Below are 144,179 nucleotides of genomic sequence, written 5' to 3'. Positions count from 1 at the left end.
GAAGGGGTGTAGCTGCATTTCAGTAATGCTATTATGTTGCTGTTGCACGTAGGCTTGTTAAAAACTATGTTATAATGGAAGTGAAGAAATCATATGCTGACATACTGGTCTGTTATTTTATAGTTAATGTTACTTAAATATTATCTTAATTAATTATCTGATGGACAGTGACTCGGTGGTGAGCACCATCACCTTGCAGTTAGAAGATCCCCGGTTTGCACCCCGGTCTGGGCCTGGGATCTTTCTTGGGCATGACTTCCTCACCACAGGAATGTTTTGTTATGCTGTCCAAAGACAACTTCTTTGTTTTAATAAATGTTGATAAAAATGCCAATATCCCAATGTAGGAATGCAAACATCCATTCAGCCATACATTACCTACACACCACTACATCCTCTGGAAAGTCATGGGGGAGCTGGAGCTTATCCCAGCTAACTCAGGACAAAGGCAGAGTACACCAGGGTTTACAGGGTACAGGTCACCAGTCCATCACAGGACCAACGCCAATTTACAATCACCAATTACTCTAAGTATGCCTTTAGACTGTGACAGCAAGTCTGAGAACCTGGTTTAAAAACCCATGTGGGCACAAGGAGGACATGCAAACTCTACAGAGAAAGACCCCAACCAAGATTCAAAACCTAGCTGTGAGACGACAGAGCTTGCCACTGAATCACAATGCTGCCCTAGGAATGCAAACAAATGCATAGAACTCTTTCATAGTCCGTGCCTTCTTTAATCATAGCCAAAATAATTCGAAGTTGAGATTTATTTTAAACAGAATACTGTTTAAGAGCTAACAGAAAAATTCAGCATTTTTAGTATTTATATTGTTTGTCAAATTAACACTTTTTAAAGGGCTAACTTTTTATTTTACAATTTTGTTGTTGTGCTTCAATTTAATGGACCACTGGTGCAATGCTTCATTTATTATATGTTATTCTGACAAAATAAACTTAACTCAAGGCCCAAGACCAGCGAATGCAATCCTGAGATGATGACTGAAAAAGTGTTTAAATGCTGTTAATTTCTTGGTCAGTTTCTCTATACTGTATTCTACATAGCCAGTTTGTATATTATTTACACTACTGTTCATGCGACACATTTACACAGCAAAATAAAATATCATTTATTTCTGAAATAAAATATAGTCTTATAGAATATTCACAACATATCAAATTAACACTAATTCTCCCCATCATGCAGTCTCAGAAGGTTAAGACACTCACAGCCACCTATTTACTTTCCTTTCTGCATTCACTATGTACTATACATTGAGCTAACTCACCACATAAAGTACAAATTAATGGTGTTCTAAATATTAAATTCATAATATAATCCTTTGCCCTCAGGGTCAGTTTAACAGCACAATCTTAAGTGTCATCAACGTAAAATCAGTTTCACACAAAGCTGTTTTCATTACTTCACAGTACATTACATTGATTTATATTAATTTTCGGAAGACTTAACCAAACCCTAAAGTTCACAACAACATTAAACCGAGTCTTTACCTAAAAATGAAAGTATTTACACTATGGGGACTTGCGTTCTGTGTCCAAGCGGGAGGAGGTTCCCCATAACGTGTAAGATTTATATCCTTTAAATGAATAGCACAAGTAGGCACAACATTTGGACAGCTATTTAACTCAGCAGTCAGGTCAGAATGCTCAGAGACAAAACAGCTCCTCAGTCAAAGCATTAAGTTTTATTTCACTGCTGCATGACAGAATGGCATTTGAAGATGGCTCTTTGTGGAGCAGTGAAGGTCTGAGTTGTTTATGTTCTGCTTTTGCATATAATTTCAACCAGAGAAAATAAAATTGAGAAACTAACAAGGGACTAACTAACTAGTTGGCATTATTGCTTTTTACTCTGTCAAAGTGCTCAGACGGTATGTTACTATTAGGTGCTGGATTCTTTTTCACTTTTAGTAAGGTGAGAAGGAGAGTTCAACTCTTCTTTCTGTGATACAGAAATTTCCTTCAAACCATTATTTTATAAGCGAATAGCAGACCAAACACATTGTATTAGGTCAATACTAGAAAGGATTTTAGATAATGCTCTTTCGCCCTGACTTACCGACACTCATTCTTATATGTAGTGAGTCAGCCCTTAGTGTTTAAGGTCTGGGAGAGTGTACAAGTGTGTTTAGGAAAACCTTACACCCTACACTGGCACTTGCAGGAGGTCATATTTCCTTTCTAATTTGGTCCCGGCATGTGACAGAAACTTGGTAAGCGGAGATCATAGCGGTGCCCAGATCTGTCCAAAGCCTTTTCACTGAGTGAGTACAGCTTTTCTGCTATGTCATTGCGCACCACCAAGGCAAAGATCTTGGCTATGTAGCGATGCTTAGCAAAAAGCAGGTACAGTTTCTTCCTTCTCCACGCCACATATCGGCATGGGTTATCAGCACGCAGGGTCACCTGTGTAGAAAAAAACAGATAAGTTATAATTTAGCCGAATAGTTCTGTTATGACATCTCACTAATCTAACTGATCAAACTGTCAAACAATACTAAGAATGATAGTCATCAATTTGATTTGTTTCCAGTTTTTTTGTAACCATTGTGACAAATGTTTGATAGTAGAGAAGAGCCATATTTCCAGAAATCGAGTAATGAGTTTAAATTAACCACATATCCATAAAGCCAAAATTTTTCAACTTTATTTTGTATGTTGTTGGCTTCACTTAGACACTGGCATACATGTGAAAACTGCAGATACTGCATTTTTACCTAAACACTGAGAGTTATCGTCAAAATCACGTCAGCCTTCATGTGGCCAAACTGAATGCACACAATCAATTACTCATTTGACTGGTGAATATCTATAACATTGTAAGGAAATCTTGCCACTGAGGAAGAAAAGACACACTTCCAGAGGGAGAACATGCCAATTCCATGCAGAAAGATCCTGGGAAGGTCGGAACGTGACTCGGGGTACCGTCGAGCTCCAAGGCAAAAGTGCTAACGACCAAACCACTGCGCAGCCTCGGTGCTTAACCAGCGTTTTCTAAACATTTTGTCAATACCATCAATAAGCTCCTAGAGTTTTGTATCAAGGCAGATCACACAACATTACAGGGGGAGCCAAAAGTTTGGAAACAAAGTTTAACTGCAGTGTCTATTTCAGTTGGGGGTGCATGAATTCACTCTTATTTTACCCATTTTTGTTATACCATAATAAAATAACTTAAAAGCATAGTATTTTCCGAGTGCAATAACTGGGAAGAAAATTAATAGAACCATAAGGTACAGGTATGCTGGAGCATAACTTCAAAATGCAGGCCATCAGTGTCAGATTTCAAAACTCTTGATGGTAAAGTATCTGACAGTTTTAATTTTTTTAAACATCAAAAAGTACACTGACAGTCATTAAAAACTTTGAGACCATATTTTTCAACATAATTTTTATTTTGAAGCCCGAAACTGGATTTTCTTCATATGAATCATACAGAAACAAAATAAAGTTTCAAGAATGATTTCAAAATAAAAAATTTCACAAAAGAAAACGGCACCTGCCAAACACAAAGTCACAACAGTCAATACCGAGTATGGCCTCCGTTTGCTTCGATGCAGGCAGCAATCCGTCGGCGCATGCTTTGGACCAGGCTTCTGATTGTGGGTTGGGAACAGCCCATACGCCTGGCTACATCACTGTAGCTCAAAGCGGCCTCCACCATACCCAGTGCCCGGAGACGTTGTTCATGTGATAGACGCGGCATGATGCTGTTCACTGGACTAACAATGGTAGCCTTTTTTGGGCCTTTATATAGGCCTTCAAACCCATTCTCAAATTGTGCAGATACTCACTGAGTGTTGCTTGGTGTGTATTTGGTTCACTTTTGCAAAGTGACCAACCCATGTGCAATGAATCATGACAAAATGACAACTCATCATTATCTCAACTACCAGGGCACTAGATCATCAGTAAATCCACAATGAATAATTACAACCCCCCTACAAGTAAAATTCTGTGTACATTTCTACCTCAAAGTTTCTATTGACTGTCAGTACACTATGAGGCAACATTTACTGGCCAGTTTGAGGAACCTTCCTAAGCATAAATGAAGGTACATTCCAGAAGATACCCATGTAACCAGTGTAACCAGGTGGTGGAAACGTTCACGCCTTTGTATAAGAAACATACATGAACATGTCGAAATATGTTTTACACTAATCTGATACTCTTCTGAATATATCTGTGGTACTGATTTATTGAAATAACATTATTTGGAATATACACTTTTCATTTGTTTCCACACTTTTGGGTCCCCCTGTATATTAGCTCAGCAGTATGACTGACATTGACGTTGATAGACAAAAATAAGTAGTTGCAAGGAGGCTAATCTGTTGCACACTGAGAAGAGAAAACTCAGTATTTTGAGTTTGGATTGAAGGCCCAAGATGGACTGACGGCCTCTGTGAGAAATCCTCACAGAGGCTAAACAGCTACATGACTTTGCTTCAGGGCAAGCAAACACTTTCCAGTCTTTGTTACGATTTTGTAAGAAATGTGTACATTTTTTTTCTTTGCATCACATAAATTAGTATATGTACGTACGAATGTGTACATATGATTGATATATATATGTGTGTGTGTGTATATATATGACATAAATTTTGGAATAAATTTTGCCCTGCCTTGTACCTCGTTTTTATGAGGTGAGCATGGATGCAATATGTGGACATAACAGGAATTTTCTGGATCTGCTGGACAGGGTGTCACATGGCACTGTGGGCACTTACACTTACAATGATGGACCATTCACAGCAACTGAGAATGTTAATGAGTACCTGCAAAATACAGCAGATGACCTCAAGACAAAGATCAAGAGACATATGTCAGAGATGCCTCAGTACCACTACCCAGAACAAGACATGTCTTCAGGATGTTCAACACTGAAGGATGAAAGCGGAAGATGCTTCCTCCTGAACAGTTTGGTGACAACCTTAATGTTCTAATAGGCAAAGACCAATGGCAGGTCTACAGTGACACTGAGCTCCTCCTACGTTAGATCTTGGATGTGCATGGTCTTTTGTGTGCTAGACATACAAGGATGGATATTGAACGTTCTCTGGAAAAACAATGATTCTGAGGATAATTGTGGTATTTCATAAAATATCAGTAGCCGCAAGAAGCAAAATCACACAGAAAAAGCTAGGATATCCACTTGTTCTACAATAAAGACTTATTTAAACTCATGACCAGGTGTTTTTCCTCCTAGAAGGTATTTATAGCCTGCCCCTATTGATAGCATCCAAAAGAACTTTGCTTTGTGTTCCATCAGGAAGAAACCTGGCCTTTGCAACCAACACATCTCTTGCAGTAGGTATATGAGTTCTGTAAGTACAATAGGCAAGACAACAGTTCACTGTGTTTCTCCTGCCTGCAAAGTGGGATGCAAAATGAATACACCTAAAAATAAAAAATAAATATTTTCTTAGCACTGTACAGTGGCTTGGTGGTGAGCAGGTCATTATTGAAAATGAGAACCAGTTCTCAACTGACTTACCTGGCTAAAAGTCCATAAATAAACACATAACACTGTTGCCTTGCACCTAGTAGAGCCCCAGTTCAATTCCCAGCCTGGGCCTCTGATCTTTCTGCATGTTCTCCCTGTGCATGCATGGATTTTCACCGGGTACTCCGGCTTCCTCCCAAAGTCCAAAAATATGCGGAGGTTAACTGGTCGGTTTAAATTGTCCGTTGGCTTGTTTGTCTCTCTGTGTAGCCTTATGATAGACTGGCAACCAAACTCCAGCCTCCCCATGACCCTAATGAGGATGTAGGCCTATATATAAAGGATGGATATATATTCTTAATTATTTTGGACAACCATTTTGAAGCTATGTTCTACTTGGATTAGGCTTCCATGCAATGGTTTTGTTTTTGTGGTACAGCTTGTCATACCCCAAGTATGTGACCAAGTATTTCATATGATGTAGTATTCAATGTGTTTTACTTTGTACGTTGTATGTTTGTGTCACAATAGCATGTGGTTCAGAAAATATCACTGGCTGACTTGAGCATTATCGGACTTTGGAGGTGCTTCTATTTGTATGTGCTTTTCATCAATGGAGCCCGAGCATAATGGTAAGTTCTATATTCTCTGGAAGTCCTCTGACATCCTGCTCAGTGTGCTCAGCACACCTTAGGCGCATTCAGTGACCCGTACTACAGCCCAATCTGTATGTAGCTGCTATATCCTGTAAAACTGGCCCACACGTTTTTCTGAGTTTGATATGGGAAGCAATATGACCAACTTACAATAGTATGAACAGAACCAGTTACACATCCACAGTCCCATTTTGAAGTCAACACTGGTCTACACACATTGGCGTAGAAAGCATGAATTGGCCCTTCTGTATACAGTGGGTACGGAAAGTATTCAGACCCCTTGAATTTTTTCACTCTGTGTCATTGCAGTCATTTGCCAAAATCAAAAAAGTTCATTTTATTTCTCATTAATGTACACTCAGCACCCCATCTTGACAGAAAAAAAACAGAAATGTAGAAATTTCTGCAATTAAAAAAGAAAAACAGAAATATCACATGCTCATAAGTTTTCAGACCCTGTGCTCAGTATTGAGTAGAAGCACCCTTTTCAGCTAGTACAGCCATGAGTCTTCTTGGGAATGACGCAACAAGTTTTTCACACCTGGATTTGGGGATCCTCTGCCATTCTTCCTTGCAGATCCTCTCCAGTTCTGTCAGGTTGGATGGTGAACGTTGGTGGACAGACATTTTGAGGTCTCTCCAGAGATGCTCAATTGGGTTTAGGTCAGGGCTCTGGCTGGGCCAGTCAAGAACGGTCACAGAGTTGTTCTGAAGCCACTCCTTTGTTATTTTAGCTGTGTGCTTAGGGTCATTGTCCTGTTGAAAGGTGAACCTTGGGCCCAGTCTGAGGTCCTGAGCACTCTGGAAGAGGTTTTCCTCCAGGATATCTCTGCACTTGGCCGCATTCATCCTTCCTTCAATTGCAACCAGTCTTCCTGTCCCTGCAGCTGAAAAACACCCCCACAACATGATGCTCCCACCACCATGTTTCACTGTAGGGATTGTATTAGGCAGGTGATGAGCAGTGCCTGGTTTTCTCCACACATACCGCTTAGAATTAACACCAAAAAGTTCAATTTTGGTCTCATCAGACCAGAGAATCATATTTCTTATAGTCTGGGAGTCCTTCATGTGTTTTTTAAACTCTATGCTTTCATGTGTCTTGCACTGAGGAGAGGCTTCAATCGGGCCACTCTGCCATAAAGCCCCGACTGGTGGAGGGCTGCAGTGATAGTTGACTTTGTGGAACTTTCTCCTATCTCCCGACTGCATCTCTGGAGCTCAGCCACAGTGATCTTTGGGTTCTTCTTTACCTCTCTCACCAAGGCTCTTCTCCCACCATTGCTCAGTTTGGCTGGACGGCCAGGTCTAGGAAGAGTTGTGGTCATCCCAAATTTCTTCCATTTGAGGATTACGGAGGCTACTGTGCTCTTGGGAACCTTGAGTGCTGCAGAAATTCTTTTGTAACCTTGGCCAGATCTGTGCCTTGCCACAATTCTGTCTCTGAGCTCCTTGGGCAGTTCCTTCCACCTCATGATTCTCATTTGCTCTGACATGCACTGTGAGCTGTAAGGTCTTATATAGACAGGTGTGTACCTTTCCTAATCAAGTCCAATCAGTTTAATTAAACACAGCTGGACTCCAATAAAGAAGCAGAACCATCTCGAGGAGGATCAGAAGAAATGGACAGCATGGGAGTTAAATATGCAGACCTGCCAACCTTGGCGAAATATTTTGAGTACCACTTGTGTCGCGCGGCTTTTTTTGCAGACTACTTTGCTTTGCACGCAGTTACTTCCCCATTCACTATCGATAAAAAAACAACACTAAAATGACATTTATAACTAAAATACATTTATTAAACTAAATACGGACATTTTAACCATTTTTTCATATAACATGTCCTTCTAAGCCATCTACATTCTGTACTGTATCAGCAACAGCTTTTCAATGGAACAAAAACACTTTCAAAACATACAGCTGTTAACAAACCAAGGTATATTATTTCAATTTTGTTGATACTTTTTTTTTAATGCTCTTTTAACTACAGCTTCACTTGCAGTCATCACTCCAGAACTTGAACAGAACTTGCTCTCAGCAGTTTTTCCTAATAGGTTGCTGACTAGCTAGCTTAGCTACTTTATTCTATCTCACACACGCGCGCAAACACGCACGTGCAAACACGCACGCACACACACACACGCACACACACACACACACACGCACACAACACACACACACACACACACACACACACACACGCACACACAGCTCACGCTCATGTCGATAGGAAAAAAACTCTCGGTGCTTATTTCCCCGATATGACATCGTATTTTCAACGTGAAAGTAACGTTATTAACAGTATATATTTGCCAAAAGACACACACGTACACTCACGCGTGCGCACACACACACACACACACACAAACACACACACACAGAGACACACACGCCATTTTACCGTTTTAACCGCCAGCTGCTGCGGGTGGGGGGACAGGGAACGGGGAGAGAGGCGGAGGGAGGCAGAGGACAGGAGAGAGCGGGCCAACAAGGGTTCGGCAGACTCGTTATTCTCCGCTACTCTATGATGATTGGTTGAAATTGCACCACTACACTGCTGCATCGTGTTGTCAGGCATGAGTATTGCACGTCCACATTTCTAACAGCACTCACAGATGTCTGCACCTTTTTGAGCAGTTTAATGAGGCGGGGCGTACCAGCGTATTTTGATGTCAAAATACCAACCTGCTACGCAAAATGCGTACAGGTTGGCAGGTCTGAATATGAATATCGCTGCAAAGGGTCTGAATACTTATGAACATGTGATATTTCTGTTTTTCTTTTTAAATAAATTTGCAGAAATTTCTACATTTCTGTTTTTTTCTGTCAAGATGGGGTGCTGAGTGTACATTAATGAGAAATAAAATGAACTTTTTTGATTTTGGCAAATGGCTGCAGTGACACAGAGAGTGAAACATTTCAAAGGGTCTGAATACTTTCTGTACCCACTGTATATTGTCCACAGTGCCAAGTTAGACATTTCTGATCTAATGAAGATTAATAGACCCAAAGCTGGGGGTATGAACAGAAAAGCTTCTCTCCTGACACAGTTTAGTGAATTTGCAATCATATCATGAACTTCTGAAATACTATTTGCACAGCACAGCAGTTAAAATTAACCTGAAATACACCCTCTTCTGATGGTCTGAGAGAGTCCCATTCAGGTGAGTCCAAAAACTGGAAAGGGTAGATGTAATGCAGGAACTCTCCATTGACTGTCACACGGATTCTATAAGAGAATGGAGGGAGAGGTAATCATAACAAATCAGCTTTACAGCAGAAAACAACATAATGGCAGAAATAACACTGTCTTGCAGAGGCCTAAAGCAGCTGCTGAAATGCTTATCAGTGATTTTGCACCTTGCACTGTTTTTAATATCTTGTGGGGTTTTTTTGCTTATTTTTTCAATTCTTTTAAAAAATCTAATGCCTTTAAAAATATGTCTTCGTTACCAGAATAAACGACTGGGTGGAGTCATAGAACAAATGTTTTGTGACTGACTCTTTATACAAAGCAAGAGAGAGATTACACAAGTGCTGCACAAAGACATTTTAAGTAGACTCCAATCTACTGCACGAGTCTCGAACATCCAACGGGATTAGAAAGTACAACAATACAACAATACGCATCTATTAAGGAAGTATATCCAAGTTTTAAGCCTTTCACTGACAGCAAGAGCAGGTCCTTCCTGTGCCAATCCAACAAAGAATTCTTCCCTTTCTATGACAGTTGTAGAACTTTTTTTCTACTCACATTACTGTCATCTTACATTTGATTGTTGTAATATTCCTAACATTCAGACATTTCCATCTGTAGTCTACCGCTGACTAATATAATGCTCTTCATCCAGCTTACATATCCACAACTGCTAATTCACTATAAACTTATTATTATTATTCTATTTGCACGTTTCCATTCTTGCCCTGTCCATACCAATTCTATCCTGTTCTTTATTTGGTGAATACTTGTACATTCATATTTTATAGTAATATAAAATATGAATGAACCTGAACCTTACTATGTTTCAGGTTCAGGCTGTTATTAATATTTTCTCATCTAATAACTATGTGTTAAGCAGTTGTCACAAAGCAAATTTGTGAAAAACAGCAGTTTCTGTGCATGAGCTGTGTAACTATGCAACAGTCCAGAAATAAGCCCAGGAGTGGACAGTCTGTATTACTGTTTTAGTGGAAGAACACGTCAGTTTGGTTAAACTGGAATTATTTGGGGCAACCAAAACATCAATGAAACCTCTGAATGCATTCAAGTTCTTACCTACCTTAACTCACAGTGGAGACTCATTGTTCTATGTAGATATTTCTATATTAATTCTGAATCGACATGATCAGCCATATTGTGTTTGAAGTTTTGTTCATTCTAAGTTTTACCGTTTAGTATTTAGTATTTAGCAAAGCAAATGTCTTGATTGTCTTCAGGCACCACAGAATGCCACAGGAGGTCCTTCCTACCTGAGACAATCAGACTGTACAATTCATCCCACTTCTGCAGAAGGGATACACAATCAACAAACTTTTGTGCATAACCGGATTCTTTCTTAGTAGACTCTCAATCTGTATTATCATTGTTCAAGTGCAATACATCTGTTTACTTTCACTTCAGTTGAAAGGCTTAGTCCAGGCAACTGGACTTATTCTTGTGATCTTGAAGATGTTTCGCCTCAAGAGATTCAGCACCTATTGTTGAAAAAAAAAAAGATTTCTTTAGTCTTTTATCACCTTGCTGATAGTAGATACCATCAGCCTTAGCCCCACCCACACCTCGAGTGGTTAAATACCTGGGACTCTCCAAACTACTTTTAGAACTGAAGAAGCCTCTCGGATGAGAGGCGAAATGTCTTCAAGATCACAAGAATAAGTCCAGTTGCCTGAAATAAACCTTTCACCTTAAGATGACCTGGATGACTGAGAACCTTCACAGACATGTTCACTTCAGTTCATTTTCAGTTCATCTGTCCTGTTATCAGTATTAGTACGCAGTTTACAGTACTATACGATTTACGTCTTGTTCTTGTGTTACTTTATTTTTCTTATTTTATTTTTAAAAATCAATTTACTTTAGACCATTTAAACACTTAAGACACTTTACACATTTAAGACATTTCACACAAACATTTAGTAACTTATATTTTGTACTTTGTATTCTTTGTTATTTCTATTTTACTACTAACCTCTGTGTAATTATTCGTATTCCACTCATCTTTGTTTATTTTTGACCGTACTCTGGCAAAATAATTTCCTCTGGATTGTATAAAGCAGATCTTGTCTTATCAGGGTCATGCAGGTACCTGCCAGACAGCAGCACTGACAGCTTGTCGATAGCGGTTTTTCCCTCTATGGCGAGGCACTGGTTCTTCTCTATGGTGTGGACTTCTCCGTCACTGGAGGCCACTATCTTCGAAAAATGCGTCAGTGATACTCCGAGTCTCTTAAACATGCAGTTGTAAAGCTCCTGAAAGTCCTTGTCGAGTGAGACGCTCCTCAGCCTGTAGGCAACATGCAAGGTTTGTCCCAAACACACCCCCGAGAGGGCCAGACTCCACAGAAACGGCTCCGAGCTGCAGGGGTCCGACCAAGCCCAGATGGAGAAGCAGAAAAAGCCCAGAGTGAGGAGCGGGAACAGATAGAGGAGTCCGTAGAAGCCACTGCCGCCCATGAATCCCAAGAAGAAGAAGATGTTGGCGAGGTGAAAGACAGAGCCCTCCGAGCCGTCTCTCCAGTCCTCACAGAGCGGGTAGGCGGACGACGTTGGCTCCAGGGTGAAGTTGGTGGCTTCGAAGTCCGGAGGCTCCATCTTAACAAAAATGAATCAAACTAGCGGCACACTTCATCAACATCAGCCTTCGAACTGCGGCGCGGAGACGCAGCGAGCGCACGGCTTTAGAAGCTGTATGTCAGGGAGCAGGAGGGATAGAACCGGAAACATTTTCAATAGAAAACCTCAAGCTGTGACTTTTATTAGGGAGGAACATGCATTAACAGGACAGTAGCACTGAAAAAATGACAACGAATATCAAATATATGGAGAGCTTAGCATGATTTGTTATTATGATGAATTAAATCATTTAGACTGGTAAATTATATCATTTTAACCGGCAGTTGCTCAAGCTGTCCAGACAGATTTCATCATTTTTAAGTAGGCTACTCTATGTAACACCACTATCAAAATCTAAACAAAAATGTCAAATCCTAGTTGATATATTCAGATGTATTTTTACTGAAGATCAGGAGCAAAAACCATAATCAGGGCATCAACTCTTCTAGCTGAGCTTCTTGACCTTGTTAATCACTAATCATCACAGGGGTCCCCAGCATGTCATTGATCCATGCAGCTTGATTTGCACCTTGAGAGAAAATCAGTAACACAAATACAAAATACACAAAAATAAACAATACACGTGTCTATAAAGAAAACATATTTCGTGCTTGTCTGATGCAAATAAATAATTAAATGAAAATGAAATAAAATCAAAAATATTGAAGAAAGTTTAGAGCGAAATTACATTTAGGAAAGTTAACAATAGTGAATTTTGCCTAATAATTTGTTCTAATTTTTTGAGTCAGTCTATGCAAATATGATCCTCTATATTGGTGAAAGAACAATTTTGAAGTTTGGGGCAATGAAAAAAGCATTAAATAGCTTCAGATTCTTGTTTATTGCATTTGCCCATGTGTTTGAAAATCTTTGTGAAACTCAAAATAGCAAGCAATAGCCTAAGCTTTTATTTTGACAGTTACACAAGGCCCTTACTGCTATGTCTGTCTCTGTGTCACTTGACAATATAACATGATATAAAGTCATAAATAGGGATGGAAAGGTGGGGGCACTAAAACTCTTGTGGCATACCAAAACTAAAAGACATATCTGCATTTCAGTAATTCTATCCTCCTCAATAGGCTTGTTGAAAACTATGCCAGTATAGGAGTTAAGAAATCAAAAGCTGATATACTTTTTGGCTATTTAGGTGACTACTATTCAAAACAGCCAAGGCAAAGAGATGTTCTGGTTTACAGGAAGATAAAAGCTAGAACTGTAGACATCATAAACCTGGGACACTGTTAAAAAATACCTGTATATTAGAGACACATCCTGAGTTTATTCATGATTTAAATGTTGAAAATGTGTTTTCATTATTAGTCAGTTACTTTATTCGAGTGGTTGCTGTATTAGAGAAGCCACTTTCTGGGGGACGTCCATACATATAATGATGTCACTGCTGCAAGCGTCCTCCTGTGAAACAGGAATATCTGCCTGATAAAAAGTGAATCAGACAGAAAAAGACTAAGACTTAAATAAACATATCAGACTTTTACAGTAAACTAATATCGAGGTTAGCTGAGTAGGATTTAGCTGTGTAACAAATGGCTTAACTGCAAATGATAATCTGTGACTTGTCTGGGGTGAAGTAAAGAACATAGTTGAACTTACTTTTAGATCCTGACTGATCTAAATAATTTACAGGTCTTTCAGAGTGCAGGAAGTGCATCTGAGGTCCTTTTTTGACTCTGTGATGGCATCAGGCATCTTCTATGTGGTGGTATGCTGGAGCAGCAGCATTTCCGCAGCAGACAAGAAGAAACTCAACAATCTAGTGAAGAAGTCCAGCTCTGTCCTGGGATGTCTTCTGGATCCGGTGGAGGTGGTGAGAGACAGGATAATGATAGCTATACTGTCGTCTATGTTGGAGAACATGTCCCACCCTCTACAGGAAACTTTGATAACACTGGGCAGCTCCTTCAGTGACAGGCTGCTTCACCCACATTATGAGACAGATAGAGATACCACAGGTCCTTCCTTCCACTTTACAACCAGCACTGCTCCCAGTAGACCAGTACATCAAAAGCTGTCATACTTGTCTTTGGTACAATATCAATACATTCTGCAAATTATTGTTGTATCTTCTTATGTAGCGATGAGGTGAAGATGGTGAAGAAATTCTCTGTCGACACCGTCTTGTTTATATATAAAAGGTTTATTAAAACAAAGACAGCATCACAGACACCATGGCTTGCCTGTGAGAGGATTCAAGGCCCCATAGAATAACTCTGCAGAGCAACTGTTTCTCCTAGCTTATATAGGTGGGCTCTTCAGATAAGTCTAGCAGGTGATTGGACATATGGTTACCGGTGATTCATTGTCTGGACAAGCAATAGCAATAAAGCAATAAAACAAGAAAACAAACTTATTTTAAGAAATCTAGTATTTAACTTAGGAATTTTTAACATTCCCATCTCCTAACTTGGAAGGCCACCTGGAACAACAGATACCACATTATGAATATTTTGTACTTGTGCAATATCTGTTTTTCTACATGTACTAGAACATACGATACATCATTATTTTTCTGTTCATGTACAACCTGTGCAGTATAGATAATAATCTGTACAATATTGATATCCAGTATTTCTATTCATCAAAAAAAATCAGTGCAATAATATTGATATGTGTCATACTGTCATTTCTAGATGCTACTACTTACGTGTAATTTGATTTTTTTTTGTACAACATTCCTTAAATGTTTGCACCATCTTTGCTGCTGTAACACTGAAAATTCCCCCACTGTGGTATTAATAAAAGCTTATCTTATTTTATCTCATTTAGAATTATAAGTAATTATTAAAGTTACTGCTGTGCTGTTTTGTGTTGAGTTATGTCCTTAAAAGCTTTCTGTCTGTGGAGACATTCATATTAATCCTGCTGCAGTCTGATGCTGCACATATTTAATAAACTCAGAGGAGGGATTCCTAATATAAGAACAGCTGGAGGCAACACAGTGAAACTTTACCTTCAGCTCAAGTTAAAGCTTTGAGGTTTGTCTGTTACCTCCATCAATTAAAGGCACACAAACGGAGTCTTGTGGTCTCTGCGATGTTCATGAATGGCTCCACAGTCATGTGGCTGCTGCTACACAGCCATTACAGTCACCTCATTTTACCTTCACTTCCACTGGGTACATTAGTTACACATACTGAAACTTGTACATCAGTTTCAGTAAATAAACTTGACCTATCAGATGTGGTGTGACCAGTAGACAGTCAGTCAATGAAAAACAGCTGTATGAGATCGATCAGCGAGAGCAAGTAAACTGATATGACATTATTCATAGCTATGGAGGGTTGTGAGAGTACCAGATTTTTGTGGACCAGAATAGATAGAGTCCCTCCCCTCTGTGTACCTAGTCAAGGTGACTATGACTATTTGCTGGAGGGTAGAAAGTGAATGTGGGTGATGTATTTGGGGCAGTAGAGGGAGAAAACCCCTGGGTGTATTTCACATCATGTTAGATCTCAGATTACATCTCACTAATGACCATTATCAGTGTTGCTAGGTGCATGGTTTACTTTTTAAGTCACAATTTAATGGTACATTATATGGATTTTTAGATGCTGACCAAGTAGGATTTGAAGCTCAGTGTGAACTGTTTTTTAAACCAATAATAAATAGATGTGGAGGAAAAAGAGATTTGAAGGTGGTATTGGGAGCTGCAACAAAAATCTGATTATTATCTTGGATAAAGCTATTTATCAGGCTCATGGAATGTTTTGCATTGATGAACACAAAAAACAACAACATTTGAAATATTTTTTAGTTGAAAAGCTCCCATAAACCTAGTGTAAATTACTTGCCCCCTAGCACCAAACAGAAAAGCTTTGCTCTGAAAAAGCTCCATTTTGAAGTTTAAAAAACACACAAAACAGAATTACAATCAGCATTAATGGCCAAGTATGTACACAACATACAAAGAATTTGGTTTTGGCTGGGGCTGCGCAGTGGAGTAGTGGTTTGCACTTTTGCCTTGCAGTAAGAAGATCCCTGGTTCAAATCCTTGCTTTCCTGGGATCTTTCTGCATGGAGTTTGCATGTTCTCCCTGTGCATGCGTGGGTTTTCTCTGGGTACTCCGGCTTTCTCCCACAGTCCAAAAATATGCTGAGGTAAATTGATTATTCTAAATTGCCCGTAGATGTGAATGTGAGTGTGATTATTCATCTGTATGTAGCCCTGTGACAGACTGGCGACCTGTCCAGGGTGTCCCCTGCCTTCGACCGAGTCAGCTGGGATAGGCTCCAGCACCCCCCGTGACCCTAGCGAGGATAAAGCGGTGTATAGAGAATGGATGGATGGATGTTTTAGTTTTCCAGTTGTCATAACTTAGAAGAACTTTTGGCTGCTGGTGTCACCCTAGGAATATGGTAAAGAGAATGAAAAAAATAACTATAGTAGGAAGAAGAGAAAAAAATATAAAGAAAGAACGAAAAAAATAACAGTAGTAATAAAAATAAAGATAAAAAAGTATATACCAATATTTTCACATATGAAAAGAATATATAGATACAAGGTAATTTTGAATTCTTAAAGTTATTTAGATTTGCATAAACTGTTGGTTTGTTTCGAATGTATCTGATCTGTCCTGCTGCCTGTGTCAGACCTTATTGTGATAAAGTTACTCGAAATCCTGCAAGGTAAAAATTACTCTTGTGAATGTTTCTTAGTTTGCTGGACTTCGCCTGCATCCACAAAGTGTCTTGACATATTCAGTAGAAAAACTCTAAGATGGTCAAACTCTTAAAACTCTTGAATATCACAGTCAAAACTGATTTTTTACTAAATTTTGGAAATTAATTAAAAATATATAAGGTAAAGTAAATAATTGCATAAATATTCACCCCCTTCAGATCAGTATTTAGCAGCTGCACCTTTGGCGACAATCACAGCGCATTCCCCGGTCTTTGTCCACTTTTGTCTGTGAGCTTACCTGCCCCACTCTATTGTGCTCCACTTGTGTGTGATTGTCTCTCCTGCCCCAGTGTATAGACACTTACTTTTTACCTCAAATTCTTCACCAATTTGTCTTGTACCTTGTGCCAGCATTTCAGCAGTTTCTCCTTGTGATTCCCATTGTTGCCTGTGTGTTTGTGACCCAGCCAGTCTTTGACCACCGAGCCTGCTTGTGTAATTTGGATACCTCTGCATGGTTATTCTGCTTTTGTAGAACAAATTTGTTGGACTTTTTGTGAGTACTTTGTCACTTGTTGTACTGTGACAGTGTGTAGGTAATAAACAGGAGAAGATCTAGCATTAAACCATAAATTCTACACAAATTGGGACAGAGGACTAGTTGTAATTGCTGTAGACTATTGCTTCTTTCTGATAGCAAAGTTATGTTAAATGAGGATTCAAGGCAGGATAGGAAAGGTAAGTCATTTTCTGCCATTTTATAACAGCTGCAAATACCAAAGTCATCTGTGCAAATAATTGTTAGTAAGTAAAAAAAGGCATGGTGTAGTTGTATCACTGCCCTGACTGTCTGTGTAGGACTCCATAGAGGAGGTGGGTGAGGGGAGGATGTTGGCAAAGCTCACATCCATCATGGACAATTCCTCTCACCCACTGCATGACACTGTGGAGTCTCTAAGTAGCTTTTTCAGCAGCAGACTGAGACACCCAATCTGTAAGAAGGAGCGCTATCGCAAGTCATTCATCCCAGCTGCTTTAAGACTTTATAACACCAGCATCACTGGCTGATGTTAACATAAAACTGGACTCTATCACATCATCCTTTACCACATAATCTGCACAGTTCTTGAAACCATTTGAATATTATTATGCTTATAATTATATTGTTGTTTTATTGTTGTTTACTGCTGCTCATACTTTATGCTGTGTGCTGGTGTAACATGGGAAATTTCCCCGGTCACGAATGATTATCTTATCTTATCTTAGGGTGACCATATGACCAAATATGGCATGCTCTGGTCTTTAATAGTTATTGGCTCAAGTTGTGTAGGAACACATGTATTTAGATATTTAACAAAATAAGAAATAATCACCTCTCTTAACTCTGACACTTACACCTTAGTTAGGAAAAGTGAGGTAGAGTACCATTCTTCAAAATAACCTCCCAATTATCAATTATGTAAAAATAGAAACAATGCCTCAAAATATTAAACAAAAAGAAAAAAGAGAGGTAGCCTATTCTTCAATGTTCAGTTAGCCCATTCTTCAAAATAATGTGTCTAATGGCAAATAAAAAAATATAGAAATAATGCCTCAAGTCAACAGTCCTTTTTTTTTTTTTTACCTCCGCCAGGAGGTTATGTAATCACCGGAGTTTGTTTGTCTGTCTGTCCGTCTGTGTGAGTGTGTGTGTGTATGTGTGTTTGTCTGTTAACAGCATAACTCAAAAAGTTGTGGACGGATTTTCACCAAATTTTTACAGAATGTCCGGAAGGCCAAAGGTAACAATCGATTAGATTTTGGAGGTGATCCGGATCACCGTCTGGATCCAGGATTTTTTTGAAGGACTTTGTACATCTCTCAATTGGACAGACAGAGGTCGCTGCAACGATCCCGGGCGACGGCCGAACCCCCCGCGGCCGCTTCGGGCTGCCCGGGCGAGTCGGGACCGACGAAACGAAGCGGCGGCGACGCGTACGGTACCGTCACACGCGCGCGCAACGGTACGTGCGTGCGGTGGCGCCGCCTGCAAAACACTGTGCTGTTATACACTGTACATGCATGTTATGCTTTCTGCACAAACTGTTGAAACTCACTACAATCCATGACTTTTTGAGTTATGCCATTAACAGACAGACAGACAGACACATGGCCTGGCGGAGGTCTGCGCTCTCCGAGTGCTTTTCTAGTTCCCTTCTTTTTCCTTTTCTTATTAGCTCCAGAGACATAAGTCCCAGCTTTGCAGACTGTACATTCTGCCTCCCATTTGACACGACCCGGACGAAAACAGGGGTACTTTTTTCGCATTTCATCAGTGAAATGACATTTGCGTTTCGGTATTTTCTTTCGGTTCGAGAGTTCTCTCGCAGTGTGTCTACCTGCCTGTCAGCCTGCGAGGAGTGAGTGAGTGTGGAGCGCCTCTGTACTGCTTTGTGATCCGGGGTTCGGCTCCAACTCCGCCTCTCAGAGCGTGTTTCCAAAAAACCATTCAACGTGAATGATAAATACACTGGTCTGTGACGCGCTCAAGCTAGGCAAGATCAAAAACCCGGACATTTGAAGGACTTTATAAACACCGGCCGGACAGCCTCTCAAAAGAGGACATGTCCGGGCAAAAGAGGACGTATGGTCACCCTATCGTATCTTATCTTATCTTATGATCAGGATGAAAACACCAGCTATCATCTGCTGCTGAGAAACAGTTGGTCAGGATGGTTAAGAGTAAACCAAGAATCATGCTGATCACAATGGACAGATATACACTGCTCAACAAAAAGGGGGACCATTTTATCATCACAGTGTGATACCAGTTCAGCTAAACTTCTGGGATATTCATCTATTCAATTAGGAGGTGTAGGATCCACCTGCCATTATCAACAGTGAAAAAGAACAAGAGCAGACTTTGTTTATCCCTGTCCTGTAGCTTTGGATTCTTAACACCTTCACAGCCACAGGTTGGAGACAGGCCTCACTGTGATCAGTGGAGCTGAGATACCGAGACACCTTTCAGATCTGGCAGGATGGTGTGAAGTACTGAATCAGTGGGAGGAGAGCATGAGAGCAGATATTAAAGGATTCCCTTTAAACAGACTTCCAGACAGGACCAATAAAACAATGTGTATCAGAGTCTACAAGGAACCAAATGGCTTACTTGCATTCCCATTTGTTATGTATACCTATTTAAAGGAACGGTTGAACGCTAACTTCAAGAACCTCATCATGATCAATCTCTATCACCCCTTTTTTGTTTTTCTGTTTTATTTGTTCTGGTACTAACATTATAATTTGAACATGTTCATGGTTCACATGATCATGTTTGGCATCATTCTAATCAGCTATCTGTCAGTAATGCAACCTCGGTAAATTATGTTCACCAAATTACAATATTTTTGGAATTACAGGCACCACAAAAATAACCTAAAAATGTAACTCTGTAAGGGACAATAAAGATTTGTTCATCGATCTCTGATGCGAGATCCAAGTGTTATCCTTAATTTTCTGCAGCGGTGTATGTTAGGAGGACTCATGTGAGGCCCGTAACCTCAAAAACACTATCTACTGTCAAGCAAGGTACTATGCTCTGGGGCTGTTTGGTAGCCAGTGGAACTTTTGCTTTACACAATGTGAATGGAATAATAAAAAAGGAGGATTACTTCCACATTCTTCAGGAATATCACTTTACCCGCTAATGAAACCACTGTACATCCTGGACACTTTACATTCTAATGCAATTCGTTGTATCTGTAAACTTATCTGTACCTACTTATGCCATTTAAACATCTAAGCACATTCTCATTTGCACATTCTGTTCATCTGCACATTTCTGTATCACTCTTGTATTTTTGTATATTCTGTTGATTTTTCCTTCTTTCTCTATCATTTTTTCTACATATTCATCTTATTTTATTTCATTTCATTTTACTTTCACTTTATTCCCTACCCTAATATTCTGTGCAGTCTTATTGTTTAACCCTTTGTTGAATACCCATGATGCTGTAACAACTGAATTTCCCTCTGGGCATAAATAAAGTCAATCTAAGCCAATGGGGAAAAAAACTTAAAAGATCAGCCAGAAGGTTGGGTTTTGAATGCAGCTGGGTGTTCCAACAAGACAATGACCTCATGCACACATCAAGAGTGGTAAAGAAATGCCTAATCAGACTAGAATTAAGGTCTATGACAGGTCTCTTCAGAGTCCTGACCTAAAGCCCATCAAGAAACTGTGTACTGTGATGAATAAACAAGTCAGTCAGAAATCCAACAAATTAGTTGAATTGTACTAATTCTGTCAAGAGGAATGATCACAGATACAACCAGTAGCTTGTAAATAGTGCTTGGACAGCTGCCAAAAGTCCCTAATTGAGGTGAGAGGGCCAAGAGACACCTAATGAAATACTGGCATTGCTGTGTCTATTTTTCATGAGCAGATTTTATCATATTTCCAGAGGACCTATAATGAATACATAAAAAACAAGATGAAGGATTCTGTGTAGACATAGTGTATCTTCTGTGACAAATGTCTCTATTTTGCATGTACAAAAAGGCCAAAAGACCTAAATCTACATCACCATATGTCACAACTCTCTGCTGAACATAATACATGTAGTGATATTCTCATGAGAAATGGATTATACCGAACAGTACATCAGATATGCAGACCGTCTGAGTCTAGAGTCTAGCCACATGCTACAGTATGAAATGTACAAAGTGGTGCCTCAGAAGACCCTGGCCTGAAAGAACAAATAGCCAATATATCCATTCAGATAAACAATATTCTTCATTGAACAAACTATCCATCCATCCATTCTCTATACACCGCTTTATCCTCACTAGGGTCGCAGGGGGTGCTGGAACCTATCTCAGCTGACTCGGGTGAAGGCAGGGGACACCCTGGACAGGTCGCCAGTCTGTCACAGGGCTACATGTACAGACAGACAATCACACTCACATTCACACCTATGGGCAATTTAGAGTTGAACAAACTAATGTGACTTAACCATATTGCTTGTGATTATTTATATCTTCTTCTTCTTCTTTTTCTTTCGGCTTTTCCCTTTAGGGGTTAGCCACAGTGAATCAATTGCCTCCATCTAACCCTGTCTGCTGCATCTTCTTCTCTCACACTAACTACCTTCATGTCCTCTTTAACCACATCCATAAACCCCCTCTTTGGTCTTCCTCTAGGCCTCCTGCCTGTCAGTGGGAAACTCAGCATCCTTCTACCAATATATTCACTCTCTCTCCTCTGGACATGTCCAAACCATCTCAGTCTGGCCTTTCTGACTTTATCTCCAAAGCCTCTAACATGTGCTGTCCCTCTAATGTACTCATTCCTGATCCTATCCATTCTGGTCACTCCCAAAGAGAACCTCAGCATCTTCAGTTCTGCTACCTCCAGCTCTGCCTCCTGTCTTTTCCTCAGGGGCACTGTCTCCAGACCAAACAACATGGCTGGTCTCACCACAGTTTTGTAAACCTTTCCTTTCATTTTAGCTGAAACTCTTCTATCACACATCACACCTGACACTTTTCTCCAGCCGTTCCAGCCTCCCTGTACACATTTCTTCACCTCTTTTCCACACTCTCCATTGCTCTGGACTGTTGACCCTAAGTACTTAAAATCCTCCACCTTCTTGATCTCTTCTCCCTGTAACCTCACTCTTCCACTTGGGTCCCTCTCATTCACACACAGATACTCCATCTTGCTGCGGCTAACCTTCATTCCTCTCCTTTCCGGGGCAAACCTCCACGCCTCTAGCTTCTCCTCCACCTGTTCCCTGCTCTCACTGCAGATCACAATGTCATCTGCAAACATCATAGTCCATGGAGACTCCTGTCTAACCTCGTCTGTCATCCTGTCCATCACCATAGCAAACAAGAAGGGGCTCAGAGCTGATCCCTGGTGTAGTCCCACCTCCACCTTGAACTCCTCTGTTACTCCTACAGCACACCTCACCACTGTCTTACAGTCCTCATACATGTCCTGCCCCACTCTAACATACTTCTGCGCCACTCCAGACTTCCTCATACAAAACCACAGTTCCTCTCTGGGCACCCTGTCATAAGCTTTCTCCAGATCTACAAAGAGACAATGCAGCTCCTTCTGACCTTCTCTGTACTTCTCTATCAACACCCTCAAAGCAAACATTGCATCTGTTGTACTATTTCTTGGCATGAAACCATACTGCTGTTAACAGATGTTCACCTCTGCCCTTAGTCTAGCTTCAACTACTCTTTCCCATAGCTTCATCATGTGGCTTATCAGCTTTATTCCTCTGTAGCTGCCACAATTCTGCACATCTTCCTTGTTCTTAAAGATGGGCACCAGCACACTTCTCCTCCATTCCTCAGGCATCTTTTCACTATCTAAGATTCTGTTGAACAACCCAGTCAGAAACTCTACTGCTACCTCTCCAAGACACTTCCATACCTCTACAGGTATATCATCAGGACCAAGTGCCTTTCCACTCTTCATCCTCTTCAATGCCCTCCTCACTTCATCCTTACTAATCTTTGCTACTTCCTGGTCTACAACAGTCACCTCTTCTACTCTTCGTTCTCTCTCATTTTCCTCATTCATCAACTCTTCAAAGTACTCTTTCCATCTTCCCATCACACTATTGGCACCTGTCAACACACTTCCATCCTTATCCTTTATCACCCTAACCTGCTGCACGTCCTTCCCATCTCTGTCTCTCTGCCTTGCCAACCTGTACAGATCAGTCTCTCCCTCCTTACTGTCCAACCTAGAATACAAGTCATCGTAAGCCCCTTGTTTGGCCTTTGCCACCTCTACTTTCACCTTATGCTGCAGCTCCCTGTACTCCTGTCTGCTGTCTTCAGTCCTCTCAGTGTCCCACTTCTTCTTAGCTAACCTATTTCTCTGAATCCACTCCTGTACCTCCTCATTCCACTACCAAGTCTCCTTATCTCCTTTCCTTCCAGATGACACACCAAGTACTCTCCGACCTGTCTCCCTGATCACATTTGCTGTAGTTGTCCAGTCATCTGGAAGCACCTCCTGACCATCCAAAGCCTGCCTCAACTCTTTCCTGAAAGTCATACAACACTCTTCCTTTTTCAGCTTCCACCATTTGGTCCTCTGCTCTGCCTTTGCCCTCTTCATCTTCTTCACCACCAGGGTCATCCTACACACCACCATCCTATGCTGTCTGGCTACACTCTCACCTACCACTACTTTGCTGTCACTGATCTCCTTCAGATTACACCGTCTACACAAGATGTAGTCTGGAAGAAAGTATTCACTACAGCCATTTCCATTCTTTTTGCAAAGGCAACCACCATCTGTCCTTCTGCGTTCCTCTCCTGGATACCAAACCTGCCCATGACCTCCTCATCATCTCTGTTTCCTGCACCAACATGTCCATTGAAGTCTGCACCAATGACAACTCTCTCACTTCTAGGGATGCTCTGCATCACTTCATCAAGGTCCAACCAGAATTTCTCCTTCTCCTCCAGCTCACATCCTACCTGTGGAGCATACCCACTAACAACATTGAACGTCACACCTTCGATTTCTAGCTTCAGGCTCATCACTCGATCTGACACTCTTTTTACCTCCACGACATTCCTAACAAACTCCTCCTTCAAGATAACTCCTACTCCATTTCTCTTCCTATCTACACCATGATAGAACAACTTGAACCCTGCTCCTAAACTTCTAGCTTTACTACCTTTCCACCTGGTCTCCTGGACACACAGTATGTCCACCTTCCTCCTCTGCATCATGTCAACCAGCTCTCTACCTTTTTCTGTCATAGTTCCAAGATTCAAAGTTCCTACTCTCAGTCCTAGACTCTTGGTGTTCCTCTTCTCTCTCTTCCTATGAACACACCTTCCTCCCCTCCTTCTTCGACCAACAGTAGTCCATTTTCCACCGGCACCCTGTAGGTCGACAGCACCGATGGCGGTCGTTGTTAACCCGGGCCTCGACTGATCCGATATGGAAGTCATACATTTGATTCGCATGTTTGATTTGACCAAAGTTTTACGTCGGATGCCCTTCCTGCCACAACCCTCTGTATTTATCCGGGCTTGGGACCGGCACAATAAGACACTGGCTTGTGTCCCCTTGCGGCTACATTTGATTATTTATATCATACTTATATTTAATTCCACTTCACTTTCCTGATATTTCAGGATTTTACACCGGTCAAAATGTTTCACACAACCCCAAACTGACATGTCCATAAACTGTTCTTTGCCTGGAATTGGACCAAAGCACAGTGTGTAACACTGACATGGCAACGTGTGGCTTAAAAATAGTGGCATGGGCAAAACTGTGCGGCTCAAGCTGTCTTTTCAATTCAGGATGAGAGCATCCTGTTGTGTTGTTACTAATTAATAAACTGAATTTATTCATTACTTTCCCTAAGTCGTGTGGTTATGGATGGATAGTCCATCTTTCATAAAAAGCCTATGTGAAGGTGCTTGGCAGGGATGTGATGAGTGTTAAGACAGCAGGGTGATTTAGAGTCTTTGGGACCTAGTAACCTTGCAGAGATGTTAAGGACCACTCAATACTCCTCCACAGCTGAAAGACACTAAGTAACCAGGACAACGCTGATGTTAGCCTCTTTACACCCACATCACTCTCCTTCCTTGCTGTTTCAGTCCACAGTTATAATGTTAGGTGTCTCACTGACAAATTGCAATTACCTTTGCTTATTGAAGACCTTGACGTTAACTGTAAGGAGTGCTGATGTAAATAACAGAAAAATATAGGGAACAAAACAATCAGAAAATGCTGCAGAATGCGTTTACCAGTTGAAAATGACTGGTTCTTGGTCAGCAGGGACATCCGAATTAGAACCTACCATGTACATAAATTCAAGCTTCACTCCAGTAGCTTTAAGTGCAATTCAGGACTGATTTCAGTGGCAGTCAGATCATTTATGTGATCAGCTGACCTAAAGTACAAGAGGCGCATTAGAGGATATGTGGCGCCCCAACAACACATTCTCCAAAATGTGATATATTCTTTTGTGTACCCAGTCAAATGCTGGATTTACTATAGAATTTCAGTTTGAATAATGGTAAAATAATGTATCACAAAATGATTCCATTTGTGTTTCAGTAATAAAAGGGTGAGCTCGTCCCGTACTTCCATGTGTTAGGAAGACTCAGAACATTAAATGAAATAGTTATGGTGAATTACACCTAGCAGTACAATAAAAACATACTGATCCATACTGAGAGACATTAACCTCACTTGGCATTTCATATGTTGTGCTCAAACTACTGGCACCTGCAACATCATTTCTTAACTCTGTGAATTACATGAATCACATCATTAAAGAGAATTTTCATTGAAGACACTTTCTACCCAACTATTCTAACAGTCCTAATGAATTGCCAAAGAGCAAGCAGGGGTCTTTTTTGGGCACTGTCAATAGAAGTTAATGTTACATAATGTCCTTCTCACTGTATGAGCCGTGACAGAAGCTCAGATCTTCACCCCTGAGCTAGGTCTGAAATGCTTTCCAACCTGTTTTTCAGAGCTATATCTTGCAGGTCTCTGTGGTGTCATTTTATTAGGATAGCCACTGCAGCTCCTATTATTGTCACTATGACATGTTATGCCCACCTGATTTGTGTTGCAACTGTGTGTCTGTGGATTCTTATATGGTTACTGATCTTCGTGTATATTCTTCCATAACAATGTAATTTGTTTCACAAGCAGATTTTTATGTCCTGTGGTGATCCTTTTAATGTGTAGTCATGAAGTATACACACAAATAGAGGCAGTTCTGGTGTTCACAGGGCATTTTATTCCATAACTACACAATTAGACTAACTAAAAATTACAGATGTATTCAATTTTGTTAAACACTCTAAGAAATGAAACACTGGTGTTGTTTGAGTTGTAAAACGTTTTTTGATGAAATTAGTTGTACTTAGCCCTGTGACAGACTGGCGACCTGTCCAGGGTGTCCCCTGCCTTCGCCCGAGTCAGCTGGGATAGGCTCCAACACCCCCCGCGACCCTAGTGAGGATAAAGCGGTGTTTAGAGGATGGATTAATGGATGGATGGATGGATAGTTGTACTTAATTTTTGACAGTCAACACAAGCAGGTTTTGTTGCATTCAAATAGAGGTGCAAGATTTTAAGACTAATAAATGCAGTAGCTTTAAACCAGCACAACCATCCATCCATTCTCTATACACCGCTTCATCCTCACTAGGGTCGCGGGGGGTGCTGGTGGAGCCTATCCCAGCTGATTATTAAATTATTAATTATTAAAATAATTGACTTTACTGCCATTATCTGCTTCTCTAACATATATTAGTGTGTGTATGCTTACAGTGTTTGCAAAATACCTGTCTACAGTCGAGCTTAATATCAGAATATTCTATTACTGTTAATCCCGCTATGAATATTAAAATACACCGAACCATTTGTCCTGTATCATAGCTACATGTATGACGTTTGCAGCAAAAAATAAAAATAAAAACGCGTGAAAATCAGTTTAATATTCAGAGTTAAGATGGATTAAATGCGCTGTCAAACAGCGCTGAGTGGAGCGGGTGACCGGACCAAGATGGCGGCCGTATTTCTCGCTGCGCAGCAGCCCGGACAAGGTACGTTTTATCCGTTTGTTTCCTGGCTATAAAAGACACAAGCAGAAACAAAAAATCCATCCGTTTTTTCATTTTTTTCGTTTTGAACAAAAAAACAAAAAAACAGGAAACGGTTTGTTTTTTCGTTTTCACCCCCAAAATGAAAATATGACTCCATATTTCGTTTCATTGGTGGGCGGGGCTTCGGAGCCTGCTGGTGCACAATAAAGCTCCTGCCAATCACAATAAAGCTCTTGCGCTGGCAGGCATAGAGAAACTGACTTTCATTGTATTGCCTGCCCCCACTGCACTTCCCCTAACTCTAAATCAAAGCAAGTCGTGTACACAGTAATGACAGTCATAACCAGTGGTGTAGTCTAGTTTTTTCTACTGGGTATACTCCAACCTCATAAACCAAAGCCAGGTCAGGTTCTCATATATGTGCGCGTGCACTCACATGTCCACGCGTACACACACGCGCGCACACACACGCGCGCGCACACACACACACACACACACACACACACACACACGCAGCAGCTCCTTTGTTTCAAACTACCAATTAGATACTTATAGACATTATAGCGTCAGCAGCTCCTCCTCCTGCCATCAGGTAGAGCTGATGTTTCCTCTTCATCAGGCTCCCTTTCCTAAACGTTAACCTTCGCTCCAGCTGTAGTGTTCCCTAAAGCGGCAGTATTCACAGGACAAGCAACAGGCTTATTAAAAATAGTTTCATTTAGCATTGCTTTCTTTTCTTATTTTTTCTCCACTGACTGATGTTGGGTCATTAGAAGTTCTAGACTCATGTCCCTCTTCTTCTAAGCCAGGGGTATTCAGCTAAAATTCAGAGAGTTCCAGTCAGCAAAGGTCCAGAACATCATAATGTCTAACTTGAGTTACTGTGATATATGCTGATGTAACCTGGTAGTTTTATTATAGTCTGCCTGTAATCAAAAACTGACCGTCAAATAAATTCAGTACGGTTCAAAAACATTTTGACATTTAATAATAAATAACTTATATATAACTGTATATCTTAGAATAAAGTGCAGAACTTAAAAAAGCATGACTGAACAACCTGAATCAACTTCTATACAATTTAACAATAATTAAATCTCATAAATGTAAACATTTGAACACTTTTACATTTTTGTCTGTCTCATATCACTCCCCTAATATCTCTGCAGCTTAATGGGAGAGCTGAGCTGCTGCTTGTTTGAGCCGCTCTCAAAACATATTTTGATTATGTTCATAGTTGAGAAAGCTGCCTTACAGCTGTTTGCTGAGCCAAACATGGTCAGCATGTGACCACAGTCTGTCCTCTAGAGATGTATAAGGCACAAAAGATACGACTCTCTGAGCCGATGCTTTGTAGTGAATCTGAAGAGCCGACTCCTAACGTATTTAATGGAGTATGGAGTTTAACACTGTCCTAGCAGAAAACATGTAACTGGATCCTAGATTAAAGAAGCTTGCCTTCAGTGACAACAGAGCTGTTGATGAAACACTTCAGAGAATAAGAGCAGCAGCCTGACACCTCCACCATTAGAGGACCAAGTGGAGGAGGAACCTCAAACTTCTGCTGTGTGGAGCCTCTTGGATGGAAGAGCTACAGGAGATGATTCAGGAGAAATCCTACAGCTGATGTGGTAATGGAGGATCATATCTAGAGGAAGCCCTCATCCAACCAGCAGACGACCCACTGAGCTGGAGGCAGGCCAAGGCCTCAGTCTGCCCCACCTGGTGAAGGTGATGGAGGAGAGACAACTCCTTCCATCTGAGAGAATCTTCTCAAAAACACGGCAGATATTCACTGAAAGAAGAAATGTATCAGCCCATCCAAGCTCAGCCATCTGATTTTTCTGAATGTCAGCCTACACTGAGGACATTTATACTGTTTGAATACTAAGTCTGGTTCTGTTTCTGTTCTGGTTCTGTGGGTTCATGTGCAGAGTTTTGTTCATTTGTTTTTTGTGCAAAAAAGTTTGGTTGAAATAATAAACAAAAGCAAGAATACCTGTTTTTGTAACAGAGCAAATGTACAAAATGAGTCAATTATAAGGCTTCTCATAAAAACACTGAATGAAAAAGAGTTTGTCAAAACACAAATGATTCATATTTGCCAGGTTAGGCAAAAACATGAGGCTACAAAGAATAATAAATTAGGAGCCGTTTGGGAGCCGAAAGAACCGGCTTTTCTTTGGAAGCAGTGCCAAAAGCTCTCTGAAAAGAGCTGAACTTCCATCACCACTGTCCTCTGTCCCTCATCTCTCAGCTGCTTTTTGAAGGCAGAGCTGCGATGCGATTCAGCGACGTCATTGGCTGAGTAGTGTCACGTGGGATGCCTGAACTCGTACATAATTGGTCTGTGCGTTTCTGAGCCGATAGACCAATGATAAACACTGGAAAGCTGCACCGGTAAAATAGAAGCGACCTGTCAAATTTACACCCGTATAGACGGCGTCTGGGTCCGGATCCTGACCGCGGTCGGCCTTTAGTGAGCCCTGTTCTCAGCCAGACACCTTCCCCTGTCCCATACAGCTTCACCGCTTCCTGACACAGAGAAAAGTGAACGTTATGTCAAAAAAACATACTAATACATGTGTTTGCGCATTTTTAAGTGGTTATATGGAAATTCGGACCGTATCTTTTGTGCCTTATACATGAAGAGGAAACATCAGGTCTACCTGATGAAGAGGAAACATCAGGTCTACCTGATGAAGAGGAAACATCAGGTCTACCTGATGAAGAGGAAACATCAGGTCTACCTGATGAAGAGGAAACATCAGGTCTACCTGATGGCAGGAGGAGGAGCTCCTGACGCTATAATGTCTATAAGTATCTAATTGGTAGTTTGAAATAAAGGAGTTGCTGCTGCGTGTGTGTGTGTGTGTGTGTGTGTGTGTGTGTGTGTGTGTGTGTGTGCGCGGACATGTGAGTGCACGCGCACATATATGAGAACCTGACCTGGCTTTGGTTTATGAGGTTGGAGTATACCCAGTAGAAAAAACTAGACTACACCACTGGTTATGACTGTCATTACTGTGTACACGACTTGCTTTGATTTAGAGTTAGGGGAAGTGCAGTGGGGGCAGGCAATACAATGAAAGTCAGTCTGTCTATGAATGCCAGCGCAAGAGCTTTATTGTGATGGGCAGGAGCTTTATTGTTCACCAGCAGGCTCCGAAGCCCCGCCCACCAATGAAACGGAATATGGAGTCGTATTTTCATTTTGGGGGTGAAAACGAAAAAACGAAAAAACAAACCGTTTCCTGTTTTTTTGTTTTTTTGTTCAAAACGAAAAAACGAAAAAACGAACCGTTTCCTGTTTTTTTGTTTTTTGCTCAAAACGAAAAAACGAAAAAACGGCTTGATTTTTTGTTTCTGCTTGTGTCTTTTATAGCCAGGAAACAAACGGATAAAACGTACCTGGACAAGGTACGTTTTATCCGTTTTTTCGTTTTTTCGTTTTGAGCAAAAAACAAAAAAACAGGAAACGGTTCGTTTTTTCGTTTTTTCGTTTTCACCCCCAAAATGAAAATACGACTCAATATTCCGTTTCATTGATGGGCGGGGCTTGGGACCCTGCCAGTGCACAATAAAGCTCCTGCCAATCACAATAAAGCTCTTGCGCTGGCATTCATAGACAGACTGACTTTCATTGTATTGCCTGCCCCCACTGCACTTCCCTAACTCTAAATCAAAGCAAGTCGTGTACACAGTAATGACAGTCATAACCAGTGGTGTAGTCTAGTTTTTTCTACTGGGTATACTCCAACCTCATAAACCAAAGCCAGGTCAGGTTCTCATATATGTGCGCGTGCACTCACATGTCCACGCGCGCGCGCGCGCGCGCACACACACACACACACACACACACACACACACACACACACACACACACACACACACACACAGCAGCAGCAGCTCCTTTATTTCAAACAACCAATTAGATACTTATAGACATTATAGCGTCAGCAGCTCCTCCTCCTGCCATCAGGTAGACCTGATGTTTCCTCTTCATCAGGTAGAGCTGATGTTTCCTCTTCATCAGGCTCCCTTTCCTAAACTTTAACCTTAGCTCCAGCTGTAGTGTTCCCTAAAGTGGCAGTATTCACAGGACAAGCAACAGGCTTATTAAAACACTGAAATAGTTTCATTTAGCTTTGCTTTTTTTTCTTTTTTTTTCTCCACTGACTGATGTTGGGTCATTAGAAGTTCTAGACTCATGTCCCTCTTCTGCTAAGCCAGGGGTATTCAGCTAAAATTCAGAGAGGTCCAGTCAGCAAAGGTCCAGAACATCATAATGTCTAACTTGAGTTACTGTGATATATGCTGATGTAACCTGGTAGTTTTATTAGAGTCTGCCTGTAATCAAAAACTGACCGTCAAATAAATTCAGTACGGTTCAAAAATATTTTGACATTTATTAATAAATAACTTATATGTAACTGTATATCTTAAAATAAAGTGCAGAACTTAAAAAAGCATGACTGAACAACCTGAATCAACTTCTATACATCTTTTATAATACCTAAATCTCATAAATGTAAACATTTGAAGACTTTTACATTTTTGTCTCATATCACTCCCCTAATATCTCTGCAGCTTAATGGGAGAGCTGAGCTGCTGCTTGTTTGAGCCGTTCTCAAAACATATTTTGATTATGTTCATAGTTGAGAAAGCTGCCTTACAGCTGTTTGCTGAGCCAAACATGGTCAGCATGTGACCACAGTCTGTCCTCTAGAGATGTATAAGGCACAAAAGATAGGACTCTCACAGCCGATGCTTTGTAGTGAATCTGAAGAGCCGACTCCTAACGTATTTAATGGAGTATGGAGTTTAACACTGTCCTAGCAGAAAACATGTTACTGGATCCTAGATTAAAGAAGCTTGCCTTCAGTGACAACAGAGCTGTTGATGAGAAACTTCAGAGAATAAGAGCAGCAGTCTGACACCTCCACCATTAGAGGACCAAGTGGAGGAGGAACCTCAAACTTCTGCTGTGTGGAGGCTCTTGGATGGAAGAACTACAGGAGATGACTCAGGAGAAATCCTACAGCTGATGTGGTAATGGAGGATCATATCTAGAGGAAGCCCTCATCCAATCAGCAGACGACCCACTGAGCTGGAGCAGGACAAGGCCTCAGTCTGCCCCACCTGGTGAAGGTGATGGAGGAGAGACAACTCCTTCCATCTGAGAGAATCTTCTCAGAAACACAGCAGATATTCACTGAAAGAAGAAATGTATCAGCCCATCCAAGCTCAGCCATCTGATTTTTCTGAATGTCAGCCTGCTCTGAGGACATTTATACTGTTTGAATACTGAGTCTGGTTCTGTTTCTGTTCTGGTTCTGTGGGTTCATGTGCAGAGTTTTGTTCATTTATTTTTTGTGCAAAAAAGTTTGGTTGAAATAATAAACAAAAGCAAGAATACCTGTTTTTGTAACAGAGCAAATGTACAAAATGAGTCAATTATAAGGCTTCTCATAAAAACACTGAATGAAAAAGAGTTTGTCAAAACACAAATGATTCATATTTGCCAGGTTAGGCAAAAACATGAGGCTACAAAGAATAATAAATTAGGAGCCGTTTGGGAGCCGAAAGAACCGGCTTTTCTTTGGAAGCAGTGCCAAAAGCTCTCTGAAAAGAGCCGAACTTCCATCACTACTGTCCTCTCTGTCCCTCATCTCTCAGCTGCTTTTTGAAGGCAGAGCTGCGATGCGATTCAGCGACGTCATTAGCTGAGTAGCGTCACGTGGGATGCCTGAACTCGTACATAATTGGTCTGTGCGTTTCTGAGCCGATAGACCAATGATAAACACTGGAAAGCTGCACCCTGCACCGGTAAAATAGAAGCGACCTGTCAAATTTACACCCGTATAGACGGCGTCTGGGTCCGGATCCGGACCGCGGTCGGCCTTTAGTGAGCCCTGTTCTCAGCCAGACACCTTCCCCTGTCCCATACAGCTTCACCGCTTCCTGACACAGAGAAAAGTGAACGTTATGTCAAAAAAACATACTAATACATGTGTTTGCGCATTTTTAAGTGGTTATATGGAAATTCGGGACCTTTTCTAGTGTGTATAAGGCGTATACCTGCGTGTTTACACCCCTGGGTATACGTATCTTTGCGCATTTTTAAGTGGGTAAACAGAAATTTGGAAAATTTTCTAGTGGTGGGGTGTATACCTGCGTATCACGTAGACTACATCACTGATCATAGCTACATGTATGACGTTTGCAGCAAAAAAAAATAAAAATAAAAAACGCGTGGAAATCATTTTAATTTTCAGAGTTAAGATGGATTAAATGCGCTGTCAAACAGCGCTGAGTGGAGCGGCTGACCGGACCAAGACGGCGGCCGTATTTCTCGCTGCACAATACCCCGAGCAGCGTTGACCTGACCTGGCTTTGGTTTATGAGGTTGGAGTATACCCAGTAGAAAAAACTAGACTACACCACTGGTTATGACTGTCATTACTGTGTACACGACTTGCTTTGATTTAGAGTTAGGGGAAGTGCAGTGGGGGCAGGCAATACAATGAAAGTCAGTCTGTCTATGAATGCCAGCGCAAGAGCTTTATTGTGATGGGCAGGAGCTTTATTGTGCACTGGCAGGCTCCGAAGCCCCGCCCACCAATGAAACGGAATATTGAGTCGTATTTTCATTTTGGGGGTGAAAACGAAAAAACGAAAAAACGAACCGTTTCCTGTTTTTTTGTTTTTTGTTCAAAACGAAAAAACGAAAAAACGAACCGTTTCCTGCTTTTTTTGTTTTTTGCTCAAAACGAAAAAATGAAAAAACGGCTTGATTTTTTGTTTCTGCTTGTGTCTTTTATAGCCGGGAATCAAACGGATAAAACGTACCTTGTCCCTTGTCCATTATTCTAACCCTGTTATCCGTTTTGTCCATTTTCCAATTGTGCACAAAATCGGAAATTGGAAAATATATTCGTTGTCCGTTTTTTCGTTTTGGGTCTGGAAACAAATATTGAAAAAAACGAGTTGTTATTTCGTTTTTTGGTTTTGGTTTTATTTTGTAAAACGAATGAACGAATGATTCTGCTGGATGAGGAGGTATTACAGGAGTCCTGACTTCCAAAAAATGCGAATTCACTAAGCTGTCTCTGCCAAACAATAACTCCACATTTTAATACCATGCAATCAGTGCCACTGCACCAGTTAAGCTATTTGTTGTTGTCATATACCGCCCTCCATGGTGTCAACTAGGAAAGTTTGTAGTTGAACTGGACATGTTTCTCTCGGCCATTCAGAACTATGACACACCACTTGTCATGGGAGACATGAATATTCACACAGACAAAGCCCAAGGAACTGGCTTTCTGTCACTTATGGAATTATTCAACCTCAAGCAGGTCTCCACCCCTCCCACACACAAAGCAGGAAACACACTGGACTCGATTTTCTGTCAAAACTGCTCCTCAACAAATCTGAGTGTCACTCCACTTCATCTGTCAGACCACTATTTTATCTCCTTATTGGAAGACTTTCCTGTTCTTCCGCAAATGGTCTCCTTCCACCACAGTCTTCGATCCTTCACACCGACCCATCTTCTGATGAGGTCTTTGCCTCCATGCCTTCTCATAACGTATTCTCCTCACTCCCAGTTGATGAGGCCACAGGCATTCTGTTCCTCACTAGCCTCCTCTCTGAACAATCTTTGACCTCTGACCTCAGTGACCATCATCATCTACTAACATGGGGCGTCCTGGTAGCTCAACAGGTTGATCAGGTGACCCATAAACAGGGACGCAGTGGCCATGGACTCCAATCCAGTCCATGGCCCTTTGCTGCAGGTCTTTCCCCCATTCTTCTCCCCACTTTCCTGCCTCTCTCTCTCACTCCTGTCCTGTCAATAAAGCTGAAAAAGGCCCCAAAAACATTATGAGCATTATTCTCCTCCGGTTTAAAAGCTGCTAAGACCAAGTTCTATCAGAACAAGATCTGTGGCACATCAAATGCTTGAAAAATATTCTCTGCTTTCAACTCACTCCTCCACCCACCTCATTCCCCACCCTCCACTCTTCTTACTATACCTGCAAGGTACCCAAAGGGCTTTACAAGATACGTCGCATTCACCCATTCACACACTGATGGTGGAAGCTGCCATGCAAGGCACTAACCACGACCCACCAGGAGCAATGGACAAAGTCTCTGCTATCTGCAACCAGTTATCCTGAGCCTGACCAACTCACTGTGCACCATCAGCTAACAGAGCCACACTCTCCTCTTCTGCTCTCTGACGAGGAAGTGTCTAAACTATTGCTGGACTTTTGTCCCACTACCTGCCCACTGGACCCAATCCATTCAACCTCGTACCAACCATTTCTCCAGCACTTAACCCCGCAGACAGTAATAGACATCATCAGCTCCTCACTTGCTATGGGTGTGTTCCCCGCTGCATTTAAGCAAGCTTGAATCACTCCAATACTCAAAAAACCTACACTTAAGCCAGCTCAGGTCAAAAACAACAGATCAGTTTTGCTCCTGCCCTCCCTGTCTAAAATACTTGAGAGAACTGCTTTCAACCAAGTCTCTGCTTTCCTAAAAAAAAAAAATCCTATTACCTCCCGCACTGCTTGTAGACACTGTTTTATGGCTCTTCTCCAGGTTGTTTTCTCCTGACTAGATCCTTGCTTGTGTTGTATCTACTCTCAGATGTATGTCTGCTAAATGAAATTGTAGAATTGTAGAGACTGGGAACCTGTCCACATTGTGAGAACACTTTATGTCTTGCTGTATTTGTCTTAAAAACCATCCAGCATCATGAAGTGTTTTAATTCAGATTCTGTCTTTCTCAGTGAGTTCCCTATGCTTTACCATTTTGAACAGGAGTAAGGAATTTCAAACTGAATTCACGTTATTATACCTAAAATTGAGCCAGCACACTGGGATTCTCTGACAAGTCAGAAATTAATCAAGAATAACAACCACCACAACAAAATGTTCTGTTGGAACAATGGAAGCAGAGAACTGTAATTTGGCATCTCAATCAAAAATAATGTGTGTTGTTTTTTTCTGCGTTTTTGCAAAAAAAAAAAAAAAAAAAAAGAAGCAAATTTGAAAATTCATGGATAACAACAATAATATTTTAACATTAAAGATATCATTTTGATTAAAGAGCTTCCACACACTGGCGGATTAACCATTACAGAGACCTAAGAAAGTATTTTGGTAATCAGCAATATTGTTAAATCAAGGCAATGTAAAACAATACATGAATCAACAATAACGTCTTGATTGAACTTCATTTTATTGACCACTAGATGTCCTACTCGAGCACTGTGTGTCATTGAAGCCTCCAGAAATGAACCATGTTTTCAATGGAGTGTCAAAGCTTCGCTCCGCCATCACAACCAATAAGATCAGTGTTGTTCACTTCAGCTGTCAGTGGTCATAATGCTGTGGCTGACTGGTCTATCTTAACTTCATATCAGGTGGACACATACACCAAATCAAATGTGACTGGTGGATATGTAAAAAGGGAACTGTTTAAGTTCACCATGTTGTGTTCATAACTTGATTCGACTGCCCAAATGGTCAGTAGGCTTTAAAAATATTTAGAGTTTAGAGATCTGACAGTCCACTTACAGACACGAAACATGTTTTTTTTCCAGGTACCTTTCCAGTATTTTATTTCTAAATATTTCTTCTATCATTTCATTAATTTACGATAATATGGGGGTCTTTAAAAAAAAAAAAAAAAAATCAACCACATTTTCATACATTGACTGTTCAACGTCATCACAGTCAGAATATATAAATTAAAGGTAACACTTTAATTACAAAAAACGGAAAATCCAGTTTTCACTCCAGTAAAATGACATTTTCATTAGGTTTACACAGAGCCACTGCTTCTTATATGCTTAAAGCATCTTACCTCACATTTTACCACATTTGTTTTCATGTAATATTAAATAATTTCCCCCAACCTTGAATAATGGCACAGTGAAATAAAAGTAATTACTGTAGCTTTGAATTCAGACGTCCAAAAACAAATAGATGTTTCCACAAATATTCACTAGCAGCCCCTTAACAGAGGACTGTAAACTGGTTTCTGCTTCTGATGAGTGAATAAAAAGGGGAAACACAAAGCAGTTAATCAATTAACAATTATTTGTCCATACAATTTTACAATGCTCCTTAGATTTGTCAGTAAAAAGACCTCAGCCTTTAAACATTCGCGACAATAAGCCCTTAAACTTCAGAGTGAACACAAAACGATTAAGAAAAGCTGATAGAGATCAAACAAATAACAGTCCTGGTAGTCTGGAGGACTGCTGATCCTGACAGATGTAAAAATGTGTCCAGACCCCATAATTCCTCACTTTTGGATGTGTAAAAATTAAATAAATCCTGGAAAGAGATATTGTAGGAGGAGGATGACCCCCACCACCATGAGACCACAGACGAACACCACCAGCCAGATTGGAAAATATCCTGGAAGAAATACAAAACAAAGGACAACTGCTGGTGAGAGAGTCTGAGGTGATGAAATATGTTCTTAATGTGTTCACATTCCTAATGCGATGATGTAGGACTTACTTCGATTGGCGAGCGTATGTACTTGACAACGACTGTCCACAGCCACACTCAACATGGCTGTTTCATTATTCCCCTTAATGTTTTTGTCTTTCAGAGAGTCCGGCAGGAAGGCAAGATCTGTCACAACAATGCCATGGGATTCCTGTACATAATACAGCTTCTACAACCAAACAACAAGACCAAATTGTCAGCTTACAACACAGCTAATTGGTTGATTTGAACAAAGTATGTTAGTTTGACATGTGGGCTACCTGTAGAGAGAAAGCAATGTACATTGATACTGATCCTGTCACAGTGCCAAGGCCAAGAAATGTTCCAGAGTCACTGTAAAGAAGAAAAAAGAAAACCTTTTATGCCGAAAAAAAATCAAACAGTGACCTAAAAACTGCCTTTCCAAAACCCACTGCACAGAAGTGCTTGTAGAGAACAATGTACACGTTGCTTTCATTACCATACTGGCCAGAACACACAAGAATACAAACTGTCTTCCACTGCTCTTTCCTCAGTCAGCTCGCCAACTGTCCACTTCACATCAATCTCTTTTACCGACCCATCTGGTGCTTGTTAGGCTCATTTTAGCAGTAGACATTGGAGAGGAATTATTTTCATTCTTAATAAAGGTTAACCTCTGATGTATGAGGATTGTTTTACTGACTTGTGCAAAGAAGCTACTTTTAGCTACACATAAAATATAAAAGTAAAGTTTTCTACACCTTACTCAGCTCTCATTGGATGGTCACAGCTGAAAGATTGGCAAAGTAGTTCTATCAACAACAGTGACAGTAGGTATGATGATGAGGAGGTTGGACAACAAGATGATTCCACTTTCTACAGAGCACCTGCTGATCCAGATCACTTAGAGCCACAGTATTGATGAGGAGAACAGTGCTGGAGCAATGAGAGGACAAGAACTGTGGCTTTCAACTCTAAGTACACTGGTCTCTCCTCCAAAGGTAACAGTATTTTCAGTGGCATACCAATCCACATTTGGTGCTCTGGGTGTCTGGGGCAGCAGGGTGGTGGAAGCCAGTCAAAATAAACGGTGTCCATATTAACGGTAATGAAGGAGCCCATCACCCTGTGGCTCACTGATGTGTTTCATTGGATCCTGGACAGCAGCCTTTATGTCATGGGTGTCAAACATACGACCCATGGGCCAAAACTGGGCCGCCAGAGGGTCCAATCTGGCCCATGGGAAGACTTTGCAAAGTGTAAAAATTACAAAGATAACAATAACTGCAATGTTTCAATAAAAGTCACTGCCATTTCAAATTTATCCACTGCCACAACTTTTACGTATCCTTTTATTGATTTATTTATTTTAAATTTTGCACATTTACAATTCAGGGGGCAACTTATCCTTTTCCCTAATAGTTTCCATTTAGCTTGTGTGGTGAGTCGGTTCAGGTCGTCAGGATTACTACACAGATGTGGAAATGAAAGTGAATTTAAAATTATTTCTAGATCTTGACAAGCTGCTTTGATCATAAAGCAAAATATTAGCTTGTAGAGTTCCAGATGTTCATTTGTAGATACCTTGTGATCTGGAAGTTGTACTGCACAAATGATAAACTGAGGCATAATATTGTGGAAATTGCACTTATTTTTCTTAAGAAATTTCAGTTTGTTCCTAATGTTTCGCAAAAAGATAATTCATTGGATGTGAACCTTTTCAGAATCTATTTTTTTTGCACTAAAACAGAGGGAAAAATCTGGAATTGGCATTATTTATTGGCTATTATGTTGTGATTTTGCTGGTCTGGTCCACTGGAGATGAAATTGTGCTGAATGTGGCTCCTGAACCAGGATGAATTTGACAGCCCTGCTCTATGCTACAGAGTTAAATAATCACAGGTTGTCAGTTGATATTTTGATTGCTTGTCAGTATGAGTTATCTCGATTGCTCCCACTATTTGAGCTGATCTCATCATTCAAATTAGTTAGCCATGGCTGGCTGATATATTTTGCTGCTATTACTTGTAGTTATTTTTTAGTTTGCTTGAATAAGAAGGAAGAGGAGGAGGTGAACTTGTGAGATTTTTCTTTAGAATGTAGTCACATTTTAGCTGATTTTTTTTAAATGATAAGTGGCAAAAACCTGGAAGTTTACTGTTTAAATCAAACCAAAAGTTACACTGTCAACATAGTAACACTGGTATTTTCCATTGGTCCACAGTCAGTTATCGGCAACATCACCTTTTTCCAATTAAAATGCTTTTTAAGAGTGCCCAGATAGTTAGGCTAGCTGAGCGGGCCACCCATAAACAGGGGCTATAGTCCCCAATGCAGTGGTAATGGGTTCCAATCTAGCCCATGGCCATTTACTGCATGCCATTCCCCCGTCTTCTACCCATGTTTCCTGTCTCTCTCTCCACTGTCCTATAAAGTTAGGATATCCACAGGACCTCCCTAAAAACCTGTGGCTATCCTAACGGGGCCTTGTTAAAGTCCACCATGAGAAGGAAAGATAGGGAGCCAACTACCACCAGGGAAGACCCAGACAACAAAAGAAAGAACATTGTTGTCCTTTATGTTGGAGGCCTTTCCGAAAAACTGAGGAGGATTTTTTCCAAACATGACATCGCGGTTCATTTCAGACCTGAAACCACAGAAAGACTGGTCCACCCAAAGGACAAAACACCAAGGCACAGACTCAACAATGGCCATGGTTACAATGAGGTTTTCCATTCGGAATTAACTCATTCAGAATTAACTCATTTAGAGTTAAAGTTTTGTTCGTCGAGTATACATGGAAATATTAATTCCAAATTACGGTTTACATGGACCGCACATTTTTTTCCCCTTCCTTAATTCTGCTGTAACGCTTGGGCATCGGAAAGGATTCTGATTGGACAGTGAGTATCCCTGTTTAACAAAAGAAAACAAACTCCATTTGCTGCGGCATTTCTTTTCCCCAACAACACGGAGGAACAACTAATAAGCATGCTTTTCTTTTTTTGTTTAAAGTTATTTTTTTGGGTTTATTTGATAGGTGAAGCAAGAGACTGACAGGAAACAGGGGAGAAGAGTAGGGGGAAGAAATGCAGCGAAAGGCCACGAGCAGGAATCGAACCCCGGCCGCTAAATCGGAGACCAGCCCCTGTACATGATTCACCCGCTTAACGGATTGAACTATACAGGCGCTCTTTGTTTTGCTTTTTATTGTCGTTTTGAAACAGCAACTCGACAAAGGTAGCAGAATGTGTATGTCGCCAAGCATGCGCAGAATGACTGGAATTAACTAAAGCGGAATTAAGTGTATACATACATAGAACGTACACAGGAATTAGTTTATTCAGAATTCCCATCAAAATAAACCAGGTAGTTTATTCGGAATGAAGTTTTAAATTTGGAATTAAATGTTTACAAGGATATTTTAAAAGCGGAATTAACTTTTATTCAGAATGAAAGAGGAATAACAGGTCCCATGTAAACGGGCTGAATGTAGTTTATGCAGTCCAGTGCAGTGAGGACTGCCCAGATCTTTACATTGGTGAGACCAAGCAGCCTCCACACAGACGCATGGCCCAACACAGAAGAGCCAGCACTTCAGGACAAGATTCAGCTGTCCATTTACACTTACAGGAGAATGACTATTCAGGTAACCCACTGTTATGCTGACGACACTCAGCTTTTCCTCTCTTTTCCACCTGACGACACAACAGTTTCAGTTCGGATATCAGCATGTCTGGCTGATATCTCCACATAGATGAAGGAACGGCACCTTCAGCTGAATCTGTCTAAGACTGAACTCATGGTCTTTCCAGCTTGTCCATCTGTTCAGCCTCAGATCAGTGTCCAACTTCACTCGAGCCTACTTGTGCCCACAAACTCAGCCAGAAACATGGGTGTCATGATTGATGACCAGCTGACCTTTAAGGTTCACGTGGCCTCAGTTTCTCGTTCTTGTCGTTATGCCCTCTACAACATCAGGAAGATCAGACCCTTCCTGACCCAACAGGCCACACAACTTCTGGTTAAGGTTCTTGTAATGTCACGCATTGACTACTGCAACTCTCTTCTGGCAGGTCTCCCTGCATGTACACTCAAACCTCTGCAGATGATCCAGAATGCAGCAGCACGTTTCAACCTTCCCAAAAGAGCTCATGTCACTCCCCTGTTCATCTCCCTTCACTGGCTTCCAGTTGCAGCCAGAATCAAATTCAAAACTCTCCTCCTGGCTTACAAAACATTTACAAGAACGGTCCCGGCCTACCTGGATTCCCTGATCCAGGTCTACTCCCCTTCATGCCCAGTTCGCTCTGCATGTGAGAGACGCCTGGTGCTTCCAGCCCAGCACGGCTCGAAATCTCTAGCCAGACTCTTCTCCTCTGTTGTTCCCAAATGGTGGAACAAACTACCAAACTCTGTGCGTTCTGCTCAGTCCCTTTCTACGCTTAAGAGACAATTGAAGACTTAATTGTTCAGAGAACACCGAGGCACTTAATCTGACTCAACCTTAGGGGTAGAATAAGTCAGGTGGTCCAAAACCCAGCAATTATGTAATGGGGGGGACCCACTCTGAACAGAGGGGGAGGCCTCAGACACATACAAAGCTGCCTTAAGAACTCTACCCAGAAGATTTAACCACTCTTCACACCTTTCCTCAGGTGAGCCTAACAACTCATATGATGATGAGTCATAGGTAGCAGGCTACTCAATGGGCCATTAAATCAACGACTCTCATTAGGCCCCCCTCTATTAGCATATTAATACCTCATTGGGATTCAACACCTGTTGTTGAAAGATTTCTTTAGTCTTTTAGTAGATACCTTCAGCCTTAATCCCACCTTCACCTCTAGTGGTTAAATACCTGGGACTCTCCAAACTAGTTTTAGAACTGAAGAAGCCGCTCGGAGGTGAAACGTCTTCAAGATCACGAGAATAATTCCAGTTGCCTGAACTAAACCCTTCACCGTATTCATGTAACCCAAACTGAAACATCTGTATCGTAAAGCCACTAATAAAACACTTATGTAAACTTTTATCTTGAGATTTTATGAATTAGGTACCTAACAGCGAGAGTGGATATGACCTCAGTGCCACAGGGAGACGTCAGCATGGGCAGCAAGCTCTTGCCATCCCACTTGGTGAGGTAGCAAGGAGGAGGTTTTCGGTCTCTTCTATGGGGGATCTGCACTGTGTACAGCCTCAGGGCATCTTTTTGGTCTTCTACTCTACCAAACCTAAAATAAATGGAAATACAACCATACACTCACGGTCACAACATGTATGTGGATGTAGTGAGGTGAATTGCAACAATGTGCTTTTATAGATAAAGAATCTATAAGAGACTACATTTTCTTTTGCTTTTCTTACCTGCAAGCCATATATCGATAAGTCTTTTTAGCTATTTGAGGCATGGTTTCAAGCCAGTTTAGACCCATAGCCAGCTGATTGCCACTCCATACACTGCATGCAAAGTCTCGGCCAACTGTCACCAGGTACTGCATCAGAACACAATACAAAATACTAACCATTAGTAGTGAACCGGCACAGCCGTCACCTACATTAAACATCCATGCAGTGAGATGTCAATGGTGCACCTTGTTCCCTGGACTCATATCCAAGTCTTCAATCTCCTCTTCATGTGCTTTGAAGTCAAATTTCTTCTTTAAGGAAGGAAACTGTAAAAGAACATTTTCCTGTATCAATCTATGCATTTAGGTAAACAACATGTACAACATGTATCATTTCAAACATGTATCATGATATGCCATCTATACATTTGTGCAATTTCTCCTCATCACATTTTTTAGCAATAACATTTTTTTCACCTATTTCATGCTTGACATATGGAATGAAGCAAAAGCTGCAGCACAGTCCAACAAATCCAAACAAATACATCTTTACTTAATTTTGTTAACTAAATCACTTTAGAATGAATCTTCACAAGTCAATTTCATTTTAGCAGGTCATAGCTGAACCTGTCCAAAAGATGGGGAAGATCATACTCTCAGAACAGTTAAGGTATTAATTTAGGAAGAAAGACGTAAAAGACATGTTTCTACTTTTGAAAAGATTTTTTTTTTTTTTTTTTTACAATCAGCTACCCTCTTTGAATTTCTGTTTGTAAGTCCAAAAATAATCTCGCAATGAAAATACAGGCAACAGTAAGAAAGACCAAAAGTATGTAATTTAATAGCTGAGATATGTTCAAAAAGGTGCCTCTGGACAGTCAACCAGCTGCTAATCCACATCTAATCTGGAGGTAGGTGAGCTATGTCAGCAAAAGTAATGTGTCATTAAAACTTAAAGGTTGAATAAAGTTGCAAATAGCTTATCTGAAAACCTACAAAGACCGAAAATTACAATATAATTTTAGGATGCTAAATTACTTCAAGTATAAATTTATTATCAAAAAAGTTTCTTGTTTATCTACTACAGACTGACTGAAGAATGTATCACCTTATTGTTTTCAGCATTTTGTAGGGTTTCTGGTGTAATAAAGGTTAGTTTAACAAATGAAAAATTCCAGGGCTCTCTATCATGTTAACACCCCACATACTGAGTTGAAAAGCATCATACTTGTCTCCCAAATTAATCTAATTAATGCAGATCCACATTCAAGAGAGAGCCTGGCAATACTATGAGGACAATAATGCAACTTGGCTGGTGTGAAGATACTTTTACAGTGAACAACTAGACAGCGCTTACCTCCCAGACTCGGATGTGTCCATCAGTACCTCCTGTCAGCAGAAGTTTCAGGTCAGGACTGAACCTGACCACTTTCTGGAGTGGGTCCTGAGGGTTCAGGTCTGACTGCACTTCAGCCAAACTAGTCACTGAGATATGAGCTGTCTCATCCTTCATATCTGACATGTCTCCAGATGCTGCAGCGCCATCCTGTCCAACTCTGTCTCCTTTCCCAGCTCGTCGCCTGGCACTACCTTGCTGTACACTGTTCTCTGCTGCAAAGATGACACTCATTTTCATTAGGTCACAAATTCACTTCAATGCAGTTTAATTTATATAGTGAAAATTCATAACAAATCATCTCACAGCACTTAGTACAATAAGGTACAGATGAAGTATAAACAGAAAACCCAACAGTCCAAAGATGTCTTTGGATTCCCTATGAGCGACGGTGGGAGGGAAAGAAAAAAAAACCTAGAATAGGGAGGGAGAAAAAAAACAACCAAGGAAGACAACAATCTGCCTGGACTGGTTGGGTGAGAGTGGGATGAGGTGGGTGGGGACAGCAGAAGACTATCAACCAATTTAGAAATGGCAGAGGTGCAGATGCGGTATGTGTACCACTGACTCAGAAATAATGTCAGACATTCAAAATGAATTAAAATATGTTTTAGATTTTAGATTCTTCAAAATAGCCCCCTTTGCTTTGATTGCTTCTTTGTACACTCTTCATGAGGTAGTCTCCTGAAATGCTTCACCATAAGCATGGTGTTATCCAGATGATGAGCAGTGGCTGGTGTCTGCCAGACATTGCAGTTCTGCCCAAAGACTTACCTTTTTGACTCATCAAACCTGAGATTTTTTTTCTTGGAGCTCTCAGTCATGTAACTGCTGTTTGGTAAACTCCTTCTAAACGCCAATGTGCCATCAGTTCAATACAGTTTTACTGTTGCGTGTCATATTTTAACACATTAACAATGTCTGATGTTACTGAAGAAGAAAAGCATAAGTTAGTCACTAAAGCATGGAAGATTGCAATCCATTATATTACAGTCAGGGGCTTATATTGTATAAAATATTTTGTTTTTCCTAGTCATCTTTAGGTTTGGGCTGCGCAGTGGAGTAGTGGTTAGCAGTGGTGTAGTGGTTAGCAGTGGTTAGCAGTTTTGCCTTGCAGCTAGAAGATCAACGGTTTGGTCCCGGCCTTCATGGGATCTTTCTGCATGGAGTTTGCATGTTCTCCCTGTGCATGCGTGGGTTTTCTCCAGGTACTCTGACTTCCTCCCACAGTCCAAAAATATGCTGAGATTAATTGATTACTCTAAATTGCCCGTAGGTGTGAATGCGAGTGATTGTTTGTCTGTATATGTAGCCCTGCGATGGACTGGTGACCTGTCGCTTCCTTTGCCCCAAGTCAGCTGGGATAGGCTCCAGCGCCTCCATGACCCTAATGAGGATCAAGCAGTGTATACAGAATGGATGGATTTTTAGGTTTCATTCTTTTTGCATCAGAACTGTCTCACTGAATCTTGAATCTTGAAATCTTGAACCTTTAACCAGGGTAAAACACCAATATTAGGAACACTGCATCACAGAATGATGCTGAAAAACTAGTGTGTATATCTGAAGTGTCTTGAGATGACATGTTATGAACAAACATCTTGTACCAGCACAAAAACTGTTTACTGGCTAAAAAAACGAATTAAATTACCTGCACATATTTGAAAAATGCAATATATATATATATATACACATTTATATATACATACACACACACACACACACACACACACACACACACACACACACACATATATATAAAGTATATTTGACAAATACATTTCAGATTGTAGTAGTATGGCTTACCATCTTTCGGCACATTTTTGCCTCCTTTCTGTGTGCAGTGTTTGAACTTCATCAAACAGCAGGTTCCGTCCTGTCCTGCAGCAATCACACCATTACCTACAGCCATGTTCATAGTTGCACGTGTGTCAGTATCATGAGAGTGAAGGAGACTGGCACTGTACTGGTGTTCTCCAACCAGCTGCAGATCCAGGAAATGCTGAAACACAAAGGTGTAAGTCTGCTACAGCTGAAACTGGTTTACTCACACAATGCTCACAAAATGCCCGTAATCCAGACATCCATTCATCCACTCACACTGAACAGGCTAAGTAACTTTAAATAGTACTTTTGCAAAAATACATACAGGACTGTGCAAAGTTTTTAGACACACATTTAGTTTCTTATCCATCGTATATTACTATCAAATTCATTCAGCAGCATGAGAAGCGCACAGAGGCCTGATCATGAACACTACTGAGTCAGTTTGGGATTACACGAAGAGACAGAACACTGAGACAGACTACATCCACAAGAATCACGCCATGCTCTCCCACCTACCAACTACTTTGAAAAAATGCATGAAATTCTATCTGAGAGAATCTATATGACTAATTTAATTCAAGTTTTTATTAATTTTTACTTAACTTTGTACGATTTATATGATAAAAAATGTTCAGAACACACATTTTAAAAGTATCCCAACTTTAAGTGCCTTCAACGTTTGACAGTATCTTATGTAATCACATTATACACTACATAGCTATGAGTTAAGAATTTGACAGTGTACACAGATAAAATGACACAGACACAAAACAAAACAGAAAGACCAGAAAACACAGCCAAATACACACAAATCAACCATATAATGTGCTATCAAACTGATGAAGTGTTACTTTAGTGAAATATACCGGCTGTATGTGCATGTGGTAGTGTGTCGGAGAGCTTTCAGGGCCACTGTAGTATCCTATTAAAGAAAGAAGTGAATAATTAAAAAAAAGCTTCATCTTCACACTTACCACAGCATTCTTTATGCCTGTCTTGGAGGCCCCCCCTCCTCCTGCTGTGATCACCAGCCCTGTATTCGGGTCCACTTTAATGGAGTATAAAGGAAAAGGGGCTCTATACAGATCTGGCACCCTCCTTTTCCCCATTGTTCTTCATAAGACTGCAGTTCTTGACTAAACCTGTGGAAAACCAGGTGCTGATTTATGTCACATTATATATCCTCCACCTACAGGAGATCGAGTGAGGCTGTTGTACCTCTACAACAGCTATGTGACACATGTTGTTAGAGGGCATGTGAGCAAGCTTAAAAACAAGAACATCCAGACAAATAAACACCAACACAAAAGGTGGATTCAGACTGGGAGCATTTATCACTGGCATGGTGATGACCAAATACTGCCACCATTAAATGCTATAAGTACGGATGCATTGGTACTAAAGCAATGCATGTTCAGGACTCTCAAAACATGCTAGTGTAGGAAGGATCCAGGTCTGCTGGAATTTCAGAAGCAGATCATAAATTACAAACTATGAACAAATTAAAACTGCTTTTGAAAGAACATTTTTTAAACAAAATGTCAACCATTTTCTTGATCCATCTTTCCCACAGTGAGGATCTGCTGCCTTCTGTGTTTTAAACTATTAAAATTGAACATTTTGGACAGCTGGTCTCAAAAAGATGAATGAACAGAACACTGGCTCTGACAAACAGTCCTTGACAAAAGAAATCACTATTTTCTCACATTTCAAGAGTACACACATGTTTCACTTTACAAGTGTTAATTTTGTTAATTATTTTTTATACTTGTTAATTGGTGTCATTTTTCATCAACATAAAAATGATAAACACAGCAGTATTTGTGGCATGTTCAAAAGTTTGACCATCCTAGTAAGTTCCTTTACCAAACATCACAGTCAACAGCTGGTTTTGTACCCCGCTAAGTCATTTTTATTCTTGATTTAGAAGTTTTCAGTTACTCTTTCTGCAGATTACTTCAAGTTCTGAGGCATTTTAGTTTGTCTCACAAAGACAATACTTTATATCTTTCTAGAGGCTGTAACGCCAGGGGCCTGCATGAGCTACTCCAAATGCTGCAGATTGTATATTTTGAAGTAGCCCATGGTGACCTATACATATGCTCGGATCGTTGCCTGATGCCAGTTTCTTTTCATGGTTATACTTTGAATGAATGAGACCTGTGCTGTTAATGTCTAATCTGATTACAGACGAAGTTTGTTTAAGCAGAAGGTGGCAGAGCCACGGAACCGGTTACATGATTTGAATGACTAAGACTGATTGTGATTTCATGAGCTTTGACATTGGATTCGGTGCAAACAAAAATCTGATAGTGACACTTACTTGGTGTCTGATGGATGTCAGTGTGAGGAACGCAGCACACTGTCCAGTCCTATCTTTGTTACATTCGCAGTATTTTGGTGAAGCGTTGCTTACATTTCCTGGGCTCACTGTGGGGTTCTGCAGCTTACAGAATAAGCCATAATGATGTTCAGAAAATGGTGACAGTTATGAATTACACAGACTAAGTGAGCGATACTGTAGCCACGTTGTAGCTAATGTCAACATCGTTTAGCTGTAAATGCTACAGTTAGCACTAGAGTATTCTTGAAGCTACCTTACCAGTGATTTAATTTGAGGTCCCCTACCTCTGCTTTTATTCCGGTTTATCTTGCGTTGTTATTCAACTCGACAGAGAGGTACTGCATTTGATGGTTTTAAATTAAACTGTCAATGGCAGATGCATAAGACGAGGAGGAACTAAGCAGCTAAATACATGCTAAAAGGAAGCTGAACAGGAACTTCCCTGCCTACACGTCAGCATCACAAATTAACGTAAGTTGCGTCATGACGTCGTCGAGGAGCAGTCAAGTTGGCTCGTTCGAAGCAGACGGCGTCGTTGAATGCCGACACTGAAAGCAGAGCCCTTAAAGAGAAGGCTCTTCTCATTTCACTAATTTCATCCTGCTCAACTACTCGCTCCTCGGTCGTCCGTCCTCTAACTCGTCACCCGGAAACTGATATTTGATATTCATTTACATGCACACTATTTATTTTTTATGTTTATAATCTTTAAGCACCAATGCAGTTATTTTAAACACTGATATATATTTAAATTCATAACTTTAGTCCACTTTTTGCATGAAAAAATAGAAACCACATTTTTTTGCTGCATGATGACACTCCAGTCACTCTGAGAAACCAGTATGAATATATGGTTTTCCCATTGGCACAGAGTGGAGGGAGAAAGCTATTGGCTGAAATCAGCCACAGCAATCTTACAGTGACTGACCATCGCAAAAACAATAAATTCTATTCAATGCATTTGAATGTTTTAGCAAACGAAGACCACACCACTGGGAATGTTAACGTTAAAATGAATAAAAATGAATAAAATGCAGGAACAGGGAAACACCTGCAAACGCAGACGACAGAGTGAGGGTGTTGTCTCACTGCAGGGAGTCTTCACACTTCGTTGAATCCCTCTTGTGGATCTTATTCTGAAAAAAAGCAAGGAATAGAAAAGAAGAAAGAAATAAAGAAAATGTTACACACATGGGCTTGGAGTAGAAGATGTGTCATCCTCTTTTCTAAACTTAAGCTATGAAACTATTATTTGTTATCAACAGCTTTTTCTCCTAAACTCTGACTATGACAAATGTCATCCGTTACTGATGTGATGTGAATTTGTATAAAATTGCCCATATCCTTTCAATTATAAGTGTAAACATGTCCAGTAATTATAAAATGTTTTATCATACTGCACATTCAACCACCATAGACCATGTATGTGGGCAGAATGAACAGTTGTAAGAAGTTTCAATAAACTCTCTATACAGCACCCCTGTTCTATGACATCACCATGAACCAGCGCAGCACACAGCATTACTCATAATACAGTACCTTGTGAAAGTATTCGGCCCCCTTGAACTTTTCAACCTTTCGCCACATTTCAGGCTTCAAACATAAAGATATAAAATTTTAATTTTTTGTCAAGAATCAACAACAATTGGGACACAATCGTGAAGTGGAACGAAATTTATTGGATATTTTATACTTTTTTAACAAATAAAAACTGAAAAGTGGGGCGTGCAATATTATTCGGCCCCTTTACTTTCAGTGCAGCAAACTCACTCCAGAAGTTCAGTGAGGATCTCTGAATGATCCAATGTTGTTCTAAATGACTGATGATGATAAATAGAATCCACCTGTGTGTAATCAAGTCTCCGTATAAATGCACCTGCTCTGTGATAGTCTCAGGGTTCTGTTTAAAGTGCAGAGAGCATCATGAAGACCAAGGAACACACCAGGCAGGTCCGAGATACTGTTGTGGAGAAGTTTAAAGCCGGATTTGGATACAAAAACATTTCCCAAGCTTTAAACATCTCAAGGAGCACTGTGCAAGCAATCATATTGAAATGGAAGGAGTATCAGACCACTGCAAATCTACCAAGACCCGGCCGTCCCTCTAAACTTTCACCTCGAACAAGGAGAAGACTGATCAGAGATGCAGCCAAGAGGCCCATGATCACTCTGGATGAACTACCACTTTGCCACAAGCCACCTGGGAGACACACCAAACATGTGGAAGAAGGTGCTCTGGTCAGATGAAACCAAAATCGAACTTTTTGGCAACAATGCAAAACTACATGTTTAGCGTAAAAGCAACACAGCTCATCACCCTGAACACACCATCCCCACTGTCAAACATGGTGGTGGCAGCCTCATGGTTTGGGCCTGCTTTTCTTCAGCAGGGACAGGGAAGATGGTTAAAATTGATGGGAAGATGAATGGAGCCAAATACAGGACCATTCTGGAAGAAAACCTGTTGGAGTCTGCAAAAGACCTGAGACTGGGACGGAGATTTATCTTCCAACAGGACAATGATCCAAAACATAAAGCCAAATCTACAATGGAATGGTTCACAAATAAACATGTCCAGGTGTTAGAATGGCCAAGTCAAAGTCCAGACCTGAATCCAATGGAGAATCTGTGGGCAGAGCTGAAGACTGCTGTTCACAAACGCTCTCCATCCAACCTCACTGAGCTCGAGCTGTTTTGTAAGGAAGAATGGGCAAGAATTTCAGTCTCTCGATGTGCAAAACTGATAGAGACATACCCCAAGCGACTTGCAGCTGTAATTGCAGCAAAAGGTGGCGCTACAAAGTATTAATGCAAGGGGGCCGAATAATATTGCACGCCCCACTTTTCAGGTTTTTATTTGTTAAAAAAGTTTGAAATATCCAATAAATTTCGTTCTACTTCACGATGGTGTCCCACTTGTTGTTGATTCTTGACAAAAAATTAAAATTTTATATCTTTCTATTTGAAGCCTGAAATGTGGCGAAAGGTTGAAAAGTTCAAGGGGGCCGAATACTTTCACAAGGCACTGTACATATTCAGTATGGTTACTTTACAACAGACCTTTCAAGTATAATACCTGAACAAAAATGAACATGAACAATGATAAAGAATCTTCACATTAAATGAAGATAGGGATTGATAAACAAGATTATCATCTAAAAATTCTATCTCATAAATGGTTAACAATGGTCACATAAACTACCAGTTACAGATGCATGTATTTTTTAGAAGTCCAATTCTACCATGTTTTTCATGCTTCACTGTCAATACTCGTACCTCCCCTCATTTCATTCTGACCAGAGTCCAGTCACTGTGGCCCTTGTGCCTTTCCTCTGGGATGACAAAAATTTATCTTATATTATCTTATCTTATCTTTAAGCAAGTAAGGAGTGAACCGAGACACAACAAGCAATCTACAGAATAGATAACAAAAAGGTTTACACTTAAGGTTAAGCTGACTCAGGGTGAAGGCAGGAGACACCCTGGACAGGTCACCAGTCTGTCGCAAGGCTACATATACAGACAAACAATCACTCTCACATTCACACCTACGGGCAATTTAGAGTAACCAATTAACCTCAGCATATTTTTGCACTGTGGGAGGAAGTCCGAGTCCCCAGAAAAAACCCACGCATGCACAGGGAGAACATGCAAACTCCATGCAGAAAGATCCCAGGAAGGCCAGGACGCAGGGATCTTCTCCCTGCAAGGCGAAAAGGGCTAACCACTACGCACTGTGCAGCCTTAAGTGGACTCCAGCATCTCAAAAAAATTCTCCACTGCAGCTGGAACATGGAACATCCCAGTGAAGTCGTGGTGGATGACTAATATCATCACCATCGCATGTTTTAGGTTGGTATTGTTGCAAATGTAAGGATGGATTACGTTGTGCATGTAGATTATGGACTGTGATGTGAAATGGTACCGCTCAAAAAGATAACTGTCCAGAAATGGAAGTAAATGCAGTCTGATAACAATCTCCCAATGAATAGTTAATTCTCCATGCAGTAATGCCGCTCCTTCATCCACTGGATCTGTCAGGCTGGCTGCTGCCAGGCCCAGATAGTGCCTCCCCTCCTTCTCTCTCTCTCTCTCTCTTGCAGGGTGGCTCAGCAGTGCAGCAGCAGGAACAGGTGTGCCTCATCAGCAGCCCTCAGCCAGAATTAGGAGCAGGTGGAGGTTGTTTAATGAAGCAAACTCTGCCTCAATATAACCAGACGCCTCACAACTCTCAGATGCTGGATTGTGACACATCGTGTAGGAACTGAGTAGCCAGTTTGCCAGTTGTTTACTCCATACTCTGCTCTAACCTCTGCTATCCTCATCTTTCCTAGTTGTGGCTCCACCTGCTCCTTGGAGAATTACCTACCCACCATCAACACCGGATCCTGGTTGTCACCTCAGCAAGCAAAGACGGCTTTCCAGGCCACCGCAAACCTCCCGGCGTCCTCCCCACTCGCCCATCATCTCCGCTGTCCACCACCTGGCTCTGCACTCTGGCTTCCTCCACGGTGAACTGTCCCGAGCAAACCCAAAGAGACTGAGTATTAGTTTAGTTGACCGTAGCTTCCTCCCTCGTACAGGGCAGTGTTTTGTAGAGTTCATTAATCGTAGCGTTTCCTCAGATTTTGTGATTACCGTAGTTGGTTGATTAGTAGCACGTCTGTGTTGTTTTCTGAGAGTGAAGATTGTGTTTTGTAGTTCCAGCCATTAGTAGTTGCTGTGAGTAGTTATGGAACTGAGAGAACGGTTTCCTGTTGTTATGGCCATCTTAGTTGTAGTTTTTGAGAAACTCTGTGAATAAAACCCTTTTTGTTATACTTAAAGACTGTAATTTCCTGCGCCTGAGCCTCCCAGAAATCTTAACAGTACGATCTGGCCAACATGAGCTCAGCAGGAAATATTGATAATTCAGATGGTGCTTCTAGAATGTCCCTCCAGGAGGTCTTATCGTGCATAGAAGCCACTTTAAATCGCCACGAGGAATCATTACGTTCATTGACAGCTAGTAACTCGGCAATGTACAAACAGCTTGCTACTTTAACAGAGAAAATGAATCGTCTCATGCCGAATGTCGCAACGGCTGCCCCAGCTTCTAGCTCTGTACTAGAGAAGGAGCCTAATGTCGCTACACCCGAGCGTTATAGTGGTGATTTTGGAGGCTGTGATTCCTTTCTCACACAAGTATCATTGGTTTTTGAGTTACAGCCCCACTCGTACCCTACTGACCGCTCTCGCATCGCGTACCTAATTGGGTTGTTAGCGGGTGATGCTCGGGACTGGGGAACTGGTGTGTGGAAACGCCAGAGCCCCCTGTGCGACTCATATTCAGCTTTCGTGGCAGAAATGAGAAAACTTTGACCATCCCCTCAGTGGCAGAGACACGGTGACCTGATTGGGGGATATTCAGCAAGGATATCCCCCAAGTGTGGCAGAATATGCTCGAGAGTTCCGGACTCTCACTGTGGAAGTAGACTGGAACGATTCTGCCCTCCGATACTCCTTTTACCAAGGCCTTTCGGAGGCCATAAAGGACCAACTGACGCTCAAGGACGAAGCAGCGGCACTCGACCACTGGATAGACCTGGCCATAAAATTGGATTCTCGCGTGCGTGAGAGACTCAGAGAAAGACAGGTTCAATCATCCAGTACCCGTGGTCCCTTTAGTCCCGCTCGATGACCCAAATCCCCAGAATCTACAGCGGAAGAATCGGAACCTATGCAGCTGGGCCACGCTAAGCTCTCCACTAAAGCGAAGGATTACCGGAGAGAGGCCAAACTCTGCATGTATTGTGGAGATCCTGGCCACTTTGCTGCAGCTTGCTCTCGTTGTCGAGCAAAAGACAAGGCCCACCAGTAACTGGGGAGGTTCTGGTGGGCCAAGTCCTGTCCTCTCCCCCATGACGACTCCAGTTGAGGACAACACTTTGCTGGGGAATGATCTCACTCCCTGTTTTCGCCTTGGTGGACTTGGGAGCTGAAGAAAGCTTCGTGGACACTAACCTGGTAAGACAGCTGAATATTTCTACCGTTCCTCTTAAAGAACCTCTGTCAGCTTGCTCTTTGAATGGAATCAGTCTCGCCAAGGTTTCATGTAGAACTGTTCCTGTGGAGTTAGTTATTGCCGGAAACATCGCAAGAAGATTTCTCTTTGTATCATGGAGGGGTCAAGTTCCCCAATGGTGTTGGGCTATACATGGCTAGTACGGCGCAATCTCGGTTGGATTGGCGACAGGGACAAATTGAGACATGGAGCATAGACTGCCACCAAAACTGTTTGGTCTCAGCCCTAGCCCCTTCCAGTTCAGTGACTCAAAGTACCACTGAGCCTATCAACCTAGAGTCTGTTCCGTTGCATTACCATGACCCGGCCCAAGCGTTCAGCAAGCCCAAGGCCATGTCCCTTCCACCCCATCGACCATACGACTGTGCCATTGAGTTGTTGGAGGGGGCAACCTTACCTTCCAGTTGACTCTATAGCCTGTCTAAACCGGAGCAGACTGCAATGGAGAACTATATTCGAGAGCCAATAGCTTCAGGAATTATTAGACCTTCTTCCCCAGTGGGAGCTGGGGTTTTTTTCTTCATTGAGAAGAAGGATGGGTCCCCAAGACCATGCATTGATTTTAGGGGGTTAAACAATATCACTAAAAAGAACTCTTATCTGTTGCCCCTCGTGGATTCTGCTTTCACACCCTTCCAGGGGGCTAAGGTATTCACCAAACTGGCTCTAAGGAACGCTTACCATCTCGTCCGCATTAGGGAGGAGGACGAATGGAAAACGGCCTTCAACACTCCCCTAGGGCATTTTGAGTACTTGGTGATGCCTTTTGGACTCACCAATGCCCCTGCCGTTTTCCAGAACTTGATAAATGACGTGCTTCGAGATATGCTTAACCGATTTGTGTTTTTCTACCTTGATGGCATTTTGCTTTATTCTCAGAGCTTGGAGGAGCACATTGGCCATGTGCGCAGTGTTTTGGAGAGACTATTGGACAACCGCCTATTTGTCAAGGCCAAGAAATGTGAGTTTCACGCTACCACCATTAGTTTTCTCAGCTATGTTATTTCCCCAGGACATATCCAGATGGACCCAGGAAAGCTGACTGCGGTACCGGAGTGGCCTGTCCCTGCCAACCGAAAGCAGCTTCAACAATTCCTTGGATTTGCTAACTTTTACCGCAGGTTTATAAGAGACTATAGTAAAGTTGCTAATCCTCTCAGCACTAACTTCTCCCCTCAAACAGTTCCAGCGGTCTCCAGAGGCAGATCAGGCGTTCAAGGAGTTGAAGCACAAGTTTACCACTGCACCCTTCTAACCCAACCAAATTCTTCTATTCAGTTTATTGTAGAGGTCGACGCCTCTGACACGGGAGTGGGAGCCGTCCTCTCACAACATTGCCCTACGGACCACAAGCTCCATCCATGTGCATTCTTTTCCAGACATTTAACCCCTGCCAAATGTAATTACGATGTCGGCAACCGGGAGCTTCTTGCCGTCAAACTGGCACTGGAAGAATGGAGACACTGGCTTGAGGGAGCAGAACAACAGTTCATTGTTTGGACTGATCAAAAGAACTTGGAATACATAAAGTCCGGTAAATAACTTGACTCTCGCCAAGCTCGTTGGGCACTGTTCTTTGGTCGATTTAATTTCTCCGACCGGGATCTAGGAACATTAAACCCGATGCCCTGTCCCGTCAGTTCATCACGGAGGAGGAGAGAAAAACAGAAACCATCTTGCCCAAGTCCTGCCTCGTGGCCTCACTGACTTGGCAAATGGAGGTGGATGTGCGACAGGCCCAGGAGACGTCCCCTGACCCAGGTAATGGCCCAAGTGGGAAATTGTTTGTTCCGCTGTCTGTTTATTCCCAGGTTCTCCAGTGGGGACACTCCTCCCAGATTGCCTGTCATCCCGGCACCGGGTGCACGCTGGAGATCCTCCGTCAGAGGTTTTGGTGACCCTCTATGGAGGCTGATGCCAGAGAGTTCATGGCGGCCTGTATGACCTGCGCTTGCGGGAAGACGTCCCACCAAGCCAGCCCAGGTCTCCTTCAATCCTTGCCGGTTCCCTGGTTCCCCAGGTCCCATATTCTGGTGGACTTTGTGACTGGCCTTCCCACTTCCCAAGGTAACACCGTCATACTTACTATTGTGGACAGGTTTTTGAAAGCCGCCCATTTTGTTCCTATGTCCAAGCTCCCCACAGCCAAGGAGACTGCAGAGACGGTGGTTCAGAACGTCTTCCGTCTTCATGGCATACCGTCCAATATTGTGTCGGATCGAGGTCCGCAGTTCACCTCCAAAGTCTGGAAGTTGTTTTGCAACGCCTTGGGGCAAAGGTCAGTCTCACCTCTGGGTTTCATCCCCAATACAATGGACAGACCGAATGGACTAATCAGTCACTAGAATTTTTTATTTTATTTTTTTTTAACATTGTATGATCAAGGATAACCCTGCTTCTTGGTGTGACAAGCTTCCCTGGATAGAGTATGCACATAACTCGATGTCTAACTTGTCCTCTGGACTTTCTCCTTTTAAATGTTCTCTTGGATATCAGCCCCCCCTTTTCCCGTCCCAGGAACAGGAGATAAACATCCCCTCTGTCCAGTCACTCGTCCACCAACTACAGTCTACCTGGAGGCAGACACGAGGGGCCCTTGTAGTCGCAGCTCGGAGGATGGAGGTTCAGGCCAATCGCCATCTGAGACCAGCCCCAACCTACCGGGCCGGTCAGAAAGTCTGGCTCCAGGCCAAAGACATTCCCCTGCGGGTTGAATCGAAGAAGTTGGCTCCATTCTTGGTTAATAAAGTGATCAACCCCAGCTCCGTGTGCCTTCACTTACCTTCCTCCATGAAGATCCACCCTACTTTCCACATTTCGCTACTGAGACCTGTTGTGGAGAGTGCACTAGCCCCCCCTGTCCATCCCCCCCTCCGCCTCCCAGGGTCGTCAGTGGCGCACCGGTTTACACAGTGCGACGGTTGCTGCACGCTCATCGTCGTGGCCGGGGGCTCCAGTTCCTGGTTGACTGGGAGGGTTATGGCCTGGAGAAGCGGAGTTGGGTGCCCCGTTCCCAAATTCTAGATGGGACCTTGGTCACTGACTTTTTCCAACGCTACCCAGACCACCCTGTTCGGGCACCCAGTGGCCCCCATAGAGGGGGGGGTACTGTCAGGCTGGCTGTTGCCAGGCCCAGATGGTGCCTCCTCTCTCTCTCTCTTGCAGGGTGGCTCAGCAGTGCAGGAACAGGTGTGCCTCATCAGCAGCCCTCAGCCAGAATTAGGAGCAGGTGGAGGTTGTTTAATGAAGCACACTCTGCCTCAATATAACCGGACGCCTCACAACTCTCAGACGCCGGATTGTGACACATCGTGTAGGAACTGAGTAGCCAGTTTGCCAGTTGTTTACACCATACTGTGCTCTAACCTCTGCTATCCTCATCTCTCCTAGTTGTGGCTCCACTTGCTCCTGGGAGCATTACCTACCCACCATCAACACTGGATCCTGGTTGTCACCTCAGCAAGCAAAGACGGCTTTCCAGGCCACCGCAAACCTCCCGGCGTCCTCCCCACTCGCCCATCATCTCCGCTGTCCACCACCTGGCTCTGCACTCTGGCTTCCTCCACGGTGAACCGTCCCGAGCAAACCCAAAGAGACTGAGTATTAGTTTAGTTGACCGTAGCTTCCTCCCTCGTACAGGGCAGTGTTTTGTAGAGTTCATTAATCGTAGCATTTCCTCAGATTTTGTGATTACCGTAGTTGGTTGATTAGTAGCACTTCTGTGTTTTCTGAGAGTGAAGATTGTGTTTTGTAGTCCCAGCCATTAGTACTCGCTGTGAGTAGTTATGGAACTGAGAACAGTTTCCTGTTATAGCCATCTCAGTTGTAGTTTTTGAGAAACTCTGAATAAAGCCCCTTTTGTTTTACTTAAAGACTGTAATTTCCTGCACCTGAGCCTCCCAGAAATCTTAACAGGATCATTACAAAAGGACATGCCACTTTGACAGACGGCGGAACTAGGCTACGCCAAAACTCGCCTGCTGACTGAATGAAGAAATGAAATAGTGTGCATGGCTGTAAGAGGGCAGATACAGAGAAACTCAAGGTTAATTGAGGGAAAACCTGGTCCCAACCAGGTTAGGTTCACAGACTGTTACTACGGTAACTGACCGACATCTTTAGTTACCCCAATTTCACTGGTTTGAGTTACTTCCCTTTTTGAAACATAAAACTCAGAGTTGCCCTCATTTCAGGGTTAACGGATTGAGAATTTTTACTAAACCTGCTTTGTGAAACAGACCCCTGCTCACATACATGTATGTATGTATCTGAAGATTGACAGGACCTGGCTTCCTCCCACAGTCCAAAAATATGCTGAGGTTAATTGGTTACTCTAAATTGCCCGTGAGTGTGATTATTTGTATATGTAGCCCTGCAACAGACTGGCGACCTGTCCAGGATGTCCCCTGCCTTTGCCAGAGTCAGCTGGGATAGACTCCAGCACCCCCGCAACCCTAGTGAGGATAAAGCGGTGTATAGAGAACGGATGGATGGAAGATTGACAGGACTCCAAATCCATTCTCGCACATTGGCAGTGGTGATGCAAATTTTGACTGACAAAAACTAAACATGTTTTATGTTACAAGATTACCATAATCTTCAAATTTAGAATTACATTTTAAAAACTGACAAATTGAACTAAAAATAAATTTTAGTTAACTGGAAAGATTAAAAAAAAAACACATCATCCAACCTCCTCACAGAACACATTTCACTTGAGAGAATATCTGCTAAAAAAAACAAAACACAATTGGACTTCTTTAAAGAAAAATGGTCTCCATTTATTTAATCATTAAATATTAATCTATAGCTTCTGCTTGTATGTGGGTGTATGCCACTCCCCTCATAAAATTGTGATACTTATTCTGTCTGTGCATATGGTCTGACTCTCCTCTGCTTTAAACTCTACCTTTCAAATATTGAAAGGGGTGTAGGGTTCTGATGGGGCCTGGGGAGGGTGGGGTTGGGGCTTGGGTAGCGGGTGGGTCCTCGTGCCCTGGGCCGCCTGGGTCGGTCTTGGCGTGCTAGTGGTGTCGGTAGCTGCTCCTCTTGTTCTCGGGGTCCGCGTGGCTCACGGTGGCCCTGGTGACTCTCTGGGGGTGCCGCCCTGTAGCTCCTGCGGCTTGCAGGGGAGGGGCACCCTGTTGGCTTGACCCTGCATTGCCATGATAGCTGTTCTGGGCTTCGGGGTCCTTCACACTTGCATGTTTGACCAGGTCTCACCAGCTCCTGTCAAGTCCCATGGTAGACAAATGATGGGACCCGCAGAATGTGCTGAGACTCTCTTTAGAGTCTATACACTAAACTCATTCTCTCTTTCACTTGTATCTTCTTCTAGCCTATTCTATTCTATACTGTCAAGACATCCACAGCTATGGTGTTCAATACTGTTTATTTATATATTTTTTTGATTTTTTTTTTTATGTTTTGATTGTTTTTTTTTTTGTTTGTTTTATTGATGGGTAGTCAGGAATAACACACTCACCTGACTCTCTTCAATTGTAATAGCACCGTGTGTTAGATCCTATCCCTGTTCGTTCTGTTTCGATCTGTCCTGCCTTTGTTTCCCCTGCACATCAGTGAGGTGTAGCACTGCCCTCCCTGGCTCATAATAGAGAACTCTAATAAAGAATATCAGCTTAGCTTTCAGGGAGGGCTGGTGATGTTCACAGACATGCACTAATTATTAAAATATTTGGCTGCAAGACTAAGTGTTGGATTTGTTGACACCCTTTCTGTGGAGTTAAACAATGAGAGTAAATGCAGACAAAAAAGTAAAAATAAATAAAATAATGAATTTGTGTTAAATACTCATTATTTTCCAAAGGGAGCCACCCACAATGGAGGGATGAAAGAGCCACATGCAGCTATGGGGCTGCAGGTTGCTGACCCCTAGGCTACGAGCTTTTGGTTTGTTTAGTTTTGTGTTTTTCTCTGCAACATGTTTGACTGTTTCAAAAAGTAGTTATTGATGCTCATTACATATTACAGACCTGCAAGGGTCTGTGAAAAGTAATATTTGCAGGCATTAATGCAGAAAATGAGCGTAATTGCACACCAACTCAATTAATTGTGTCCTCTCTTTAAGCTGCCATCTTAAGACCCCCATGGCTTTGTTGAATGAGGATAGACGAGTGCTTGTATTGTGGCTAGCCTGGCCTTTCTGCCTGATCTAGTCATCCAAAAGACAGGACTCAGTAGAGGTGGGAATACTCATGAGCCGAAAGCTCTCTATGGTCTCACCCCACTGAGAATGTGAACGGAAGCTGCTCTTTGTATCAACCAGTTCCCCTTGTGCCTACTAGCTCTGGTTGACTGCGGAACATGGCTTTATTTACCTCTCTATTGTCCTTACAGCTGTGTCATAGACCTCCTGCCAGGTGCCCCATTACCAACCAGCCAGCTTTCTAACCTATTTCACCCTGGAAAAAAAGATGTTTAATGATCATATTTGATAATGTTTAATGACCTGTTATCTTCTCCCCTTACGTTACACACAGTCATCACCAGGATCTGGTATTTCTATAACCAACACACTTGATAATTAGTTATCAAACTAAAAAGTCCTTACATGACAAACCAAAGTCTCTAAAAAAAAAAAAAAAAGAAGGAAAGTTATTCCAACAATTCTATCCTGAAACATAAAGTTATCTAATTTAATGGATATCAGATAAAGTAGTGGGGCTGCACAGTGGTGCTGTGGTTGGCACTTTCTCCTTGCAGCAAGAAAATCTGCAGTTCAAATCCCGGGGTGGACCTGGGATCTTTCTGCATGGAATTTGCATTTCTCCCTGTGCATGCGTGGGTTTTCTCCGGGTACTCCGGCTTCCTCACAGTCCAAAAATATGCTGAGGTGAATTGATTCCTCTAAATTGCCCGTTAAGTCACATTAGTTTGTTCAACTCTAAATTGTCCAAAGGTGTGAATGTGAGTGTGATTGTTTGTCTGTATTTGTAGCCCTGCGACAGACTGGCAACCTGTCCAGGGTGTCCCCTGCCTTCACCCGAGTCAGCTGTGATAGGCTCCAGCACCCCCTGCGACCCTAGTGAGAATGGATAGAGATAAAGTAGTGTAGTTTAATCCAACTCTCCTTTCTTTTGTCCAAGTGTATCCTAACTAATTATAATGCAGGCTGTCCTCTGCGGTAATCCATTTCCCACAGTAACCTCATTAGGGAAACTGGGAGGTAAATTAATTACTGATGATGCATTGATGAACCTGCCAGTTCTCAATGAACTACACCCCACTCTGAGACAAAAGTTATTTCAAAGGGATTAACTACATTGAAGAGGATATTTAGGACATGCTCGTATGGTGCCCAATTTGTTATCTGTAAACACATATACTGAAGAAAGTGTGTCTGTGTTTTGAGCAATGTGACCTTGAGTTTGGGACACTGAGAGGGTTGGCCGATGGCCAGTTATCAACATAGTGCTGAATGATTCATAGCAGGGCTGTAGTGGAACAATCAGTGTAGGTCTACTGACAGTGTGGGGTCACTCAAAAGAGCTGGTGTTTGTTCTCTCTGAAAACAGACTATAGTGTTCTTGTGCAGAATGTGTGGAATAGGCACCAACAAGAACTGCTGCCAATGTATTCCAATCGATCCAGGCTCACACTTCTGCCCCTCTGCCCTTACCCAAGTGACTGTGGTCTCATTTAGCTCTGGACTTTGTCACCAACCTTACTTCCTGCAATGGTAATACAACCATTCTCCCCTCTGCTAGAGGGACCGCAGATATCACGATTTCACAAGTGTTCCATTGGCACAACAACCTCTCGCATTTTTTCTGACATCGTACTGCAGTTCATCTTTCAAGATTGGAAGACTTTTTGTTCTGTCCATCCCCCTCCTCTCCTCAGGATGGTGGATGATCCACCAGCTTAGACTGAGATGACTCCAGTCAAGTAGCAAGCATAGTTAGTTCTGTGGTGTGCTCTCATAGTTGCAGTGTTAAGTTAAAAGTTAATTCCTGATACCAGTGTTCAATTTTCTCTGCAAGTGAGTGGTTGATGGTTTGCCATGTAATCAGTTTATGCTTCCTAGTTGTGAGCATATCAATCAGTCTGTAGCTTTATCTCTAACTGTTCCTAACCCTGTGAGACTTGGTTCTGTTCAGTTCCTTTCATGTTCCTTGCATTTCGTCTGCATTATAAGTCGATCAGTTTTATTAGCGTCTCTATTTAATTTCCACGTAGCTCACTCCTGTCTTGGTTTAATGGTTTAGTTTTTTTCCCAGGTCGCCCCCCAGAGGTCGCTGTGGGACCTTAATCATTCTGTTGAATAACTTTGTAAATAGTCAGTTTTGTAGTCTTTCATTAATCTCCCCTTCTTAGTTTTAGTTCCCAGTCCCTTCCTTTTCTTATTCTTTCAATTTACCTCATTCTGTATTTATTTTCTCCATTATTCATTCTTTGTAAAAATAAACTCCTTTTGTATTAAATCCTGATCTACAATGTCCTTTGCCTGTGCTTGGGTCTTTGACCTCCCGTTATAAAGTGATTATCTGCTAGAGCCTTCAGATTCATTAGATCTCAAACTGAGCTGAGAACTAATAGGATATTTTTGGACTGATGTGTTGGACATTTCTCTCCCTCCACTCACAGGAAACACCAAGTGAGGTATTATCTTTAGGAAGAATCCTGTTTCTCCAGTTTGACTCCTCACAATTTATGAAGAAGGAGCACTGTATCTGTTCTGTGGTTTTATGTTGAAATTATATTGTACGTATGTTGGGATGCGCTTTCTTTTGTCATCTTTATATCCAATCTAATTTGGCACTGATTTTTTTTCTGCACTTGAACGCACCAAATTCATGACTGAATTACATCTGACTTCAAATATTCTGAAGAGACTTTACTCTGCCACCACATTTGAAAAAAGACAATTGATTAAAATAGTTGACTTCAGACTTGCTGGAACTGTATTCACGTATACAGAAATTATTTTCCCCAAGGACACATTTTGGAAAAAGAATTTCAGTAATCCATTAATAACCCATTCACCATTATTTTGTATGTAACCGGAAGTCCTTTCTATAGTACTTGTAACTTGATGATGAAGCTGTTCTGTGTCTTTCGCGGAAATCACCCAAGACTAAAAGCACAGAAGCAGGGGTTGTGCACCCGTTTGGACATCCTTCCTTTTGTAATATTTTTTCCAGTGAGAGGCTGAATGTGTTTCAGATGGGTTGTTGATATACACATCTGTCTCTGAGGAGCGACGTTAGCACTTAAAGGAAACCAAATCTGGCATCACACACGGTAAGCGGATGTAACTGTACAGTTTGTACACATGGTTTTCACAGCATCTGGCTGAATTATGGGGAAATATGAGTTTTCGGAATAGCAGATAAATGGAAATTAGATACCAGATATTTTACATTGACAAAAATGGCCATTGTGGAGATAAGATGCATGTTGGTGTTCGTCAAATATGTACATAGTGAAGCTTGGTGATGCTAAAGCAGCCATTTAAAGGTTTGTTGTGCAACTAACTAGTGGACATTGGTCCTCTGTATCGCTGGAGAGCGCTAAGATTATTTACGGTTATGTCACTGTAGTCATAATGAAGGTGTAAAAATCTTGGGCCAACATTAGTGTTCTGAATGCGTTTTCACAATCTGTGTATTTGCGCAGAGCGCAACATGTAGCTAGGTAGGCCCGCAGGAGAGCTGGCCCTTGTATGGGAAGATCCTGACGGCAAAATCTGGCTTTTAAGTTGTCCTTCATATGGTTGGAAGTACAAACCCTAAATATTGCACATGCATTTTCAAAGAGCAGGGATCCTGTTTCAGTTCGGCTTACACGTAACATAGCAATTATCAGATGTTCAGCTTCGATTCATTTCATCCGTCTAGTCGCCTCCATGTAGGAATCATTTTTTGATAAGGAGGTGGGAAAATAGGGTGGGTTGGATGTAGGTTGAAGTTAAGTGTCTCTTAAATTATTTTAGGTGTGTACAATCATGTTCTTTCAAAAATACAAAACCTTTAATAAAGAAATTGATTTAGACGTTTTCAGTGTTTTCTCCACAGAGGAGAGTGACCAAAAGCAGCCATGTACAAGAATCAGATTTTGTTGGATGCAAAACAGGTACCTTTAAGTGTCAAAGGACTCAGCTATGGTAAATTTCTTTCTTATGTCTTTTCTTATTCAGGCCATGTGGAGCAATGGAAGGCCAATATGCAAAACATTGTCTGACTCAGAGGAATGATGGAGACAGAAGAAGAATTCTAAACTTATGTTTAGCTGACCAAATGCTCATGAAATCAACGGCTCATCACATGGTACTCATCTGTTAGGTACACTGTGAAGGTAAAATACATTTGTAAAGCTGAATATGTTCACAATACGGGGACTTTGTTTGATCATGTTGGTGATGAGTAGGCGTGCTTAGTCTGTGCCTATCATACAGAACTAACAGAGTCAACTGACAGTACTGGATCAGGTGACCACGGATGGAGCGATGTAAGAAGATATCTTCAGTGCACAGGTTCTGACAATCAACACTCTGCTGTGATTTCTGCCACATGTGGACTCTTAGAGGGAAAAAGTTGACTACTCAGCAGAGGACAAATTTCTAGATGTTTCCTTGAGAAGTACCCCAGCAGTTGTTCTTCTGCAGGACAACAAACTGTCTGATTTTTGATTAAAAGGCAGAAGTCTTCACCATGCCTCGGAACCGAGCGTTTTCTGAGCCAGAGTTCTCAGCAGAGTATTCAGCAGACTGTTCTGTAACGTTGCCCTCTGACCCAGGGCAGGCAGTGGGACGAACACATGAGGTCACAGTGCGGAGTTCAGGATGCTGCCTTTGCCTGCCTCGATTCATGCGTCTCACCTTTGCACCTGAGTCTCTGGAGAACCTCTACCAGACCTATTTTAGACGTCAAAGACATGAAACTCTGCTGGTGCTTGTTGTGTTTGCTGCACTGTTTGACAGCTACATCATCGTCATGTGTGCGGTGGTCTACTCTACTGACAAGCTGGCTTCTGTTTTAGTGGCATCAGTGGGGCTGGCAGCAGATATTATCCTCTACCTGCTGTGCCGCCATGGGCTGCTGCCAGACCGCATCTCACGACGGGTGGTGCCATACGCCCTCTGGGTGCTCATAGCAACTCAGATATTCTGCTACCTGGGTCTGAACTACGCTCGCTTCCACCAGGCCAGTGACACAGTAGGCTGGCAGGCTTTCTTCAGCTTCTCCTTTTTCCTAACTCTGCCTTTAAGACTGACACCTATTGTGCTTATCACTACTGTGTCCTGTGGGGTCCATACCCTGGTTCTGGGTGTCACTATCGCCCAGCAGCAACAGGAGCACATTCAGGGCGCAGCACTTGGCCGACAGGTAAGAGCTGAAAGGAAAGAAAAAGTGTGTCTGGGGATGTAATAATAATAATTTGTATAGCACTTTTCAAAATACTCAAACACGCTTTACATAAAAATCATCAAACATTAAAGATTAAAACTGGTTGTAATGGAAAGAATTTACTTTCCTGAGTGTAATGTCGTATAGCCAGATCTTCAACTTGTTGAGTTTACAGAAACCCTTTCCTTCACAGATGCAACAGGTGATCCAACGCTAAACATCGCTGCTGTGGCATAATCTAGAGAATATTTGTTATTCTTATGTTACTGTCTAGCTTGGGTGTTGACAAAGAGTGTTGGCCTGTGCTTGATCAGCTGCAGAACAGACAAGAAATTAAGTTCTCAGATGTTTTGTTTTTTCTAAACATAAGCAGCAGTGCAAAATTTCATAAATGACCGTTTAAAATGAGCACAATAATGACATCAATTAAGAACTCCTTCTGTGCTTGACAGTATCCTGTGCTCTCCTCTGCTGGCACATTTTAAAGTCACCTGAAAAGGAACACCTGCTACCAAGCCCTACACATATTAAAATATTTTTTGTGAAACATTCTTAGTGTTGGCATCTACAAGATATTTTTGCAATAGAAAAAATGAATGTGTGAATGCTTTCAAAATACTACCATGTTGTTTATACATTTACGGAACCAACATCAGATCAGAATTTGGTATGTGCACCATTTTCCTTAAATACCACATCAGTTCTCCTCAGTAGACATTTTTTATGGTACTTGTCAGGTAGGTTTCAGACATCTTTGAGAACTTTCCACAGTTCTTTAATGTATTTACTCTGTCTCAGTGTCTTCTTTACATAAATACGTTATTACAGCACTATAGAAACACTCCATCCATTCACTTATGAACAGTATTTGGCTGAGTAAAAGCCTGTGTTCGCACTGACTCTGGGCTGCTGCAATCACAGTTCATGATTTTCACTTTTCCTTACTTGGGTGGCCTTGGCTGTCTTAGAAACTACAGAGAGAGAAACAGCCTCTAAGTTGATTTCACAGGTACAGATTTTTGAAAATGATTTACCTCTTCAGGAACAGGAAAATAAACAGATCAGTGAAGAGAGACAGTATTCGAGTTTAAAGTGATTGTCCAGTCTGAGACTGTGATTCATGGAACTAGTTAGCAGGCATTGTTGCATTAATTGTGGCATATTCCTATCAATTTCTTTTCTTTTAGGCCACAACCCCATTCTTATTTAACTGTGTGATGAGATTACACAGTTTGGCTAGTTATTAATAGTAGTCTGTGGTGTACATGCTGGTAGGATGGGAGGGAACAAGAAATTGAGGTGGTGTTACCACTGGTACAAAATAGAGTGATGGCCACAACAACACTTACCTGCTGGCTGAAAACACCTTAAGACAATGACATAAATTCAAAGCAACAACCTGTCTCCTGCTGACAAGTACTCTGTCTATAAAAGTCCGGTTTGTCTGATAGTCCTGTACCATAGAACTCCATTGGTTTGAAAACTGTTGAAACACATATGTGAGCCACACAGTTAAACTGAGTGACTTATTCTTCATTACCATCAACACACACACTGTAGTTTATTTTGATTCACTTCCACACACACACCTTTCTGCTGCCCTAAATACTCAGTAGAGGAAAGTGGATTTATCTGCTGTTGAAAGTAGGCTCCAGCAAAAGTACTATTTCCTCCTGTTTGCAGTTCAGGCCTTTTAAACTGTGGTATTGTACTGCTAAAGATGATTCAATTCGATTCAATTTTGTAAATATAGTGCCAATTACAGGTCAGATTGTCTCAAGACGCTTTACAGAACCATATGCGTGAACCCCCAGAGCAAGCCCTAAGTGACAAAAGTGGGGCTTTGGAAATAGTGTCCAGATCTGCCTTCACCCTAAGTCAGCTGGGATAGACTCCAGCCCCCGGCGACTCTAATGAGGATTAGGCGTATAGACAATAGATTGATGGAAAATGCAGAAATATGTCAAACAACATAATATTTGATATTTTAAAAAAACAATTATTGGTCTTATTCAGACACTAATAAATTTGTTAAGCACTATGCTTAACAAATTTATTAGACCACCACCAAGTTTAGGGTGTTTCCTGCTGCTGCCCTAAATTAACAGTATTACTGATTACCAAAACATTTTTTTTTCGTATGTTTCTGTTAAGGTTAATATTATTCAAGATTCCAGAACTTTATTTGTCATGAACACAATTATGCATGGTATAATGTGCAGTGAAATGTACTGAGGACCTAAGTAGAGAGAGCAGAAATAATAAAAACACACAAGAAATATTCCACTTTGATTTATATATTTATTTTGCTAAATAAATATATAAATCAAAGTGGAATAGTGCAAATAGTATATATATGTACAGGATGAAAGTGAATGATGTGAAAATTTTGTATGTATGTACAAGCATTTAATTAAAATGGTATCTTTAATGCTAAAATAGAATTATTGTTATCCATGAATTTTCAAATTTTCTGTCTTATAAAAAAGCAGAAAAAAGATAGTAAAGTACATTATCATTTCTTTTGATTGAGATGCCATATAACAGTTACTTTCTTCCACTGCTGAACAGAAAATTCAGTTTTAAGTGGTTGTACGTTATTCCTGATTAATTTCTGACCTGTCAGAGAATCCCAGTGTGCTGACGCAAATTTGGGTGTAAAAACATGAATTCAATTTGAAATTTCTCACTTCTATTCAAAATGGTGAAGCATAGGGAATTCACTGAGAAAGACAGAATCTGAATTGAAGCACTTCATGATGCTGGATGGTTTTTGACACAAACAGGACAAGACAAAGTGTTGTCCCAATGTGATCAAGTCTGCCTTGGACTACATTGCAGAGACTGGTACTTAGAAAATGCACTAAGGAAGAGGCTGAAAATGAACGTTAACTGAAGCAGATGTCAGAAATCTCAACATTTGAAGTACTAGAGACAGAAGGAAGACCACTGCCCATCTTCAGACAGAGAATAATGCTTGTAGATCGGAATATGAGAAAGTCTCCAGAATGACCATAAGCAGACGACTGAAGGAACAAAGCTCAAAGGGAAGAATAGCTGCTAAGAAGCCATTATTGAGAACTGCGAACATCCACCTAAATTTTGGCAGGTTGTCCAAACACTGGACTGTAAATGACTGGAAGAAGATACTTGGGATGGACGAGTCAAAGTTTGAACTCTTTGGTCAGCACTGTTGTCCAGAAAAGCTAGAGAATGTTTTGATGCTAGATGCATTGCACCCACAGTAAAACATGGTGAAACATGATGGAGATTCAGAGATAATTTGCCTAATAATTCTCTTATTTTGCAAAATATTGAAACTTTGGCCTTGCCAGCCAAACTGTGATCTATTAAAACAGAGCATTTTAAAATGTGCCATCTTTCAGGGAGAACTATCGAAGAAACACAAGTGAAGAAGAAAATCTTGACATCTTTGCTGTCTGTCATCTTTGTTGGCATCTTGTTTTTGACATACTGCAAAGGTGTTTAAATCCAAATGTTTTTTAAGGTATATTTCATATCTGCACATTGAAAAAGAAATCGAAGCGCTGCAAATAATGACCAGGTCGTTATTGAAAATGAGAACTAATTCTCAACTAACTTACCTTGTAAAATAAACTAAATAAATAAACTAAATTTAAAAAATAATTCAGAAACATTCAGAAGGCTGAGATAGAAAAGTTGATGCATTGATAAAAATAAATGCATTGAAGTGCATTGAAAACAGACTTAAAGCCATAATGTGCATGAAACACATGTTAAAGATACTATATAATATAGATACTAGATTAAGGAAATTATGTTGTTTTCTTCTTTTTTTAATTGCCATTGATGTGTAAATGGATTGCAACATAATCCTTGTTTTCCCACCTTTCTTGTGGTTGTGTCCTTTTCTCCTGCAGGGGTTCAGCATCACACAGGGGTAGAGGAAGTGTCCCATCCTTAACTTTAAGTACAGTCTGGTTTTAGGGCCTTTGCTGAGAATTAAGGATGGGAAGTGTTAACAAAAATACATGGAAATGCCCCACATTAAAATGTTACTGAATTTTTTACTTCAGTATGCATTATCACAAACAGTACATGAAGTATTTAAAGGTAAAGTACATGCAGAAAAGTAGCCCATGTGACTGCTATATGTTAATATTCACACACTGGATGCAAGTACTTACTGATTAGTATTTTATTTTGATGATTTTCTTGAAATTTGATTATATTCTGTGCTACATTTGTATGTAAGCTTGAGTGCTGTACATTTTATGATTGTTGTAAACATTTTCATTATTAAAGATACACCCCATCTTCTGCTCAACCCTAACTGTTGCCTTCTTTCTTCTTTTTAAGCTACTGGCCAACATTGTGATATATGTTTGTGCCATCACTGTGGGAGTCATGTCATACTACATGGCTGACCGGAAGCATCGGAAGGCATTCCTGGAGGCGAGACAGTCACTGGAGGTCAAACTGAACCTGGAGGAGCAGAGCCAGCAACAGGTGAGAGCACAGACAGCAGGCTATCCCACACTTTTCAGAGGGCATCAGTCTTACACAGGCTGGAGGGTTAAAATATTTTTTTGGTATTTTTTTCTTTAAAAATAAACTTTTTAAACTTTAATTAGCCAACTATGAGCTAGTTAACAAATAGAGACATTTACTTCTGTCATTCCTCAGTCTGTAGTGTTAGCACTCCGTGTGGCTAATGGTACCGTTAGCTTTGATCCTCAGCTCACAGGTCAGAGATATGCGGAAATTGTTCAGAGACTTATGAATTGATTTGAAACTAATAAAAGAGTTTGTGGGTTAATGTTTAGTCATGTTGCTTGTTGTGCTTCAGTGTAGCTTAGCTGATGTTTACATCTGCTTGCATGTCTCCTGCTGTCTGTGCACATACACACGTGGACAAAATTGTTGGTACCCCTCAGTTAAAGAAGGAAAAACCCACAATTCTCACTGAAATCACTTGAAACTCACAAAAGTAACAATAAATAAAAATGTATTGAAAATTAAATAATCAAAAACAGCCATTACTTTTGAATTGTTGATTTACATAATTATTTAAAAAAACAAACTAATGAAACAGGCCTGGACAAAAATGATGGTACCTCTATAAAAGATTGAAAACTATTTGACCAGAGTGACATGATTAACTCAGGTGTGTCATTTAATTGACATCACAGGTGTTTCCAAACTCATAATCAGTCAGTCTGCCTATTTAAAGGGAGACAAGTAGTCACCCTGCTGTTTGGTGAAAAGGTGTGTACCACACTGAACATGGACAACAGAAAGCGAAGGAGAGAATTGTCCCAGGACATCTGAAAAAAATTATAGACAAACATCTTAAAGGTAAAGGCTATAAGACCATCTCTAAACAGCTTGAAGTTCCTGTGACAACAGTGGCTCATATTATTCAGAAGTTCAAGACCCACGGGACAGTAGCCAACCTCCCTGGACGTGGCCGCAAGAGGAAAATTGATGACAAATTGAAGAGACGGATCGTTGGAATTGTATCCAAAGAGCCCAGAGCAACCTCCAAAGAAATTAAAGGTGAACTCCAAGGCCAAGGTACATCAGTGTCAGATCGCACCATTCGTCGTTGTTTGAGCCAAAGTGGACTTCATGGGAGACGACCAAGGAGGACACCACTGCTGAAAAAAAACTCATAAAAAAGCCAGACTAGAATTTGCAAAAATGCATGTTGACAAGCCACAAAGCTTCTGGGAGAATGTCCTTTGGACAGATGAGACCAAACTGGAGCTTTTTGGTAAGGCACATCAACTCTATGTTCATAGACTCAAAAACCAAGCATACGAAGAAAAGAACACTGTCCCTACGGTGAAACATGGAGGAGGCTCAGTAATGTTTTGGGGCTGCTTTGCTGCATCTGGCACAGGGTGTCTTGAAAGTGTGCAAGGTACGATGAAATCTGAAGACTATCAAGGCATTCTGGAGAGAAATGTGCTGCCTAGTGTCAGAAAGCTTGGTCTCAGTCGCAGGTCATGGGTCTTCCAACAGGACAACGATCCAAAACACACAGCCAAAAACACCCAAGAATGGCTGAGAGAAAAGCGTTGGACTATTCTAAAGTGGCCTTCTATGAGCCCAGATCTGAATCCCATTGAATATATGTGGAAGGAGCTGAAACATGCCATTTGGAGAAGACGCCCATCAAACCTGAGACAACTGGAGCTGTTTGCTCATGAGGAGTGGGCCAAAATACCTGTTGACAGCTGCAGAACGCTCATTGACAAATACAGAAATCGTTTAATTGCAGTGATTGCCTCAAAAGGTTGTGCAACAAAATATTAAGTTATGGGTACCATCATTTTTGTCCAGCCCTATTTCATTAGTTTGTTTTTTTTAAATAATTATGTTAATCAACAATTCAAAAGTGATGGCTGATTTTGATTATTTAATTTTCAATAAATTTTTATTTATTGTTACTTTTGTGAGTTTCAAGTGATTTCAGTGAGAATTGTGGGTTTTTCCTTCTTTAACTGAGGGGTACCAACAATTTTGTCCACGTGTGTATACAGCATATTAATGATTAGTACAGCTAAATTTCCAATTAAGCCTTGCTCATTTTCATAATTTTTCAGTTTCTATTATCACATAACAAAAGGACTGTGAAATAGTAACTGAGACACAGCCAAATAGGACTACATGTTCAGCGGTCGTCATTTCCGAAGCCGTGGCTCTGCACTGATAACCTACTGATTTTATAACAGCAACATTGTCAGACAAACTCACCTTATACATGAGTTAAAAACTGATGGCTGCAATGAAAAATCCTGGTCTCACACACTTGTTCAGTTCAGTTTTATTACCTCCGCCAAGGAGGTTATGTGACACCCGGCGTCTGTCTGTCTGTCTGTCTGTTAGCAAGATAACTCAAAACGCCTGGGCAGATTCACATGAAATTTTGAGGGGATGTAGACTATGGTAAGAGGAAGAGCTGATTTAATTTTGGTGGCAATCCGGAAAGGATCCTGGATTCTGGATCATTTTGAATTTCTTAGTATGTTTTAGTATGTGGTCCAAAATATGACAAAACATCATAGGTTAGTATGTCGTCCAACAAATTGGAGCAAGTTGTCCAGATACCTCAAATGGTTAAGAAGGTGATTCGTAAACAGAACTGTGTCAGAGACCCAAGTTCGATTCCAGCTCAATGATCCTTTACTGCATGGGTTCCTGTTTTCCTCTCTATCCTTGGCGGAGGTCTGCACTCTCTGAGTGCTTTTCTAGTTTATATAGTGCCATCTCAACATATGTATATTCAAGGCATTTCACATCAAAAGATTGAAGACCTTACAATATTTTAGGGAGAAACCCAACATTTCTCTGGATTCCCTTGGAAAGCGGCAATTATTGACAGTGGGAAGAAAAATGTCACTTTTACCAAGAAAGAAACCTCTGGCACAACCAGCGCAGGGAGGGCAGCCAGATGCCTTGACCAGGTGAAATTAGGGTATAGAGGAGAGAGACCAGAGCCTTGTATTGAGTACAAGTTCAGGTTGAACCCTGGGCTTTCAGGACTGGATGTGAGTTCACTTCTTACTGGCGTATATCACCATGGTAACTTATGCCTGAACACCTAACTTGCTTGGAATCGGTTAAGTTTGAGATAAGAGGCCAAATATGTATAAAAAATTACGCCTACTGTCCAATCTGTTTTCTTGGAAAACAGCGCCATCATTCCTGGAAAATCCCGCAGAGCTCAGTGCATAAATAGTGGAGAGGAGAAGGTAGTTTTTCCAAGCTGCATGCAGTTTAAAGGCCATTTCATTGTTCTATATGCCTTTAAAGATGGATGTAATCCTAACACAGAATCTGATTAAAACAATAAAGCCTTATAACCTTGCTTGTTGACCTCAGAAGATTTGCAGTAAGTTTACTTACAGTTTGAATGTATGTTTATATTTTGTTTTTACCTTGCGGCATGACTGTTGAATCTACCCACAATTGCAGCTGAAAGAGTAAGTTTAAAGTGTCTTGCACACTGAGTACTGAATGTAGAGTCCTTACTTGAATTTCATCCATCCACATCTCCATAAAGATTTTTATTTAATTAGCCTGGAATTTTTTCATTCAGTATGTTTGTTTTGTGAGTGGCATAAAGGAAGTACATCTATAATTCTGTTATATAATCTTGTGATGCATGATAATATTTAAACTGAATATTCCATCCATCCATTATCTATACACAGCTTTAATCTCATTAGGGTTGTAGAGGGGCTGGAGTCTATCCCAGCTGACTTAGGACAAACACTGGATACACCCTTGACAGGTCACCAGTCTGTCACAGGACTACATATAGAGACAGACAACCAAGCACATTAACAGCTACAGACAATTTAGAGTCACCAATTAACCTCAGCATGTCTTTGAAATGTGGGAGGAATCCGTCTACTAACAGGGAGAACATGCCCTAGACCGAGATTTTAACCCAGGACCTTCCAGCTGTGAGGCAACAGTACTAACCACTGCATCACCATGCCATCTCTAAACTGAATCTTGAATCCTGAAAGAAAAAATGACATCTGAACAAAATGGTAAATGGTTGTATTTATATAGTGCTTTTATCCAAAGCACTTTACATGATACATCACATTCACACACTGATGGTGGGAGCTGCCATGCAAGGTGCTAACCACGACCCATCAGGAGCAATTAGGGGTTAGGTGTCTTGCTCAGGGACACCTCGACATGAGCATGACGGGCCGGGGGATCGAACCGCAACCCTCCGGTTGCGAGACGGCCACTCTACCCACTGAACTATGCCGCCCCCAGCACCCCCAGGAACAACTTACACACAAAGGGGAAGTGATAATGATAAGCACATTAATTACACATTGATCTGTTGCTCCAATGGTAGAGCGTGTTGTTCACTAGTTGCAGTGTTCTCATTTCAGTCCCCTGCCTATCTACATGTGGAAGTGTCCTTGGGACAAACACTAACCTGAAGTTGCTCCTGATGGCAGGCAGGCACATTGCATGACGTCTCTGTTTGTGCTGATAAGGGAATGTGTGTGTGAATGAGAAACATTGTAAAGCACTTTCAGTTTAATGAAGCCATTTTTTTCACCAGAAAAAGATGTTACATGTGAAAACAGCCTCACTTTGTTTAGTATTGTTGTTAACTAATGACAATTCAGTTAAAGTTTCTGTAACATCAGTTATCTTTGCAGATTGATTTAGTCATGACAGGAAGATCAAAATGGCTACAACAGCAATTGCTGTAGTTGTGAATAGTTTGTTTAAATATTTTTTCTGTACGAGAAACACACAATTTCACATTAAGCAGCTCTTGGTGACACTGGGGAACAAAACCTCCCTTTAAACATCGAGAATCCTCCAACAGAACCAGACTCAGGGAGGGTGGCCATCTACTACAACTGGTTGGAACAAGGGAAGACTGGAGAGAGAAATATAAACAATATAACAGCAAACACTGAGCAGGTTGGTGAGGCCTGCGAATGCAGACCAGAAACATGCTGCTCTGGAGACAAAGAGTACAAAAGTAAAGCTACAAGAGAGTGGAGGCACAAACTTAATGACTTGCAATGCTGATGCAATGGTCCAATGGATTAAGGTCCTGAGCCAGCCCTAACTATAATCTTTATCATATAGGAACAGGGTTTCCTCCAGGATTTTTTTAAACTGTGGGGGAGGTCTGCCCGAGTGGAAGACAGGGGGGTGACGACGACGACAAATTTTGAAATGTGAAATTATGACTATTTCAAACTGAATGTTTTTCTAAATACATTATTTATTATCAGGTTTCCAGTACATTAATTGAAAATGATAACTGAAAAGACTATCTTGCAGTAACAACAAACACAACGACAAATTAAAGCAGCATCTCGAAGAGGCATCAATGTGCCAGTGCCACAGAGCTTGTGCCTTTGCTTTATCCTAGTGCTGTGGCAACAACAGTAAACAAAGAGGCAAAAAGTAAAAGGCTGTAGCAAAACTATATACAACTGTGCCCTTCTGTCTCCTCATTATCATTTCTATTGACTTGAGGGAATTACATCACGACAAAAGTCTCAAGAACATTGAGCTTGTAAGGTTACCTGAGTCTCTTCCTCTGGAACCTTTCTCTTCTTGAGAAAATAGTTTAATATACTCATCTGAAAATGTGACCAGAAAAGAGTCATGGCAGAAAATTACCTGGGCATGTCCTAAGCTAACGTTATGTCGTGCTGTTCAAAACGTCTATCTGAAACGTAATGGGTTTCCTCTATCAACAGAAAATTTAATTTTACAGTTAAAAAATAATCTACAACACAATATTATCTCTCTACTGTATAACCAAAGACTCGACATGCTTTATTAGGCCTAGATTAATCTCTCTTTAACAAGTGTCAATGGTACAAAAATAAAATAAAAATAAGAATCTCTCTGAAATAATGATAATGTGTATCCTGTATTAAACAATGAATAACGCATTTATCATGACTCAGGATTTTTTCTGTAGCCTAATCCATCTATATTTCGTTTTCACTGGTTTGAAAAAAACTGTATCAAATACAACCTAGTTTAGGTACCTTTCTTTCACCCTTTTCTCTCCCTCCACTGTCTCTACTCTCTTCGCATTTCGCGCGCAGCAGTTAGACAGGCAGGTGCCAGGCAGTGACTCCGGTGTTCCGGTGTTGGTTTTTCAAAATAAGGGTAGGGTATTTTCAGCGTAGCCTCACATTTCACGAAAAACACCACATTTTGTGCCGAAATCACATTTAATACAATAATCGTCATTAATATAAACATAAAACAACATAAAAAAAGGTTAAAAAAAACCAACAACATTATTCTGAAGGTGTGGCGGCTTTTATTTTGCCGTGGCGGTGCGCCACAATCAATTACATGTAGAGGAAACCCTGAGGAAAGTTTTTAGCTGGACCATAAAATAGACTGGGTGTTTGCCTTCTGGTTGAACAGGAGATCAACCTGATAGCTTCAGGCTCTCCCTCTCATTACTCTGCCAAGGAATGTGACGGAGTTAATGTGATGATCGGTGTACGTTGTCCTTTCCGTCTGTGAATCTGTCGTTTCGTCTGTACACAACATTACCCAAAAACGGACAAACGGATGTGGATGAAATTTTCAGGGAAAGTCAGAAATGACACAAGGACCAGGTGATTAGATTTTAGCAGTGATGCAGCTTATAGACTGGATCCATGGATTTGTTAAAGATTTCTCTATCATATAGCAGCATGGCGTCTGATAGCGGCATTGGGTCACTGTAACCATGACAACAAGTGAACACTGTGTTCGCTGTCTGCCTGACCGATCACATGATTGTGATCCTACTACAAATCCACCGCTGTGGACTTATCGCGACTTATCTGTCGGAAAATGATACAATGAAACAATTGATTAAATTGTGGGGGTGTTTCTGAGTCTCATCAATTCCTGTCACCTGCTACATGTTTAGGTCATGCATTTCAGTAATCCATACATTGCTTTGGTGGAGTACTGAGCACTCTGAATGCTTTTCTTGATTCACTTTTGGAAACTTTAGAAACCACAAGTAAATCTGCACTTCAGGAGTGAAGTGCTCTATTGGGATAATATGGTGGTGTGAGGTCTTCAAGATATAATGGAGCTTTGTCAGTTAAAGATTTATATGTAAGGTGAAGGTTTTTTTGGCCTTTATTATAGAGGACAGTGGAAAGAGAGACAGGAAATGTGGTTAGAAGAGTGGAGGAAAGACATGCAGTAAATGGCCATGGGTCAGACTCAAACCCATGACTGCTGCGTTGGGCACTATAGCCCCTGTTTGTGGGTCGCCAGCTAAACCAGTTGACCTACAGAGGTGCCAGGCAAAAGTTTTTAAGTTCTATTTTGGTTGCAGATGGAGGTGCGACACTGACGTTGGAGAATTCTGGTCTCTTGCCAGTTTTTGTCAGTAGTTATGCTGCAGCATTGCGGGGCAGCTGGCGTTCTTCAGAGTTAAAACATCATAAAGAATTACACTAGCTCCAGTCTAGAAGCAACAAATGCACTGACAAGTTTTTCAGCGTCACCCCAAGACAGGATGTTCTTAATTTTGATAGTATTGCTCAGGGGAAAGAAGAGTGTCCTCATAGTAGAGATGAAAGCTAAGACAGTGCCACCCACAGCAACGATGTGGTTAGTTAGTGTTTTTTCTGAAGTTTTTACAACCAAATGCAGTAATTTCAGATTTGTTTGAATTTAGAAGTAGAAATTTTTAGATCATTCCAGGCCTTTGTGTCTTTTGGACTCACTTAAGATATGCTTGAAATTTGGGTGGATGGACAATGCATGAAAGAATCATCTCTGATATGAACAAACTGAAATGTATCTGATAAATTGATTTAAACCAGCCTAGTGTAGTGTCTTCAGTCACAACGTAGCAGGACAGATCCATGGTCTGAAGCTATCAGAAGAATTTGGTGACTTTGAAGGGGTCCAGAAAGATGTGTATATTTCAGATGAAGAAACTGTTCAAGTTATCTCCAGAGAGCGCTGAAGGAGAAAAGCAATCAAAATGTAAATCAGGTCTTACAGATGTTTCTAAAGCTCCAGTTTTTTTTTTGTTTTTTTTTGGATAGACGAAGTGAGAAAGAGACAGGAAATGGGGGAGTAGAATGGAGAAAGACATGCAGCCAAAGGGCCATGAGCTGGAATCAAACCGGCCGCTGCATTGGACACCAGCCCCTATACATGGTTAGCCTGCTTAACCCATTGAGCTAAACAGGCGTCCCAAGCTCCAGTTTTTGTAAAGGCATCTGTGACAGCTGTGGGAAGGATTTGATTTTGTTTTCTAGTGGATAGTCATTACTACTAAAGTTAAAAGAATACAAGGGTCAACAGAGCCCCTGTACTCTATCAGCTTTGCTACAGTACTGTTTGGATAGTACACTGTTTTGATATCACAGAAGGTTTTTAACCACGCCTGACGTACGTCAGCGGGGTTACTGCATTCGCAGTATTGCATATCGCTATCTACCTCTGAGTGTCCATTTCAGTTTCACAAGGAAACTTTCTATGATTCATGATCCTTCGTTTTTCAGAGGGGCAACAGTGTCAGCAGTGGCGTGCACAGACATTTTGGAGGGCAGGTGCTCAGTGGGGAAAAAAAGGGCACCTTTTTGCGGCATGTAGAACCACTGGCTGCCTTAATATAACAGTGTGAGATTTGAAAAAATAAAAATATCAGTAACACATTTTCTGTAACGGCATTTATTTAACATCTTAATAATAACACACAAAGGGTCAATAAAACATTGTACCATAGCACTGTAAATGACATCATAATGAAACAAATGACCTTTACAAAAGTGAGTGAGTTGTGTGAGCATTTATCACTCTACTGCTTTAACAGAGCATCCTCCTTGGTGCCATGTCTTTGAAAATTCTGATGACGGTCATCCAACCGCTACTCAAAAAGGCTGGTCTGGTCTGATCAAGGCTATTTTATCCAGTCATAGACCTATATCCAACTTCCCCTGTATTTCTACAATTCTAAAAAAGTTGTTGCTAGCCAATTATGTGACCATCTGTGTACAAATGGTTTGTTTCAGGAGTTTCAGTAGGATTAAGTGCATCATAGCACAGAAACAGCACTGGTGAAAGCCACCAATGATTTTAAAGCCTTAGACAGTTGACTTTCTATACTTCCTGTGCATGATCTTGGTGCTGCATTTGACACAGTTCATAACAGTATCTTTTTACAGAGACTGGAACATGTTGTTGGGATCAATACAATCACACTAAACTGGAAAGGATCATATTTATCTGATAGAATCCAATTTATTCATGTCAATAATGATTCTTCCACTTAGACCAGTTAGTTATAGAGTACTTCATTAATGTTTGTTGATTGGCAGGTCATTCCTGTTGCTAGGTTTGCTTTTCCAAATGAGATCATGACACCTTCCCTGCCCTATATTATTGCTATTATTATTGTTGTTGTTATGTTGTTTTTGTGTCATCTATGTCATGGCACTGTTGCCTAGCAGCAACTTTATCTAGCAAAATAAAAGGCCTGTTTAAGATACCACTTCCTGCATGAAAATGAAGGAACTGATTCTTCCAGTCTTTGACTTACACACGTGGACAAAATTGTTGGTACCCCTCAGTTAAAGAAGGAAAAACCCACAATTCTCACTGAAATCACTTGAAACTCACAAAAGTAACAATAAATAAAAATTTATTGAAAATTAAATAATCAAAATCAGCCATCACTTTTGAATTGTTGATTAACATAATTATTTAAAAAAACAAACTAATGAAATAGGGCTGGACAAAAATGATGGTACCCATAACTTAATATTTTGTTGCACAACCTTTTGAGGCAATCACTGCAATTAAACGATTTCTGTATTTGTCAATGAGCGTTCTGCAGCTGTCAACAGGTATTTTGGCCCACTCCTCATGAGCAAACAGCTCCAGTTGTCTCAGGTTTGATGGGTGTCTTCTCCAAATGGCATGTTTCAGCTCCTTCCACATATGTTCAATGGGATTCAGATCTGGGCTCATAGAAGGCCACTTTAGAATAGTCCAACGCTTTTCTCTCAGCCATTCTTGGGTGTTTTTGGCTGTGTGTTTTGGATCGTTGTCCTGTTGGAAGACCCATGACCTGCGACTGAGACCAAGCTTTCTGACACTCGGCAGCACATTTCTCTCCAGAATGCCTTGATAGTCTTCAGATTTCATCGTACCTTGCACACTTTCAAGACACCCTGTGCCAGATGCAGCAAAGCAGCCCCAAAACATTACTGAGCCTCCTCCATGTTTCACCGTAGGGACAGTGTTCTTTTTCTTCGTATGCTTGGTTTTTGAGTCTACGAACATAGAGTTGATGTGCCTTACCAAAAAGCTCCAGTTTGGTCTCATCTGTCCAAAGGACATTCTCCCAGAAGCTTTGTGGCTTGTCAACATGCATTTTTGCAAATTCCAGTCTGGCTTTTTTATGAGTTTTTTCAGCAGTGGTGTCCTCCTTGGTCGTCTCCCATGAAGTCCACTTTGGCTCAAACAACGACGAATGGTGCGATCTGACACTGATGTACCTTGGCCTTGGAGTTCACCTTTAATTTCTTTGGAGGTTGCTCTGGGCTCTTTGGATACAATTCGAACGATCCGTCTCTTCAATTTGTCGTCAATTTTCCTCTTGCGGCCACGTCCAGGGAGGTTGGCTACTGTCCCGTGGGTCTTGAACTTCTGAATAATATGAGCCACTGTTGTCACAGGAACTTCAAGCTGTTTAGAGATGGTCTTATAGCCTTTACCTTTAAGATGTTTGTCTATAATTTTTTTTCGGATGTCCTGGGACAATTCTCTCCTTCGCTTTCTGTTGTCCATGTTCAGTGTGGTACACACCTTTTCACCAAACAGCAGGGTGACTACTTGTCTCCCTTTAAATAGGCAGACTGACTGATTATGAGTTTGGAAACACCTGTGATGTCAATTAAATGACACACCTGAGTTAATCATGTCACTCTGGTCAAATAGTTTTCAATCTTTTATAGAGGTACCATCATTTTTGTCCAGCCCTGTTTCATTAGTTTGTTTTTTTAAATAATTATGTTAATCAACAATTCAAAAGTGATGGCTGTTTTTGATTATTTAATTTTCAATAAATTTTTATTTATTGTTACTTTTGTGAGTTTCAAGTGATTTCAGTGAGAATTGTGGGTTTTTCCTTCTTTAACTGAGGGGTACCAACAATTTTGTCCACGTGTGTACTATGTGGGTTTACATGAAGCCCTTATTCATTTTAAAAAGTGAACTTGGAACCCAACTAGCCTTCCTATGGCATGGAAAACCCTGGGTAGTTCAGTATTCTGGTATTTATGAGTGTCAGTTTATATCTATGTGTAATATATAGAAATATCAATAATAATTAATATTATCAATATTGGGAGCGTATTTACATATTTATCTGTTTGTATGCAGAACAGAGTTAGCTCAAGCTTGAATTCTGTTACATACACTAGACATCGCAACATTGGGGTGAAAACCAAGCTATGGACTTTTGAATGGTATGCTTCTTCTAATCAGATGTAACCAACATACAGATTAGCTAATGACGCAGTAAACAGAGAGTTTCATGGGGCGGGCGGTGGTCAGCACGGTTGCCTCACAGCTAGAAGATACCCGGTTTGTGTCCTGTTCTGGGCATGGGATCTTTCTGCATGGAGTTTGCATGTTCTCACTGTGCATGCGTGGGTTTTCTCCCTGTTCCCTGGCTTCCACTCACCGTCCTAAAACATGCTGAGATTAGTTGGTGTTTCTAAATTGTCCGTAGGTGTGAATGTGAGTGTGATTGTTTGTCTCTATGTGTATCCCTGTGATAGACTGGTGACCTGTCCAGGTGTCCCCTGCCTTCAGCTGGGATAGACTCCAGTCCCCCGCGACCTTGATGAGGATTAAGCGGTGTATAAAGAATGGATGGATGTCAGTCTGACAACAGTGATAGTGGAATTTTAAACATGACAAAGTTTTACAATTTTTTTGTTGTAAGGTTAGATTAATCAAAATATAGATTTTTATTGTAAACAGCTTGCTTGAAATTTCCATAATAAGTATCTGGCCATATCATCTGGTCAGAATTTCTCTATTAATGATGCACTTCTCTGTTGTTTCCTCACAGCCCTTACCCTTTCAACAGCCCTCTTAAACTTTGTCAGACCCCCAACCACCAGGATTACATCATGTGCAATGAATAGAAGAGGAGCTGCTTATAAGAAGCTATTTCAAATGAATACTACATCATTAACATAACAACAAAAGGACAATTATGTGTGGAACCTTAATTAGAAGATCCCTCTCAACCAAATCAGTTAGTTAGTGTTATTCTTAAGTAGCCCAATAGATTGAGCATGGATACAATCAATTCACCATGGCAAATAGCAGTAGCACAGGTAGAGTGGTTATGTTTACTGCCACCCCAGAAACACAAAAAGTTTTCAGACTTCCAATAAACAAAATAAGGTAATGCAGCTACCAAGAATATAAACTTAGTTTATGTAGTTGCTGTGTGAATTGTGGGAGAGTAAAAGGACCATTTGAGGGCTGAAAAAACTCTCAGAATATTAATGGAGAGATACGGGCTGCTGGGAGACAATGGCCACCAACTAATCAAGAAGCATCCGATTGCAACCAGTTACCATGGCAACAGCCTCCTGAGACGATGTCAGCTGTATTGAGCCATTTATTACCTCTCTGCTTCTGTCAGGTTTTGATTACAAAATTGAAAGCTGACACAATTAATTTTGATAACAGCAGGTTATTCAAAGAGCACGGAAGCCTTTGTTTTTTCTAGCAGCATCCTCCAGCTCAAGTAAGGGGTCCCAAAGTTGTACCTGACATGCCCCCACAGGGAAGTGGCCTGGAGACATCACACACCTGATGGGGAACCTTAGACTGTATTTTATTGCACAGCTAGAATAAGAATAAGCTAATTAATATCAAGAGAATAAATGTGGATTGGTGCAACCCGAAGAGCTCCTTCCAGGCATCTGAGTGCCTCACCTATTCTGCTAAGGTCTGCCCACCCACCAGGAAAGAGAAATTCATTTCGACTGGATGTGATGATTTGCTAAAGGATCTGAATTAGGGTCGTTTGTTACATGATATTATGGAAAATATCTTATGGGCATTTTTGTCACATGAGACAGGACAATGAAACAAGGGAGCAATGTGCAGGCCCCCGACCAGAAAGAAATCATGTCGTATGTCTCCCCAAGGAGACCCATCACAGAGTTTGCCAATCTCAGATATAAATCTGATATAAAGTATGTGTCACAGTGTTGCTTTTGGTTATTGTCATACCTCAGTGTCAAGAGTAGATATAAAGATGGGCCAAGAAAAGGTGCAAAATAAGATTAGTAATGGGATAAACAGTGTGGGCTCCAAAATGATTTAAAAAAATGTCCTGGAGGCTGGTATTCGTTCAAAAATGAGTTGCTGCTGGTTTCCAACTTTTGGCCTGATGTTATATTGTGTTTAGTTTGAAACTGTGCAGAGTGAAAGCATTTTTGGCGTCTTTGGAAAGCTCAGTGTTTACTCTTCTAGGAAGTGCTACTACCACTTATCTTCCATATTAATGAAAGATAGCAGACAACATACAAAAAATACTGTACTAGACAGCTAAGCTTATATTAGTACAAGGTCAGGTGTGATTAAATACATTACAGTCACAGCCAACCCTGTGCTAATGCTAACACAGTACAGACATGGCTGGAAAAGAGTATGTTTCCTACATACTGTCGATGGAAGAAAGAGCGTCTTTCTTAGCAATATGAATGCTTCAGATAAAGTAGTCAAATAGTTTCTCTCTGCTTGTTGTCTTTATGTTAAACTGGACTAACCACTGACTCAGACACACACAAATGAGTTTGATGTCCATCTGAAAATGTTACTCTTAAAAATAAAGTAAACGCCATAAGGACATAAGTGATGCCCAATTATTTCCGCTGTTGTTGATGCTGTCTGTTTATGTTCTCCACAGGAGCGTCTTCTGCTCTCCATTCTTCCAAAGCACATAGCTGATGAGATGCTTCAAGACATGAAGAAGGAGCCAAGTCAGAAAGAGATGCAGCAGTTCAACACCATGTACATGTACAGACATGAAAATGTCAGGTAACTTGGTACTTCTATTAAGTTTTAGTGGTTAGAGTCCTGTATGACTGTTAAAAACAAATTATTATGTAGGCTGGCACAGTTGTGAACAAAAGTTTACATACACACAAAAGACCATGTAAATCATGGCACTCTTGAGTTTTCAATTGCTGTTATAACTCTTAATCTTCTATTAGGTAATCGTTGAAACATGTGTCTTTGTCACAAAAAACAACCATGCACTTTGGTTCTTTTACTGATTTATTGTAGGCCTTATAGAAAAATGACATTATCCGCTAGGTAAAAAGACACATACAGCAAAGTCTCAATTTTTTGTTATCATGGCGTCTTTATTTTGTGTGAGTGATTATGATTGACTATAGCTGCTGACTGAGTCAATTTGAATAAGGCCTCTTTAGTAGAAACATTAGACACCACAATGGGCAAGCATCAGGAGCCTAATCCTGTGATAGGGTAACCTAACCCTAACCCTACTGATCTGAAGAGATAAATCATTGGCTTGACAAGTCAGGAAAATGACTTGAAGCTTTTTCGAAGCAGCAACAGATCCCCAATCATTGGTACAAACAACTGATTTTATGTATAAATGTTTTGCACAAAGTAAATAGAATAATGAAGGAAGATTACCTCCATATTTTAGGAAAACTTTAAATCGCCAGTCAGAAAATTGGACACAGTTGGGTGTTTTGACAAGACAGTGATACCAGATACACATCAAAAGTGGTTAAGAAATGGCTACATCAGGCTAGAATGAGGGTTTTAAACTGTCCTTCCCTTAGACATTTAAAAGCCCTTTCAAAACCTGTGGACTGTGCTGAAGAAACAAGTCTATATCACAGATTTAGATGATCTGCACCAATTCTGTGGTTAAAGACAACCAGAAGCTTGTGGGAGACGAGGGTAGCAAAGTGATGTTTCTGTTGAGTTTTAGAAGTAAATATCTTAAAGGGAGTAGCAGGGGAATTTATATTTTAATGTCATATGTCTATCGTAAGGTCTTATTTAAAATAATATTGCATCTAAATAGTTAAGTTTTCAAGCGCGGTCGAAATAGGCTATTGAATATTTGGTGTCAGCAGTGTACCTAGAATTCATTCATAGTGTGGGCTTTATATATAGTCACAATGTAACAGACATGTTTACAGTGGTCAGATATGGTCTGAAAAATCTACAGGAAGGAAATTTTGAAATGGAAAATGTGTAGGCAACCTGCAAAAGTTGTTTCAACTCAGGAACTGATTCGGAATTGGATATTTTTTTGGATCATGACACCAAAAATCAGAATTGATAATGAGATTCCTGCCTATCATTCCCTCTGTTTCCACTGGAAATTTAAAAATGAATCTTTATGTATTTTCAGTGAAAATGATGGGAGACAAACTCTGCAGTTTTTGTACTGTATAAATATACATTGCAAAGTATTTATAAGGCCACAGATCTTCAACAAACAAGTTACAGCTTAATCTTTTTAGTATGAACTTCACTTTCTTTGTTTTCCTGTTGTGCTGTATTGGAAGAGTACGATCAAAACAGGGTGGTGTGAACAAAAAATACTTTGGCTGAAGCCTCATATTATCTTGAAATATACACTGACAGTCAATAGAAACTTTGAGACCATATTTTTCAACATAATTTTCATTTTGAAGCCTGAAACTGGATTTTCTTCATATGAATCATTTGTTTAGCATATTGGCATACAGAAACAAAAATCTAAAGTTTCAAGAATGATTTCAAAATAAAAAATTTCACAAAAGAAAACGGCACCTGCCAAACACAAAGTCACAACAGTCAATACCGAGTATGGCCTCCATTTGCTTCGATGCAGGCAGCAATCCGTCGGCGCATGCTTTGGACCAGGCTTCTGATGGTGGGTTGGGAACAGCCCATACGCCTGGCTACATCACTGTAGCTCAAAGCGGCCTCCACCATACCCAGTGCCCGGAGATGTTGTTCATGTGATAGACGCGGCATGATGCTGTTCACTGGACTAACAATGGTAGCCTTTTTTGGGCCTTTATATAGGCCTTCAAAACCCATTCTCAAATTGTGCAGATACTCACTGAGTATTGCTTGGTGTGTATTTGGTTCACTTTTGCAAAGTGACCAACCCATGTGCAATGAATCATGACAAAATGACAACTCATCATTATCTCAACTACCAGGGCACTAGATCATCAGTAAATCCACAATGAATAATTACAACCCCCCTACAAGTAGAATTCTGCGTACATTTCTACCTCAAAGTTTCTATTGACTGTCAGTGTACTTTGGAATGCATTGCCCACAGAGCAATCGCTGTGTGTTAACTGCACCAATGAAGTGGCATATCATAACCACTCCTGAGTACAGCACCTCAGTGACAACACTGGTTCTGCACTTCGGGGAAAGGGTTGCTATGGCATACAATAACATAGATTTAAATGAATTCAATTAAATCTGTGTGTTGTTTTCAAGTTGAGGTCCAATATTTTTCTGTTCAGGTGTGTCCCTATGTGTGTGTTCATGTGACACGTGGTCCATTACTATTATCTGTGCTGCACCACAGCAGTGATGTGGACATTAGATGGTTTTACTAAGTGAAGTGCCTTGAGATTACTTAATTTGCTAAATAATGCTATATAAATACAACTGAAATGAATTAGGCTGAATTATGATTAGATGAGTGACTTAACTATTGAAATAAATAATGAAACTTTCTTATTTACTCGTGATCATTTAATTGTTTTTTTTTATTATTTGAATGGTAAAAATCCTATCTCTATACCCTCTTTCTCTCACCGGTGCTATTTATGCCTGATGAGCCGTCCTCTAATTTATGCTTTAATGTTAATATTTTGGTAACCCAGTACAGTCAGTTGAGTCGAGTCCTGACTGTGAAGTACTTGACAGATACTGACAACCAAGCAGTCGGCCCATTCTGTGTTTTAAGATAGACTTGAAAAATTGTGAACCATTCTTAGAAAGCCATCAAGACTCAAGGTGAGTTAGACAGTTCCATGGAAGTGTCATTGTTTATTTTAGTGTCAGTAACTTTTAGGTAGATTCTGTGTTTGTAGTTCTCTGCTGTTCATTCCGAGCTCCTGAATGTCCTATTACAACACAGAAGTATAAGTTTAAGAAAACTGTAAAATTCAACAGTATCTGTGAAAATTATGAACTGACATGCATGTATCAATGTTTAGTGAAAAAAATATCATGATGATAGAGCAGAAAAAATTTAGATGGCTTTGTTAAGTATATCTACACCTACGTACTATTGGAGGATGAATAGAAGGGAGGAGAACCTTTTGGTCTTGGAGTTCTTGAAATAGTGTAGAAGTACAAAAAAAGTGCATCAAAGATGCTGCTTATATGACTGTATCAGTATATTAGTATTAATGAGATGTTTTGCATGCATCTCTTGTTGTTATGCAGTATTTTGTTTGCAGACATCGTTGGCTTCACCCAGCTATCATCATCTTGCAGCGCTCAGGAGCTGGTCAAACTGCTTAATGAACTCTTTGCTCGATTTGACAAGCTGGCTGCAGTAAGTTTCACAATGTTACGTAACAACAATGATGCATCCGTCATAGTGAAATTGCATTTGCATGACATTTACCTGTTTCATTTATAGACATACATTGAATTTTATTTTGTTAAGCTTACAAGAAATATTTTGTACAGTTAGGTCCATAAATACTTGGACATTGACACAATTTTCAGCATTTGGGTTCTGTCCACCACCACAATGGATTTGAAATGAAACAATCAAGATGTGCTTTAAGTGCAGACTTTCAGCTTTAATTTAAGGGTATTTACATCCATATCTCTAAACAGTGTAGGAATTGCAACATATTTTATATGTGCCCCCCTCCTTTTTTAAGGAACCAAAGCTAATTGGACAGTTGGCTGCTCAGCTGCTCCATGGCCAGGTGCGTGTTATTCCCTCATTATTTCATTTACAATAAACAGATAAAAGGTCTAGAGTTCACTTCAAGTGTGGTATTTGTGTTTGGAATCTGGTGAGGTTAACTCTCAATATGAAGTCCAAAGAGTTGTCACTCTCCAATTAACTATTAAGAGAAGACTTCACCAGAGTGAATGCACAGGGTTCACCACAAGCTGTTGACTATTGGTGAGCCTCAAAAACTGGAAGACCAGATTAGAGTTTGTCAAAAAAAAAAACATCTAATAGAACATGTGTAGTTCTTTTTTTGTTGTTGATCCAAAGCATACCAGCTCATTAGTGAAGCATGGCGGTGGTAGTATAATAGTGTGGGCATGTATGGCTGCCAATGGGACTGGTTCTCTTATAGTTATTAGAGATGTGACTGCTGACAAAAGCAACAGGGTGAATTCTGAAGTGTTTTAAGGCAAAGGAGTGGAATGCTCTGCAATGACCAAGTCAGTCATCTGACCTGAATCGAACTGAGCTGCATTTCACTTGCTGAAGACAGAACTGGAGGGAAAAAGCCCCAAGAACAAGCAGGAAGTGAAGACAGCAGCAGTAGAGGCCTGGTAGAGCATCACCAGGGACCAAACCCAGCATCTGGTGATGTCTATGGGTTCCAGACTTCAGACTCTCACTGACCGCAAAAGATTTACAACCAAATATTAAAAGTGACAATGTGATTTATGATTATGTTAGTTGGTCCAATTAATTTTGGTCCCTTAAAAAGGTGGAGGGCACCAATAAAATGTGTTGTAATACCTACAATGTTCACCTGATTTGGGTGTAAATACCCTCAAATTTAAGCTCTGCCCTTAAAACACATCTTGACTGATTCATTTCAAATCCATTGTGGTGGTGTGCAGAGCTGAAAATGCTGAAAATTGTGTCGGTGTCCAAATATTTATGTACCTGATTGTATTGTGTTTTATAGACGTTTAGACTTAGATTTCTTCTGTTTGTATGAGATCATTTTAAATCACCCAACAGGTCAGTTATAACTCAGTTTTTGTCCTTTCTGTTTGTGGGTCAGTGTGGATGACGTTTGATTGCAGCAGCTCATTGTGTTCTGTTCTTTAACTACATAATGCTCTTGTGTTACTTTTGACAGTAAGATATGAACATTCATTATGTGTGACACTGTAAAATTAAAACTGAAATAGGTTTGATGCAGCCAGTGAATATTTCATTAACATTTATCTGCATTATTGTAGATTCCCTTTTGCATTTTGTGCTGCTGCTTGTACAGGACCTACTGATTAGAAATGGTCATTGTGGATTCAGGAGCAAAATAATAAAATAGCGGCTTTACCTCATTTAGGTTCCCATAGAAATGTAAAAACAACATGCTGTTTTTATGGTGGAGTTGAATCTGGAACTACTTCTTACAGCTTGATGCAACAGCTTCCTGCAGTGTGTTTCTGGCACATGGTGATGAAAAGACTCAAATTTTAGATGTAGACTCCAGTCTTAAGGTGCAGCATCTGCTCTCATTTTCAAAGCCCCTTTTAAAATTACTAACAATGTTTAACATTGATTCTAAAAGTGTTTCAGTAAATATATACAGTATATGGATGAACTATTTTCTGCTGTCATTAGTAATGTTCACCCCAATGCAACTTGCAAATATCCCCCCTTTATTTTTTCTCAATCATCATCATATGTAAAACACCAGGAGAAAGTGTGAAAGTACGAATGTGCTCTGAGTGAGATTAAGTGTAATTCACAACATGTGGGATGCCATCTAGATGTGTCTGATGAAACAAGCTATCTATTAGTTTTTCAAAAGAAAAGATCATTCGGACCCCTCCACAGTTAAGATAATAAATAATTATCTTGTTTGTTTCAATCAGGGCAGTGTGACAACCCAGGGTCTTCTACCAAAACCGTACAAGGTCACAATACAGCATCATGTGTACTGTAGTGTACTGTACTGTAGTGATTACTTTACTCAAATGCACTTCTTGTAATTAACCCAGCACCCCACTTTGTTACCATGACCTGCTTGTGCTCTATTGTAGCCTGTTACATAGCAGTTTTCAAAATTCTGATTCAGATGGAAGGAATAGATAAGGGCAAAAGTGTCCCAGTCTGATTATTGTATATTCATGAGTGCATCTCTGACCAAAACATATCTACACTGTCAGAAATATCACCAGCTGCGGATAAAGATCCTGGGAGACTGCTACTACTGTATCTGTGGGCTGCCAGACTACAGGGAGGACCATGCTGCCTGCTCCATCATGATGGGCTTGGCCATGGTGGAGGCCATCTCGTGAGTACATGGATAATGGGTCAGGACCAGCCTGAAATAAATCTGGGTTATGCTGGTCTGTTCTAAAGATTAGCCTCTTTTTGATGTCATGCGGTCCACTAGTCACTTTGTCCACAGCAGAGAATTGATCATTCTGATGGATTCTTATTGACTTTCTGTGAACTGCAGCTGTGATATAAAGTGAACTGAACACTGGTTGACAATGAGAGGTCATTCAATCTGCTGTCCCTTCGTTCTCTTAACATGTATCAGAGACAGTGTTTCCTGTTGGGTGAGAATAGTTTTGTGGTGTCATGGTTTTGAAATGGGAACTGAAGCTGGATGAGTGCACCAATCAAAGCTGCTTCCTGCTGCTTTCATTTAATGTGGTTGCTTTGTGAACCAACCACAGGTACGTCCGAGAGAAAACTCAGACCGATGTTGACATGCGGGTTGGAGTGCACAGTGGTACAGTCCTGGGTGGAGTGCTGGGCCAGAAACGCTGGCAGTATGATGTTTGGTCCACAGACGTCACTGTGGCCAACAAAATGGAAGCTGGAGGGATTCCAGGGTAAGAGTTGTAACTCTATGCATCACATTTCATTTGGTCACATTTTGAAAATAATGTTGCTTCAATCCACTTTGTACTGTGACTACGCTTGTGTTTAGATTTGTAATTCACATTAGAACTTTTGGGCACCACCTTCAAGTGAAGGAAAGTCAACAAATTCAGTTAACCCTAACCCTACACTCAAAGTAGCAGTACAGGGATCTCTATCTTCTGTTGTAAAGGAATACGCGTGACCACAACTTGGTGATAAGTGAGGATATGTCTGACCAAGTTTCTTTAAACAACTGGAGAAATTAGGGTATTTGCAAGTGATTAAATGAAGCGTTACTCATGAACATATGATGAAGTCAGAGCACAGCAGGAGTGGATGGCTTTTTTGGATAACCAGATTAATACTGCTCATTTGAGTTGGTGACCATAAATGTATGACTTTAGTGAACAGTATAGGGACCTAATTAAACTGTTGCTAAGAAAAATAATAAAGGCATTTAAGCTCAGAAAGGTTTGGTGGGCAGCCCAGGAAATTTTGAAGAGTTGAAAAATTATAAAATAAAATAAATGAATGGAATTAGTCTCAGTGGCAAAAGCCTGAGATGGAAAATGGGAAAAAGCAAAAAACAAAAGACAGCCTGGTGGGTCTGTGTGTGTATGATAGGCGGGGAGCTAGCCTAGAAATTACTTTGTATAGACTTTCTCACACAAAGTCACATACTTCATGTACCTCTATGCCCATCATTCCTCACTACAGCTTTTAAATTATACTTGTGCAGCCAATTTAGTTGGGTCTCTCAGGATCCACAATACAGTACTAGTAGTAATGGTACTTACTCATGTCATTTAGAAATTTGCAAGACTGAAACAGTGAGACTGCTTTCCCTGGATGCATTTATTGGGGTCATACACTGGTGATCTTGCAGCTAAGGGGTCAGTTTTATGTTTGTTGCCCAATAAACAATGTCCTCTTTTGCTGCAAGGTCTTATGCGGCCTTATAACCGTTGTGTGTTAATTAACTTATGTGCACATAATTCATACCGTTCCATGTTTGTGAAACAATGATCACTCGTGTATGTACATCATCAAGACTCCTGCATCCGAGTAATTGGGAACACTCACATGCCCAATGGTACATTAGTTGATGTCTTTTTCAAGTAAATGATCAGCTAAGTGGGTAACGTGAGTAAATGAAACACAAAATTTCCCCACATTCTGTTTCTTGGTCAGTAACCAAGCTGAAGGAGATTAGTGGCAGTGACCATGTTAGCTCCTTTAACTCTTTACAGAGGTCAGATTTTCTTCAGTTGCATTCTTCCCGTGAGTTGAACATGACAAACTTGACATGAGCTTGCCCAAGTATATCATCCTGTAGCCATTTTTATCTGTTATAAAAATGACTGTGGCTTTAGTTTGCAGCAACATACTACTGACTAAGAAAAGTTGTGACAGTGGAAAATATGGCATCAAAACTGAATGAAAGTGTCAAAAGTTAGATTGTTATTCTGACTTTTTGGGAGCTGGACACCTGCACCAATTTCAACTCAACCCTCACCAGAGAGATATAGCTCTCTGTGCTTTAATGTCATGCTCCACTTGTTGTTTTTGGAGAAGGATTCATTTTGCAGTGAAATGATAAGCCCAAATGCACCTCAAACCTTTGCGAGAAGCACTTGAAGACTAAAGGAGACCAAGTACTACTGATTTTCTAGGACTTTCCTCCACAGTCACTTGACCTCAGCCCACTGACTGAGAAGACTGAGAAAGCCAAACATTTCTGATATTACTTAAATCTTTTTGGAGTTCTGGAGTCAATGCAGCTGGAGTAGTGCCATCCTTTGGACCTACTGTATATAAAATCTCCAACTGCAGTCCAACAGCAGGCATGAACATTTTGAGCTCTACATAAAGAGATGTGACAGTCAGTTTGGTATTCATGCCATCTGGAAATTGATTATTTAATCTATAAATCCACTTTGTAGCAGGTTTTAGCAATTTTTTTGACTATATGCTATCAGTTTCAATTAGTGCATGTTTTTTTGTTCATTAACTGGTGCATCACTGGATGCATTTCAGCTAAAGAATTTCACTTTGCATTGCTCTGAATCATGGTCAGTGTAATTTGGCTTTATGACAAGAATTGACTAAAACTATTTCTACCAAATATTATCAGTTAACTAAAAAGCTAAAGTGCAAAATATGGGATTGCAGAAGTATTTATCCCTTTTAAAATGGCCCACTTAATTCAACAGTGCAGCCAGTTGGTGCTAGAACGCATACGGTTAGTGAAATGGAGATCAACTGACTGCAGCGAAGGTGTCTCAAGTAATTGTAAAGTGGACTATAGAACCGGTAATTCAATTCTCTGTGGGTTCACCACCAAACCAAAAAAAGACGTCCCACATGTTAACTTAAACCATTTTCAAAATAAAAATATTGAACATGACATTATTGAACATGGGTGTTCTTTCTTACCAGGATGTACAAAAATTATTCATACAAAGACTGTTTGCTATCATTTTCCAGTACTGTCAGCCTAGTCTCACTGTCTTAATCGTCACGTAGTTTACATAGATGTCATGTTATATACATACAAAACTGACTAAAACTGAGTCTTTTGTTACAATTCAGCACTCTCATGCACATTTTCACATGATTAGCACTTGATAACCATATAATGTTCTCTTCACAGCTGCATGAAGTGTAGAGAAGCACTCACATGGTAAGTGGTATTGCAACATCCTGTCTAATCTTTGACCTCTTGTTTTGTGGACCAGTCGTGTTCACATCTCACAGAGCACCATGGAGTGTCTTCATGGGGAATTTGATGTGGAGCCAGGTAATGGAGGTGACCGTTGTGACTACCTGAGAGAGAGAGGCATCGAGACTTACCTGGTTGTTGTTCCTAAAGGACCTTTAGGAAAGAGTGGCATAAATGGTGTGGTGAGTAAAACCTGCTACAGACCCACACTGCAAGGATATTAAAAATTTTACCTATTCCCCTAGATGATGTACAGAACTACTGATGAAATTTTACATATATATTCACATTTGACTTTACGTCCTTAAATTATGTCAAATTGTGCTTATTTCCATTGGCCAGTATCATAAAATTAACTCTATAGAATATTACAATATAGAACACCCAGTCTATTGTTAGACCAGAGGATCACACATATGCAGTGGGTGATTTGTATACAGATCAGCCTTGTAAAATTGTAATCTGGACAGTCAGGTTGATAAAATTCTAAATACATTGTTTTGAATACTTCTTATTACTCAAAATTAGATTTCCATATCATTTGAAATGCACAAAAGAAACATCTGTCAACCTCTCACAGTAATCAGTCTGCACTTCCTCTTTGATTGTTTCATATTAGAAGCTGTCTGTAACATCATCCAATGGAAACTCCCCACTGTTAATCAACACCACAGAGTGTAATGGCAGTGTTAACACAGCCTGCACCACACCAGAGGAACCAGAAGAACTGGATGCAAGGGTAACCAAGAAGTGAACTCGTGACTTTAATTAAACGTAGACTTTCGCAGCTACATCTCTTTGAAAATGTACAATTGAATGCTTTTGGTGTTTATCAGTACAGATTGTATATAATATTGTATTGTTCTTTCAGCTCGCATTTGTTAGGGTAAAAGTTTAGACCAAAATATGAATTTTCACTGTTGGCCAGTTGCAAACTGTTTTGTCATGAGGATAGTACCAGAGTAAAGCTCATAAAGACATAACCTACAGGGTTTGTCCCTTTTGGGCATATTTGTAATAAAATTTACTGAGCAAATACATTTAATTAAACTATTTTGACTATTTTCGTAAATGTGGCACGAGAAGAAAGCTAAAGGAGATATCACCATTGAAAGACTTCATTCTCTGGGGAACTTAAATGTGTTGAGAAAACAGCAGTCATATATCCATCCATCCATTTTCTATACAATGCTTTATCCTCTGTAGGGTCCCAGGGGTGCTGGTAGTGATCCCAGCTGGCTTAGGGTGAATGCAGGGCGCCCCTGGACAGGTCACCAGTCTATTACAGGGCAACACAGAGAGACAGAAAAACAAGCACACTCACATTCACGCTATGAACAACTTTAAAATCACCAATCACTAAGCTTACTTTGGACTGTGGGAGGAACATACAAACCCCTCACGGGAAGACTACAGGCTGAGATACAAACCCCAGGACCTTTGAGCTATGATGAGGTGACAGTACTAGCCACTGCAACATCATGCTGCCATAGCAGTCATTTAATGAGATTTTAATATGTTCAGTACCACTAAATCACTACACTTCACCCAGAGGTATAATTATATTTCAGCAGGTGTATGGTTCACTCACATGGATTTAACCTATACTTATCTTTAAAGGGCTACTGATTTGTATCAGTACAGATCTTGCAGAACACGACTGAGGTCAGTCATGTAATAGTCTTTCATGTTATCTATGTAAGCTTTATCAATAAGAAGGCATTTGTCAGCTGGAAATGTTCAGAGGAGGTTTCTCACAGTGGATTAAAGCGACTTACATAATTATTGACATTGCATTGACACAAAAAGAATATGAAGATGCTCTACTCTCCTTTCTTTGTCTGATTTCAGGTGGTAAATCCTTCTTTCCCTAACCCCCGGAGAAGGCTACGGCTACGGGACCTGGCTGAAAGGGTGATTGATGCTCAGGAGAATGAACAGGAGCTCAACAAACTGCTAAATGAGGCTTTGTTGGAGAGAGAGACAGTTCAAGTGTATGTGAACACCTTCTTTGCACATAAAGCACTACTTTAGACCTCACTGATACTGGTGTTCTCCTTGTTTGCTTATATTAGAGGCAGTCAGAATCTGACACGCTGAGAAAGGATTATTCTTTCACCTCATCGTCAGTTATGACACATTGGTGTACACTAATTACACAGAAAGCTAGTCATCTTCTAAATGAAAGTTGTCCACAATATTGCACATTCATTTGTGAAACCTATTTTTTATTCATGAAAAAGCAAAGATTCCCAACATACAATGTGTGAACATCATGGTACATGAACTGTGCTTGCATAACTTCTTTCCTTGACAAGGAAATTTCATTCATCAATTGACTCACACAGCAGTGTGTGCACAGCTCTGTCCTACTCACTGAAAGCAGTGCCTTGCTCAAGGAAACTTGGTGTTGAGAGGCAGGAGCTATACCACTGTTCCAGTGCCTGAGCTACAGCCACCACTGTGTGAACTTTAATTAGAAGAACTATAAGCAAGCCACAATGCAAAACAAATTGTTAGGGGCTAGTAGATTTAGCTTGTTCTTTCAAAATACCAAACTGTAACAATATGTGTTGTGTTGCTGAAACCAGGTAAACTGTAAATCTGAAATAACAATATTTTATGCTTGTTACTGATGAAATTTTGTGTCTCAACAGTCTGAAGGGGAAACACACTAACAGGCTCTCGCTGAGATTTGTGGATCCAGACCTGGAAACCCGTTACTCTGTGGAGAAGGAAAAACAGAGTGGAGCAGCCTTCTGCTGCTCTTGTGTGGTTCTGCTCTTCACTGCAATAATGGAGGCCCTCATAGACCCCTGGTTAGTTAAGACGCCAGGAGCAATCTCCTCGCACTTATCTACAATGTGGGCAAATTTGATTTATGTCTTGCTCTGTGCTGTGTGTGAGTGGTTCTCAACTCTTAAGGCCCTCAAACATTTTTATCCATGTCTTTCTCACAGCTCAGTCGAGCATTGCTCTCTGTGGTTTGGTATTAGACTCACTGCTCAGTGTTACATGTGTCTCACATGTGTGTTGATTTGTTGTGGAACAGGCTGATTGCAAACTACATCACCTTTGCAGTGGGGGAGGTCCTGCTGCTTGTCCTGACAATCTGTTCCCTGGCTGCCATCTTTCCTCGAGTGAGTTACAACATATTTTTCATCCATCCCTTCGCTATACACTTCTTTTATTCTCACTAGGGTCATGGGGGGTGCTGGAGCCTAACCCATCTGACCCGGGTGAAGGCAGGGGACACCCTGGACAGGTCACCAGTCTGTCACAGGGCTACATATACAGACAAACAATCACTCTCACACTCACACCTACGGGCAATTTAGAGTAACCAATTAACCTCAGCATATTTTTGGACTGTGGGAGGAAGCCGGAGTGCCCGGAGAAAACCCACACATGCACAGGGAGAACATGCAAACTCCATGCAGAAAGATCCCAGGCCCACACAACATATTTGTATATCTGTATATTTTGTTTACACAGTGTGTGAGGGTTTTGCCATGTTTTCGCAACTTAGTTGTATCAGAATACAGCACCTTCTTCAGATGTAGTTACACCAAACATAGAGAAACTGGACTTTTCTTTCAGGTTCTGGAAGATGTTTTGTCTCTCATCCAAGAGGCTTCTTCAGTTCTATCTGACTGATGGAGATTTCAGAATTTCACTCCAGCTCACATTGCTAATGGCCCTCTTTTCCTCTACACTGATAACGATACAGTACCTACCAATAGAAAGGAGAAGGAACATACTCACATTCAGAAAGCAGAACTGTGGCTATCCCAACTGGGCCTTCATTAAGTAAAGTAAAAGATCTGGAAAACAGCACCATAGCAAACAACAAATTAAGGAGGAACAGAAGAAACAACATTGCCAGCCATATGCAGCTGGAGTATCCCAAAAATTTCAGAGGATTTTCTCCAAATACAATATACCAGTACAGTTCAGATCCTGTAACACTCTGAGACAAAAAGTGGATCAACCCAAAGATAAAACATTCTTTTAAGGACAGCAACATCCACATTTTGGACAGAGAGGACAGATGGTTTGAGGAGTAAAGGAAGCCATCTATGTCATTTGTTTTCTCTGAACAGAGGAGGACACCAGTTATCAAGCACCTATAATGCAGTGAAAAGGTCTCTCCCCAGAAAGTTTCACCACCATTAACATCTTGAGTCATCGCTTGACATCGCATCACCATTATTAAACCATCTTATTTCACAGCCATTTACACCTTGAGGCATGTGAGTCCTAGTCGTAAATCGGCCATTAGCCATGTGAGCTGGAGTGCCTATAAATTCTAAAAGTCCCCATTGGTCAGTTAGAACTGAAGTAGCCTCTGGATGAAGGTGAAACATCTCCAAGAACCAACAAAAGTCCAGTTGCTTTCAGCTGAAACTCCTAAGACTGCCATGACCGTAGATGATCAACAATCAACAGACAAAACACAGAGAACCGGTAGCAATAGTTTTTGCATTTTATTCACTTTTACTTCCTTTTATTAACAGAGTAATTCAAATGTGCCTTGAGTTGTGTTTGTAATAACGAAGAAATAGGTGGCTTAGGAAATACTGTATGTAATCAGGAGTGACAGAAGATTTTTTAATGTCATGTATGTATGCTAAGTATTGACAAATCATGGTTTAAGGGAGGCTGACTGAAAGCATGTAAAGTCCCCCAGGTAAAGCATGTCAAGATAAATAACAGTCGATGCAGTGAGTTATCAACAGAGACAGGTTGTCAAGTATGTGACAATATAGAGAGTAAAACTTGAACCTATTTTTTTTTTACAGGCAATGCTCTGGAAAAGCAAACTTTAGCTGGACTAATCTGAAGCTCCTCATTTCAATCACTCATGCTTTCTTTGTATCCTAGTGTGTCTGGTTACTGTTAGGGCTTTAAAAATGTTGCTCACAGAGGTTGATGTTCTGATATTGAACACATGCAATTCAAGTGCCTGTGTATATTGACATTTTATTTTTAAAGATAGCACAGTGTGATAAAAATATGTGTGTGTCTGTGTGTGTGAGAGAGTTAGTAAAAGTGTGCGTGCGTGCGTGCGTGCGTGCGTGCGTGCGTGCGTGCGTGCGTGCGTGCGTGCGTGCGTGTTTGGTATTGACCAGTACTTCTGATTTAATGCATCATGGAAATTCAAATATATTGATATCCAGCAGGCAGTCCAGTATTGACTGCTGCTCGGTAAAGGATAAAGTCAGCTCAGGTCAGCCAGCAACACACAGTCAGCAAATCAATCACATAGACTGACAAAATGCAGGGTCACTGTGCATTCTGCTTTGGACTCTTCAGTACCTATCAATATGACATCAGACACAGTGTCATAACCCTGCGGTAACAGAGACACATGCCTCAATGTGATTATCTTCTCACTACACTCTTCCCAGCCACAGGGCTTTCACTGCAGACATTTTGAATTATAGGTAAAGTACAGACATAAATAATAACTTTAATTATTGCTCCTTTCTTTCCACTCGGGAAAAGTCCAGGTCCAGATGGTTTCACAGCTGAATTCTTCAAATGTTACATCACAGAATTGTCCCCAGTGTTGTTGGAGCTATTTTCAGAAATGTTTAATAAGGGAGAATTAGCTGCAGCATTAGATCAAGCTACTATAATACTGATCCTTAAATCAGGGAAAGACCCCACCGAATGTAAAAATTATCGCCCTGTTAGTCTAATCCAAGCTGATTGCAAGATTCTTTCAAAGGTCCTTGCAACTAGATTGGATAATGTTATAAGACTGGTTCTGTGAGCTAGGACGAGTGCCATCCTATGAACAGCTATTTTATAGGATGAACAACAGATGGGAAGAGTACAATGCGAAATGGGGAAAATATTATTATTACATTAGGCATTAGGTAATACCTTAATGTATGTGTCGCACTGCTTTACATGGGATAATGTTTCTTTTTTTGGTTTGTTTTTCTTGTTTTCTTTGTTGTTCTTTGGTTTTATCATTTACATGAGTGTGTGTATTGGGTGTTGCACCTACATGGATGATGTGCATGACCTGAATGTAGACGGGATGCAGTACTCAATATTGTGGACTGCGTGGATTTGAAAAGCCTGGCTATCTACATACAGCATATGAATGCGTAGACTTGAAGGTTTCCTTTGAAAAACGTGTTGTAAATTATTTACACTCAAGGAAAATAAAATAAAAAAAATTAAATCATAAAAAAAATATTGCTCCTTTCTATTAAGATGTCCTTGTTTCAAAACTCTGATATTGTACACTGGTCTACTGGGACACATACCGGGAGCTGATATGAATTCCCCCTCTGCTTTTCTTGTCTTGGCAGTTCAGAATGGCCACTGTAAAGTAAAGTTAGTATAAGCAAGCGTGTGGGTTTAATGTTTGCATTGCATCACAAATAGACATTCTCAGATGATGCAGTTGTCAATGAATCATCATCTTTGCTAACTCTTTCAAAAATCATGTCTGACTTGAGAATAATTTCACAAATTTCTTTAAAGCATTTTTAGTTTTTGCTTTTTTAGTAACAATGATAGCGAATCTGTCTCACTGAATCTGGTTTTTGTGTCAGGTATTTCCCAAGAAGCTAGTGTCTTTCTCCACCTGGATTGACCACACCCGCTGGGCTCGTAACACCTGGGCAATGGCAGCTATATTCATCCTCACCATGGCTGACATCATAGATATGGTGTGTTGCTCTCGGCACTGACTTATGTTTGCAAAAGACTGAACCAATGCATGGATTTATATTTATTCTGTATATTAATTTATGTTGAGTTTAAACTTACACTAAATGGACCTAGTTTTCAGTGAGCAGCATTAAGCTCATAGGCTGCTTGCATGTCACAGCAAACTACAGCCAGGAAACAGAAGAGCATATCCATTTTTGGATGTTTGCTGAATTTCAGAAGTCATTGAGCTCATGACTGTGTGTCTCCCCTCTGTCTAGCTGAGCTGTCTGCCCGAAGTTCCAGATTCCGTCAGCACCACAGTTGCTCCCTCCTCTTCCTCTTCCTCCTCCACCTGGTCTGGCCTTGAAGGTTGCCTGAACAACCCTAAATATTACAGCTACATTGCTGTGCTGGCACTGATGGCCACCAATATGCTGGTTCAAGTCAGTCACATGGTCAAGCTCACACTGATGCTGCTCATCACAGTGACCACTGGTATCGTTAACATCTACAGCTGGAAGGACATCTTTGACCGCTATGACATGGCCCGCTTCCAGGATTACAGGTGAATTCAAAAGGAAGCCAGTATCATCTGTGCAACACATAAGTCATTACCCATCTAGTAGCACTCTGCACACCAGTCTCTTTGTGACACTGGAGTATGTGTTGAAGTCTTAGTTCATGTACTCATATGTATGATGTTTTAAAGGAAAATTCTGGTTTATTTCAACTTCTGTTATCTATTTCCACAAGTTTTACATAAATCATTTTAAATGTTTGTTTTCAGTCCGACTGAAAGTAAACACAATATACCAAAGCTTAAATACACTGGAATTGTCCTTTAACATACAAATGAAGTGTTGTAGTTTTTCAAATACTACCTTTGCAGCAGAAGTTGCTAATATGTCAGTTTTCTTCTTTGCAGGTCATATCTGGTGCCCTCCAAGTTCACAATGACAATTATGATCTTCATTATGATGGGCAGCTTCTATTATTTCTCAAGACATGTAAGTTAATGTCTGATATGTTTACTATACCTAACAAAATGGAGAAAGATGACAAGATCGGCAGGGTCATTAGAGGACCCAAAACAATTAGAAGTACACCTGTTAACAGTGCATCGTAATGCATTGTGATAAAAAGATGCTTAAACAGCTGTAAGCTCGAACAACAAAGCATGCCTTTATACAAAAAACACCCGACTAAAAGACCTCAACTTTTCTCGCTCTAACTCACACTGCACACAGATCTCCTGTTTTTTTTGCTATGTGGAAAAAAACTGATGTTTCAAATTTCATTATAAAAAACATCTTCCAAATATTTCACCTGTAATATTGCTAGTCATATTAGTACTAGTGTTAGTAACATACATACACCGTCAAAACATTTACAAAATAGGTGCCTTAAAGTTAGCTCTACTGATGTAAGCCAAAGACTGGCACACATCTGAAGAAATGTCCAGGTGATGTAGTGTTCCCTTTTTCTCACTGTTTGTCTCTGTGACCAGAAAGAAACAGATTTAAAATAAGCTTGTGTAAAAAAAAAAAAGTTAAAAGTGTCAAGAAACAATATGAAGTCAGTTTACAGCAACTGGTTGTCTTATTTAGCTGCTATACATATTACTTATTAAGCTAGTACAAATGTAGAATTTAAGAAAAGATAGAGCTTCATCACACCCAAACAAAATTCCTGAGCCAGATTTTGGTCAGGTAAAATAACATGAAGTAATATAGTAAATATAAAATAATGCTAAAAATTGAAAAGGAAGAAGTATTAGTGGAGATGTTCAAGAGTCATTGTATTATAAGACAAGATATTATGGTCTAAAGCATGTGATATACAGTCTTGGTAGTAAGAGCAGATGTATCTGACAGAGGCCTGCATGAAAATTCTGAGGCAAAAAATAGCCCAAAAAATTGCTAACATTTAAATATCCTCAAAATGAAACTTTTAGATAAACAGCAGAATAGTGCCTCTCCATCTAGCTGCATCAAAGCTTACTGGTAAGGAAGAATTACAGTGTTGTGTAGAAGTATTTTTCATATTTGTCACACTCAAAGGTTTCAGATCATCAGACTAATTAGAATATAAGGCAAAGATGACCCAAAAAAGCACGAAATGCAGTTTTTAAATGATGATTTCATTTACTGAAGGAAGATTGTTGTCCAAATAATTGTCCCATCTGCTACCAATCTACCAAGTGACGAATTCATTTGGCAGTTAGATTCAATTTCATCAGCCACTCCCACATGTAATTGCCATATTCGAAAAAGATTCAAGAACAGACACAAAACAAAGCCATTAACATTTATCAGTCTGGAAGGGCTTACAAAGTCATTGCTCAGGCTCTGGGAATCCAGAGAAGCACAGTGAGAGACATTATCCACCCACTTGCATCAGTTCAGGTCAATGTACATTATTCCACATTGCTTCAAACCCTTAGAACTCCATTCATCACATCCTCAACTCGACACATCTTCTACTGCTTGGGTCAATGCTGAAAACTTTCCAGTTATAAAATTAACATTATTAAAATGACTGTATTACTTAATTGTATTTGTTTTGCAAAATCTTTTCTATTTTGATCAGGAAATCTTTCTGATTACTGCATAAAATCATAACCCCCTTAAGCTGAGAATGGAAATCACACAAAATGAGAGGTTTCTCTTCAAAGCTATAACACCCTGACTGTCCATGTTCTATCAAATTTTATTTAGTATTACTGGGTGTGCAATATAGTGAAACTTCTGCACTGGACTCATGGCTGTAGCAAGCCAAGGTGAGTCATGGGTGCAAATAGGTATGCACATTTTTCTATTTTTTTTATTACGTGTGCAGTCCCACCTCAAAAATGCATACTGCTCAACACCCTGTTTTATTTGTCAAGCAAGATCTGAGGGTAATTTAAGAAGCATTTTGGTTTAAATATGGTGTCCTTATACTCCCTAATTTGGGGAAATTCCAACTTTCCACTGGGCTTTGTTGTTTGTTGTGTGTTTGTAGTATTTTTTGTAGAGAGTAAATTTGCCACCATGCCAGCCATTTGATATACTAAAATCTAACTTATTCAGATACCTTCAGATAAGACATTTTGCTCAGAAAAGCATTGCTTCATTTCCAGATTTACTAAAAGAGAACCAAGCAGACTATTTTGCTATATCCTGACAGCAAAGGGGACTTACTTGATACTTTGTCTGATATTTCTCTACCTTCACCAGAAGAATTTAAGAACAGATGGAACTCACCTGAATAAGAAAATAAATCTGATGGGAGGCTTCCTTTAAACTAATAACTCCTTTCCATGTGCTTGTCATGGCTTGATACTGTTGAATATTGTCTTAAGAGCCCACCTAACCAACATAAGACAGGTAAATGTCTGAATACAGACCTCTCTTACCATCAATGTGACAGCCAACCTGCAGATAATATCAAAATATTTTGGTCTTGCCCCAAACTGTCTATGTTCTGGACCATTATTTATTACCCTTATACAATTTGTCTTTAAAAACAATCTATTCTACCACTTTATTTGCTATTTATGAAAATATGCCAGAACTCTGTCCCTTTAAAGGCCAACTCAAAAAATCATAGCCTTCATGTACTGAATTGCGAGAATACCAACCCTGCTGTGCTGGAAGCAGCAGTTTCCAACTAGTCCCACAAGATAAATAGGAGACACTATGTAACGTTGCTTAGAAATGGAAAAAAAGTAAATAAATACACACCTTTTCATCAGAATATGAGTGTCTGCTGCAATGTAAAAAACTAATTGTGGAGTTCTACATGCATAGTTAATAAGTTTTTTTGTTGTCTTAATTTATTAATAACTGGTAGCAAATACTAGTGCATCTCAAACAATTAGATTATCATCGAACAAATATGTTCATCAGTTGATTTATAAGTTATTTCACAAAAAGTAAACTGTTTCGAGTAATTTTCTATTTTCTAGCCTAAAGCTCAAAGATAAAAAAAAAAAAAAGTGTTAAAATATTACAATATTTTCTTTGAGTTTGAGTAAATTACTATTCAAATAGTATAAATATGAGTTATCTCCTGGTCTAGTTCAGTACACACAACCGCAATCATGTGGAAGACTGTTGACTTGAAAGTTGTCCAGAAGAAGTTTATCGGCACTCTCTATAAGGAGACCACAGAACGTCATTGCTGAAAAGGCTAGCTATGGACAGAGTTCTGTACTAACGCATACTGTAAAAATGGAAGGCTGACTGGAAGGGAAATATATGCACAAGGAACAAGAATGACTGCAGTCTTGAGGACTGTCAAGAAAAGTCAATTCAAGAACCTAGGAGAGCTTAACAAAATTTGAACTGAGGCTGGTGTCAGTGCATCCAGAGCCACCAATCACAGATGTTTTCAGGAAAAAATCTGAAATGAAAATTTTGTTTCACCTGCACATCAAGGATTTAAAGTGTGTTTTATCAAGTCCAAAGTCAATGTAACTGTCTGCCGGATTTTAGAGCACTTTGTGCTTCCATCTGCTGACAAGCTTTATAGATATGCCGATATCCTTTTCTAGTAGAACTTGACACCTTTGTAGAATGCCAAAGCTACCAAATGGTTTGCTGACCATGATAATACTGTGCTAGAGTGGCCAGTCCACTCACCTGACCTGAATTCCATAGAACCTCATATGGAGAAAAATGAAAAACACCCGACCCATAAATATAGACAAGCCAAAGGCAGCTATCAAAGGAACCTGTCAGCAGTGGCACAGACTGATTGCCTCCATGCTAAGCTGTACTGATGTACTATTTTATGGTGACAGTGCCTCACAGTATTAAGTGTATAAATGTGTTCATTTATACTTGACAGAATTTGGACTTTACTGTGTTCTAATTCATTTTTTTAAACCCATGATACTAAATATTGTAATATTGTACTATATTCTACTTTTTTTAAATCCACAAGTATATTACATTAGCTTGAATTTTTGTTTATTTTTTTTGCTCATCCCAGATTGTAAGGAAGTTGTAAGGCACTCCTGGAGTAGACTAGTGGCAGCTTGGTGGCAGAGGGGCTTGAAGGTAGAAATGCTCCACTGTGGCATTGACTGCTTATTTTGCTCATGTCATCTTCCAGCATGGAAAAAATCATCATGTGCACATGTTAATGAGTTATTAGCTCAGATTAAAGCATAATCATTTCAAGTCAAATAAGTGAATTTACCTGTGGTTTATTTGCCATATCTGCTTTCAAATCCATAAAGTGATCAAATGCTACCATCAGTGTTAATGTCTTGAAGGTAGAGAAACTCGCACGCATCCTTTTCCTGTGGAAGATTGAGGTCCATGAGCAGAAGGAGAAAGTGTATGAGATGAGGCGCTGGAACGAAGCACTGGTGACCAACATGCTGCCGGAACATGTGGCTCGACATTTCCTGGGTTCCAAGAAAAGAGACGAAGTAAGACGTTCACATCCACGTCAGTCCTCACTCCTTTCCATGTATAAAAAATGTATCACTCATCACAAAAATGTAATGGCATCTCTTCTTGCTCGTCAGTTTGAGCACTTAAGTTACACAGTTAGCATAGTCAAGAAAGTCAGAAAATGAGAAAACATAACGTGTATCTGCACTATTGTTGTTATCTTAGCTTGTAGATTATATTGGATTTTGTTTTATTATTTAAGGAATATTTCATAAACATTAACTTTTGTCTTGCTATCCACTTTAATGATTTGTTCTGTTCTAGGAATTGTACAGCCAGTCTTACGATGAGATTGGAGTCATGTTTGCTTCAATCCCCAACTTCTCTGACTTTTACACAGAAGAGAGCATCAATAATGGTGGTATTGAATGCTTACGGTTTCTCAATGAGATCATCTCAGACTTTGACAGTGTAAGCTGTTTTTCTCATTTTGGTCATGTGTTGTAGTAGCAGCCAGCACACTAGGAACAAACAGCATAAGAGCTTAAAAAAAAAACAAAGATGCCACTTGTAGTGAGTGCCTAAATGCAAAAACACTCTAAAGGAATGGCAACATATTATGAAGATTTCCACGTCTATATTTTTATTTTGTTCAGGAGCTGTCTTGGAATTTGTTTTCATGATTTCATTTTATTAGCTGTGATTTATTTTATACTGACGTTTTGTACAGCCCTCAGTTCAGCCTGTCTGAAAGATGAGATTGGAGCTCCACTTTCTTTAAGGCCCTCCTCCCAATGAGCCTATTCTGCTCGACATAGCTTCTGGAAACTGTATCTCTTCTGCTGACTGCGGAGGCTACGAACACTGTCAGATTTCACTTCTTTCTGTGTTCTTTTTTCAAAATGTCAGCTTCCTAAATACATCCTTATATTTTTCAGTCCAGTTGACATAGTCAGCCATGACAATGCCAAACCATTTGCAGCTTGGTGGCACTGGGGCTTGAACCTCTAACCTTCTGATTAGTAAACCACGATTGCCTTTTCAAGATAGAAATGCTATGGCATTTGTATGGCATGAAAAGCCTATTTTGCTCACAGTGACTATGTTTATATGCCATCAATTTTCGGGTTAAGGTCAATATTCCGGTTTCTGAAACATTTGGAATAACCCGTTTACATGGCTAAACAGACAGAGTTACTCCTGTTGTGTGACGCTGTGCTGATGCTGTGTGATGCTGTGGTGCCGCGTGTGGGTTTCGCCATGTCTGTTTACCTCTCCTTGTGTATTTCCGGTGGGTCGTACGCCAGACGCGGCATACAAGTAGTTGCTGTACTCAAAAGACCAAGATTCCTTTCGGATGAAACATGCGCAGAACGCAAACTAATGTTTCTTTCTATGGGGATATTCCGATGCGCGTTTATATGACGAGATATTCAGGTTAGAAAAGGAGTAACCCAGGGGTCTTATTTGGGTTTTAAGAAACCGAATATGAGCATATTCGGGTTTTTGCGGGTGTTTACATGGCCGTACGCAACCGGGTTATTGCTAATATTCCAGTTAAGAAAGGGTTTTTGACTGCATATAAACGTAGCCAATGTCTTCCAGCACATACAAAACACCATATGCACATGTCAACACGGTAAACAACTTGTTTTTCATATAAAAGGATATCAGCCAAATATGCCATCTTGCCAGGGTTGCAAACCTTGGCTTTTGACTTGCAGGGAACATGTTCTCAGATTTACACTTCACATTTTGGAACCTTGACTACATATAACAGATATTTTGCAACACAAGAATATATAAACAGGAGAAAAAATCTGAAAAAGCATTACATGTCCCCTTTAATGTGTTACCATCTTTACCTTTAGCTAAAATGCATTGTCCTGTCTGTTAGTTTTCTGCTGACTGAAGTGGTGGGAGTTTGAGATTCTGTTATTACACCATCAATAAGTGTAAATGTACCCTTTCACCTGTATCCATGCCAGTTATTGGATGAGCCTCAGTTCCGCTGCATCACAAAAATCAAGACCATTGGCAGCACCTACATGGCAGCATCAGGTGTCACCCCAGACGTCAGCAATGGCTACTCCTGCATGAAGGTCAGCACGGTCATATGACTTCTCCAGGCTTCAGTGTGCCTCTCTGGTTGATTCAGCTACCATGACAATTTACTCTCAACTCCTCGGAAAACAACTGCGGTGCTGTCAATAAGTTTACATTAAAAGCAGCTTAGGAGATTATGACTGACTCTGTGGAGTCTGGTTTTGCTTTCAAGATATTTCTTCAGGATATTCGTGCAGTCTAGTGAAATAGGTGGGATTCAGGATTTGAGCTGTTGAGGCTGTAACTGTAACTGGACACCGAATTGTTTTCATAATAGGATACCTTTGTTAAACATTCAAAGACATTAAGTCAAAACTGGATATGCAGATAAACTTAGGAATCCACACAACAGGAGTTATCTTCCCAACTGCTCAGAGGGGTTGTTTTCCATGCTAGATGTAGCATATATCTAAATGCAGTATAGACTTTTCATTTCACAAACAGTCATGCTCACTGTGCTGAAATGCTGTGTTTTTCTCAGTCATATTTGTTTTTGTCTGACAGAAAGAGGAGCAGTCTGACAAAGAGCGCTGGCAGCACCTGGCAGACCTAGCAGACTTTGCTCTGGCCATGAAAGTCACACTCATGAACATTAACTATCAGTCATTCAATAACTTTATGTTACGCATCGGTAAGTGCCTACCCTTCATGTGGGGCTGATGGGTTGTACGTGCAGTTGTATGTGTGATGTCGTCTCTCTATTTCTTTAAGTCTCTATTTTTTTTACTTTTAATCTTAACCCTCAGTCTTGTTCTTTCATTTTCAAACTGCCTAGTACTCATGTTTGAGTTGCGTGCTAATCTAGCAAATTATTCATTTATTTTTATTGTCATTTTTACAATCTATTCTAATTGACTGCTCTGACTTGTCTCCAATAGTTTGTTTGATTGTCTCTGTGTTGCATGTTTTAACTGTCAAAGCACTTTGTGAACGCTGTTCTTAAGGGTGCTATTAGAAATAAAGTTATCATTATCATTATTATTATTATTGCTTGTGTCAACACTTTTCCCCAGGTCTGAATAAGGGAGGGGTGCTAGCAGGAGTGATTGGAGCCCGCAAACCCCACTATGATATTTGGGGCAACACTGTGAATGTGGCAAGTCGCATGGAGTCCACAGGGGTGATGGGAAACATCCAGGTATAGCACTAGGTTTTCCTATAGGCTTCTGGATTACCCAACACTGCTCACACAACTTTCAGAATAAGACGTCTTGATAGTAGATTTCAAATGATTGAAATGTTGAAGGTTAAATGTTTTAGCTCAGTTTGTTCTTTTCCTTTTTTTTCCCCTCTGTCAGTATAGAATGACTAAAAGTGGTCACCTCTCTACATTATGTTCCTGTGCAGCACATGTGTGAAAACGCATTTGTTATTTGACTGAAATTCCTGTGAAACAAAATCAAAAGGAAACTTTGTGTCAGCATGAACAATAATAGCAGAAAAATCATGTTTTACATGTAAATGACATAACTGTTTTAACATAAATTTAGCAGAAAAAGACACATTTTTAGAAATAAAATTTTTCTGACAACATAATGTGATTTTGTTTTTAGAATGACACAACTATGATAGTAGGTACTTTCTTTATACTGTAATTGATATAAGTAATCACTGGGAAGACATTGACTCCATTTTTTTGGTCAGTGAATTAAACTAACCACTTTTTTAAATCTCTGTTCGGCATACATCATATTGATAGTATTATATTTTAATTGTACTGCTAATTGAAGTTCAATATCACCAAAAATGCTACAAGCACTGCACTAACAATTATTTTTATATGTGCAACTCATTAACTGACTTGCATAATGTGAGTGGAAATGCTCATATTGACATACCCACAGAGAATTCTAACTTTCAGCCTCTTTTGGTGGATTGATTTGCTGCTTGAATGATTCCAGCAGCTTTCAGCAGTTTTCAAAGAAGAAGCTCTAAAAAGCCACTGTACACTACCCGCTTAGCAATGAACAAGCACGTTTAGAAGCTGCACAGTGAACCTAGTGGAGCTCTTAGCTGCAAAAAGTTACATATTTCCCTGAGGAAAAAATGGAGGCCATCTCAGCTAAAGGCCCTGTCACACTCTAGCGTATAGAGCCAGCGTCTAAGGAATGTATGGACTTTTTGGGAATACGCTGACATACGCTGAAACATGCTAGGGGTACGCTGGAATACGTTTCTACTACGCCGGGGTACGTCGGTGTACGCTGATGTACGCTGATGGCCAAAAAATTTTTTGAACATGCACAGAAATTTTCAGCGTATGCCGACGTATGATTTTTACGCTCCTCATACGTTTCTCATACGCTGAACACGCTAGAAGTACGCTGAAGGTACGTTACTCATACGTCGAGTACGCTTCTCATACGTTGAAATTGAGTGGGTCAGGACACCTCGCGTTAGAGGAGCGTATAATGAACGTGTGTCTGACGTGTGTCTAACAAATGGCTAACGTCATGATGGTAGTTCTAACGACAGTCTAACGTACTCAACTTATGCCTAACGTGTTCTGAGCGTACAGCCAACGTATCCCATGCGTATTACATGCGTATTTCCAGTGTATGGGGGGTATATAAAGTCTCACATTTCCAAATCTGTATCAGTTTGTACCAGCAGTTCAGAGATGGAGGTTGCTGTGCTGCAACATCACCAAGATTTGTTACAGTTGGCAGTTGAGTATGCTAGACACAGAAGAAGAAGGCGTAGAATGAGACGTGCAATCTGGGTGAAACCTTGGACTGGAAGGCGGCATCAATTTGGCCTTTATGACCAGCTTATGGCTGAATTGAGAAATGAAGATCAGAGAGCCTTCAGGAACTTCCTACGCATGCCTCCAGAAATGTATGATGAACTGCTGGACAGGGTTGGTCCCAACATCACCAGCTGTGTACGCTCCTCATACGTTAGGCTGACGTTCCGCATACGTTTCTCATACGTTGGAGGTACGCTGATATACCAGGCGTGAACTAACCGTGACGTCACCCTTTGGTTTCAACGCCGAGAAAATTAAGCCTGGATTTTGCTACTTCCTGGTCGCCGTTTTGGATTTTTTGGAGCCAGTGACGTAAAAAGCGTCATCAAATAGGCTGGACCGGAGAGCAACTAGGGGCAGGATTGGCTGAGAACTCTCTTATCCCGCCCACATTTTACCACAGAGGCTTCTGTTGCTGTCTATCAAGTATAGCCACGCCCCCTGGCTCCGCCAACTTTAACTATTTAAAATTCAGTATTGATTTATTTTAAGATCGGCCACCTGATCTCTCATTTTGACCATGAAAACTAATGGGAAAAAAATCTTGAGCAGTAGAAAATCAGTCTATCAAATTTTATTTTTTCCAAAAATGAATTGGGGTCTATGGAGCAAAAGCTTTTTGGAGCCAACCCTAGCGGACCGTGTGATATTGCAAGTTTTTGACACTTCCGGTTGGGCTTCAAATTTGGAGCCAGATGCTACGTCCATCTTTATATACAGTCTATGTGATATACGTTACTCATACGTCGGTATACGTCCAACTCAAATGCACATCGCATCACATACGCTGACATACGCTGACATACGCTATGCGTACGCTACTCATACGCTGACGGTACGCTAGGCTCACGTTACTCTAATGGTCATTAACCGAAAATCGACCCCATACGCTGAAAAGTTGTGCGTATAAACAATTTTTTTAAAAATATTCGATACGTTCCTCAGACGCTGGCTCTATACACTAGAGTGTGACAGGACCCTAAGAGAGAACACTGGACTCAAAGTTGTCAGGTGTACACAAACACAACTGAAAATGAATGACAATGTTGTCCAGTGTGTGCTGGATGTGTGAATGTGTAATTAGTAGTGCATTTGTCATAACGTGACAGTGTTATTTAAAGCTCGTGTCCAGAGTTTGAATCGCAGCGTCTCCCAAAACACTGTTGGTCCCTCCCTCTGATTTCGCCCCTTTATTTGTGCACGCGCACAGGCTGACAGGAGTGCCCGGAGTGCTGCAGCATCTTGCCTGTTTTGCTGTTTTCCACTCTTCTACATTTAGTACATTTAGTAAATAATAAAGGAATTACGTTAGAATGCTGTATTGAGTCTAACTTGTCCTAATACCAAAATAACATGAATCTGCTAGGACGAACGAGTAAAGTTTCAATATGTGATTACACTCGTGTATCCCTCTCGATGACGTTGTTTATCAAACTTAGTGCATTTACGCATGTATATGTGTTACATTGTTTATTTATTTCTATCTAGAGTTCAGAATTGCATGACTCCTCTGACGAAGAGTATGTCCCAGACGCCCCAACATCTTCCTCCAGAGGTCGGGCATCTAAACGAAGCCGTCAGGCGGGCTATGGAGGCCGTGGTCGGGGAGCGACGCGAGCACCCCGAGCCAAAAAACGTCCTGCAGTCTCTTGGCCTCATAAGCCGTGGGATTGGTAACTTTTCTGGAAGTTGCTGATCCCTGATGCTCTCTCCTCCACAAGCAAAACAAATGTGCGCGCGGTTGCGTAGTGCGTAGCTCACCCACCTCTGCATGGGCTTGCTTGCTGTGCGCGTAACCGTTGATTGACAGCATGACAAAGCGGAGGCTCGAACTTGATTGGTCGGCAGCAACCGGCGCTTTTTGGAATAACATGGGGGTCTATGAGAGGAAGGCGGAGCTCAGGAATAAATTTTCATATCGCATCATACTAACATTATATTATAGTATCGAACTAGACTAACACATTTAAGCTTTGCTAAAAAATGATACATAAATTGAAAAAAAAGGGAAACTCCGGACACGAGCTTCAAGCGACACATGTCTTGTTGTTGGGCTGCACGGTGTCGTAGTGGTTAGCACTGTTGCCTTGGAGCTAGAAGATCCCCAGTTCAGCCTTTCTGGGATCTTTCTGCATGGAGTTTGCATGTTCTCCCTGTGCATGCGTGGGTTTTCTCTGGGTACTCCGGCTTCCTCCCACAGTCCAAAAATATGCTGAGGTTAATTGGTAACTAAATTGTCCGTAGGTGTAAATGTGAGTGTGATTGTTTGTCTGTATATGTAGCCCTGTGACAGACTGGCGACCTGTCCAGGGTGTCTCCTGCCTTCGCCTGAGTCAGCTGGGATAGACTCCAGCACCCCCGGTGACCCTAGTGAGGATAAAGCGGTGTATAGAGGATGGATGGATGGATGTCTTGTTGTTGAGGTGTTGTTTTGTGGTTCACTCAGTCAGTACAGCTTTAGTGCAGTTCTACATTGGATCATTTCTTTTGTAACAAACATTTAATCTTTGACCCATCAAACATCATCAGCCTGCACCAACTACTACTACCTACTACTACTACAATTGTTTTTAAGTCTATCAAGATGACCTTCCTTGGATTCCATTAATCAAGTTCATTGCAATTATGTAGGCAACGATACCATTGTGACATCGAGTGGGCTGCAGCTTTTGGAACCAGACACCACTGTTGCTCTAAAGCAAGGCCTTAGGATTATTACATGATTTTAAATGCCTTCCTCTCACATGGTTTAGACGCTGTCTCAGTAGTAGGACATTTGATAGAAACTTTTTGTTTTACCCGAATTGGAGGTTTTGATTTTATTTGTGTATTTTGGAAGGTTTATTCTGTTAACAGATCACAACATGTATATGATACATAGTTCTTTTTTAAATATTGTTTTTATGGCCTTTTCTTGGCTTTTTTATTAGATAGACGAAGTCAGAGAGAGAGACAGGAAATGGGGGAGGAGAATAGGGGTAGGACATGCAGCAAAGGGCTGCGAGTGGGAATGGATCCCGGGCCGCTGCATCGGAGACCAGCTCCTATACATGGTTCACCTGCTTAACCTGTTGAGCTACACAGGTGCCCGATGATACATAGTTCTGATTCACTGTATATTAACATTGGACTGATTTAGTTGTGTTAGTATTTTTCAGCACCAAAACAATTACATCTGTACAGATGTGAATCCTATTATACTGTATTTCATTCTATTTTATTTGGCTGTTTTGTGTTCAGGGTTGACAGGCCACTCAGCTGATGTTATCAGGAAACTGATGTGATGCAGATTTACATGAGAATTTATGAAAACTGGAGGTCAACCATGAACAGAGATCACAGATCTCATATTTTGCATTTTAATGGGCTGACCTGTCCTAATTAAAACCGTCAGATGTTATGCAAACTGATAAGTATCTGGTAACATTTTTAATAAATTAGTGTGTCTCTGCAGCCTTGTGTACAAACTGAAAGCTGCTGGAAACTGTCCATCTTGACTGCTGATACTTAATAGTGCCCCTTGCTGCTGTTTGCTTTCCAGGCATAGTGTTGTTCATCCTACATGAGCCTGTTGACAATTCCTCCCATTCTGATAACAGATTGTATGGCTCTTATCAGAATGGGACATCCTGTGACATCATGCACTTACCACAGATGATGTTGCTGCAGTGCCTGCTGTCTGTGGTTGAGCTCTTCTGTCTTTAAGATGTAAAAACTTCTTAGCCTTAATCTATGACAATATTCTACACTGCTCAAAAAACTTAAGGGAAAACTTCATTCTTCTGTCACTTTGTTCTCAGTAACTTACACAGTGTAGATCAACGATTGGGCAGTGGAAAACAGAGCTATGAACCCACAGTGGAGGGAGGTGAGGGGTGGGGGGTTACAATCACTTACACTTCCTAATTGAACATATTGATATCCCAGAAGTTTGCCTGAATTTATGTTATGCTGTGAGGATTAAGTGTTCCCTTATTTTGTTTGAGCAGTTGTGCCTTTGGAAAACTTTGGCTCTGCCCACTGCCATCTAAAAGCCAGGTCACACACACAACAAAAATACCCCAAAATGGCCCAACACTCATGCAGACAACTTCAACTCAACAATGCACTTGTAGCAACATCCTGCTAACTTTGTTGTAGGTTGGACATATGATTGCTAAGATCTGTGAAGAACAGATAGGCACACAGACAGAGACTACTTCATGTATCAGTGAGGTAGTAACATCTTTTGATGTCAAACACAGTATTTTGCTCTGCGCTGAGTGAGCACTTTAGTAGAATTACTTCAGTTGTTTGTCAACTTCTGTGTGCTGCTTTATTTCATTTTTTCAACAATCACAAATGCAATTTTGCATATATAACGTAAAGTAAATGTGCCCCATTGTTTTCTGATTAACTGTCTGTAAGCACTGGGATGTAATCTGCTTCATGTGTTTGTCCCAGGTGGTGGAGGACTGCTACAACATCCTAAAGGAGTACAGCTTCCGCTTTGTGAGGAGGGGACCCATATTTGTGAAAGGGAAAGGGGAGCTGCTCACTTATTTTCTGAAAGGAAGAGACAAACAAGGTTCATTTATCAACAGCTCCTCTGTCACTCTGCCACACCAGGTGGTAGACAGCTAAAGACTACACAAACACTCATTCACTCCACGCACAAACATTCCCACTCCTCATCTACTGTGTGATGAAGAGAGGGGCAAAGAGTTTTTGGAATTGGAAGTCACTTGCCTAAAAACACTCAGATACCTGAACTTAATAAAAAGAAACACTTCATACCTCATTGCTTTTTACTAAAGAAATATTTGTTCTGCATCTGTAGAAAAATAAAATGTCAGGCTCTGTTTCACTTTGAGCTTTATTTTCAGGAACCACAAAATTCAAAAAAAGAGCGATAATATCTAGAACATCTGATAGCAGCTATTTATACAAATTATACAAAAATGTAAAATGGAGATTTTACACCCAATATTAAGATTTTTTTAATATAAAACCTACATTTGCACCAAAGTGATTTGAAAAAGACCCATCACTAAAATTTCCATAAATTTAATAAAGTCTGACATATCCTGCAAATGACCAAACAAATCAAATGTCCAGCCTTTTTCTGATAGCAACAGTGACCTTTTTACTTAGCTTACTGTAGTACTTAGTTTTGTTGACAGTTTAAGATTCCCATGAATCTTTAGAAGACAAACTTGAAGCTTGCAGCTTGATTTCTCCTTTAACATGACAAAAGTAAATAATGTTCTCTTTAACACTAACGGTGTCTCCTGGAAATTAAAACAGCTTCCATGCTGAGTAATGCTTGCAGATTTGTCAGACTGTATGTCCGACACACAGCTGCCTGCGCTTCATCTGTCCACAATCCGAAAACTATTTCAGCAGCTACTTGTGTCGGTTTCCATTTCCATGTCCTTATCCATTATTTTGCCAATCTACAAACAACAAATGTCTCTCAAATATATGAGTACTATTTGCTTGCTCGCTTGCTCTCTCTCTTGCTCTCTCTCTCTCTCTCTCTCACACACACACACACACACACACACACACACACACACACACACACACACACACACACACACACACACACACACACACACACACACACACACACACACACACACACACACACACACTAGCCTTTTGGCAAACACACCAGTTTTGATGCCATCTCCTCAGCACATGAACACTAAATGGGCATTGGACACCTTGCAGAAATTTTGGAGATCACTCCCTAGTTACACAATACTTGTGTGGAAACCTAACAGAATGATCTGAGTTAAGATTTTCTGTCCCTGATGAGAGGACTATTTGGAAGTGGACCAGTGAGTGGCTAGAGTGTGACAATACAGACTGAAATGCCACCTGCTGCAGCTCATGTGTGGTTGTGGGTGTGTAGAAGAGTGTATGCATTATTCATAGTGTATTTTTCCACTGCTGAAATATTATTTTTCCTTAATTCTAATATGGGAACAGGTGAGTTTGGTCAGTACTGCTCTCCTCTCGACTCTGGGACCTGGCACGACACACGTCTGTGCCTTGAAACTTGTTTAGCATACAGGATAACAGAAGTCTGTACTGCGTGTTTTAGGAGATGGATGGCACACCACAAATAGTTATCTGTGGCCTGGATTGATGCAAGTGCCTCTAACAGCTGTGATCACCGTGTTTTAACTTAGTTGAAGGATCCCATTTCTACAGTCAGGAGAAATTCTACCTGTCCAATCACTGTCAAAGGATAGTTCCAGTTTACTATATGTTGAGTTGCCGTTTTGTAGCACTGGTGATTAATTGATTGTCATAGTGTTGTACAATTGAAAGGTGAGATGTGGAAACGAGGTGACATGAAAAATATGTCCATCAGTAGCAATCAGACAGTCAAATAGGTTGAAAGCAAACCAAAATGCTTGTGTCCTTTTTGTCAAAGATAAAAAAGAAGGCAAACAGTAAAAAAGATAAACCAGATTATTGTAAACATCTACACATTTCCCACTTTGATTTGCTCAATGTAAATTGTCCTTTGCATTGAGGAATTACTGCAATATATGCTACCTATAGGTTTAATCTCCAAATAATTTTTTTTGGTTCATCAGGGCAAACTGCTGGAGTGTTTTCAATCTATCTGATCACCTGACTGCATGCTCCTTGACCTATTCAGTGTGTTTCATGGATTCCACAGTGGCATATGATCTCAACAATTAGCTTGGATCACTTACTAGAAAAATCCAAAAGAATAAAACTTCCAAACTAGAAATTTCCTTTAACATCACAGTGGTCTTTTGTAAAATTTGACAGTTTGGAGCAAAAAAAAATTCTTAATGATTGAAAATTCTGAATCATGCTGTAAAAATTGTGATAGTGACTGAAAGTTCACGTTGAACTTGTTTCATCGTTCCTTGATGTTTGAACCACCATTTGGATGGACCCCATTTTCACCTGGTACAACCCTATGATCTGTACCAGTATAATAACTATGAGGCCTTTGCATTAACAGATTGGATTACGAACTTAAACTTAGTTCTCCTTGCACTGCGGTCAATTCTCACCACGCAATTGATGTAAATAGTTAGTCAGCTGTCTTTCTGCTTCAAATTTCTGTTTTCACTTCCACAACTCTGCTTACCAGAATGATAGCACATGGAAAAGTCTCTTAAAATTTAAAAGTTTTAGAATTTCCCAAACTGAGAACAGAAGAGGTGGCAGGAGAAATTCCAACCCTTTAGGTAAACTTTGCACATTGTGTATGATATTCTGACACAGATCTAATGGAAATACAATGTGGAAATGGGGTCTATCTTTTCTAGTTAAATATGCCCTGACATCATCTGTTTGTCTTCTACTGTCTGCTTGGTTGGTCTTGTAAAGGACTGCATATTGGTAAATGAATACAGATGTATAGAGCACAGGGCAGATACGATTGTGCAAATGCTTAATAGGAAGATGAGATAATAAACATTACTCAAAACTAATTTACTCTTAGGAGGACACGTCCTCTCGTAGCTTCAGGAAGTCTCACCTACAACTGTATCATCTTGAACCCTCTACCCTGATTTGGAATACATTGGTAATTTATTAATTAACTTGTACACTGTAAAAACCTACCAAGGGCACATTGGAGCCTAGAAATCTGAAGGTATGACATTTTGGGCCAATTTCAGGCATACACACGTGGACAAAATTGTTGGTACCCCTCAGTTAAAGAAGGAAAAACCCACAATTCTCACTGAAATCACTTGAAACTCACAAAAGTAACAATAAATAAAAAATTTATTGAAAATTAAATAATCAAAATCAGCCATCACTTTTGAATTGTTGATTAACATAATTATTTAAAAAAACAAACTAATGAAATAGGGCTGGACAAAAATGATGGTACCCATAACTTAATATTTTGTTGCACAACCTTTTGAGGCAATCACTGCAATTAAACGATTTCTGTATTTGTCAATGAGCGTTCTGCAGCTGTCAACAGGTATTTTGGCCCACTCCTCATGAGCAAACAGCTCCAGTTGTCTCAGGTTTGATGGGTGTCTTCTCCAAATGGCATGTTTCAGCTCCTTCCACATATGTTCAATGGGATTCAGATCTGGGCTCATAGAAGGCCACTTTAGAATAGTCCAACGCTTTTCTCTCAGCCATTCTTGGGTGTTTTTGGCTGTGTGTTTTGGATCGTTGTCCTGTTGGAAGACCCATGACCTGCGACTGAGACCAAGCTTTCTGACACTAGGCAGCACATTTCTCTCCAGAATGCCTTGATAGTCTTCAGATTTCATCGTACCTTGCACACTTTCAAGACACCCTGTGCCAGATGCAGCAAAGCAGCCCCAAAACATTACTGAGCCTCCTCCATGTTTCACCGTAGGGACAGTGTTCTTTTCTTCGTATGCTTGGTTTTTGAGTCTATGAACATAGAGTTGATGTGCCTTACCAAAAAGCTCCAGTTTGGTCTCATCTGTCCAAAGGACATTCTCCCAGAAGCTTTGTGGCTTGTCAACATGCATTTTTGCAAATTCCAGTCTGGCTTTTTTATGAGTTTTTTTTAGCAGTGGTGTCCTCCTTGGTCGTCTCCCATGGAGTCCACTTTGGCTCAAACAACGACGAATGGTGCGATCTGACACTGATGTACCTTGGCCTTGGAGTTCACCTTTAATTTCTTTGGAGGTTGCTCTGGGCTCTTTGGATACAATTCCAACGATCCGTCTCTTCAATTTGTCATCAATTTTCCTCTTGCGGCCACGTCCAGGGAGGTTGGCTACTGTCCCGTGGGTCTTGAACTTCTGAATAATATGAGCCACTGTTGTCACAGGAACTTCAAGCTGTTTAGAGATGGTCTTATAGCCTTTACCTTTAAGATGTTTGTCTATCATTTTTTTTCGGATGTCCTGGGACAATTCTCTCCTTCGCTTTCTGTTGTCCATGTTCAGTGTGGTACACACCTTTTCACCAAACAGCAGGGTGACTACTTGTCTCCCTTTAAATAGGCAGACTGACTGATTATGAGTTTGGAAACACCTGTGATGTCAATTAAATGACACACCTGAGTTAATCATGTCACTCTGGTCAAATAGTTTTCAATCTTTTATAGAGGTACCATCATTTTTGTCCAGGCCTGTTTCATTAGTTTGTTTTTTTTAATAATTATGTTAATCAACAATTCAAAAGTAATGGCTGATTTTGATTATTTAATTTTCAATACATTTTTATTTATTGTTACTTTTGTGAGTTTCAAGTGATTTCAGTGAGAATTGTGGGTTTTTCCTTCTTTAACTGAGGGGTACCAACAATTTTGTCCACGTGTGTACCATGTATTAAAAGGTAGGGAACAAAAGTGGCCAAAAAACCCGAACAGGCCTAATTAGACAGCCTGCTCAAGTGCAGATGCAGAGGACACAACACAACAACTCTGATTGGGACTTGAAACATAACTCCCTCAATTTTGTATTTTGGATGTTCAGCGGAGTAGTAACATGACTGACACCTGTCAGGAAGCAGCTGCACTGTATATGTGTTTTCTGGGAAAAGTATTTAAAGGGTGGCTGTTTTTTCCTCTGATTGTAAAGCCTTTTAGTGTCTCTATAAAAAGGAACTGAAGTGCAATAGTTTCTCCGTATATATTAGCTCTCCTCTCTTAATGAAGGGTTCAATCATTCCTTCCCATTTTACTTATATTTTTATAATGTAATGCTTTGTTCTATTTAAAGGGAAGAAGACTGAACATGTTCTCATTGTACATAGAGTTTAAATAGTGTTTATTGATCAGATTTACTTAATGGTAATGACAGGGACATTGTTTTTTCTTTTCTTACACATGTGAAAGTGCCAATGATGAAAGAATGGCTTTAGATCTACAAACCATAACAAGAACCATGGAATTGTATTTTAAAAGAATCTCAGGATAGGGAACATAATAGCACTTTGAACAATTTGTTAACTTTGTTCCAGGTTTTGTTTGCAACACAAGTTTTTGAGCTAAGTACCAGTTGAGGAACACCGGTAGTCCGTCTGGAAGGCCCAAACAACCAAGGCCAGCTGGTGGCATCCAAAAGCAACAAAACAGTTTAATCCTGTGGTTCTTGTGGTTTTTACTGTTCCAGTTTTGATTCTAAATTTTGGTTCTTCTTCACAAGACTTATGGATTGAATTTAGCATCTTGTAGGTCTACTTAGCCCTTTCTGAGTAATTGATCCCAGTCCTGGTTTTTAAGTTGAAGAATTTGTCACTGTGTCACTTCTTTCTTTCCATTTTTTGTCATCATAAGGTCAACAGATTAAAAAAAATATCTAATAAAGACAAGCCTCAGTGTTATGATTGCTGCTCTGTCTTTAAAAACTACAGTGTACCGATTCTGGAATTACCTATCAACTCTATTGCCTGTCAGTATCTCTGCAGGTTTACTAACTTTGAGTAAAGTGTCTGTCAAGAACATAAACTGATTCATTACACTTCAGCTGTAAAGGCAAAGGCTGACACTTTGACATAGTGCAGGGTTTCTTTGATATTAATGTGTGTGGTGAAATTAAAGAGATGGACATAGACATGAAGTGTACTGATTACAATGACAAATCATCACAGCAGCCAAGTCACAAATATTTCACACCACAAACAATGGATGGACACTCAAAATGAGGTATATAACTGTAGAACTACTTAACCTAAAACTGGGAACTTAAACTGTAAATATATAAATTACAGTGTTTTGTAATGTGCTGTGTGTTGCACAGATACATACGCAGATGGCATTTTTTTCAATTATATTTATATAGCACCAACTACAATTCAAATAGTCTCAAGATGCTTTACAGAACCCATATGCCTGAAGTTTGCAATTTCAATTTTCAGTTACGAATATGAATTTTAAAGTGCAAGTGGTACATTAATAGGTGTACGGAGATCGAAAAAATGTAATACAATGTACAAGTCTACAGTTAGTCCCAATTAAATAGATACAGACTGAATAGATGCACTGCATAAAAGTATCTGACTTTATTCATAAGGGTTCAAAATTTACTTCACAGCTTTCAGTATCAACAATGTGAATAATAATGATAATGTACTGATGCTACTTGTCTGAGGGTTTCTTCTCATGAAAGTAAATCATTTACATTAACATGTAAACACTGCAGGTTATGTCAGTAACTGAGCCTTGTGTGTGTTTGAATGAACTGTCACATGGTACTGATACTAAGGCAGTGAAACACACTGTTAGTAGGATTCCAAAATAATTTGAGGTTTAAGATTTAATAATGAGACCTATAACAAGGAGAAGGCAAAAGCTGTCAGTTCCGGCGAACAGCGACCTCCCACGGTGACGCAGGAAACACATACAGACGTGAAGGAATTTCCGCTGACGTCACTGCGTATGTCCATAACAGGGCTGCAGCTGTCTGAGAGCAACAACAACAAGCTCTGCCCAACTTCAATGCGGGTGTAACGCTACTGACAACCCTAAAGAACACTCATAATTACAAAATGCAACTGTCGAAATAATTCTGCCGTTCGGTTCTTAGTCCTCCGCGCTGAAAACCGGCTTATCGTCGCGACCAGCGCCGCGGAACAAACGCGAAGACTCGGCCGCAGGGGGAGCAGGGCAGTTCGGGGCTGCATCTGGGTCAGTGGGCCTATCGGTGGCTGTACCGGTGGTTTTGTCATCCCTGCAGTCTCCTATTGCGCCTGTCATTCGTTTATATATACATCGTGTCAGCTGTATGAACTGTGATAACATGCAGGCTAACGGGGCAGAGCAGGACCGTGATTCAGAACTGTCATGCCAAAACGGTGCACAGAATGGTGAGTCGTCCTCCGTCGGCGCAGCTCACTCTAACGGACTTCTGTCAGTCACTAACAATGGAAATGCTGTCAGCAACAACAACGGTGTGTCAGCCCAGCCCGCTTCCAACAACAACAGCACGTCGGATACCAACTCTGGCGTCAAAAAGAAGAAGCGTCTGTCTCAGTCTGAGGAGGATGTCATCAGACTGATAGGACAACATTTAAACGATTTAGGTCTCAAGTAAGTGAGCCAGCTCAGCCAGCGGTCAGATGGATGACCATCCATCAGTCATGACAAGTGTTTGACCTTTATCTGTCAAATGTGGGAAAGAAAACGTCCCCAACCTCTTGGAATTAAGAGTCGCGCAGTTGGCCGCAGTGCTGTGATATCGGCAATGCGCTGACAGTAAACAAAACTGGATGCATGTTGCGAATCTATGTAAAACCCCACATGCCAGTGAGTTTAAAATGTTTTGTGAATGACACATAATGGGATTGAAGTTGTGGTGGAATTTAAACAGATTTTCTTGTTGTCGTGCATAGTACAGAAAGCTGTTGAGGACGGAGAGAATAAGCATGTCATTACAGTCAGGTGCAGCTCGATGAATCAAATGTGGCTTAAAGTATTTGATTTGTTGCAGAGGATTTGCTCTGGATCCCTCCTGTGGGTCAGACTACTACTAGCCATTGCATTTGATTAGCTTTGTATTTGCCATACCTGTGATGGACTGACTATAGATAGACTCCAGCCCCCCTGTGACCGTACAGAGGAATAAGCGGTGTATAGATAATGGATGGATGGATACCTGGGATGGACTAGCGACCTGTCCAGGGTGACCCTGCCTTTTCCCTGTCCCATTGTGTGCTTCATACAGTATTATACAATGCCAGTCATCAAGAGTGAGATTTGTAAGAGGAATGATAGAGACTGTGTTTATTAGTGCTGAATCTATTTTTGCTCAACCCACACTCACCTGTTGTCCTCATCTTTTATCGCTCCTTTTAGACACTAGATGCAAAGCGGTGAGATGATGGCTTCCACTGTCGTTGATTATGATCTGAATATATTTTTTTCCATGTTTTGCATTTTTACAGTCAGACAGTGGACCTTTTGATGCAGGAATCGGGCTGCAGACTGGAGCACCCCTCTGCCACCAAGTTCCGCAATCATGTTATTGAAGGAGAGTGGGACAAGGTGGGACTGAAAAACATATTAAAACTCCTTGGATTTTTTTTATTTTTATGTTTTTATAACATTCTTTTAACTGTATTTTGTTAAAGTAAAGGACATAATGTGAATTTAGTTTGCTCAAAAAGATGGTTTTGTGCTTGAATTCTTTGCTTATCTTTTAATATTGTTTTCTCATTATCATACTGTAATTTTACTTTTTCTTCTTTTTATATAGGCTGAGAGTGACCTGAATGAGCTGAAGGCACTAATGCATTCTCCAAGTGCTATAGTGGTAAGTAGGAAGCCTAACAACCACTGTCAGTGGGCTTAAGTTTGTGGGTTTCTAATAATGTATTGTCTCATTTTAAATCAACAGTAATACCTGGAACACCTATAAGTACAGTGCATTTAATGTAGTGACATAATTTAAGAAACCAGTATTAACTGAATACAAACATTTGTCTCAGCTCCACAGAATAAAACAAAGAAGCCATCAAGCAATTTCAAAGTAAAGTCACTAAAGCAATCACAGGAGAAACAGGGCTTTAGTGAGTAATTGGTGTCTGCAGTAAGAACAAAAACACATCAAGTAAGCTAAGTCTGTGAATCATTCAACAGTTGGAATGAGCTGAGCAGCTCACTGATCTTGGTGATGACTGGTGTGTTCTGCATGTGTTGCTTTAACTTGGACTACACAGTGCAATTTGAGATTAACTGAGCATGACAGATAAAAACACAAAATGTGATCCCCACACACAGTTTTTGTCTTCTGTGACAATTTGACTAAGCACATCATTTTACACAAATGATTATTCACATGTAAGAAGAAATGTTTTAGAATTGGATTTTTATACTAGAAAGTGTTGATAGTGGTTGGTGGAAGTCCCACTGTAGCGCAGATGTAGACTATTGTCAAGAAGAATTTGCATTACTATGGAGCCCCAAATTGTTGAAAATTTAATATAAAAGATTATATCAAATTATTTTTTCTACTAAACAAAGACAAAATACCCGATATAACCATGAAATGGTGAATAATCCAAGACATGTCTGCAGCTCAGCTCAATATTCTGAAATGTTTTTCATGTTGATGTATAGCTTATTGCATGTTTTATTTGAAAGTGCCCCTTTTCCAGTGCCTGTTTTTACTTTCGTGAAAACAGGAACTGCAAAGGTTTATTTACAGTGTAAATTTTCATCACAAAGATCTTGGTGTCACAAACGGATCCAATTCCTATTTCTATCTCAAAGGCAGTTAATGAAAACACCAGCCAATCAAAGACACAACAAAAATTTTAAAAAATGCTACATGTCATATTGACAGTGTTTTCAATAACCACACGTTCAAGTTGGTAGGATTGGTACCCCAGGTTAGCACTTTCTTAAATAACAGACAGACAGACGGACACACAAACGCCGGGTGTCACATGACCTCCTTGGCAGAGGTAACTATGAGGTATTTTTTTACATTGTTGACGACACACTAATCTATGACATTTTTTTAAAAATATTTTGGACGACATCCTAAACTATGACATTTTTTGATATTCAGGACTACATACTAAACATAAAAGCACTCAGAGAGTGCAGACCTCCGCCAAGGATAGAGAGGAAAACAGGAAACCCATGCAGTAAAGGAGCATGAGCTGGAATCGAACCTGCATCTCTGACACAGTTCTGTTTACGAATCACCTTCTTAACCAGTTGAGCTATCTGGACACCTTGCTCCATTTTGTTGGACGACATACTAACCTATTATGTTTTTGTCATATTTTGGACCACATACTACAACATACTAAAAAAAAAATCAAAGTGATCCAGAATCCAGGATCCTTTCCGGATTGCCACCAAAATTAAATCGGCTCTTCCTCTTACCATAGTCTACATCCCCTCAAAATTTCATGTGAATCTGCCTAGGCGTTTTTGAGTTATCTTGCTAACAGACAGACAGACAGACACACAAACGCCGGGTGTCACATAACCTCCTTGGCGGAGGTAATAAGCCACAAGTGTCTTCCAGTCTGGTTTCACTCAGAAACAGCAGATTCAATAGAGAGCTTATATCTAATGTGCAAATGTTGCACTACACACAGCCTGCAGGCATCATGATGGCTAACGTCCTTCTTTGTTATTTTTGGACTTGTCCTCTTCTTGTGTTCCTTTACAGCGGATGAAATTCCTGCTGTTGCAGCAGAAATATCTGGAGTATCTGGAGGATGGGAAGGTCTTGGAGGCTCTGCAGGTCCTCAGAGCTGAGCTCACTCCTCTGAAGTATAACACAGAACGTATCCACATCCTCAGCGGGTCAGTTTACCAGGGAACCTGAGTGGACCTCCAGAATGTTGACAAAAAACATGGAGTTTGTATATGCTACCTACAGTGTAAAATGTTAATGCAAGACATGGCTGACGAAGTCATGATTTTATAGTGTGTTCTTCAGAAATACATAGATTTCAGTGTGTGGAACCCTCAGAAACACCTGGATTATCGCACAACAGCACAAACTCCAAGACATGCACAACATGTGTTACAGAACCCCTTACTTTGTTTTATGCTACTAGTTGGTTCATTTTGTTTTATTCAGCACTATCTATAGTCTGTTCAATATGAGCTTTCTACTTCATATTATCAGTCAAATGATATTTTTGATTATATTTTTATCGTGCTTTTGATAGTACAAGTCAAATGCAGTTCAAAGTAGTAAGTGTTTGACAAGCGAGCAGAGTGGTAAATGTAGAATGGAAAACTAAAACACCAAAATACAAGTAAAATACTAAAGATAAGACAAGGTGACTTGTAAATAAAACCAAAAATAAGACAATAATAGATTATAAAGAAAAAATAAAATTAATTGAATAATAAAATAAAAGAGAAAACCTAACAGAAAAAAATCAGAATTATAAAACATTACACAAAATGCATGCAGAAAAAAACTGTTGAATGTTAACTAAAACATGGAGCACACCACCAGCACAAATTTTGAGGAAGACTCTAAAAATGATTAGATGTTAAAAAGCCAAATGGGTTTTAGGTCTATTTTTAAAAATGTCAGTATTTTCAGTTCTTCTCACATCATTTGGAAGATTGTTCCAGTCACTTTGAGCGTTGTGGCAAGAAGCAGCAAAACCAAAAGTTTTTCTTTTGCACTTTAGAAGACAGGGACCATTGGTGTTCCTGATTCAGAAATGAGATATTTATGATCATCTATTACAAGACCAAATTGAAAAAATCATTGTAACCCCTAACAGGCAACAAACTTAACAACTTTCAAACAGTATGATCTTCTGTAAGTATTTTTATGCAGTAGATTTTTGATGTTCCTCAACTGGGTGAAGACAGATTGCCCTCCCAGCTCTTCAGCAGCTCTGTTGCTCACAGCAGAGGTGCTGAAGCAAGTGAGCTGAAAAGAGGCCTGAGTGGGTGCAAATTGAACAAAAAAAGCACTCAGAAAGTGCAGAACTCCACCTAGGTTGCTCAGTCCTTGTATCATTTCCGGCAACTGAAATCTTTTGAAAAATCACCGCATCACTGCCACAATCTAATCACTTGGTCCTTGTGACATTTCTGACCTTCCATGGAAATTTCATCCAAGTCTGTTATTTCGTTTTTGAGTAATGTTGCTAACAAACAAACAGACAGACAAACAAACCAATGCCGATCGTCACATAACCTTCTGAAGTGCTTGCATACATTCCATGAAAAATTCCCAATGAAGCTGTACTCAGATCAACAACCCTTGTTTCTGGTGTAGCAATTACAATGTAGGAGTTTGTAGGACTGAAAGAAAAAGCTGCACTTGACACAGTTACCAATACTTATGTATTTGTGTTCAGACAGTGTAAAAACAGATGTGACTGTGTCTAATAGTCACTCAAAATACTGCTGTGTTTTCAAGGTACCTGATGTGCAGTCATGCAGAGGACTTGCGAGCCAAAGCAGAGTGGGAAGGCAAAGGCACGGTATCCCGGACAAAACTACTGGACAAGCTCCAGAGTGAGTTCAGTCAAATTCACACCCCAAACTTGTTCTGCTGTTCATAGGTAGTACTGGCTGTATGTCTGCACACTGACTTGTAAGCAGTGACAGCTGTGAGTCATTCTGATGTATAGTAATATTGTTTTTCTTGCTTCTCTTTATGTGTAGATATGATTTTAGTTGGATTATATGTACACTTTATGACTAAAGTAATCTTTTTATAAATGCACAAAAATCACTGAGTTACATCTCAACGTATGAAAATAAGAACATTTAGTAGCATGTCGTTCTTAGCCATCATGATCTTAGTACACAGTATCATCTTTTTAGTAAACAGTATCATTGAAATAAGACAGAAATCTCTTGGTAATATGCAGCCATTTACTGAACTTAACTATTTTTTTCTTTTACTAGGTCATACAGAAAAAATATCAGAGAATATGAACTAAGAAAAATAGTTGTTCAGCGTCTTCCCATTGGCCTGACTAGTATTTATTAGACCCTCCAGAAAAACGCGGGCAAAAATCCTTGATTATGCGAAGAAATATGTGGGGTTTTTATGCCATTTTATGCGGGGAAATTGCGGAAAGTTGCAAAGTATGCCAATAGCTGTGAAATATACAAAAATATGCGCGATTCACCTGCCGTCTGGTCGCGGAGTGATGTGTCCTCTAATCAGACACTGGGACTGCTGTGGGGTTACTGGACTGACAGCCTGTGCTTTGCGGGGAGAGAAGCTTACAGCAGCACCTGCTGCTTGTTGAGGACAGTAACTGCAGAATGATCTGAGTTTTCCTGTCAGAGTCTCTAAAACGGCAGAAAAAGTCTCTAGATTTGTGGCTAGTCGCTTATGACAAAAAAAGTAACTAGGACGCTTTGGAAAGTCGCTCGATTTAGCGAGAAAGTCGCTAAGTTGGCAACACTGGCGCCGCGCTCTGCATCAGCTCGTGTTTCTAGTGTGTGTGTGTGTGAATGCGCTAGCTGATGATATCAGGCCGGGCGTCACATAAAAACTCACGCAGAACTCCATTTATATTGGTTATAGTTTTCTCATTTTATGCGGAAATTGTGAAATCAAGCGGGACCCGCATATTTCTCTTTTTTTTTCTTGGAAATGTGAGATTCTTGCGGGAATTATGCGCTGTTTTCCGGGGATTATGCGGCCTTTTGGGAAATAATTGACCCCCGCATAATCAGCGGCATTTTGGTGAATGCGGGAATTCATGCGATCGCATAATCGCGTTTTTCTGGAGGGTCTAATTTATATTTTGTAACACAGTGTGGAACCTCCTCATATCACTTGTGACACACATACTGTCTTAACAGTTTAGCAGCTAGCTGGAAGTCTTTGACATAAATAAACATTACAAAGGGGACTATGGGTAACTGTAGGTCTCAAAGGCTCACACAGGAGACGTACACTTAATTGTCAACACAGTGTTTTGTGGATCTGCATATCAAGCAATTTCACTGTCTGATTCACTTCCTGCAAAGAGGAGTTCAAACCAAATAGAAGCAGATGAATCTGCTATGTACTAGTAGTAACGGTGGTATGTTCTCTGTGTGTGTTCGTGTGCAGCGTACCTGCCTCCATCAGTGATGCTGCCTCCTCGCCGTCTGCAAACTCTGCTGAAGCAGGCAGTGGAGCTGCAGAGGGAGCGCTGTCTCTACCACAACACCAAACTGGACAGTGGCCTAGACACCGTGTCTCTGCTCCTGGATCACGCCTGCAGCCGGTAAGAACGCAGAACACATCCAGTACCGCACCAGATGTCCACCCAGGTTGATGAGACTATTCTATGCTTTAAAAGAATCAGGTTTTGAAATTTACACCAGTTTCACTGTACAAACTGTGACCCATTGAATAGTACTCTTGTCTTGTTGGAAGCACCTGTCAGTTCAGCACTCTCTTTAATTTGCATGATGTAAGAATAAGTCATGTTTATGTTTACATATTTAGCATGAGAATCCATCAAACCGCTATTTTTAACCATGAATGCTATTTTTATATGCTGTAGGTTTGTATGTGCATTACCTTTCTAAGTAGTCTGTGTTCCTAAACTGTAGGAAGCAGTTCCCTTGCTACACACAGCAGATTCTAACTGAGCACTGTAATGAAGTCTGGTTCTGCAAGTTCTCCAATAATGGCACCAAGCTGGCGACTGGGTCCAAAGATACCACAGTCATTGTATGGCAAGTTGACATGGTAATCAATCTTTTATTTATCAAGAGTTCTACTTTACTTCTCTACTATAGGAGAAAGGAGTCGGTGTGTGGGAGAGTTGAAATAACTGGACTTTTGTTTGGCTTGTGTGTGACTAACAGGAAACCCAGCAGCTAAAGTTGATGAAGACTCTGGAGGGTCATGCTTATGGAGTTTCTTACCTAGCATGGAGCCCTGATGATACCTATCTGATAGCCTGTGGTCCTGATGACTGCTCTGAGCTGTGGCTGTGGAATATACAGGTACAACACAGACACATACAGGTGTGTCACAGGTGCAGTGTGGACATGCATTTCAGCTGCTCAATACTCAGTTTTTCCCCCTTGAATTCACTGGCATATTGCAAATACCTCATTATTATCAAATGCCTACAGTACTTAGTGATATACAGCAGATATAGATTGCATTATGCATAGCCTTTTCCTATCTATCTATCTATCTATCTATCTATCTATCTATCTATCTATCTATCTGCTAGAAATCAGGTCAATGAAAAAAGAGTTTTTGCACAGAAACACTGAACAATCAGCTAAAATGGTTGGTAAAAACACTCACTGAGTTTCTAGCTATGCTTGACTGCTTTCACGTTAAAACCTAAATTTTGATTTGTGTAACTTTCGACATGGGCTTGCCAAAACGGCCATGTTGTTGTTTCTCCAGTCAGCAACAGGAAGAACATGAAGCGTAATGTGCCTTTTTATATGAATAAAAAGGCACATTACGCTGTGAGATGAGACATACTGTAATCTCATTCACTTCAATCTTCTCCAAACCCACTCAGACCAGACGGTACAGCAGTGTTAGCCAATGAGAGACTGTATTTTCAAGCTGTATAAAACCTGAAAAAATTTCATTTGATGTGTTGTAAAATGTGTGGTCTCCAATCCTTTCACTCATGCTTCCCTCTCCTTTTGGCTTTGCTCTGTAGACAGGAGAACTGCGAACAAAGATGAGTCAATCTCATGAGGATAGCCTTACTAGTGTCGCTTGGAATCCAGATGGCAAACGTTTCGTCACTGGCGGCCAGAGAGGGCAATTCTACCAGTGTGTGAGTATCTGTAATAGCAGTGTCGGCAGGCTCTGAACCTTACCTACAGTGTTTATATCATGCTTTTATGTCTCTGTGCCAGCAACAACTGAGGGCAGAGGCACTTTAGCATTCTTGTGAACATGATAGCTCTTGAGTAAATAGCAGAATTTTCTTCAGATTCACTTGGATTTAGGGAATAACTGACTCAAATTATGTGGCCATAGGTCAAGATCACTGTCAGCTAATTTCTATCCCATTCTTGTGCCTCGTTACTGAAATGGTAGCATTACACACATGCACTGGCTGGTGCTCAGTGCCTAATGATCTTCTATTTTTCTGCTGCAGTCTGGTGTTGATTGAGTTTCTGAATGTATTTTTTAAACTCATATCTCCCAGGATTTGGATGGAAACCTGTTGGATTCGTGGGAAGGAGTACGGGTGCAGTGCCTGTGGTGTCTGACTGACGGCCGGACCGTCCTCGCATCAGACACCCACCAACGCATCCGGGGATACAATTTTGAGGACCTGACAGACAGAAACATGTGAGTCAGCACCCAGACTGGGTGAAGAGACTTGATTTTCTGTTGTTTCTAGAGGTATCTGCACAAAATGAATATGACTTTTAATTTTCCTGTGCCAGTTGCAGCCTCTGTAATCTCTCCAACTGTTCTTGCTTATACAAAATTACTGACTTTGGAAAGAAAAAATCTGTTACACGAATTAGGATTTGTATCTTCTATGATTCTGAAAGGATTCACAGTTTTCAAGACTAGATCATTTATATCATTAATTCTTTATATTATCCATTACAAAAAAGAGGCCATGGAGCATATTACTCATGTTCCAAAAAAGAGGTGTAAAGGTTTATGCTTTTATCAACAGTGATTTGCTTTCATGCGTGTCATGAAAACTTTTCTGGGGACCTTTAGAGTGAGGCAGTGTTAATGTGCAGTAAGTATTTTGAGTGATACTTTTTTAAAATGGGATTGTTTTGTTCAAAGTTTCTTTCACTCAAAAATAGTTTCATAATCACTATAAAAAAGTACATATGAAATGTTGAAACATTACAGATCAGTCTACAGTGCCATAAATATTTGTTTTTTAGATTTTAGGATAAATATGTATTAAATATATCATTTACAAGTCAGTGGTCATACATGGGGCCCTTCATTATGATCTGTAGATGATTTGAGTACTCCAGGCAACAAAAAAAAGTTCTCCTTTGTGCTTATCTCTATCCAAGTTATGAACGCTGAGAAGAGGAGATAATAAACTGCATTTTCTTTTTAATCTTTACTTTATCCTGTTTTACTTGACTTTATTCTGGCTTGCTGCTGCCGACTGTTGGCACTGAACTATAATTAATTACATGAATGGGCAAGATTGCTGCTAATGTCCATGTCAGTCTTATGTGTCATATGATATTTATTGACTTCATTTATTTTATTATTTATGGTTTATTGAGTTTTTTACTGTTTTTACTGTGTTTTTACTGTTTTATGTGGTTTTTGCCTTTTTAATTTGTTTGTTTTTTATTGTTTGCTTACTGGAATGCTTGTGTAAACTGCTGCAAAACACGTCACTTTTCAAGGGACAAAAAAATAAAGTTGAGTTGAAGAATGTAGAATGTATCATTACAAACAGTAGTAATGTCGGTATAAGCAAAACATGTGCTGTAACAATAAATACGGTACAACTAGAGCTTGTAAAAGTTTTTCTTTTCAAAGATATAACCTCAAAATATCAGGGTTTCACTAAGACTTATAGACAGAGATGAAAATTCTACCAGATTAGAAAAGGACATTTAGTCTTTGCCATTTTCTGACAGAAATGTGATGTGAGGTGACAATGTTAATAAATGATGATGTGAATGAAACAAATAGCAACATATTCCAGCTACAAAATGAACAAGGAGGCTCAGAATTTTCCATCGATGCATACTTGTTATTTTCTCTATGCCTGGTTCATTGATTGGATCACATTACACACACACACACACACACACACACACACACACACACACACACACACACACACACACACACACGCAGAGATAACGTGATATGTTTAAACTGTCAACATAAATATTTTTCTCCTGTCTTGAAACATAATTAGCTTTCCTGTAGATTAACTGTGTATGTTGTGTCATTCTAGAGTGCAGGAGGATCATCCCATCATGTCTTTCACTGTTTCTAAAAATGGAAGACTAGCTCTGCTCAATGTTGCTACTCAGGTGAACAGCTTGTTCCTTCCAAACATTTTAACTTCCAATATTGTTTCTTTTGAACTTCAGCTACTTGCTATAGTCCCCGTTAAATTTCATGTGTGTGTCTTAGTAAATGCTATGCGTTTATAGGGAGTGCACCTGTGGGACCTACAGGACCGGGTGCTGGTAAGGAAGTACCAAGGAGTGACCCAAGGCTTCTACACCATCCATTCCTGCTTTGGGGGGCACAATGAGGACTTCATTGCTAGTGGCAGTGAAGGCAAGACAAGTTGATGTTTAGTTCAACTCAACTTCTTCCCTACTTAGACAACAGACAAATTGATAAATAAATTGTTAGCTGCTGATGAAGTGTCTTGTCCCCTTTCAGACCACAAAGTTTACATCTGGCACCGGCGCAGTGAGCTGCCCATCGCAGAGCTGACTGGTCACACACGGACAGTCAACTGTGTGAGCTGGAACCCTGTCTTGCCTGGACTGCTGGCCAGTGCCTCAGACGACGGAACTGTCCGAATCTGGGGGCCTGCCCCATTCCTGGATGTCCAGGATGCAGAAGGTCTTAATGGTATGTACATTAAAATTAGTGTGTAATTGTTAAGAAAGCTTTTGAAAGGTTGTGCAGGTCATTAGTGTGTGAAATCAAAGGAATGAAGGTTACACATTTCTCCCACTGTTGTACTTGCTGGATTATCTTTGAAACACTCCTTTAACAGTTCACATACACTGGTCAGTCACAGCATTAAAAGCACTGACAGGTGAAATGATGTTCCAATGACCCCTGCCAATGTGAGCTATATTAGGCAGCAAGAGTAGTGTCAGTTCTTGAAGTTGAGGTGTTGGAAGCAAGAAAAACAGGCAAGCATTAGGATCTCAGTAATTTTGACCTAGTCATTTAGCAATCTCAGTTTGGTCGTTATCAGCGCCTGTCCAAAATGGCAGCAAATTTTAGGTGCTTCCTGTATACATTGGTTAGTGCCTACCAAAATTGTCAACAGTTGGGACAGCAACAGGGTCGTGGGTAGCCAAAGCCTAATGATTTGCATAGGGGAATGAATGCTGGCCTGTGTGGTCCAATACCACAGAAGATTGCGGCGCAAATTGCAGAAAACCTTAATGCTGACTGTGATAGAAAGATGGAAAGAAATGCTACAGATGGAGCTGCGTTGCTACAGACCAGTTAGATTGCCCGCTCCTTAGCCCTGTGTTTTTCAGTTTAATATGTTTTTTTCTGCAAGTCAAACATTTTTACAATTGTTGGCAATTTAAGTGTTTTTATTTTACACTTTTAATTATCTTAGAGGAGTGAGAAGCGAGAATGGAGTTGAAAAGACCGTTACTACCATTACTCAGAGGAGTTCTCTGTGCGGAGCAATAGGAGTTTAAGAACTGAAAATAGATTTGTGTATCAGAACTTTGTATTGTATTTTTTATTTTCCTGTCCATTAACCATACACCTGCAGCAGTAAGAAAAAACTGATATTTTAGAAGTCTGTCAAAACATGTTTCATATTAAAAATGTGTTGTCATGTATTAGGCAAATAAACTGGAACAACTAAATAATCCTTATTCACATATATTAACCAAACATCTTAATATTTTGTATGACCTCCTTTGATCCTGATAACAGCTGCATTCTTGGTGCCATGTTTTTTATGGACTTTTCAACAGTCTCTTTTTTTTCCCCAAATTGTCCCATATAGTTTCTAGCTGTTCCTTGCTTTGGATATATAAGTTTTTCTGCCATTCTATTTTTGAGTTCAATAAATCCCAGATCTGTTGAATAGGATTCAAGTCTGGACTTTGACTTGGCCAGTCATCAGTTCCAGTTCTCCAGATTCTTTTTCATGGTCCAGTCATCTCTGCACAGCTTTGAAGTATGATTGGAGTCATTGTCTTCTTAGTATATGAACCCACGACCAATCAGGTTTAATCCAGAAGGGATTCCATGATACACCAAGATGTTGTGGTGGACCTTCTTGTTCATAATGCCATCAATTTTAGCTACTTTACCCATGCTGTTTCCACGAATAGAACCCCATACCATAATGGAATCTCCACCGTGTTTTTCTGTGGGTTCAATGCATCTAGCATCAAAAGGTTCTTCAGCTTTTCAGCAGACATAAACATGAGTTCAAACTTGGACTTATCCATCCAGAGTATCTTCTCCCAGTCATTTACAATCCAGTTTTAGAACAACCTGCCAAATTTTAGGAGTGTTTGGATGTTTGCAGGCCTCGAAAATGGCTTCTTCGCAGCTATTCTTCCCTTTGAGCCTTGTTCCTTCAGTTGTCTGCTTATGGTCATTCTAGAAATTCTGATCCAGAAGCTTTAGTCTCTGTCTGAAAATCAGCAGTGGTCTTCCTTCTGTCTCTAGTACTTCAAATCTTGAATTTTCACCCTCTTCCTTGGCACCAGTACCAGTCTCTGCAATGGAGTCCAAAGCAAACTTGACCACACTGTGACAACACTTTATGTCTTGCCATATTTCAGTCCCTCCAGGATTTCGCGGGTGTTTATCGTGATTGTTGCGGCCGAAAATGCCTGAATTCGCGGTAGCTTTTCTAAAAAAAATTGCGATAAAATTTGCGATGTTTTAAGCTTATTTGTTGAGATAAAATTGCGGGAGATAAGTGGCAATTGCTAAAAAGCTGCATTTTTTTTCCAGCTTGTAGAACATGTTTCAACACTGTAATTGACAATATTTATTCCGAAATTAATTATTTAACGTTCCAACCCATTTCCACAAAACCTGGCACACCATGGTGGGAAATTAGCAGCAGCCACATACTGGTTTAATATGACGTGACCTAACTATGCAGGGGGCGACAGGAATTGATGGGACTCCGAAACACCCCCACAATTTAATCAGTTGTTCCTTGTGTCATTCCCGATACGTCCACAGTGGTAGATTTGTAGTAGGATCACAATCGTGTGAAAGTAAAAGGAAGTGAAATTAACTTTTTAAGCCACAGACAGATATGGCCAAATTAGTTTAGTTTAGTTTATTTAAAAGGACAATGTGCAGTAACATTTAAAAGATGCCTGCACCAGATTTAGCACAGAGCTAATTTCCATCTGCAGTCCTTTGCACAATAAAAATACATAACACTGACAGATAAAAATATTGCAGTCATAAAGATGGCATACAAGATAAAATACAATACAAATATTACATTAAATACACTTAAAACTCATAAAAAATACACATGAAATTCATAAAAAACAAAAATACACAGAAAATGCAGAATAGTCAAAGTGTAAGATAATAATGTGCAACAGCTTTACTATTACTGTCTGCTCCATATTTTAATGAGTGCAAAACTGATGCTCTAAAAGCCAATTTTTCACCTCGCGTGAGAAGTTTAGATTGTCAGGGAGCTTATTCCATTCATTAGTAGCTTTAACAGAAAAGACTGACCTTGAATAGGCAGACTTTCTATTAGGAACACTGCAGTCTCCCTGTGATACAGAACGCAAGGCTGTAGTTGTTTTTTGAGAGCGAAGTTGTACATATGTTCTTAAAGGTGGTGGGGCAGCATTATGTATAGTTTTATGTACCAAGCGGATGTCTGAGTATCTGATCAGATTGTTGAAACTAAGTAAATTATATTTTTCGAGTATTTTACAGTGATGGTATCTCAAAGATTTTGTATCAAGGATTTTCAAGGCCTGATTATGTAGCGATCTAAGCGGTTTTAAAGCAGTTTGACTAGCTTGAGACCATGACGACATACAGTACAGAATATGCGAAATGATCATTGCATTGAAATAAGATTTTGATTCATTCAATAGTAAATTATCATTTTGTGCTCCAAATCTACCAACCACTTCATATATAAACCAGTATCTGGCTGCTGCTAATGTCCCACCATGCAGGCATGTCATTGGGAAATTACCAAATAAGTGAATCCTTGGAGCAAGAAACTTTTGAAATTTAAAGGCTGAAATGGTGCATTCTGGTAAACTCTGACACCTAGAATTCTTTAAACATGAAGGCTTAAAAAAATGTCTGTATGGGACCTTCTAGGCACCCCCCAAAAACAGCACAAAGTCACGTTAATGTGATGAAACCAAATATTTATACTGGATTCAAATTTGAATGAGCCATATGAAGTCATCACTATGTGTGCTTTCCGATCGACCATGGAAGTGAGTCTCTTCTGTTGAGGAACTTGTGGGGCAATGCCACTGGGTTGTTGCAAGTACACACTACTGATCCCGTATGTTTGGTCCTGTTGTCGCGTCTCTTCCCTCCGCCGGGTGAAAAAATTGCTGGGCATTTGGTGGTTACAGCGCTTTTCGTACAATTTCCTGGCATGATTTTTCGTTTTCATGTGGTCTATCAGCGCTTGGCATCCTCTGTCGCTGTATTTTGTCTCATCGTCGCACACCATGCACCTCGCTTTCCCAGCTACATCTAACTTTCGATAATGCTCTCCAATCGTTGTTTCCAACTCGTGCTTTTGCCAGCGCACTGTTGACAACGACATGCGATCCAACCCTATACCCCAGTGGTCGGCAACTGGCGGCCCGCGGGCCAAAACTGGCCCGTCAGGAATATCTGGCCCGCCAGATGATTTTGAAAATTTGATTTGGCACGGAGCCAAGCCAGTCAGTCACCGCAACACGAAACTCCCGTGGTCGGCTGCTGCCGGGCATTTCCGCGTTTGCGCTACTGGTCGGACACGGTTGTACCAGCCAGATTTCACTGAGCAACAGTGTGTGCAAAACGTGTGTGTGTCTCAGGAGTCACACACACACACACACACACACACACACACACACACACACACACACACACACACGCTCGCGGAATCGGAGCGCAGCCCCCGCAGTTTGGCCCGCTGTTCGATTGTTTACAAATGTTTTGGCCCGAAGCCACATCTACTTGCCGACCCCTGCTATACCCCTTACACCCCATATTTTTTTCTCATCGAATTTGGGCGATTCACGTTGGGTCTCAAAATTGATACCTCGATACGCGAATTTTCGCGTATCCGCAACCAAATAACATGCCTGCACCATGGTGTGCCAGCTTTTGTGGAAATGGGTTGGAACATTAAATAATTAATTTTGGAATAAATATTGCCAATTACAGTGTTGAAACATGTTCTACAAGCTGGAAAAAAATGCAGCTTTTTAAGCAATTGTCACTGTCTCCCACAATTTCATCACAACAAATAAGCTTAAAACATCGCAACTTTTATCACAATTTTTTAGAAAAGCTGTCGCGAATTCAGTCATTTTTGGCCAACAGAAGGTTTGTGTTTCCATGACCAAACTTTGCCCAAATTATCTGCTCTGAGCAGGTCATCAGCTCAGTTTACACAGCTGAACTGCTTTGTGAGGGTACATCTACATTAAACTCTCCAAATACACATAGACCTCTTTGATTTTTGACAGTTTAGTTTCCATTTTCCATTTTTAAACTGGTTAAATGTGATTGCATAGAGAGAAAAATTCCCCCGTTTATTTTAGCTACAATGTTAATGCAAGTGTTTGTGCTATTGGTATATTGGTTTATTGTAGTGTTCTGACTTACTAAAAAAGATGATTATATCCAAGCATAACATCTGTGAGGATGACAACCTGTGTCTTTCCTTTCCCATCAGAATGTTGCAGCATGGATAGCTGATGATCAGCTATTGCTGTCAACCTGACAGGCATTAAGACTCTGTAGACACTTGAATGGATGAAGCGGGGGGAGGTTTTGGTGATATGGACAACTGCTTCCTGGAGGTGAGGCCAGCAGTCAGGATGTCCCAACGTAGGGATATCAAACTCACTCAGAAAAAGAACAGCTGGCCTAGTGAAGTTGGGCTCCAGGACATCAAGTATCTGACTCAACTCCTCCTCCTCTCTGGACCTGTTCCCTCAGCACCGTGCAGGACCAACCACATCCTGTTATTTATTATCAGCTAGGTTATTTATTCATGAGTAGATCACTGACTAGTGCTAGGCTGTGACGTAGCAGAACCTGTTGGAGGATGTGTGTTATCTTCAGTTCCCTGACTGAGCTGCTCACATAAAGAGATTTCAGCATTTTTTCCCTTATTCACCTCCTGAACTTTTTACGAGAGTCTACTTGTAGAAACATTTTGTGGATGTAACACCCACTTAAGGAGAAACTTCTAACTGGAAAAATCTATGTTATCTTGTGTTTTCATTTATGGAAGAAGACATTAATGTTTTTTCTCCCTTTACCTTTCCTGCTTATATCCAGAGAAAGAGTAGTATTTGATGAGCATGTTGCGTAGGATTGCATGGGACAGCATTTTGATTGCTTACCCATGTTTTACACTTGCAGTATATCCTGCTAAAACTGTTCAAATGTATTAAGTGGTTTGTTTGCCTTCTAAAAGCATACAGCAGCCAGTGTATGCAAACCTTTAGAGTTCAAGGGATTATCTGTGGACCTGCACCTTTCACATATGAATTACCAAGTGTAGCTTTCCTTGTACATCACTTTGCTTTCTTTGTTTCTTTTTTTAGTTCTTATTGCAGGCTGTTGCCATCTCTCCCTGTATACAAACAGCAAGCTTTACAATATGTTTTTTGTTTGGTTTAGCTGTTACTTGTCAAGTTTTATTCATCATTATGTTTTTTTTTTTAATTAACTACAAGTGGAGCTGTAACATTTAAAGGCACTCCCATGTTTCTTACTGTAGCAAGTAGAGTCCCCACAATTCCAGCTGTATGAACCTTTTTTTTCCAAAGTTAAAATATATGTTTCATATAACATAAAATCCCATAAATTTGACATCCTTTGTTCTGTGGCTCTCAGAAGATGATAATCTTTGAAAACATATTAATCAAGCCTATGTGATTTCCTAACATACCTGGCTACTGTAGTTTTGAACAAACATTAGTTGGAGTTGGAGACTTTTTCCAGTGATGGATGAATTGATATCTGGTGCACTTGTGAGTATATAGGGCAACAGGATGGTGGGACTGACACAAAAAAATACTACAGTGGGAGTTCATGACCTCTCAAGTTTTTCAAGTTTTTTGGATAGAGGTGAACCTCTGGATTAGGGGAATCTGATATATCCACCTTTGTTGCACTTGTTAGGATGCATTCATTTTTTTGATCAGTAAATGTCAAAAGAAATTAAAAACAAAAACAGCAAATTACAAGCCTGATCCGTTATGTTCAACACATCAACAGTGACCTGAAGGGACACAGTAACAAAGTGATGGTGGTGTCTTCAACAGTCAGGGTGTGACACATCTGTACACAAGTGTAACATAAAGTAATTATGAAACACAAAAGTGTTTTCAGAGAGTCGCAAGAACAATCTTGCCGGATGCATTGTTCTATGTAATATGTGCTGTATATTTGTATGTTATGGCATGTATTATGAGGCTGTGTACAAATGGCAGACATGATGATAATGTATGTTTTTAAGGGTTCCTGTGCTTGTTCTGTTTACTTTCAAATTTTAAAAGGTTTCAGCTGCTTTTTAAGAGCATCACACCAAATTTTCTTAACATGAAATAGAAAATGTACATTTACAACTGCTAACACTGAAAATTTGTTTTAAGATTCACAAACTTGCAAAGTTGCATTTCAGCATGTATTGATTTTGTGCAAACTGCTTTTATATATTCTGTTTACGAGTTTATTAGAATGAGAATTCTTTTCATCAAACATTTCTACTCATTAACAAGAGCTGCAGGACTGTGAGAACCCTGTTTATCTGGTCAGACACCACTGCAGCAATCACAAGCTTCAACTTCTCCATCACACATCACATACGTGGTGCACAACAATAGATGTTTCTCACAGAGTTAAGTCAGTCACAGCTGTGATGTTCTAGTTTGTTTTTTCTGTATCCCCTTTGAGTTACAGTCAACTCCAGAAATATCTGGACATTAACACAATTTTCAGCTTTTGGGTTCTGTAAACCACTACAATGGATTTGAAACTGATCCAAAAAATCCAGATGTGTTTTAAGGGCAGAGCTTTAATTTGAGGGTATTAACAGCCAAATCAGGTGAACGGTGTGGGAATTACACCACATTTTATATGTGTCCTCCACCTTTCTAAGGGACCAAAAGTAATAGTACAAATGAACATAATTATAAACCACACTGTCATTTTTAACATTTGGTTGTAAATCTTTTGCAGTCAATGACAGCCTGAAGTCTGGAACCCATAGACATCACCAGATGCTGGGTTTGGTCCCTGGTGATGCTCTACCAGGCCTCTACTGCTGCTCTCTTCACTTCCTGCTTGTTCTTGGGGCTTTTTCCCTCCAGTTCTGTCTTCAGCAAGTGAAATGCAGCTCAGTTTGATTCAGGTCAGATGACTGACTTGGTCATTGCAGAGCATTCCACTCCTTTGCCTTAAAACACTTCAGAATTCACCCTGTTGCTTTTGTCAGCAGTCACATCTCTAATAAATATAAGAGAACCAGTTCCATTGGCAGCCATACATGCCCACACTATTATACTACCACCGCCATGCTTCACTGATGAGCTGGTATGCTTTGGATCTTGAACAGTTCCTTCTCTTCTCAAAACTCTTCCCATCATTCTGCTACAAGTTAATCTTTGCGTCTGCTCTCAGATGTACGTCACTTTGGATGAAAGTATTTGCTAAATGAAATTGTAGCATTGTAGAAGTTGATCCTTGTCTCATCTGTCCATAGGATTATGTTCCAGAACTGCACATGTTCTTATAGATGTTTTCTTGGCAAACTCTAATCTGGTCTTCCCATTTTTGAGGCTCACCAATAGTTGACAGCTTTTGGTGAACCCTGTGCATTCACTCTGGTGAAGTCTTCTCTTAATATTTGACTGGAGAGTGTTCTTGATCTGGCCAACTGTTGTGAAGAGGTTTTTCTTGACCAGGGAAAGGATTCTTCTGTCAACCACCACACTTGTTTTCTGGGGGCTTCCAGGTCTTTCAGTGTTGCTGAGCTCACCAGTACATTATTTCTTTTTAAGAATGTACCAAACAGTTGATTTGGCCGCATTGAATGTTTTTGTTATCTCTCTCATGGGTTTGTTTAGATTTTTCAGCCGAATGATGGCTTGTTTCACTGATAGTGATGCTCTTTGGACTTCATATTGAGAGTTAACCTCACTTCACTTGAAGTGAACTCTAGAACTTTTATCTGCTTATTGTAAATGAAATAATGAGGGAATAATACACACCTGTCCATGGAACAGCTGAGCAGCCAACTGTCCAATTAGCTTTGGTCCCTAAAAAGGAGGGGGTGGGGGGGTGGTACATATTAAATGTGTTGCAATTCCTGCTGATTGGGATGTAAATACCCTTGAATTAAAGCTGAAAATCTGCACTTAAAGCACATCTTGATTGTTTCATTTCAAATCCATTGTGGTGGTGGACAGAACCCAAATGCTGAACATTGTGTCAATGTCAAAGTATTTCTGGACCTGACTGTAGTTTAGTTTGTTTATACTAAGTATTTCAGGCTTTCTTCATTTCTCTTTCAGCTAAAAGAAGCCAAAGTAGGAACTATGTTTGCTTGCAGGCAGTTTCTGCCAGAGACCATTTTACATTTTAAATGTGTTATTACAGAAAGTGATTGTACTGTTCAGTATAGTTCTGTAGGAGATTTGTTTTGTGTGCATATTTTAAATAAAGCAATCAGGGTTTTAAATGGATTCAAATTTGAAATGTGTTTTTTGTTTTTCTTTTAACTCATTTGGTTAATTGGGGTTTCCATTTGCTCAAACTTTTGTTTATCTGTTGCTGTAAAATTACAGGAAACGGTAAGCGATGCCCACTACCTTTACTGTTTGCAGACCAATCTTATGCCTCGTATCCTTCATAGAAATTAATGAACTTTTGGTTGATTAGCATACATAAGCAAAGGTATAGGGAAACAAAGTGCTATTTTTGTCCTTAGCCACACCCTAAAGACACATTCTGAGCTAGGAAAAAAAAACTTGTGGTGACGAGTGCTGTCTCGCATGTCAGTCCAGAATCCTCTGTGGATGTCTAACAGGGTTTGGATGTGATGACTGCAAACCCCAAGGCATGTGATTTGCATAATTTTTGTACTCCTGTGCCATTGTACTGGTATGTGTCACTCATGCACTCACCCACTTGTAGAGAATATGGTTAAGAATGACCATCTGCCCAGATTACTTCTTTTTTTAAGCAAATCTCAGTAGACTGGAGTACATGGTTTATGCGCTATAGTATCCCACTATGTGTGCTTCTCAGCAGAATATTCTTGCTGGTACAGTCTGATCCCATTAGCCATTGCACATCCTCGATTCCGTCTTCGTCCTTCCCTCCAAGGATTCAAGACAAGGAGGCGAGGAAGAGATGCGAAGAGAGAGAAATCGAGGCAACAGGTATGTGACAAAATGAGACATTCTAGCCTCAGAGTCTTCACTTTAAAGCAGGGATCGACCTATTATTATTTTTGGAGGGGCTGATAAAAATGCCAATTATTGGTGATCAAGTAAGGCCGAAAACCATTATTTAGAACCAACATACATTAAATGTAATGTTTTAACAGGATGTTATAACAGGAAACCTGTCATTCATAACTAGGTTTCCTCATTAAATAAGAGTGATTCTAACTGATTATGTAAAATAGAAACAGGAGTGATTAAATTGGAATGCTGTCCTCTGTTGTATGCGTGATTGATTGAGATTTGAGTTTTTCACCCACATTCAAGTTTGCTGTTCTTCTCTATTATTTAAATCTTTCACTGTT

General features: G+C 40.4%; 4 protein-coding genes across 6 annotated transcripts in view; 2 read left to right on the top strand and 2 right to left on the bottom strand.

Annotated features, from left to right (window-relative positions):
- popdc3 (popeye domain containing 3) overlaps positions 1–12,068 on the bottom strand; it is a 12,359-nt gene extending 291 nt beyond the window's left edge. The window contains exons 1-3 of the mRNA XM_022215696.2: positions 11,430–12,068; positions 9,244–9,352; positions 1–2,427 (exon numbers count right to left, since the gene is read on the bottom strand). The exon at positions 1–2,427 is cut by the window's left edge and continues 291 nt beyond it. Coding sequence (XP_022071388.2) covers positions 2,203–2,427; positions 9,244–9,352; positions 11,430–11,935 — 840 coding nt within the window. The 5' untranslated portion in view covers positions 11,936–12,068 and the 3' untranslated portion in view covers positions 1–2,202. The remainder of the gene's footprint in view (positions 2,428–9,243; positions 9,353–11,429) is intronic.
- A 24,374-nt stretch (positions 12,069–36,442) lies between these two features.
- On the bottom strand, positions 36,443–49,083 carry preb (prolactin regulatory element binding). The gene is made up of 11 exons (XM_022211412.2): positions 48,903–49,083; positions 48,598–48,720; positions 47,249–47,416; positions 46,254–46,449; positions 44,409–44,662; positions 43,298–43,378; positions 43,071–43,198; positions 42,764–42,937; positions 38,003–38,075; positions 37,752–37,911; positions 36,443–37,646 (listed from the first exon to the last, which is right to left on the bottom strand). Exons 3-11 carry the CDS (start codon positions 47,381–47,383, stop codon positions 37,552–37,554), a joined length of 1,296 nt encoding a protein of 431 aa, XP_022067104.1. The 5' UTR covers positions 47,384–47,416; positions 48,598–48,720; positions 48,903–49,083; the 3' UTR covers positions 36,443–37,551.
- A 14,634-nt stretch (positions 49,084–63,717) lies between these two features.
- adcy3a (adenylate cyclase 3a) lies at positions 63,718–118,684 on the top strand. Of its 3 annotated transcripts, none has more exons than XM_051957236.1 (21): positions 63,718–63,946; positions 64,842–66,030; positions 70,393–70,542; positions 84,530–84,660; positions 88,126–88,186; positions 90,736–90,863; positions 91,255–91,413; positions 94,183–94,348; positions 94,786–94,905; positions 96,018–96,160; positions 96,824–96,985; positions 97,219–97,306; positions 100,742–100,858; positions 101,120–101,406; positions 101,767–101,848; positions 106,105–106,263; positions 106,553–106,699; positions 108,217–108,330; positions 108,839–108,965; positions 109,348–109,472; positions 115,527–118,684. In XM_051957236.1, exons 2-21 carry the CDS (start codon positions 65,356–65,358, stop codon positions 115,704–115,706), a joined length of 3,321 nt encoding a protein of 1,106 aa, XP_051813196.1. In that variant the 5' UTR covers positions 63,718–63,946; positions 64,842–65,355; the 3' UTR covers positions 115,707–118,684. The 3 variants fall into 3 exon arrangements, with proteins under 3 accessions (XP_051813196.1, XP_022067103.1, XP_022067102.1); XM_022211411.2 differs by having other exon boundaries at positions 88,075–88,186; positions 94,789–94,905; XM_022211410.2 differs by having other exon boundaries at positions 88,075–88,186.
- A 3,732-nt stretch (positions 118,685–122,416) lies between these two features.
- Positions 122,417–143,112, top strand: wdr26a (WD repeat domain 26a). Its single transcript, XM_022211409.2, has 14 exons — positions 122,417–123,093; positions 123,948–124,047; positions 124,259–124,315; positions 126,191–126,327; positions 127,919–128,016; positions 129,578–129,734; positions 130,066–130,204; positions 130,324–130,464; positions 131,151–131,270; positions 131,649–131,794; positions 133,407–133,485; positions 133,609–133,738; positions 133,847–134,041; positions 139,089–143,112. Exons 1-14 carry the CDS (start codon positions 122,789–122,791, stop codon positions 139,109–139,111), a joined length of 1,827 nt encoding a protein of 608 aa, XP_022067101.1. The 5' UTR covers positions 122,417–122,788; the 3' UTR covers positions 139,112–143,112.
- The last annotated feature ends 1,067 nt before the right edge of the window (positions 143,113–144,179 follow it).

The sequence above is a fragment of the Acanthochromis polyacanthus genome, chromosome 12, assembly GCF_021347895.1.
Source record: "Acanthochromis polyacanthus isolate Apoly-LR-REF ecotype Palm Island chromosome 12, KAUST_Apoly_ChrSc, whole genome shotgun sequence".
NCBI lineage: Eukaryota > Metazoa > Chordata > Actinopteri > Pomacentridae > Acanthochromis > Acanthochromis polyacanthus.
Note: the sequence above shows the minus strand (reverse complement) of the source record. Positions and strands in the feature narration are given on the sequence as shown.

Coding starts and splice junctions, on each gene's coding strand:
- preb (XM_022211412.2), bottom strand. CDS start 47,383: ATGGGGAAAAGGAGGGTGCCAGATCTGTATAGAGCCCCTTTTCCTTTA. Junction 46,450..47,248: donor CAGGCATAAAGAATGCTGTG/GTAAGTGTGAAG, acceptor TTTGTGTTTCAG/CATTTCCTGGATCTGCAGCT. Junction 43,199..43,297: donor ATATGAGTCCAGGGAACAAG/GTGCACCATTGA, acceptor GTTCTGATGCAG/TACCTGGTGACAGTTGGCCG.
- wdr26a (XM_022211409.2), top strand. CDS start 122,789: ATGAACTGTGATAACATGCAGGCTAACGGGGCAGAGCAGGACCGTGAT. Junction 124,048..124,258: donor TTGAAGGAGAGTGGGACAAG/GTGGGACTGAAA, acceptor CTTTTTATATAG/GCTGAGAGTGACCTGAATGA. Junction 133,486..133,608: donor TGCTCAATGTTGCTACTCAG/GTGAACAGCTTG, acceptor ATGCGTTTATAG/GGAGTGCACCTGTGGGACCT.
- adcy3a (XM_022211410.2), top strand. CDS start 65,356: ATGCCTCGGAACCGAGCGTTTTCTGAGCCAGAGTTCTCAGCAGAGTAT. Junction 70,543..84,529: donor AGGAGCAGAGCCAGCAACAG/GTGAGAGCACAG, acceptor TGTTCTCCACAG/GAGCGTCTTCTGCTCTCCAT. Junction 109,473..115,526: donor GGGTGATGGGAAACATCCAG/GTATAGCACTAG, acceptor TGTTTGTCCCAG/GTGGTGGAGGACTGCTACAA.